Here is a 144,179-nt window from a genome sequence, read left to right as displayed (position 1 = left end):
CTATCATACAACTTATCGCTTCCACACCATAACCAGATGTCCGCTCGGGATAAGTGGTGTGGTACCGCAAAAGACATATTTAATACACACCAATCAGACGGAATGCTTCCCAATGATTTTCCAGTCCCATTTAATTTGAGACAGGTAAAATTTTGGCGTGCTACTGATTTGTCAAAAATTGTTTTTTCTTTATCCTCTTGGGCAAGTGGGAATATCGAATTGTACTTAGAACAATTAAATGTCGGGTTGGTGTTTTTTAGAAGGTCCACAATACATTCATTGTCGACTGGGGCCGAAACAATACGGAGTACGGGTCGAGCACCCATACACACGAGACAATCATCTCGGGTTTCGCTGCTTGCTCTGCCATTAACAGCCAATTGTTAGATACTGCTGTAATACCTGTAGTCATTCTAAACCAATTGTCCACTGATGTTTTGCCATGGATTATGCGGACTTTACTCGATTTAGGGGATACGATTGACGGAGTCACCTTGCCAGGTTTCGCCTGAGTAGTACTGGGTTTTTTACACATCCCCACTGGCCAGCATGGATCGGTATCCGAGGACCACACACACAGGGTTAGGAAGCTAGTGGTGTCTCATTCGTTGGAGATTGCGGTGTCATTGGAGCCTCATCATTCTGATTGGAGATCGCCTAACAGGAGTATGACATACACATGTGGAGCGCTCCTTCAAAAAATAACAAGAGAAAATTTAAAACAATAATCAATAAGCAAACACATCCTGTACCCCACTTCCCTCTCTTGGACTGGGATAAGCCCAGTCCAGACCAGGAACTAGGTGTCCTGTTTAGCTGTATGTGTCCTGTCCCCGGGAGAATCAAAAGCCGCCTTTGGAGGATCTTGTGGGTGATCACGTGCAGCTGCGGCAGCCTCCTGTACCTGTGAGGATATACTAGATACAAGAGAATGCAGTTGTCGACTAATATGCTGCATGTGAGAGATCGGGTAACGGAACCTCTTCATATGGGGTGAGTGAGGAACTGGGACCGGGCACAGCCGGCCCGTAAGTAATTCAAATGGGGCAAAATTTGTGGTTTTGTTGATGGTTTGACGAATAGAGAGTAAAGCCAATGGGAGGGCTTGAACCCAAGACATTTTGGTGCCGTACATTATTTTGCCAATTTCTCTTTCCTGTAATTACACAAATTAACTAATCATACTAAAAAAGGAAAAATACAAAAAGCAAACCAGGCTGCTTTCTCCTGCTTGCTCCTTTAGAGCAATTAAAACTCATTACATATAGAATGCATACTAATCAAGTCCCAATTCATTCAATAATGTGTATCGCGTTGCATAGTAAACTCAGTTGTTTGAAATTCAAAATATCCCAATCTAGTAGTCTTTTTATCAAATGTAACATTCCATTGTCTTTGGAGATTGCCAATCATCTCCTATAAAACTTTCTTAATCAATATTTTTCAATAGTCAGGCATAAAATTAAAATCTAGTTACATTTCTATCCATTTTCTTTCTAATTGTTTACTTCTTCTGTAAGAAGGTTTGGTCTCAATTGTTTACTTTAACTATCTGTAAGAAGGTTTGGTCTCAATTGAAACGCTTTCACTCCTTTTTTTATGGAGACAATAAAACCAATATAAAAAGTTCCTTATGACTTACGGCATTGCTCCTCGAGCAATAATCTTTCCAATCAATATTGGAGGGCTTTCCATTACGTCCGATCATGCCAAAAAGTTTATCTTACCTGTCTCCTCAAACGTTTCAACTGAGAGAACCTGCTTACAGTGCACTAGGTGGATCGGCTATTTTCATGTCTGCTGGTGGGTCAACAACACATGTACGGACATTCTCATTTTGGGTTGCTTGTGCGTCTTCTCCATGTTTCCTGTTGAGAAGCACAGTCTCCTTCTGCTAACCCAAAATTCAATGCGTTTCTTTAAAGTTTTTCTTTTATGCCGATAGCCAGATTAGCCTCATCATCCAGTTCTCGATAGACTAAGTCATCTTCTGTGTCATGAAACATCGTACAATGAAAATCATCCATGGGCGTATGGTAAAGCCGGAGTGAGTCAATGAATGAGTTCCACAGGTGATAAACAGACAATAGTCCCCCAGTGGCCGGAGTTTCAGGCTCAAGATGTGACCAATAGATTGTCTGAATCTTGTTGCAAAGGACACATTAACCACTGTCCACATGTTCGGACAGTGGTTAATGTGGTTGTGAACACGGAATCTTTGCAACATTTGGTGTAGTCACTGTGAGGCCATCCGGCCCACATAAGATGGTAGCTCCAATAGACGTCAACAAGTCTCTTCCCATCAAATTCACACGAGCCTCTCGGGCACCTCTATTCGGAGTGTGGAAGATCCCATGGACCGTAAGAATCATCTCTGCTCTGGTAATATTGTCCAGGTGACTGAGCCGGCTGCTGGGGCCGCCATGGTCTGCCAGTGCCTTGTCCTCCTCCGCGCGTAGGCCGCTGTTGCTGTGGTGGGCCATACTGCTGTGCTTGGGGTTGCCGCGGGAACAGTTGTTGCTGTGCTTGGGGTTGCCGCGGGAACAGTTGTTGCTGTGCTTGGGGTTGGCGCGGGAACAGTTGTTGTTGTTGCTGCTGTTGACTGGGACAATCACGTGCCAAGTGTCCAATACCGCCACACACAAAACAGTTGCCTTGTTGGCCTTGTCCCGAGTACCCTCTTCCCCGGCCACCAGAGAAACCACGGTCGTGACCACCGTATCCACCATGGAACTGACCAACACCGTGGGCCCCACCATAGCCCTGGAACATTTGGACAGATTGCTCTGTCTTTTCCTGTTTAGATTTTTTGGCTTCACTATGTAATTTGGAAAGTTGGAGTTTTAACAGAGTAGAGGTCAAATTTTGTTATTCGGCTTTTTCTTTTACCTTCTCGTCATCATACATAGGTTCCGGAAGACCCTCGACAATAGCTGCTCCAATCATTCATACCTGATGTTGAGTGCAGGAGGCTGATATGGACTGTCTCATGTCAAGCGCACAACTCTGTCCACTCATCAAGGCCAAGAGCCTCATCAGCCATGGACTTCCTCCCCTCGGCAGAGGGGGATTTGTTCAGTGCCACATCTCTAAGAACAAGAGGATCATATATCACGCCTGCTCCCTGAGGGCGGAGGGGAAACATACCTCCTCTCTCTGTATTGGGACACACCTCCACCTACTCACCTCCCTCCTTCGCCTCTCTAGTTCTGCCTTAGCTGTGACATCACGCTCCTTTTTTTCAACGCTACGGACAAACCATTCATACTCCATTCACGCTTTTGACCTGTAAAATGTATATTTCCTTTCAACGTACAAAATTGTTTCTCCAACTCACGTCTAATTTTAGCTTGTCTTTGAAACCCTGTCCTTCTACATCTCCGTACAAACTCATCAATTCATTGCATTCTCCGTTGGCATTCTTATCTTTTTTCAGCATTCCTTTCAACACACACACACATTTTCACATTCACTCTCAAGCTCTCCTTCCATTTTCACCAATTCAGTCATCACAAATCACCGGATAAATTTAGAATTTTAGTATATTCAATTCAAGATTTTTTATTAGAATCAATCCTATGAATCAAACATCTGTGGAACCAGTCGTTTCCCAGCTGAAGACTTAAAAAATAAGGTTGCAGAATTTTTGTACGGTAAAGTGACAGGTCTCCTGCATACAACCTTTTTCGGAATCCCCTTATTCCCTTGTTTTCATACGAACGTTTTCCTTTATCTCAAAACGACCGTTCTGGAATCCCCAATCACCGATTCCAGATATATAATCATGGAAATGTCCCTGAACAAATACTCGTGTTATATGAATCACATTTCTATTGTGACTTCTACTCTAAAAAATAAGGTTGCAGAATTTTTGTACGGTAAAGTAACAGGTCTTCTGCATACAACCTTTCGGAATCTTAAAAATCCCTAGATCACGTTTCTTTTGTGACTTCTACTCTAAAAAATAAGTTTGCAGAATTTTTGACGGTAAAGTAACAGGTCTTCTGCATACAACCTTTCGGAATCTTAAAAAATCCCTAGATCACGTTTCTATTGTGACTTCTCCACAATTTAAAAAATCCAATAGCAGAATTTTGACGGTTAAGTAACAGGCACTCTGCTTACCTCTTTAGTTGATTTCAGGCGCCTGTCAGAGAAGTCTCCATAGAAAGATGCCAGGTGTCTCAAACCCAGACCACTCTTATAAATATCACGTCCCCGACGTGCTTCAAAGTCCCCGAATCCGGCGGGGTGTCCCGGACTACCCCTTTCCTTAATCCCACGTCCCCGACGTGTCACGTTCCAAACGTTTTCCTAATAAATATCACGTCCCTGACGTGCTTCGAAGTCCGCGACTCCGCCATTAACCGTTAACCGACCCCTATATGTCTACGCAACCTCTCTCCCCTCGACTCACGGACAGGGTCACCAAAATTGTTAGACGTAAAGTTTTAGCATCTAACCCTAATTCCTTAACTCAGTCTTATCCCGTCTAACAATTGTGCGTGTTCAACATCGGAAGAAGAGACCAGGCCTGCGCGAGTTACTCCACAGATGATTTATTCCTGATATTGATCCTTACAGAGCTCTGGGTCCCCCTCCCAAATATAAACCAGATGAGCGTCGCCGTGCACAGTGGAGGATGAGAAAGACAAAAGTCCAAACCCGAGTTATAGTAATACAAAAATGAATATTCATTCGCTGATTCTAATGAGATGCGGACTGGTCCACGACGGTCTTGAGGGGTCTCCCCCCTGGAATCTGCTGGCCCGGGAATCCACATTGTCCTATGTCTCCGTCTCCGCTGTTCTTTGAAGTCTGCATCATCTGCCTAGCACCTTGTCTCTGCTGTCCCTTGGAGCCCACCATCTGTCTTCTTATCAGCGTGAAATCAACCTCAAAGAAGAAACTCAGACAGAGAGCTTTTGTTCATTGTAATCAAGTTAAGAACAAGAGTTTTAATCCTACAGTGGTAATATATCAAAATGAAACAGCTACAATAAAATGAATGAGTAAAATATGTCATATTCTTCATTTGTCATATTCTTCACCGTGTAGATTTATTAAACATCGGTTACCAGCAGCAAAATATTATTTCTAGCGGCTTTCACCGGGGACATAGCATACAGGAAGAGATCGCGGCGAAAGAGAAGGTGTTTGTTTACAGTCGCCAACAGGAAGCTAAGTGCCGTGCTAATGTTATTATCCATTGGGATGTAAACAGTCATTACAATGACTGTCGTTAGCTCCCTAGGTAGATAGAAGGGCCAGCACCGAACTGCCAAGAGCTCTAAATCAGGGGAACAGTGAGTGTTAATGATCCCAGTCGTTGCATATGTACAGAAAGGAAACCTAGGACTCCCACCTTCCACTTGCTCCTGGATTGAGGACTTCCTGATCAACCGACCCCAGCACGTGAAGCTGGGTCGCCACCTCTCATCTGCCCAAATGCTCAGCACCGGCTCGCCCCAAGGCTGCGTACTGGTACCCGGACATTTCGTCGACGGACACTTCGTCGACGGACACTTCGTCCCCGGACGTTTCGTCGAACGGACGTTTCGTCGCCGGACAGTTCATCGACTGGACATTTCATCAACCGGACAATTCGTCACCGGACACTTCGTCGCCAGACAGTTCGCCTCACCTTAACCACTATTAAAGGTGTTGGATTTATTATGGGATGTTTCTTTATGTTTTGCAAGCATTTTTAATAAGTAGTTTAATAAATTAATTCATGATTTATGTTGGGACCATGGACACTTTCCCCCCCACAGCTACGCTCGAGGCCCCACAGCTCGAGGACACTTCATTGTTTTTAGGACTTTGCGCTCTTCGGCAAGACACGCAGATGGCGATAATCGCATTATTGTTTAAAAATACGGCTGCTTTGTTTACCTTATAATGCTGCTTGGTTTACCTTAGAATGCTTTGTTTACCCTATAATGGTGCTTTGTTTACCTTATAATGAAAATATTATGCAAATCCTTACACCGTTGTTTTGGCTCGGTTCAACTTTTATGCTTACTTCTGCAATTCTTACACAGTTGTTTTTTAACCTTCTAGGGTGTTATTCTACTGTCTAATGCAATTGTTTTGATTACATAATGATGTTTTCCGTTTGTCGCGACTAAATACAATGAATCAGATACTGCTCAGGCAGAAGCCTTGTGGACGGGACGGCGTCAGGAGGTAACTCCTTGTAAGTTGTAACCAGATATGTGAAAGATGTCTTCCAATTTTAATTAAATATTACTAATAATGATTTAAGGGTATTAATCATTATTCCAACAAAAGGAGACAAAGGAAATTGACATATTCTTTATATTCTTTATTAAAGAAAATAAAACAGCAAAAACTCGCTCGACAACACAAACATTAACATTTGGGCGTGTGCGTACTAAATGGGCATCTTCTCTAAACACATTACGCACGTTAAACGGTTCCTACATTGAGCGCTCCATTTTTAAAATAAAAGGCAATAAATCAAATTATTTTATTAAAAAGAAGAAAAAGGAAATTCGGTTTCTCTGGGGGCACTGAGTGACTCCACTGAATTACTATTAACTGTTTGGTTTTTAATTGCAAATTGATGTGGCTACGATTCTGACTGGATGCTGATATTTGTTATGAAGTATGCCAAAAATACTGCATCTCTGACTTTGATATAGACGCACACGTTTGATTTTAAAACAAGCAATCTATTGTCCTTTCAAAGAGCAAACTCTATTGACTCTATTAATAGGAGTGAATGGGCCTGTTTTTAAGATGGCCGACAAGCGACAACGTTTAGCTCCGTTGCCTCACAACACACATCGGAAATCTAGTCTGTATACACGATACCTATGGGAATACCAAGCAAAAAAAGAAGACGGCGAAGAATATGTGAATTTCCTTTGTCATCTTTTTAATATTTTTTTAATAAAATAATTTTATTAACTGCCTTTTATTTTAAAAATGGAGCGCTCAATGTAGGAACCGTTTAACGTGCGTAGTGTGTTTAATGTTAGTGTTTGTGTTGTCGAGCGAGTTTTTGCTGTTTTATTTTCTTTAATAAATAATTTATGAATATCCTTTGTCTTCTTTAATATTGGTTAAGGTTAGTGGTTAAGGTTAGGCGAACTGTCTGGCGACAAAGTGTCCGGCGAAGAATTGTCCGGTCGACGAAGTGTCCGGTCGACGAAGTGTCCATCTACAAAGTGTCCGTCGACGAAACGTCCGGTCACGTGCGTACTGAGTCGACTACTCTATTCGCTCTACACACACAACTGCAGACCCACACACCCTGAGAACATCATTGTGAAATTTGTGGACGATACAACGGTAGTGTGGATGATCACAGAGGAGAATGAGACGGCCTACAGAGATGAGGTCCTTAGACTCAGCGAAAGGTGCGCTCTCAACAACTCGGCGGTGAATGTCTCCAAAACCAGAAAACTCATCCTGGACTTCCGACGGAGCAAGGCTGCTCCACCGCCCCTGTATATTAACGGTCTATGTATGGAGCAAGTAGAGACTTTCAAATTCCTAGGAGTCCACATCTCTGCTGATTTCACTTTGGCGGCAAACACCACATCACTCATCAAGAAGGCGCAGTAGAGGCTACATTTACTGAAAGTACTCAGGAAAGAGCAATTGAACACCAACCTTCTGGTGACCTTCTACCGGTCTGCCATTGAGAGCATGCTGACCTACGCTGTATCAGTGTGGCACTCAAGCTGCACAGAAGCCGACAGGAAAAGACTGCAGAGGGTGATTGTTAGGTTCATATTTAGTTATCTTTAATATAATATAAAACAATACAAGGGAGACATCAGACATATCTAGCATTAAGTTGCAAGTGAGAATCCATCTTGGTTCGTCCTCGCCACAGATGATTCTAAAAGACCGAATTCATCTCCTGCCAATTTAAGGCATCAAATCAAAACAATTACAAGGTTATCAAAAAACAATCAAAACTGCTGTTAGGTTTTAAACAAACAAGCCTCCATTCGTCAAAACAATTCCATATTAGGCGACCCGAGCGAGTATTCCTGGAGTCTTCATTGCGAACTTGCTTCTGGGTAAAAGGTCAAGGTGTATCTCCCAGTAAACAGTCCTTGGAGCGAGGACAGTGTGAGGTGTTAAGTCAACAAGCGGAGCCAGCTGCAATGGAGAGTGACCCTGGAGTAAGCGTTTGTCTTCGTTGGAAGCACATATTAATTTATACATATAATGAATAATACACACATAAAATAGCATCCAGAATAACCCCAACGTTCCCCCGTTTTTATTATGTTTGCTATTAATTCATTTTATGGCAAATACAAATACACTTGGGGGAAGTCTGTTGTCTCGATCTTTACCGGAATTCACCTTACTTGCATATCTGGCCTGAAAAAGGAAGAACAAAATCATTCGCGTTCAACTCATTTTCATAATTTGCATAGTCCTGGACATCAATGTTATCACCAGTAGGCTGTCTAATGAGCAGATACAATCCTTGTAATTCGGAATTTGTTAGAGCTACTGTATCAACCCTAAGTCGGTCTAGCAAAAAGCGTAAGCAGGGAATAAGACAACACCCACACATTGACAAAGTATTAGCCCAAAACAGCTATTGATATCACCTCCGTGAAGGCCAATTGTTTACATTCGCCGAAGGCCTTATCCCACCAGTCTGCCACAAGGTGGACAGTTCCACGCCAGAGTGCCTTTTTGCTTCCGGTTGGGTTCAGGGTCAGGCCTTCAACGGCTCAGGTGAGGGACCCATTGGGGGACGTGTTGTTGAGTGCAACATTTTCAAACATTGGATACGCCCCCCTGCTCCATCAAAAGCACATCAACCGTCAGAAGCATACCAGCCGCTTTGCGGCCCTCGGACAGTCATGAGACTGGTGGCTGCCAGCTGTTCCTTCATTGTGAATCCAATTTCTTTTTTTTGGACATTGTAATGGATGTTATTCACCCTATTCATATTTTTATTTGGCGTAACCCAAAGAAACATAGATTCCTGCTGCAATTTGGCAAACCAACCAATAAGTCGGATTGCCATCCCTCGATGAGGCTCAAAGTCGTCAAGAGAGAACAGCCGCCACACCAAAATTCCAAGCCGCCAATTGTATCTCCTCCACTCTAAAACAGATACTGGTAAAAACAATGAAACCAAAGCACATAGTCCTGTTTCCTTTTGACAGGAGTTATATAATTTAGTTGCCCCACTTCACCACCATAAGCCAAAACGTGGAATCAGTGAGGCCGTTTGTCTTGGACAATGGGCACACCATGTCTCATCTACCGCACCCAGATTCAGACCATGCCCTGTAAGGTTCAAAGGTAAAGTTAACACAGTGGAAAAATTGACTTGTCATTCACCACTTACGTAGCAGGATAGACACTGTTTAAATATTTTTCGTTTTCTGTACAAGAAGGACTTATTTTTCTTTTGTAAAAACACTTTCCCCAAAGAATGGTGATTGAGGGAGTTGTTATATCCGATCGTATTTTCCCTTGTCTGATCGTTTGTTTTAATCCTTTGTAAAAAGGTTTAGTCTCAATTGAAACGCTTTCACCTTTTGCATTTTGAGACGCTAAAACCAATATAAAAGAGTTCCCTATAGTTTATGGTATTGCTCGCTGAGCAATAATCTTTCCAATCAATATTGGAGTGGTTCCCGCATTTTATTAAGTCAGAAAGCTTATCTTACCCGTCTGCTCAACGTTTCAACTCAGACCACCCTCTTACAGTGCAAAAAGTATCTCCACATAGTGCTAGTGCTTCTTCTTTACACTGCAGGTTGAGAAGCACAGTCTCCTTCTGCTAATCCAAATTCAATGCATTTTTTTAAAAATTTCCCTTTTTATGCAGTCAGCCAGATTAGCCTTATCATCCAGTTCCAATCGTGCAGTGAATAATGGCGTTTTGTAGGGTCTACTAAATAGGATTTCCATATGTTGTTGTCCTGTTGAACTCGTTATCTAGGCAGTGATTTCATAACGATATATGGAACCTTTTGTCCATCCAGCCAATTATTTTGTTAACACATTTTGGGTGCCATTATCATTATAAATCAATGTTTTTTTGGAATTTCAAATTGTGCACTGATATGCCGAGCATAGGTTAAGCATGCTCTGCAACCAACTTAACCCTATAAGTTGTGTAGTGGCACCGTACCCAGCCACTATCCCCCCTGTCGAGACATAGGACTTCCCATGACTCAAGTTAGGTAAGCTGAGGTCCCAATTTGTTTTTTGTTTTTATTTTTCCCTCAGCGTTCCCACATTTCCCATTGCAGAGCAGATTATTTGTTTCTCCACATTAAGTTTCAAATGTGGAGTACTGCTGCTACATTCTCGTCAAAAATTTCATTCGGCAAAATTCTTTTTCTTTCTTTTTGTTTTTACTTTTGTACCAATCTGCCGCGCCATCCCCGAAAGGCTTATTGGTGATTTCAGAAATCAATTCCAAATTTCCAAACTCTTTTCCACCTTGATTTTTTATTGATAGATTATATCTCGGTGGCCAGCCAATCAAAAACACAAAAAGACAGACCATCATCCACGCTCACACTCATAATCAGGGGAATTTAGAGAGTTCAACCAGTCTAGCACTATAATTTTGTTTTGTGGGAGTAAAACTGGAGTACCCAGAGAAAACCCACGAATTCTCGAGGACACCAGGAATACTCCACCCTCTGGAAGGTCTGGTTCCACCCCGCTTTCATTAATAGATCTTAGAACCGTAAGGTTGATGCGCTAATCACTAGTCTTTTAATTTGGGTCGTTTACCCATACATCAGTGGCCCGTAAATTTTCATCACAGGTGTAAACCACCATCCCCAGTGGGGCATCTTGGTAGCCCACCCCATTTGCTGCCCTATCAGCAATAATCATTCCAGAAGGAACTAGGTAATTCATGTATTATATTCGCGTGCCACACATCCACAAATAGAAATTTGTTTTGGAAGTTCAATTGCCGCCGTTCATCGCCCCAGTCAGTCAGCATGAGGACTGCCATATGAGTGGCTGTGAGTAACTCTTTGTTCGCCAATAATGCAATAACGGAAAAGTTGTGAAATTGAAACCCACACACACACCCCCACTCAAGTATTTTAACCGTTTGTAAAAAAAAAATACCTCCATGTTTTGCATTAAGTTATACCCTCTTTAATGCTACCAGTTTAGCTGTTTGTACGCAGAATTGAGGTGGCAATAGTTTCACCTCTAAAGTTTGTTTTAGTAGTCGTCAATGTATCTCGCATTCCGTTCAAATTTTGCCCATTCCATTTTATTCCTAGACAACCCATCTACTTAAAGCATTACCCAAAGGTTGATAATTTATAATTTGGAGATGCTATTTTTTTAACATAGACATAATGTCATCACTTGTTTAATACCATGAAAGGCCCCACCAGATTTTGGGCATCCAGTGCCAAATAGAGCCTATTTCCAAATTTCCCCCGAATTTGTTTTAGATATGGGATTCTCATTTCCCAAATACCCCAGAATTCATGCGCCAACGCATTTTGTCAAAACCCAAAGCAACAAACATAATCTGTTTATTTAGCCAGATTTTGGAACTTGGAGAATTGTTCCTTTCCCCCTTATCTAAGCTTGTTCTTGCCAATCGTTATCACTGTAACATTTAAGTGCATTAACCCCATAATTGCAATTTTGTAAGTTTTAAGCTAAAGTTCTCTTAATTTGTATGCCCTTAAAGCAATAAAAAGCATCGTTGTGGAGTACGGAATGTATTCTTATGCTTTTTGTTAGTCAATAGGTTTATTTAGTGTAGTCATTAGAATAGAATTTTGCATGACCTAGCGGAAATTTCCGTCCGTGACACCTATGAGTTAGGGGCGCGTCATCTACCATGACACACCCATTTCTTTGTTCACAGTTTCCCGCCTAAAGTTTGTACCTATGTCACATGACCTTTGTCAATAAAACTGGTCGACCTGTTAGGGGGATGCAGGGAGTTCAAACTAGTCAGGCTGGAGGATAGATGCGCTCCTGGCGCTGGCTGCTCTGACTCCCTCCTTCAGCTGAAGCTAGATAAAACTCATCATGGCCGACTCTTTGTGCTTCCTCTAATTCGAAGTTATTGAATGTTTATCGATTAGATCCAACATTTTCTGGTGCCTTAGAAACCCGGGAGATTCATTTCTGAATTTTCGGACCGCGGTGGACTGAAGGCCGAGAATTACTGACGTCAGCTACTCTTACTTTGAAAGAGAGGGCATTTCGGTCGATCGCGGCCCGTTTGAAGAACGAACCCCCCATCGAAAAGGAGGAGGCACAAGAAACGGTAAGGGGCTGTTTAAAATTAATATTTAGGACAAGGCTGGTGGGAATCCCGTTTTTCCAATCGTGAGAAAGTCGAAGAAAAACGCCTCATAAATCGGGGATAAATGCATATCATTGGGGAGTATGTATGTCAAAAAAGAAGGTAATACACAAGGTATGCGGCGGACGTACACTTCGGCCATAAGTGACGTTCGTAAGGCAAGCTGGTGACGCGGCTTTAACCTAGGGGGTGAAATAGTCCCTCGGTAAAGGATTTCTGGAGATTGTCAAAAATAAAGCTTCGAAAAATACTGCACCCGATGAGTAAGAAAGCGCTAGCGCTTGATTAAAAAGTATAGTACTAGTATTATATAAACCAGAAGCGTTTGTTAAGAACCGGAAGTAGGCCGTGACGCGCTTTAGGACGCGCTCGGTACGCGCTTGGTATGCGCTTAGTATGTGCTCGTGAATCGAGAGGATTGAAGAGAATAACGGTTAAAAAGACGACGTAGACGGATAAATAGGATAATAAAAGATAAGTATCAAAGAGATAATAAATTAGATGGGACGTCCCTAGAGAATTGCCATAAAATATCGCCTTAAATGTATTAATAGCGTAAATGTGACCATTGTTTAAAAAAAACGTTCAAACAAAGGGACGTGAAGTAAGAAGATGTGAAATTCATGCTGAGAGATTTTCCTGATCATTGAAGAATGAAACAAAAACATGGTTAACATGCTTGTGAAGATTCTGGACAGAAAGGATGAGGAGCTGCTTTAGCTGGTATTTTTCCTCAAGAAACTTTCTATCTTCATAGAGAACAAGAATGATATGTTTTTCACAAGTTCATGTACTAGTCACACATTTCAAAATTGGGGCCCTCCCTATGAACATCATTGAACATGAGCTCAAGAGGTACGACCTTTGGCAAGATGAGCTAAGAGGAAGGCCTATGAGGAATTCTCAGAGAACCAAAATCTGAAGAAGGAACATGAGAATTCCCTTAAAAAGTCTGCCTGCTTTTGAATCTTGCTGAAGACACACAGAACAAAGGAAGAAAATGGCCGAAAAATGTGGAGCCTGGCAAGAAGCCCACTTTTCGGCCAGCCCCCCCTTCACAGATGCGGACACCCCTCACCCGACAAGGACACCCGGTGCATACAAAAAGAGGGGGGTCGCCCATAGCGCTTACTGCTTCTTTCACACGTGGAGCCAGGAGAGAGGAACCACAGCACGCAAATGCCACTGCAGGTATGAACCTAAATCACCTGGGTCCGATTGTCTCCCCAGAGAGAGAGACAGAGAGATGTAGAGAGAGAGACAGGGAGTTGACAGTGTTGTAATATATTAGTGACAAATTATGGGTCCTTTATTAAAAACTGAAATTTATATTAGGAAATGCCTAGTGAAAGGTTATTTTCCCTAAATCTTAATTCTGGTAACAATGAGCTACAGAAAATGGTTCTTATTTTAAACAAAAAACGCCTTCTTGGAGCGGATATGAATTCAATAGGAATTCATAGCGCAAATTAGCTATCATCATAGCTATTTTAGCAACATGAGAGTGATTTGCGATTTAGACTTAAGTATTAAGAATCATCCAAATTATTAATGATATCAAACATGAAGACAATGCAGAAATGGCATTGATCCAAATTATTAAGTAAATTATACCTGGCAAGTTTAGATAAAATAATTGATTTAGGATAGGCATGATTTCCCTAGGACGGAAGAGGCATGGAATGTTTTTCAGTGCACAGAAAAACATTCCTTGTTTTGCCCTGAGCAGGCGGAATATGCTTTAGCGTGAGTCATATTAATGACTATGAAAATATCTCGGATTGCATTAGCATCAAACAATTGATGTCACCCAAATGACGTTAACCTATTTCCTTTGGGAATGATTATCGCTAATAGGACAGCAAAAGGTGGTTAACTGCCAAGAAGCCTCAGGACTGGGGATGGCGCTCTTCACCAGTGATAAAAAAAATTGCAGACCACTGATGTCTGAAAATGAGTGTGAGCGTGAATGGTTGTTTGTCCCTTTTGTGTTTCTAATTGGCCAACCACCAAGATATATAATCAATCAGATATCAAGGTGGAAAATGACTTAGAAATTTGAAATCAATTTTTGATGAAAATTATGGAAAATTGTTTAGTCCAATGAAATTTTTGGTGAAAAAAGCAGCAGTGCTCCAAACGTGAAACTTGAAGAGGAGAAACAAATCTGCTATGCAAAATTTAGGAGCACTGAGAAAAACAAAAAACAAAGACAGTGCTTGATACGAAATTCCAAAGTACTATTGATTTATTGTGATAATGGCATCCAAATTGTGTTAACAGAATAATTGACTGAATTGAAAAAAGGTTCCATATTTCGTTATGAAATCATTGCGCCTACATAATGAGGTCAACCGGACAACAAAATATGGACATCCTATTTAGTAGACCATACCAAACGCCATTATTCACTACACGATTGGAACTAGAGGATGAGGCTAATCTGGCTATCTGCATAAAAGAAAAAACTTTAAAGGAACACATTGAATTTGGGTTAGCAGGAGGAGACTGTGCTCCCCAACAGAAAACAGACTGGACCAACGGTGGTCGCGGGAGCCTGGGTGCTCAACACAAGTGTTCCTGACCAACCAGCAGACATGGAAATAGCGGGATCCATCTTGTGCACTGTAAGAAGGTTCTCCCAGTTGAAACGTTTGAGGAGACAGGTAAGATAAACTTTTTGACGTGATAAGACGTAATGGAAAGCACTCCAATATTGATTGGAAAGATTATTGCTCGAGGAGCAATGCGATAAACCATAAGGAACTTTTTATATTGGTTTTATTGTCTCCATAAAAAAAATGAAAGCATTTCAATTGAGACCAAACCTTCTTACAGATTTTTAAAGTAAACAATTAGAAAGAAAATGGATCAAAATGTAACTAGATTTTAATTTTATGCCTGACTATTGAGAAATATTGATTAAGAAAGTTTTATAGGAGATGATTGGCAAACTCCAAAGACAATTGAATGTTACATTTGATAAAAAGACTACTAGTTTGGGATATTTTGAATTTCAAACAACTGAGGTTAATATGCAACGTGATACACATTGTTAAATGAATTGGGACTTGTTTAGTATGCATTTGATAAGTAATGGGCTTTAATTTCTCTAAAGGACACAATTATATGCTAAAATATTAACCCTGACAAAGAAGGGGTGGTTACATTTTAGTGGGTTCAATTCTTTTCAGAATTATAAATATGTGCATTTTGTTTCTGGATATTAATTGATGTGAATGTAACTGTTGCAGAGAACTGGAAAGCTGTTTTCCTGAGGAGAAAGCAGCCTGGTTTGCTTTTTGTATTTATTCCTATTTTTGGTATGATTAGTTAATTTGTGTAATTGCAGGAAAGGAAAAAACAAATATAGTTCTTGATCTTAACAAGGAAGCAGTGTTCAAAATAGAATATCAGCTAGCATATTTAATTTTGACTGGTAAGGCATTTAGATTTTCACAAACTATAGTGATGGAATAAGAAAGATTGTTGTGATTTTTGTTCATTGGGGTATTAAGCCCAACCTAATAGCTGTCTGCAGATGTTGAGTACGTGTTTGAAGACAGCGACAGAGTGCGGCAGCTGGGGAGGCAGCGTGGACACTTGCTGCACAGTATGCACAGCAACAAGGGCTGAGCCGATCTCAAGAACAGTCTGCAGACGACCTGTACACAGCTAAAGGCCTACAGTGCCTACCAAAAATTGCATTCCAAAATTGAGCCATGGACAATGTCTCAACAGGGGGGATATATGATGAACAGGTCTAAATACCTACTTTAAAATTTTTGTAGGAACTGTTTAATTTGTTACAGATATAATGTGCAAGATGATCTCAGGCCCAAACGAGGCCAATGTCCAAAAGAGTGGGATTGGTAGCGCAAACAAATGGTACGATAAAACCAAGGCTTAAGAAAACCATGGAAGAGATAAAGAAGCCAAGGCCAGAACGCCTCACACTGGTCAGAACGTATATGAAGATAGTGCCAACTAGCTTGAGATTAACACCTTTTGAGATAGTTCTTGGAAGACCATTCCAACTTCCTCTATGGGAAGGTGAACCATGACAAGAGACTAAGGGTGAGGCAGATCTACTTACAGAGTGGATGGTAAAATGTTTGGAGAAACTTGTCCAAAGAACATGTAAGCTGCCGTGATCCTTTTGTCTATCTTGCAGGAGGTGGTGAAGCCAGGTGACTGGATCCTGTTCCGAGTCATAAAAAGGAAGTCCTGGTTCTCTCCACGATGGGAAGACCCATTCGTGGCCCAACTCACCAACCTCAGCAGCAGCAAAGATCGCTGAAAAGTCAAAGTCGATTCACCAACCTCAGGTCAAGGTAGTTCGAGACACAGGTGACTCTGAGTAGACTGTAAGTCGGACGGTGTCAAAACCCTTGTCCGTGAAAAACTCATCTGACGTCTACTCACCTGCCACGAGCACCCCTCACTTAACCTTGAGCTCCCATAGACTTTGCACCTCTACACAGAAGCCACAGTGAAAGCTGTTGCCACCCACATCACAGTGACTGGACTGTCAGTGACAGCCTGGGCGTGTCTGAACGCCCCGCCCACAGAGACTTGATTTCGAAAACAAGATGGTGACATACTCCTATCACAGAGGAGAGTGAAGTGGTATGGAAAGAAGAATCTGGAGAACTACTATGGAGAAGATGTGTGCTATAATTTCATGGTGTTCCAGAAGAAACTGATTGTTGCGAATGAAAGTTGTGTGTAGCCGTATACCCATTTCCACAGGTATCCTGACATCCTGAATTCACTGGGTCTAGACGCCACACTTAAATCTGCAGTGGTGCAGATGAGCTGCATTCCTTTTAAGGGGAGTGAACATAACAGTAAGAGATAAGAGATCAATATCAGTGCAATTCAAACCACATGATGCAATCTGGGGTAGTGATGTTCCTGGTGACCATAAGTTGTGGTCCGCCCCCCAGAAAATCATACAGTTGCTACTTTCCCAACTTGGGGTGGATAAAGTTATGCTTCGTGTAAAGACATTGAACTGTTACATGAGTGTTCATTAACCAAACTGTCAAAGCCCGTAGGGATGTTGCAGGACCGTATGGAGGTGTGTGTGCCATGATGGGAGAACACCTTCATCCCAGACGAAACCAGTCAATGCGGTTTAAATTTGCAACTCCCTCACTTGCGATTTTGTTACTGTTCTGTATTTTTTCTGTTTGTAATCCCCTGTATGAAAGTTATGATTCAAAATACTATCCAGCACACGCTGGTAGCTTACAGTGACATACAGTATCACCGCATGGCAGAGCACGGGGGCCCCACAAGGCACAGTGCTCTCTCCACTCCTCTTCTCCCTCTACACATCGGACTTTAAACATAATACAGACACATGCCACCTCCAGAAGTTCTCTGACGACACCGCTATTGTTGGACGAGTGACGGACGGGAACGACCTGGAGTACAGGGGAGTCATCACAGCCTTTGTTGACTGGTGTAGTCAAAACCACCTCTACATCAACACCAGTAAGACAAAGGAAATGGTCATCGATTTTCGGAGGAATCCTCAACAGACCACTCAGGTGAACATCCAGGGTACAGACATTGAAATCGTGGAGAATTTTAAGTACCTGGGTGTTCACCTCAACAACAAACTAGACTGGTCCACAAACACAGATGCCCTGTACAAAAGGGGCCAGAGCCGCCTCTACCTACTGAGGAGTCTACGGTCCTTTGGAGTGTGCAGGACACTGCTGAGAACTTTCTACGACACTGTGGTGGCATCTACAGTGTTTTATGCAGTGCTTTGTTGGGGATGCGGGAGCACGGAGAGGGACAGGAACAATGTTCCCTCTAATTTTTCGTTGGTCTGAGCAGAAAGTCAACCTCCCTGAGCGCACCGAGTACCAGTGTGAGCGACATCATCGGTACTCGGATGATTCGCCTAAAGACGTTTCGCCGACGGACGTTTGACAGACGGGCAGGTCGCCGAATGAACGTTCGGCGGAACGTCCATTCGGCGACCTGTCCGTCTGTCAAACGTCCGTCGGCGAAACGTCTTTAGGTGAATCATCCGGTCACGACATCATCATTGCTCGCTATGGGCACACCAGTATCACACCTGCCACAAGCAGGTGCATGTCAATGTTCCCTCTAATTTTTCATGTAAAACATGCTGTAAAACACGAAAAACATAAGTGGACAGAGCTACTGCCACTGGCTGCCGCTTAAACGGCGCCATCATGGGGAAAGGGGTAAAAAAAAAAAATAAAAAATAAAAAAAAAAAACTGATTTTTTTTTTTTTTACTGCGCGCCATATGATTGCTGCTGCGCAGAGAAGACGAGAGTAGTGCGCAATTGCGCACGCGCGCAGCTTAGAGGGAACACTGGACAGGAACAGGCTGAATAAGCTGGTCAGGAGGGCCAGCTCTGTTCTGGGCTGTCCTTTGGACTCTGTGGAGGAAGTGGGAGAGCGGAGGATGCTGACCAGGATGATGTCCATCATGGACAGCACCTCCCACCCCCTGCATGAGTCTGTGGAGTCCCTCCGAAGCTCCTTTAGCAATAGACTGCGGCACCCTCATTGCAGGAAGGAGCGCTTCCGCAGATCCTTCCTCCCATCAGCTGTCAGGCTCTTTAACAAAAAAATGCCTGTGTGTTAAGACCTACCGTATGCATGCATCTACATTTATGTGTATGTATGTATGTATATATGTGCTAAGCAACACGCTTATTTAATTATATATTTATTCATGTATTTATTTCTTGACCTACTTATTACCTATCTATTCATGTCTAAAATGCCTTTGCTATTCCTGCATCCTCACCCTCTTGCCACTGGAACAACGAAATTTCCCGAATACGGGATGAATAAAGTTATCCAATCCAATCCAATCCAATATTGGAGATTCTCGCACTCTTTCGAAGTGTGACGGGTCCCACGATGTCGAGTCGTCCGGGTAATTGTACTTGTCTTGACTTAAAAATTGTGTTCGCTCATTAAGAGGGACGCAGAGGAATTTTTCTCGAATGACGCTAAATACCTCGAGTTTTTCGCCTCTGCCTTGACAAGTGATTTTATTATTTTCCATACCCTGTTGAAAGTAACTATTTATGATATTTGTATTCTAGAACCTGGAGGGGAGGGATATAAATTGATGTCTAATGAAAATTCTTTCAAAGTAACTACAGGGGGGAAATGTGGAGTACGGAATGTATTCTTATGCTTTTTGTTAGTCAATAGGTTTATTTAGTGTAGTCATTAGAATAGAATTTTGCATGACCTAGCGGAAATTTCCGTCCGTGACACCTATGAGTTAGGGGCGCGTCATCTACCATGACACACCCATTTCTTTGTTCACAGTTTCCCGCCTAAAGTTTGTACCTATGTCACATGACCTTTGTCAATAAAACTGGTCGACCTGTTGGAGGGATGCAGGGAGTTCAAACAAGTCAGGCTGGAGGATAGACGCGCTCCTGGCGCTGGCTGCTCTGACTCCCTCCTTCAGCTGAAGCTAGATAAAACTCATCATGGCCGACTCTGTGTGCTTCCTCTAATTCGAAGTTATTGAATGTTTATCGATTAGATCCAACAAACGTCATTTGGTTGTATCAATTGATCAATGCTTATCCAATCCGTAATATCCCAATAGTCATCAATATGACCCACGCCAAAGCATATTTCACCCGCTCAGGACAAATAGGGATATATTTTGTGCACTTTAAAAACACTTTATGTTTCTTCAGTCCTAGGGAAACTATGCCTATCATAAACCAATTATTTTATCTAAACCTGCCAGGTACCATTTACCTAATAATTTGACGAATGCCATGAATTTTCTCATTCCATTTCTGCATTGTTAATTTCATGTCTGATATCATTAACAACCAAATAACTCTCAATACCTAAGATATAATTCGCAAATCACCTCATATGATGTTTACTTAAGATAAGAGCTATTTCCTATAGCTCTCTGTTACCACAATAAAAATCTACAATAATTAAATTAGAGAAATCAACCTTTTACCAGGCATTTCCTTATTACAATTTTCAATGTTTAATAAAGGACCCACAAATTTTCACCAATATGCCATAATATTGAAAATTTTCTCATCCCTTTTTTTCTTTAACCAGCCAATCTCCTATATTAAAGTATTTTGAACAATCCAACCATTCAAAAACAGTATTATTATTCTTTTATCCTCCAAAAGCTAATTTTCTTTAATTAAGAGCCCTTTGAAATCCACAAATTGCTCAAAAATGGGTATTTTGCTCTATTCCCAAATCCAAAGCTTTTACCAAATCAATCTTTACCAAAACAGATTTTCTATCACCTTAAAATATATTTCTGTTTAAAACTCGAAAAATGAATGCGAAAGTAATCGCATAACCCTGCATTCCTTGCAGACCATGTTTTGCTCTTATTATGAAATGTTCAAACGGAAGCGCGCCCTTAGCCGCTAACTGTGACCTCCACACTCGCTCCGAAAGCAGCATTCTTATCTTGAAATGCTGCCTCTTTTTTCCTGTGCACAATTATAATGCTTTTTAGAGAAGACTACCATTAATAAGCTAAATTAATTTCTCTTCCGATATCCAACTATATCACAAATTTTTTCCAAGACCCCATAATCAAAATATGGTGCAAGCACAACTATCTCATAGCAAATGCCATTTTTGCCCTCAAGTATGCTTCAACACCCCCAAGGCCAATTATTGTAATGTCTTCACGGAAGGGGTACAAAAAAATTTTAGTCGCTTGTGCGGTCCGCGCGCATATTGAATGCGTAACACCGTCAAATCGGCCGCCCCGCGGCCCACATGTTTCATTCCAATCTAATCAGCGGCCGCAGCAACAGAGCGCTTCCCCCGCAGTCGACGCATGATTTGGCAAGTCTAGAGTATGATAAAAAACGCAGGTGACAATCCCTGTAAAACATTTAATTGGCCGTTTTGTATAAATTTTTTTGTCTTTTAAACGCCATATTCCCGCTAGCGGACGGGATCAAAACCAGGCTAAGCTGCAATAAGCCATTTCATTCCAGTAAATTGACAGTACATTTAGGTACTATTAACAAAGTATGTCTAGCACTTGCAAAACCGCAAAATGTCAGAATTTATTCAATAGCTCTACTACGCAGCATGTCTCTGCTGGAGCAGACCACAATGTCTCTCACCGTTTTAAGTGGAAGGGTTGGTCTCATCTCATTGTCAGACATTTCAATTGGCTTGGTGCTACAGCAGAGGTGTGACACTCATTTCATCCATAAAGCAAGTTTATTGAACTAAATGGCTCCCAAATTTTATTCTGTTCAAATGCAAAAACAAAAGTTATACGAAATTACACATTGCTATTTAACATAAATTTTGAATGTGTCAATTTTTGAATGGGCTGGCCGGTGGCCCGAGTGGTTAGCGTATCACCCTCAAAGTTCTGAAATCGAGGGTGCAATCCAAGGCGCTTGTATGTTTTTTTTCTAGTTGCACCAGTCTACTCCCATATCCCAAAAACATTTATACTAAGGTGGTTGAATACTAAATTGCACCTAGAGATAAGTTCGAGTCGGAATTTTTCCCTGTCCCCTTGTGCTTCCTGCCCGGTGCCGATAGTTGCCTGGGATTGGCTTTTTTTCCTTGTATCTTTCTTTGTTGTGTACAATGGATCACAGGTCATTTGCCCTTTAAATGAGATTATCAAGTCATAATGAAATATGTGTGGATGCTGAACAAAGGAAAAAGGTGCCTCCATGCAGATAGGGTATTTGATGTTTAGTTGATAGCTTTTCTCCCATGAGAGGTAGAACATGGAAATGAGCGTCCATGTACCTTGATATTATACTCTACAGAAAATGCATATTTTTGGTGATTAACCTACATGAAATGGTCGCAGAAAATCATTTCAACGTGAACTCACCTTGAACATCCCCATTTTTATGTAGATGATTCCCATCAGTGATAATCAATGAATCAAAAAACCTTGGAGTTTTGTATGCTACTTTAGAATTTTCAATTTGAACGACATTTGCTTGTCAGTTTGTCTAGAGCAGGTGTCTCAAACCGATTCCGCCGAGGGCCGCAGTGGATCCTGGTTTTTGTTCCAACCGATCCAGTGCCGACATTTTAACCAATCAGGTGTCTTCTAAAATAAGTAGCACCTGGCTGCAATCAACTGATTACACTGATTACACTTGCAAAAGGTATCCTCTTGTTGAGTTGGAATGAAAACCTGCACCCACTGCGGCCCTTTGAGGACCGGTTTGAGACCCCTGGTCTAGAGGATTTGGTGTACAATGCAAATGATTCTAGTAATAAAATAACCCCCTTATCCGCTACAAAGACACCTCGCTACTTCGTGGTTCGGTTATCGCAGCTTTAAAACATCGCAGATTTTTTTCTGGGGAATATTTTATTTATTTATTTTTTGTATTCATTCATTCATTCATCTTCCATACCACCCATCCTCAAAGGGTTGCAGGGGTTGCTGGAGCCTAAACCAGCTGTGTTCAGGCAAAAGGCAGACTACACCCAAGACTGGTCGCCAGTCAGTCGTAGGGCACAAAGAGAGACAAACTGAACCTTTACACCACGAGGCGGCTTATTATTTTTATTTTTTAATTATTTTTTTAAGTTCATAAAAATGTGAAAATCCATGCTGAAACTTGCAAGCGGAAGGAACTCCCCTCTCTTCCGCTTGCTACTAGGACTCAGCACTGAATAAATTTTTATTTTTATTTATTAAATGTTTTTAAAAGTTCATAAAAATGTGAAAATACCCGCTGAAATTCGCGAGCGGGAGGACCCCAGAGCTGTGAGGCCGACGCGCTAACCACCCATGCACTAGTCCACCCGCTTCCAGATTGTGTTTTCATATTTAAGCATTTAACCAATCACATTTCAGCCTTCACATTCAGTTCTGCGGGCCTCGCCGCATAGAATACATGTCGATCAGACGATTGCTTTAACCCTATCAGAATTGGCGACACCAAGGAGGCCTTCTAGAACAGGGGTGTTGAAACTTTTTTGCTCCAAGATCTACTTTTCAAGGAGTTAACCTTCCACGATCTACTTTTTTTTTACTGGCCACTGACAAAGTTCAGCAATTATTTATGTTTATATACCTCGCATTAGACATGTATTGAAACGTATTTAGCTTTCAAGAGAAGCTAAATAAAGTTCCCAAGCTAGCAAGCATGTCACAAGCGGGAAAGAAATTTGTCTGCTACTTTCAGTTCGTTAACTATGGAGCAGTATCCTTGGCTCAGAGGTGAAGAAAAATAGGGAAATCCTAATAAGACTGTTAGACTGTCATTTTGGGGGGTTAACGACAAAGTTAAAAATCTTCTTGAGGAAAGAAGAGACGATAGATTTTGTGTACAAGTAAAAAATATTTTTGGTGAGTAAAATAAAATAGGTTTTCTAAGACGTGGCTATTCCTAAATAATATTGCAATTTCAGATGTTATTATTGATGTTTTTGTGTGTATGTGTTGCAGCTGTAGCTGCAGTAAACATTTTATAGCCATAAAATAGCTATTGAGGGTTTTTATTGATTCATACTATCTTAGTCATAGAGAAAATGAAACTGTGCAGGAGGCAAGCCACCCACGCTAACTGCGAGGAAGTACATAGTCACTGCGCACCCCACCAACGCCCCAGAATCCAGGGCCAGTTGCCAGCAACTACCCTTTGGGAATCAGATAAAGAGATGCACAACAACCCACCAATGGCCACTAGGGGCCACTGGGGGGGTTGGAACCTATCCCAGCTGACTCCGGGCCAAAGGCATGGGACACCCTGAATCGGCGGGCAGGAGATCGCAGGGCACAAGGAGACGGACAACCGTGCACACTCACAATTTAGAGTGTCCAATCAGCCTACTATTCATGTTTTTGGAATGTGGGAGGAAACCAGAGTACCCAGAGGAAACCTACGTCCAAACTCCACACAGATAGACATGACCTGAATTTGAACCCAGGGCCAAGAGCTGTAGGGCCGACACGCTAACCACTCAAATTTAATTGCCTTATATGTTAAAGGTCTTACATGTCAACTTTTGAATTGCTCTTCAATGTAGTGACCAAGTTCAAACCTAACTGGACATAAACTGCCCTGTTCAGGCCTGTGAGAGCCTGATGTTTCCAAAAGTGTTGTGCGTGCAAAGCTATTGGTGAAATCAAATGTGTTAAATGTGACTAAACGTGTGCAGTGACCTGAGTGAATATGCATCAGTGCACTTTAATGCAGAAATTATCCATTCCTCATTTATATTTATTTGCAGCTGGTATATACATCCGTGCACACATCTGTTACACAGCATGTATTGAAACAGTTGAAAAACTTAATGGTCCAACTAGTGGATGTGTGTTTTTTTTTTAAATGATGTAATTTTGCTGCTTTAGCTGGTGCAGGCGTTGTCCGCCAGACATATATATAAACTTTGAGGATCCAATATATCGACACATGTGATCAGGTCTAATATATTGACACGTGTGATCAAATGCAATATATCGACGTGTGATCAAATAGAATATAGCAACACATATGATCAATGCCCCCGCGGAGATAACCCTGTGATGATTATGAGACACGATATGAAACAAAGGCACATTCCCTGAAGGATACTATGACCATATGTCAAAAATTGAGGAGGAATTGGAGAAGGTTTTGAAAACAAACACAAAGCTGGAAGTCAGAGTGGTCTACAACCATGGCATTGGAAGATTTTTCTTCTCAGCCACAGGACATTTCAAAATAAAATTCAAACTCCCATTAAACTACATGTTAGGTTTGCTTGGTGACATTTGGTTTTCCTGTGGTCCTCAGTGGATGAAGGCCCCCCACCCAGCAGATATAAGAGCAGGGTTGGACCAATTCTACATTTATACTGATGTGATGCAGTCCCAAGCAGTCGGCGATAAACACGTGCTGTTACTAAGAAGGATTCATATTAAAGGCGACCACAGGAAAACTGTTTTTAAAATCTTTAGCCCTGTTTATTAACACCCGTTCAACAAAAGACACAAGGTCGAAACCATCTCATCTCATTTTCTGAACCGCTTGAACCTCATGAATGAGGTGGGGGCTGCTGGAGACTATCCCAGCTGACTCCAGGCCAGAGGCAAGGGACACCCTGAATTGGTGGCCAGCCGATCACAGGGCACAAGGAGACAGACAACCATGCACTCTCACATCCATACCTAGGGGCAATTTACAGTGTCCAATCAGCCTACCATGCATGTCTTTGGAATGTGGGAGAAAACCGGAGTACCCGGAGGAAACCCACGCAGGCCCACGGAGAACATGCAAACTCCACACAGATGGACATGACCTGGATTTGAACCCAGGACCCCAGAGCCGTGAAGCCGACGCGCTAACCGCTCGCTCCACCGGGCCGCATGGTCGAAATCAAGAGTGATCAAAACAAACCCATAGATTTGACGAAGTGCAAAGTCAGTGTCACCTTACATTTTAGACCTAGGTAAAGATGGTGTTGTTCAATACACATCCAGAACCCTATTGCATGGTGGACGACTATGAAAGTCAACTTGGCAGGTGGCTACTCGGTTTTCATGGGTCATCGGCTCAATTTGGCCACGATCTGGGGTCCATTTTGCTAAGCTATTCCGTTTTGGAGCATGGCTACTCAGGAGGGGTTTTACTTTGGCAAAGCCTCTCCTGCAAATTGCAGCTAAAACATAGAAACAGATTTAGCGTGTTGAGTACAAGGTTGTAGTTTAATGATCCTGGCGCATAGACCTGCAAGAAGATCTGTAAAAAAAAACTTAGCAAAGGGCAAACCCCCGTAACAAGCGTGGATGCACCACTCAGAAGAGATCAGTCTCTAATAGGAAGCGTCGAGGAAGCAGCGTTGATGTTTTCCATTAAAGCCCAGCCTACACAATGACCCTTCTAAATCACAAATTGCAAGAATGTACTCTGGCTGAATTGGATCTTTTCACACCACCCATGACTCAGCTTTTTATAGTCAGGATGTGGCGATGCTCCCCATCTCAGCCCTCACAGCGGACAGACCTATTGAGTTTTTTTGTGATTGGTCAAAATATTTGGATCTCCCCGAGACATTATTGCAGCTCCAGCTACAAGTGACACCTGCGGACGGCGCCAACCTATTGGCCGGAGAGAGCATGGGATTGATTAACTAATCCCTCAACACAAATTTCTCTCAAGTGGAACGACTCTTGGCGACCGTCGCATCTCACAATCCAGCGCCACCCACTCGTATAGAGCCATAATTGAAACTTTATTAAACTTCTCCGACACTTATTTGAAAAATAAATTCACATCGGCCATGTTCCACAAAGATACGAGCGGATAGATGGACTCGATTGCATTTTACGGCGATAATGTAAATCATGGTCTAGCGAAGAGAGGCCAAAGATTTAGGGGGTCATGATCATTTTATGTCATGCGCTTCGCTTTGATATATTTTTTGTGAAAGATTGTTGCTAAACAACATGGATCGACATATTAAACTCATCAAAGCCAAAGATGACTGCTTGATTTAGCAAGCCAACAATAAACACCTAAAAATTGTGAGTGCCTCTGTTTATGAGAGTTACGGTGTCACCGGCGGTGACCTTTGGTCATGTGGCCGCACTCAATAAAAGGAACGCCCTGTACCCCTTGTCACGTATTAACATGAAGACATATTCTATACCTGTGAGCTAGAAACCTTTTTCTAGAGCCAATACTACGCGACGTAATCATCGGTTTCCTTCAAGACGGCACAGCAGCCCTTTTAACATTTTGATTTTGAGTACGTGACGTTGAATCAAGAGACTCGTCAGATCCCGAACAAGGCCCTTTGAACCCCAGTTCAAAGACGAGAACGCCATATGCGAGTTCTAAAATGTGTACACTTCCACAGGGAGACATTAAATTTGTCGCTCTGCATCGATTGCGATGATTTCTTGAGCAGGTACGCCCTTTAAGTGGTTAATCCATCACCTAACAAGGATGCATTGGCTTTATCCACAGTCACTAATGGTAGTGTCAGGTTGGTAATGAGCTTCCGAGTGCCACTACCTCAGACGAATGAATTCACAACGACAAGTCCCCCCGACCAATCATCACCTCATCGTGATGATGGGGTTTGTGTGTCCCAGTGATCCTTGGAGGTATGTTGTCTGGGGCCTTGTGGCGCTGGTAGGGTCACCCATGGCAAACTGGGTAACCGGGGACCCACTCTGGAGCCAGGCCCAGGGGCACGATGGCAAGTGCCTGGTGGCCGGGCTTACATCCATGGGACCCGGCCGGGCAGAGCCCGAAGAGGCGAGATGGGTTCCCCCTCACATGGGCTTACCACCTATGAAAGAGGCCAAAGAGGTTGGGTGCATTGAAAGCTGGGCGGCAGCCAAAGGAGGGATCCTTTGCGGTCCGAACCCCGGCTCCTGAAACTGGCTCTTGGGACGTGGAATGTCACCTCTCTGGTTGAAAAAGAGTCCGAGCTAGTGCGTGGGGTCTAGAAATTGAGCTAGTGCGTGAGGTCTAGAAATTGAGCTAGTGCGTGAGGTCTAGAAATTGAGCTAGTGCGTGAGGTCTAGAAATTCTAGCTTGATATAGATGGGCTCACCTCTATTCACAGCTTGGGTTCTGGATACTCTTCCACTCTTACGGTGAGAGGCGCCGAGCGGGTGTGGGCATACTTGTTGCCCGTCGGCTTGGTGCCTATATGTTGGGGTTTACCCCGGTGGACGAGAGGGTAGCATCCCTCTGTCTTCGGGTCGGGGGACGGGACCTAACTCAGTGTTTCCCAAACTTTTTTGAGCTGCAGCACACTTTTTCCATTGAAAAAATCTCAAGGGACACACACCAACGGAAAATCTTTTAATTTAAAACTATGTCGCCTATATTAAGTTTAGTCATTGTCATCGAAGTTTTATCTTCAGAAATCACATACAACTACAAAATTATTCCAAAATCAGATTTTTCACACTGACCTAATGTCACCAAAAGTTGATGTCTGCGGACCCTGAACAACTTGCAAAAATAAGTAATGTAATGTTTCTAATCGCACAATTTTATGACTTTTCTCCAAATATTACTTAAATGTCCTAATATTACGCAAAAAAATGTTGTGCTCACACAGTTGATGCCCTAGAAACCAAACAACTTCCGGTTCTTGTTAGAGAAAAATAAACAACAAAATGACTGTTTCACAATTTGAATCTTGTAATAGTATCCTCTATAATTTAACGTTCATCATATTTTGGTTTTAACCTTGTAATAGTCCAATTTTAACCTCGTTATATCCATATTATTTTTTTCTATGAATATTACAATGTCTGACTTCTAACAATTTCCCGCGGCACACCTAACCATTGCTCACAGCACACCAGTGTGCCGAGGCACAGTGGTTGGGAAACACTGACCTAAATGTTGTTTGTGCATATGCACCAAATAGCAGTTCATAGTACACACCCTTTTTGGAGTCCTTGGAGGCGGTGCTGGAGAGTGCTCCTTCGGGGAACTCCCTCGTTCTGCTGGGGGACTTCAACGCTCACGTGGGCAATGACAGCAAGACCTGGAGGGAAGTGATTGGGAAGAACGGCCCCCCTGATCAGAACCCGAGTGGTGTTCTATTGTTGGATTTCTGCGCTCGTCGTGGATTGACAATAATAAACACCATGTTCAAGCATAAGGGTGTCGGTATGTGCACTTGGCACCAGGACACGCTAGGTCACAGTTCGATGGTTGACTTTGTGGTCGTGTCATCGAACCTGCGGCAGCATGTCTTTGACATTCGGGTAAAGAGAGGGCGCTTCTTTTGCTGAGGCGGCAGACCGGAGATGCGGCCACAGGGTAGTCAGTTCCTGTCTTGGTGGCAACCCCAGAACCCGCTGGTGGACACCGGCGGTAAGGGATGCCGTCAAGCTGAAAAAGGGGTCCTACCAGGCCCTTTTGGCCCATGTGTCTCCTGAGGAAACTGACAGGTACCGAGTGACCAAGCGGCACGCGGCTCTGGTCGTCTGCAAGGCAAAAACCCGGGCATGGGTGGAGATAGGTGAGGCCATGGAGAACGACCAGTCTACATGTGCTTTGTGGAGCTGGAGAAGGCGTTTGACTGTGTCCGCTGGGGAGTCTACTCCGGTGGTATGGGGTTCCAGAACCCCTGATACGCGGGGTCCGGTCCCTTTATGACGGGTGTCAGAGTCTGGTCTGCATAGCCGGCAGTAAATCGGACCCATTTCCAGTGGGGGTTGGACACCGCCAGGGCTGCCCTTCGTCACAGATTCTGTTCATAACTTTTATGGACATAATATCTAGGCACAGCCGTGGCGTTGACGGGGTCCGGTTTGGTGGCCTCAGTATTGCATCCCTGCTTTTTGGAGATGATGTGGTTATGTTGGTTTCATCAGGCCGCGATCTCCAACTCTCACTGGAACGATTTGCAAACGAGTGTGAAGCGGTCGGGATGAGAATCAGCGCCTCCAAATCTGAGACCATGGTCCTCAGTCGGAAAAAGGTGGCTTGCCCACTCCGGGTCAGGGATCATGTCTTCCCAGGTAGAGGAGTTTCAGTATGTTTTTTTCACAAATGAGGGAAGAATGGAGTGGGAGATCGGCAGGCGGATTGGTCTGGCTACTCCAGTGATGCGGACTCTGCATCGGTCCGTCGGGGTGAAGAAGGAGCATAGCCAAAAGGCGAGGCTCTCTATTTACCGGTCGATCTACATTCCCACCCTCATCTTTGGTCACGAGCTGTGGGTAGTGACCAAAAGAACGAGATCCCGGATACAAGCAGCTGAAATGAGTTTCCTCTGCAGGATGTCTGGACTCTCTCCTAGAGATTAGGTGAGAAGCTCGGTCATCCAGGGTAACGAGAAACTTGGCATGGAAACATGGCAACAAAGCAGACGATCCGGCAATGACTAACAAACACATGGGATTTAAATAGACAGACAAGGGTTGATCACAAAGTACACGTAACTGGTTACGAGAGTAAAGGAAGCCCAGAGGGACACAAGAGGGGAAAAGCACACAGACAGGACACAGGGAAAAAGGTATAACAAAACCAACCAACGCACCAACTAACCCTAACAGACAGTTGTAGCACGTAGAACTCGGTACACTGATCACCATAGAGATGGATCCGTTGGACAACTCGTCTTTTTGGCGTTCCAGATAGTAAATCCAACAAACATGTTTTTGTTGAAATGATCCCATTTTTATTGGTCCGTACATGTATAATCCAGAGGCACAATCTTCAGCAGATGACGCAATAATAGTAATAATCAAGATTTGTAATGTTCCATCAAAATGTCTCAAGATTAGCATGTTATCAGGTAGTCTCTTTCCCTTAGCTCACGTCAAAGCCATAAATTACTGAGAGTACCAAACACGCAATTCAAATTTTTATTTGTCGCTGACAACCCGTGCTACTGATTTAAAAAAAGGAATTTACAAAACTATTACGTATGACTAAACTTATTTCAAATCAGGTTTGGGTATCAGTTTTGCGGTGAAATTTATGGAATATATGGTACACACCTTCGTGTAAGCACTTGAGGGCAGCGGATTCATCAACTGGTGTGTTTTCTTTGAACCGTAAATCATTCTGCATTGAATAGTGGACAATGGTAATGGGAAATGTCTATTCCCCTGCTTTTCCTGTGTCCACCCTCCTTCTCTGCGCTCTTTCCTCTGTTCTTCCGCACATGTTTTCAAACTTTTGTCTGGATCACAATAGGCAGTTTCATTAGGGCCGCCGAACAAGCTCTCCATTGCTCACTTGTCATTTCTTTAATCGTATACCAAATCAATTTATACCATTCATTTTCCTTGCTCGTTCCCAACCAATTTCTTACTCTGTTTCAAAACTTATTGGCCTAAATTTTCTAAAAATAGGAATGTCAATATGGTCTGATATTCGGCCCATCCCATGGATTAACTGGATCAGAACACCACCCCCTGCATAAGTCTGTGGAGTCTCTCCGAAGCTCTTTCAGCAATAGACTGCTGCACCCTCATTGCAGGAAGGAGCACTTCCGCAGATCCTTCCTCCCATCAGCTGTCAGGCTCTTTAACAAAAAAAATGGCTGTGTTAAGACCTACCGTATGCATGCATGTACATCTATTTGTATGTATGAGTATATATATATATATATTTCAGCAACACACTTATTTATTTATATATTTATTCATGTATTCATTTATTAACTTACTTATTACCTATCTATTTATGTCTAAAATGCCTTTCCTATTTCTGCATCCTCACCCTCTTGCTACTGTGACAACGAAATTTCCCGAATACGGGATGAATAAAGTTATCCATTCCAATCCAATATTGTCGTTGCGAGTTGGAGCCTTGAACCTGTGACGGGACGACCGGCATAACCTCCCTGGTACCCAACAGGAGCCGTCAATGTGACCGGGCTGTTGGCATCCCCAGCATCTTAGAGTAGCCTGAGGAGGACCGCTTTGCTGCTGATTTCTCCTCCTTGCTCCACCTTTTGGTGCTGTCTCCTTGACTGTGGCAGTTGGGTGGCTCATGCTTGCTGGGTATACAAGTTGACGACAGGAGGGGCTAGGACTGCCGGGACCGTTGGAGGTGGAGGTGGTGGTGGTTGTGACACTTAGCTTGGAATCTTCAGCTGAGGCTTGAACTCTCCTCTTGTTCGTGGACAGTTCCCCGAGCTGTAGCTGAGCTACTTTTCTTTGCAGTTCTTTGTCTTGGTCCTTTAGCCGTTGTTCATCTCGTCTGTACTTTTTGATGGCGTGCACCATGTGTTCACAGAACTCTCGATGTGACTTAGACGCAAGTCCCACCACATCTTCTAGCCTACTTCTCACTGGAATTGGCATGGCTTCAACAACAGCTGTTCTGAATAGCCTCGTCTGTTCTGTTTCTTGTTTCCACCTTTTAATCTGCCGGCTGATGTATTCGTCAGGGTTTTCCGTATCAGTGATCGGCTGTCCTTTCAGGGCCTTAGGATCAATCTTGATTGGATATTCCCTCCTTAATGTTACCCACAAGTCTCTGCGGTATGGATTGAACTCAACTCCATCCGCCGCTGGGTTTCGCACCCATTGATGTCCGCCCAGGTACAGGACATTTTCCATTGTTGGTATTCCCGGAACTCTTGCCCACACTGCTTTGATGTCACCTAGTGCTAGGATTTTGCCCTCTGTCTCCTCTTCAAACGCCCTTATCCACTTGCTGGCACCCTCATGAATAGCAGGGAGCCACACCACAAATCCCTCAAGGTCCAAGGTTGGCCATTGAATATACTGTCCCTGGGCTCCTTTTGTTAAAATTGGAAATTGATTAGCAAGATCAGTATATCTATCTGGAGGGTGAATGACAGGTCTGTATCTGAGATCATATTGTTTGTCTTCCGGCCTGTTGCCGCAAATGTAAGACAACCTCCCAATACTTCTTTCTTTTCTGCCACTGTTACCTTATTGAGCCTGTCTTTCCCTTCTCTTACTTTGACCGGCAGATATTTCTGAGTTGTGTCTTCCATTTCACTTCCACAAATTCTTGGATAGTAATATTTTCTTTGTCCTAGCCTCATTCTCAAGTTCTTGGATAATGGTAATTTCTTTCTCTCTGCTTCCATTTTGGTATTCTAGATTGACCCAATAAGAACATCCTTGTTTTGTCATTTCTCTGAAGGCTTGATATCTTTCAGCATGACAATCCAGCACATTAGATGTTTTTGTCTTTGGGACTCATCTGTCGGTGCTGCAGAATTGTGGAAGACTTGGCAACCTTTGCGCCGGTGACAAAGGAGAATGACTTTCTTCACCTAGGACCACATCCCCTGCAATTTTTACACTACCGGTGATGAAAGAATATAGCCCTGATGGCAACACATCTGACCACTGATCATTAAGCTGCCCATGTTTTTTTTAAATCTTAGTTTCATCTCCTCCTGTGGTTTTCATTGTTTCACGATTTTGTTTAGTGTTTTTCCTATATAACGCCCCTTCATTTTTAAAAATGGTAACATTTCCAATTCTTTATCCCTTTTTTCCCATCTTTTGTCACTTTTATCTTTTGGTTTGTAGTCCTTAATTCTAACTTCCATATCCTCACACAGGCTTACATCAAATGTTCCACTTGCAGGCCAGCTGGGCTTTAAATTCTTTGTAAGCTTGGCCCCCTTCCTACAGAAGTCTTCAATTTCATCTTTCTTCATCCTGCATCCATTGTAACTCGCGACATGTATCACTCCCAAGCCTTTGATTCTCCTCGCTGTTATATCGCCATCGACAATTCATTTCAAATCGTCACGTAACTACCACTACGTTGGCCATCCGTTAGCAATCCGTTAAAGCTGTTAAATTGTGTTCGATCCATGGCTTCAGTCCATTTTCCAAGCGTTCACACCAGCATTGTGTTGTCATTCATGGCAAGCATTTCCTCTGTATAGCTCTAATATGGTATTTCTTTGAGTATTGAGAGTGTTTTTAGGGTTAAAAGCGCTGCGAGCACACAGAGGTCAAATGCCTTGCCATCCCCCTGGGATGTTTTGAATGGATATACCGTAATGCTTGGAATGCGCGGGGAGGTTATTTTTAGGGTGAATGTCCGCTGGATTGATCACAGTGGCGGTCGGTGCATTTTCTCGTAGCGCCTTCAATGTATCAATCCAACCCTCAAAAACTATTTTACGGCTATAAAACCTCTACTGCAGCTAGAGCTGCGACACATAAAAAATAATCAATAAATCAATGCACAAAAATGGGGTAAAATCCACTTCCTAGCAGCATTTCATGATTAAATACAAATACTGGAGCTTTTCAGACATTAAAACCAGGTCAGGGGGGGCGATTTTTCCGGGAAAAGACAGCGATGAACGTCAATGGCGTACGGGCAAACATTGCCCGAAAATGGGGTAAAATCCAGCCAAAAACAGCATTTATTGATTAAATACAAATACTGGAGCTTTTTAGACATCAGAACCGGGCCCGGAGTATCATTTCCCCGGTAAAAAGACAGCGATGAACGTTGATACGTCCATACGTGAAATTACAAAAAATGCACTAAAATTAGGTAAAATCCACTTCCTAGCAGCATTTATTGATTGAATACAAATACTGGAGCTTTTGAGACATTACAACCAGGCCAGGGGGTGATTTCCTCGGGAAAAGACAGCGATGGATGTCAATGGCGAAATTCCAAAAATTAAACTGGGGTAAAATCCACATCCTAGCAGCATTTAGTGATTAAATACAAACACTGGAGCTTAAATACAAACACTGGAGCTTTTCAGATATCAGAACCGGGCCCACAATTGAAATATTATTTAGGAATATAGCCATATTATACTCACGAACAATTCTTTTTAACTGTACACAATATCCATCCTCCTTTCTTTCTTCCTTCTTTCCTATCGCCATCGAAGCTAATGATGAAAGTCGAGCCTGTCCTGTCATATTTCCAGCAAAGTCCGTTTTGAAAATTGCTTTAAATCAACACAACAATATACTATTTGCTTGTGCAGCTAAGTCAGCGCACTGAAAGTGGCGTGCACACACCATTTTCCCGGCTGTAACAGGCTTGCTTGCTTCGGAGTTGACTGCCCTTTCTTAATGATGTCCATTTTTTCGGAAAAGTCAGTCTGGAAAATAGATTTGTGAGCAAGTCTGCAACATAATCCATTTTTTTTTGCTTCTGTCTGCCATTGTGGGTGAAGTTTGCGATCTCTGGCTGCCTGAACTATGGCTTTGGCCCGCCTACTAGCCAATCATAGTTGGTGAAAGCAATGACATATCCCAGCCAGCAAAATGCGTATGAAAAAGCATTGTGGGGTTGTCAACTCGAAATCTGATTGGTTAAAAGCAACAGTCTAGTTTAATGCAGCAGAGCCCGCAGAACTGATTGTGAAGGCTTTGAGGCAGATCTGATCTGGCAACAAATAATTGCTGAAATGTGATTGGTTAAATGCTTCAATATGAAAACATGCATCTGGAAGCAGTGCAACCAGGGGGGAAAGCAATGAAAGAAAGCTAACAGACCATTTGGAATAATAAGTATTGATGGAAAAAAATATAATATGATTCAGATATTTCTTAGGCCAGCAGAGAAGGTCTTGAAGGCCCTGATGGCCCGCCACTGGTTGATCGCAATAAGTAGCGTGCCGGCAAGAAATAAAACCAGTCACTCAAGCGGTCAGGGCCATACAAAAATTACATTTAGTGCACAGACAAGGTGCACCGATCGATTGGGTACGTCGACCATTTTAGAGAAATTTTTAGACTTTTAAGTGTGCCCTGTAGGTGGGAAAATACGGTATTCACTCGAAACCACAGATTATATTAGGCGCAACCGGAATTGACAGTGCGTTTCCTCCTGACGGGTATTTGGAGGATGTGACCCTCAATTCTACTGACGTGGTAAATCTGAAATAACGTTCAAACAGACGTTACAATTAATCAACAGTCTATGGCTTCATCTAACCATTTCACACTTTTGCGTTAACCCCCGTTTTTGACCTACGAGCGAGTGAGATTCTTGGCTCCTATTCTCTCAACACAAGTCCTTTCAGCTTTGGAAATTACAATTGGAGTTAAAATTTAGCTCCAGCGTTGACGCCAGCCACTCTCACACACACTGTGTGGCCAATCAAATGGTAAGAAATCTTACCTTTTATCACAGCCGTTTTAAATATGGCATCACGGTGTTTGTCAAGCAGACAGCATTCACGCCTTTCCCAACGGCTCCTAGTGCCGTGACGCCAAATATGGTCGTAAGAATCAGCGCACTCTGCTCTTCTCAACTTCAGGAGGAGGAACCCAAACTTTAATGCAAGCTCACATATTTTTATGGATCCACGAAAACAGGAAACATCTACAATCCATCGTCATACTTTTGGCGCAAACACCACTTACCTTTGGTCATGTACACAGGATGTTTACAAAATTTGCAAGGGCTTACATAAGTGAGTTATACGAGTTAATTTTAGGGCATTAGACATCGCTTATATTATGGATTCGTTTAGGCATTATTCCACTATATATATATATATATATATATATATATATATATATATATATATATATATATATATATATATATATGTATTGAAGGGGGAATGTGCAGACATAAGAAAGTTCCGTTCAAAAAAGTAAGTAGAAGGAACGTGGCGTGCCGAACTCTCCGCAGCTTCCATCATTATCAGCAAAACTACCGATGACCACAGCGTCAGCGGCTCCCAGCTGGCTGCGAGGCTGTGTCATCACCACCAACTGTCTTCCCCAATATAAAGGTTCTGTCTTCCAACACTCGGGACCCTCAATGAGATAGAAGTCATTGTTTGTATCGCATTGATGGTCACACAACGCTGTTTATTAAACTAGATGTTGTTTCTCACATTTGTGCCTGTTTCCTGCTCAACGTCTTCAGAATTTTTTTTAATAACTTCTGTTGAATCTGGTTTTCGAATCAACACAATTTTTGCAGCATTTAATTTCTTTCAAATGTTAGAATTTCAATATGTCGCGCAAGGTTTATCTTGAATTCTTCCATGTGTCTGAGAGCTTGTCGAAAATCTGGATTATGGTTGCCCTTTTCTACCAGGCGGTCAAACAATACCTGCATGTCTTTATTGCTGCAGTGACACCTGAAGCCAACACCACTGCTATGTTTGCCATTTTCATATAGGTGAGTTTTTTTACTTCTCCCAATCACACAACAATGAGCCTTTTGACACCGTCAAAATGGGGCATGCCAAATCGGTCGCTTCTCTCAGCATTTCCTTACACTCAGTGTAGGGAGTTTTTTTCAGATAGTGGGGCGGCAGCGTGAGAGGAGCAGCAGGAGGGGCACTGGGTGCTTGCTTATCCCCCAACTCAAGCAGAGAGGCAACTTGCAATCGCGCTATTCCAACAGAACTTCCCATACTTAGTAATCTGGCCTTTTCTAGCAATTTTTTGACTTTTTTCAACCCCGCTCTAGCCTTCCTGCCTTTCACAGAAAAAAAATAGGTTGCCGCAAATTCTATCTCTAAATCGTCCTTTCGCTTCAAAAACGACGGTGGCCCCGATAAAACACCAACAAGAAATACTTCCATTAAGGGAAGCTCTCTTGCTCCCCAAAACAGTAGCAGTGGTTAAATGCAGAGGACAAGGCGATGATCTGGTGGCAAGAGAAAATGCGGCGGCAGACAGGGCGGCAAAGGAGGTGGCAGCAGTAAGGAATAGATCGACTTGGATACGGTAAAAAGATGGCAACAAGACGCCAGCCCTGAGGAGAGAAATGTGTGGAAAGCAAAAGGGTGTGAACAATAATTTGGCCAAACTATCTCACCCTATGCGAACGCAATAGTTTGCTTCCTGCTTGCTCTTATAGCACTCTTCATCACACACATTAGTTGTAGTCTTTCCCTTCCTCTTGAACCATGATGCTTCCTCTGGTGATGTATGTCATCATTTCTATCGTCATCATTGAAGAAAGAGACAATTGCCCAAAAATCTGTCGGACTCAAAAGGGGGATGCTAAATTTTGCCAACTTTAGCTTTGACTGTATCAGTGATTCTTGTTTATCCTATTATGAGATTGCATTTTGTTGGAATCTTTTGATTCCAAAAGGGGGACTGAAGGGGGAATGTGCAGACATAAGAAAGTTCAGTTCAAGAAAGTACGTAGAAGGAACGTGGTGTGAATAACTCACCGCAGCTTGCATCATTATAAGGAAAACTACCGATAACCACAGCGTCAGCGGCTCCCAGCTGGCTGCGGGGCTGAGTCATCACCACCAACCGTCCTCCCCAATATAAAGGTTCTATCTTCCAACACCCGGGACCCTCAATGAGATAGAAGTATCGCATTGACGGTCACACAACGCTATGTTTATTAAACTGGACGACTTGTTTCTCTCATTTCTGCATCTTTTTCCATTATTTGCCTCTTGGACCATTTGGACGCGAGTGAACCATCAACGGATATATATATATATATATATATATATATATATATATATATATATATATATATATATATAGGGGTGGAGAGGTAGATAGGTAGAGAGAGAGAGAGTTCTGAACAATCAGTTCTGCAGGCTCTGCTGCATTAAACAAGCGTCGATAAGACTTGCTTTAACCAATCAGATTTCGAGTTGGCAACACCACAATGCCTTCTCGCAGGCGTAGGGATACGTCATTGCCTTGCCACAGGCGTAGGGATACGCCATCGCTTTCACCAACTATGATTGGCTAGTGATAGAGTGGACTAGCCAGAGCTACTAATCTGTATCTGGAGCGAGCTGCACAAGCAAATATATTGTTGTGTTGATTTAAAGCCATTTTCAAGACAGACTTTTCAAGAAAAAAAAGCTGGACATCATTAAGAAAGGTTGGACAACTCCAAAGCAAGTAAGCCTGTCACAACCGGGAACGAACATTTTCAGCACTAAATCGAATAAAAACGTATTCCAGAAATACGACAGGCTCGACTTTCGTCATAGCTTTGATGGCGATAGCAAAGAAGGAAGAAAGAAAGGATGGATATTGTGTACCGTTAAAAATGATTTTTGGTGAGTAAAATATGGCTATATTCCTAAATAATGTTTCAATTGTATGAGGTCATTATTGATTATTTTTTGTGTCGCAGCTGTAGCTGAGGTTTTATAGCCATAAAATAGTTTTTGCTGAAGGCGTCACTGGGAAATGCACAGACCGCCACTGCATTCATCGTTGTCTTTTCCCGGGGAAATCACCGCCCTGGCCCGGTTGTAATGTCTGAAAAGCTCCAGTATTTGTATTTAATCAATAAATGCTGCCAGTAAGTGGATTTTACCCCATTTTATTGCAATTTATGCCTTTTCGCGTATGGACGTATATGGACGTATTGACATTTATCGCTGTCTTTTTCCCAGGGATATGATACTACGGGCCCGGTTCTGATGTCTAAAATGCTCCAGTATTTGTATTTTATCAATAAATGCTGTTTTGGGCTGGATTAAACCCCATTTTTGGGCAATGTTTGCCGGTACGCCATTGACGTTCATTGCCCGGGGAAATCACCCCCCTGGCCCGGTTGTAATGTCTGAAAAGCTCCAGTATTTGTATTCAATCATTAAATGCTGCTAGGAAGTGGATTTTACCCCATTTTTGTGCATTGATTTATTGATTATTTTTTACGTGTCGCAGCTGTAGCTGCAGTAGAGGTTTTATAGCCATAACATAGTTTTTGAGGGTTGGATCTATTCGTTGAAGGCGCTACGAGAAAATGCACGGACCGCCACTGATATATATATACAGACGCTCCCCTACTTACGAACATTCAACTTACGAACAACGGTACATACGAACATGTCTGCAAATTGCGTTTAAGTCCAAAAATGTTCGCAAGTCCAATTTTGTATTTCGCCTTTTTCGGAGTAGTACTTCTTTCCGCCGCTAATACCGACGCCTGGCGCTGTGAGAGCTCAGCTCACCCAGCATCTTCCTTCTTCTTCGTTGCAATGCGGAAGTGCGTGAATATATCTCCAGTGTGCAAAGAACCTTTTTCATTTGTATCATTAAATATCTCATGCATCCAATATTGAATATGGTTGGTAAAAAGCTAAAGGCTTCTATTGAGGGAGTTGCAAGGAAGAGGCAAGCCATTTCATTTGAAACGAGTGGCAATAATAACGAAGCTTGATGCGCATGAGAGTGGTGAGCGTTTCACGGGCATTGAATCGTTCGACCGTCAGTACCATTTATAAACAGAAAGATCGAGCAGCAGGACCCAAATATTGAACGTTGCACAAAGTTTGCAAATCAATTGAATGATGCCATACAGTGCTACCGCATCATTTATGATGAAAAAAAGAAGAAAACCGCAATTGTCATTAGGTCGCTTCTTTTGGCCAGTTTCTAATACATAAATCTCTCTCTCTCTCTACAGTACTGTACATATTCTCTCCATTTTATAAAAAAAAAAAATGTCAGTACAAACCAATGCGTGTTACTTATACAAGCCTTAAACATACAAATGCACTTATATAAACCTTCAATATACTTATATCGGCCTTAAACATAAATTATAATACAAAATATAGCACTGAATCAACTTACAAACAAATTCAACTTATGAACAATCGCTCGGAACCAATTGCGTTCGTAAGTAGGGGAGCGTCTGTATATATATATATATATATATATATATATATATATATTTATATATTTATATATTTATATATATATATATATATATATATATATTTATATATTTTTATATATATATATATATATATATATAATTTCAACTTTTTATTCTTTCCCTGTACATGAAATACTGCTTTCATGCCTTTTTTGGCAGACAATGATAAAGCTGTTTCTAGTCTTCCTCATCATTTTAACATCTGTGGAGCTGCTTGTGGTCCTCTACAGGATTTGTAAAGTCAAACAAAAAAGGTTCTAGTATACACATTTGATTTCTCTTCATTTTAAACTTATGTAATTTGGGCATTATAAACTAAAGAGAATTGCCATTCCTTTTGAAAGTGAAATATGTTTGCTAAGTGTGGTTATGTAATGTTGCAACTTTGTGTTTGTTAGCAAAGACATGAGTGATTCTTACCCTCTTCTTTTGACCAATGCAAGTAAGTGCACAGATTAAAACAGAACTGTATTTTATTGCTATTCGGCATGTACACTGCTCACTTGGACTTAGATGACACGATAAATCAGTTGAATGACCAGTATGCATTATCCTAAACACAGTATGCATCATCCTAAACACAATATGCATCATCCTATACTTAGTGTGCACAGTGGTGGGCCGGTAATTTCAATTCAACGCCTTCAGTGCTATGTATGAATCAATCCAACCCTCAAAAACTATTTCATGGCTATAAAACCTTTACTGCAGTTACAACTGCAACACATAAAAAAGCAGGAATAATAACCTCATACAATTGAAATATTATTTAGGAATATAGCCATATTTTACTCACCAAAAATCATTTTTATTTGTACACAAAATCCCTCCTCCTTTCTTTCCTCCTTCTTTTCTATCGCCATCAAAGCTAATGCTGAAAGTTGAGCCTTTCCTGTCATATTTCTGGCATGAGTTTTTTTTTTATTTAGTGCTGAAAATCTTCATTCCTAGTTGTGACAGGCTTGCTTGCTTCGGAGTTGTCCGACCTTTCTTAATGATGTCTCCAGCTTTTCTTGAAAAGTCTGTCTTGAAAATGGCTTTGACAGTAAATCTGCAAACAAATCAATTTCTTCTCCTCCTTCAGCTATTGCGGGTCGACACAACCGCTATGAAATCAACACAACAATATATTTGCTTGTGCAGCTCGCTCCAGATACAGTTTGGTACCTCTGGCTAGTCCACTCTATCACTAGCCAATCATAGTTGGTGAAAGCAATGACCTATCCCTACGCCTATGAGAAGGTCTTGGTGTCGCCTACTCGGAATCTGATTGGTTAAAGCAACAGTTTTAGCAACGCTTGTTTTATGCAGCAGAGCCTGCAGAACTGATTGTGAAGGCCTCAAAGCAGATTTCTGACCCTGGCAACAAATAATGGCTGAAGTGTGATTGGTTAGATGCTTATATATGAAAACACCCATCTGGAAGCAGTGTAACCAGGGGAAAAGCAATGAAAGGAACCTGACAGACAATTTGGAATTATTTAATAAGTATTCATGGACAAAACATAATTAACATCAGTCTGTGATTCAGATTTTTTTAGGCCAGCAGAGAAGGCCTTGCAGGCCTTGACTGTCCACAACTGAGTATGCATCATCCTAAACACTAAAATGTATTTTTAGAAATGCATTCATTTTGTTTTATTCCAAATACTTTGCTTAAATATTCTTGCATCGAATTGTCATGTCACGCTTCTTGTTGTAGTGAAGAACAAGCAGGTGGGACCGGCGAAGAACCAAAAGACAATAGTTGTGTCATAAAAAAAAATCTATTTTGAAAAATGGTTGTTTAACAAATAAAATATTGAGTTTACACACTTAGAGAAGGACAAACGTAGCGAAAGAATCTTAACATACACACACACACACACTCACACACCCATAAATCACATTTGATAAGGATTATAGATTGATTTATTATGTTATTAGCACCTATTTTGTTCAATAGATTTGACAGATCGAAACAAAATTTACAGAAAAGATAGACCTTCTGTTTAACTAACCCTTTTGGTTTTTGATAACATTCCATTTATTAATTATTCATTTATCACTGTTATTATCACCTAATATCTTCAATATCACTCTGGCAATTTGATGTACTGGCACCAAATTTACAGAAACATATAGTAATTACCTTCTGTTTAACGAACACGTTTTGCATTTTCAATAACACATTCCATTTATTAATTATTAATTTATTACTATTATTAGCATCTAATATCTTCAATAGCTCAAGAGAGCAGAAAACTAACATATTTCAGGTCAGGCATACTCATCGATAAAACTTGCAAATGCTCAAAGCTTGAGTTTACACACTTAGAGAAGGTAAATAAATTCAATCTCGTCTATTAGGATTCGACGGCTGTTTCTGGGCACCATAAAAAAATTCAACTCTGTACGATGTACGGTTTGGATCCGACGGCCGTTTCTGTCCACCATAATGTCAACACTCTACGATGCAGGGTTTGGACAAAAGTAGCGTGAGCATGTTAACATAAAACTTCCACCCATAAATCACGCTTTATCTCTTCCTGCTCCCCAAAACACTTTTTTTCACCCTGTCGTGACGGAAAGACTCGGCGAGACACGATGGTGCTGGACGCGCTGACCAAGGACGCCTTTTTCCACGTCATTTCCAAACATCATTTTGGGGAGAATTACCTCCAGCGAGTTTCCAGGTGCACACACACATCCATCCGTACATCACGATTTATAAGGATTAGAGAATAGATAAAGCGTGATTTATGGATGGGTGGATGTTTTATAACTCCTGTCATGACAGAAAAAAGTGTTCCAGAGAGCACCTAGAAACTCGCTGGCGGACCAATCAGCCACACAAGTGCGTTTAGGGCACATCATGTGAAAACAACAATTCATACTTCAACTCTGCTTTCAGCTGTAACAAATAAAAGTTGAGTTTACACACTTAGAGAAGGTGAAAAAATTCAATCACTCGTCTATTAGGATCCGACAGACATTTCTGGCTAAACAAAAAAATGTCAACTCTCTACATTTGCACGGTTTGGACAAACATAGCCAGGGAATCTAAACATACACACACACTCACACACCCATAAATCACGCTTTATAAGGCTTATAGATAATACTTAATATTTTCTCCCATAAAATTCGAAATTAGTGACAACACTTAATTCATTTGACAAATCTAATCTGAAATAAATGATATTGAGCATGAATACATTTTCAATGTATCCGATAGGATTTAAATCAAAAGGTACTGATTGGACAATAGAAAAATAACAAGACCTAAGTAACAGAACAAAATCTTTAGCATTAAGTGAGGCAGGATTGGGAAGTCATGGCATCAACAAACACCCAGAAAAGAGAAAACTTTCATACACGAACAAATCGAAAAGAAAATGAGAAAGACATAAGAGGAAAAAAAACCTAATTGGTTGACACACAAGGACCAGGGTAAGGACAAGTGAAATCAATTGATAATCACAACAATATTGCAGGAGACAGGCCATTGCATAAAGGGGAGCAAGGTGACTTAAAGTTTCTCGTTTCATCAAAAGAAAAAAAAACAGCATGGTCGATCCTCATGAATCATCTCAGTCATGGCAAATTTCTGGTGTACTGCCCTTCTCTAATGTTACTGAAGTTCAAAAGCACGGAGAAGGTCTCCGGCTGTCGAATAAACTTTGCTGTGAGAAAACAAAAAAAAAGTGGACTAAAGTCTATACATGCCACAGTTGTGCCTTCAATGCTTGATTTAATTACTGTGATAAGAAGTAAAATGTTCTCCTGTTATTTACAAGCTTGAGACAACCAGTGATGGACAAACTGAAAAGAACCATTGGGCAATGTGCCTGAAACTGCCTGAAATAAACAAAAAACAATAAACCATTTTTTCTTCCTGATGGATTAATTATTAATACAATTTAATTAACATGGAAGACATCTTTAAACATACACTGGTTACAACTTGCAAGGAGAAATCACTCATAACTCGCCTTCGTTCAAGATGATTCTGAAGAGCGGCATACTCTTTTCTCTATTTAGTCACGCCATACTCAAAACATTTAATGTAATCTGATTCAAAACGATTGCATAAGCTAACCGAATAACACCATTAAGGTCAAAAAACAACTGCTCATATTAGATAGAAACCAAAACACCTGCGTAATAGTTTGCAGTATAGGCATAATAATTTCTTTATAAGGTAAACTGCCGGCGTCCCAGTCAAAGCAATTTATGAGTCCTTCGTAGATCTTCATTGCGTAGTTGCATCTGGGTGTCTGGGTTGCGAGGTGTATCTCCCAGTAAACAGTCCTTGGAGGGTGAGGTGTTACATCAACAAGCTGGAGCCAGCAGGGTGACATCGAGTTTGCCCCAGTCTCAAATTAAAGACACTCTTATACAAAAGTAATTAAAATGCATACATCTATAATATTATCCAGAATAACCCCAACACTTTCTCTCACTCTTTTTTGAGTGTAAATAATCATTATGAATCATTTTGAAGAAATACTGTATCTTCTATGTCGACTTGAGTCCTCAAAATAAACTTCATCATCATCATGATACTACATAATGATTGTGTGAATGATTGGTGAAATTTTAAAATGTGTCTACTAAAGATGTTTTATAATATTCTGAAATCCAAATATTATCTTCTAAATTTGTATGGCTACAGGTTTAAAACAGTTTTTACCAACATTTAACTGAAGAAGTATAGGGTATATTTCACGTTGAAAAAATCTCACAGTCCACCATTTAAAAAAAAAATCTGAACAAAAATTTAAATCCCAGGTTAATTTGGTAGCATCTCCATCAGCTCAAAGAGCAGTTATTCATTCTAATGTCTACTATATTTCAGTACTAAAGATAGATACAAATGTTGCTATTTTCAATAAATTGTTTTTCATCTAAGTAGGTGACTTGGGACTATCCAAAATGGCACAATTGATGATCTCTTAGTAATATGCAATGACACATGAATAATCATCATTGGTTTAAAACTATAAGGTGAAGCAGAAGGAAGCATTAAAAGCATTAAGCATTATGGAATGTTCTATGTGTTGTGAGCATTTTTAATAAATAATAAGGCTATAAATTAATTCATGGGACCATGGACATTTTTTCCTCCCCGTCGTCTCCTCAAGGCCCCACAGCTCGAGGACACATTGTTTTCGGGACGCTTTTCGGCAAAACACAACGGGACTGTTTTGACGGGACTCCAGCAGCAGATGGCGATAATCGCATTATTGTTTGAAAATACGGCTGCTTTGTTTACATTATTATACTGCTTGGTTTACTTTAGAATGCTTTGTTTACCTTATAATGAAAATATTATGCAATTCCTCACACCGTTGTTTGGGTGCCAGTTCAAACTTTTATGCTTCTGCAATTCAGAATGCTTTGTTTACCTTATAATGAAAATATTATGCCTTGTTCAACTTTTATGCTTACTTCTGCAATTCTTACACAGTTGTTTTTCTAACCGGTGTTATTGTACTGATTACATAACATGTTTTTCGAGTGTCGCGATTAAATACAATGATTCAGTTACTGCAATTCAGAACGCCTTGTGGACTAAGACGACGTCACAAGGTGCCTCCTTGCAAGTGTAACCAGTTATGTTGAAAGATGTCTTCCAGTTTTGATTAAATATTACTAATAATGATTTAAAAGGTTTCAATCATTATTCTATCAACTCCTTTTGCATGTTCTCTGTGTACACAACGACAAGAGGGAGAGACTGTTACTCCTTTGGAGTTCTATTTAATGCTAAATTGTTTTGAATTCATAATTTGAAGTTGTTTAGATGTGTTTATGTGCATGTGTTTGTATGCTAATGTTAGCTTCCTACTTACGCTGCACTGTACATTTTAATACATTAATAAATCGTTTTCTTATGTCAGGCCCATCGCCAGACGGGCGGGTGGTTGTGCCTGCCAGCCAATCACAGGTCCAGCGACTGATAGGTCAAATGTGGTAGGTGTGGCTCATCAATTGTCATGGAACTATTTAAGCCACCCAAAGCTTGACCACACCGCTGGATCGTCTTACATAGTTTACTGTTAAATACCTTTTCACGCTACTTCCTTGCTTCGCTTGCCTGATCTTCGACCTCTTGTTTTGCCATAGGACCAACGATCACGATCAACGACACTACCACGATCACGGACACTACCAGAACCATGGACACTACCATGACCACGATTACGACCCCGCACCTTGTAACCTTTCTGTGGCCCTCTCTACAGACCTCTCGTCTTTCGACCTCCACGCTATGTCAAATGACTTGCATTCGCTGCTCCCTTTGTACCTATGCCTGCCCCTGGAACAGGCTCAATAAACAGAAAGCCACGTCAAGCTTGTGTTGGTTTGCCTGTTTCAGGGCCCTCTGCCCTAGAGCGTAACAGCACGATCCAGCCAAGTATGGACCCCAACTGATCCAACCGAGCTCCCACCAACCAGTCACGACCACTCATGCATCAGCACAGTAAGGCGATTCATTTCCTCTTGACGGAGGTAGGTATGTCAAATTTCCTAGTCATTACGTTCGCTGCAGGCACAGTTCACGCTGTTGCCTCATGCACAGAGGACACAAACCTACCCGTCACGCCAGCTCATGCGGTAACCACGGCACCGCCACTCCGCAAACCCTTAGTCCCGCCACCTGCCCCGTATTATGGCGACCTCGGCACATGTCGGGCTTTCCTTGTTAAGTGCAGCCTGGTGTTTGAGCAACAGAGTCTCACGTGCAACATGGACCGAGCCAGGATTGTCTACCTCATCGGCTGTCTTTGCGGCGAGGCTTTGTCATGGGCTAGCGCCGAGTGGAAGAGGCTCAAGTATGTGCTCCTCTTATGCCGACTTTACAGTTCGACCACTCACTGCGTGGCAGAGAGACAGCAGGGCGCCTGATGTCTCTCCGCCAGGGCGTCCAAAGTGTGGCAGAGTATTCCGCCGCTGAGAGCGGGTTCGACGACAGCGCCCTCCAGGAAGTATTTTTGGGGGAGGCTAAGCGAGGCTCCGAAGGACGAGTTGGCTGCCGTGACTAGTCCTGCTTCCACGACGCGCTCGTGAGTTTTGACCATCAGAATTGATGGTCGACTTCAAGAACACCGAAGGCAGCGGCGAGAGGGATCACATGTAGGCCCCACATGCGAGTTCCAGCGACCGTTTCCGGCATGTCCTTCGGCTGCAGTAACTGTAGTACGCGATGTCGTAGGAGCCCATGCAACTGGCGCAAAACTAGGCTCTCAGAGGACGACCGCTCCCATCGTTTTCGCTTGGGTTTATGCCTTTACTGAGAGTGGTCATCTTGTACAAACATGCCCAATTCGTCTGGTAAAAGCAAGGGCTCACCAATAGAGAGGGAAGTGTTGGTGAAACTAGCCACTGGCGAATCCCCCCGTTGTTTTCTGCTGCCAGCTTCTCTTTCCTGGGAGAGACAGCTCTGGTCAACTGCAGAGCAGACGAGAGCTTTATCGACTGCTCCGTGGCTTCCCAATTAGGCATCGGGACTTGGCCATTGGGTAGACCTCTGAGAACCACTGCACTGGACGGGCGGTCCTTATGCAGAGTGGAGTTGCGTACAGAACCAGTTCTCCTCCGTTTATCCGGTTATGGACTGCCCAGAGATTCCCATAATTCTGGGTCTTCCCTAGTCACGCACGGTACTGGACTCTTATCACAACCTAGCACAGGTTTTTAGCAGGGACCATGCAAAGGACCTCCCTCCGCATCATCCCCTTTGATTGTGCCATCATAAATGATGTCCTCCGAGATATGTTGGACCGGTTTGTGTTTATATATCGAGACAACATTTTAGTTTTTTCTCGCACCTTTACGGAACACATACAGCATGTGCACCAGGTGTTGCAACGCCTCCTGGAGAACCGCCTTTCCGTTAAGGCTGAGAAGTGCGGGTTTCATGTCCCGCAGACCACCTTTTCTCGGGTTTATTGTTGCCGACGGAGAGGTGCAGATAGACCCATCGAAAGTGGCAGCTGTCACTCAGTGGCCCAGGTCTGGTGGAAGGAAGGGGCTACAGTGCTTTTTGGGATTCATAAACTTCTATAGGCGTTTTATCAGGGACTATAGTCGTATTGCCGCCCCCCTCACAGCACTCACGCCCACAAAGTCCCCATTCCATCTCAAGTCCCGTTTTACCTCTTCTCCCGTTCTCGCCCACCTAAACTGCAGTTTATTGTGGTGGTTGACGCCTCGGAAGCAGGGGTTGGCGCCATCCCCTCTCAACGCAAACTGGGGGATGGGAAGGTGCACCCCTGCGCCTTTTTTCCGTAGGTTGGCTCCGGCAGAACACAATTATGGCATTCGGGACCGGGAATTGCTCGCAGTGAAACTGAGCTTAGAGGAATGGCAGCACCACCTGGAAGGGGCAAGTCAGCCTTTTGTGGTTTTGACCGACCACAAGAACCTAGAGTACATTAAGTCAGCCCAGAGGCTGAACCCTCGCCAAGCCAGGTGGAACATATTATTTTGTAGATTTAATTTGACTGTCTCTTATGTCCCGGGTTCTAGGAGCGGGAAACCTGATGCACTGTCCCGCGTTTTCCACCCTACGGACTCCGAGGAGGAGTCCATGACCTACCACGTCTTGTATGCTCATATCACAAATTTGTCTCGTATCTCAAGGCAAATATTTGCTCGCAATTTTCCTCATGTAAGGTATTACTGTACTCAATTTCATAATTTTTAATTCAAACAGGAAGGGGAGGGAGAGGGAGTGTGTGTGTGTGTGTGTGAGAGAGAGAGAGAGGCAATCCTTCTGAGTTGTTGATCTGGCAAAGGAGTAATTTCAAGGACTAGATTAAGGAGTATATGTAAAATGCAGAAAAATAAATCAGAAGGACAGGACACATAATTTCCTAGATTATTTAACAAACCAAATACACTGTCAGCAAACTAAAAACAACAATATTACGGTAAATTTGAACATATGTACTGAAACCATATAAAAGTATCAATAATCCCATTTATCCAGTTTTGTTCACAGATTTTTCTCAGTTGTATGTTTTACTTTGTGTATATACTTCATGAAGCGTTCTCATTTCCTTCAGATATGCAAAACTGCTGCCCATTTTGCTCATGAAAAAGGCTGAGCATTGTAAAAAATATATGAGGGCGTAATAATTCTCTTTTATTCAACTATTTTTACTTCATTAGGGCTGAACTAATATAAAGATCATGAAGGTCAACTAGCTGTAAAGTATATTTTTTCTAATATAACTTCTTCACAGCTTTTTATATGAAGATTTAATTTGTGTAAGGATTCATGTACTGTACATGCTAATGAATTCACTTGAGTCTCAATGGTGACAGGTAGTGATACCCCTAGCCTCTGGTGCTCCCATGTGGTCTTACTCCTTCTTCTCCTTGAATTGTTCTTTCTTCTCATCATCATAGTGTTGTTAAATCTCCCACACCTCTCTTTCTCTCGCCTCGTCTAAAAGACCACACTTCCAGTTGCTTTTCTGAGGGTTGAAGAGTGCAAAGGGAGGGTGACTGGTTAATTAATACTTCAGAGAATCAATTGTTTTCTTTGTCTTGTCCCGCCACCCCCAGATTTTTTTTTGTGGTTGTGTTTTCATATTACTCATACCAAATTCAGTTTTGAATTTTATTCGATAATTTAGGAACAACCAGAAGACAGCATTAGACGGTAAAAAAACAGTCCCTAAGTATTTGAAGCTAGAGCGTTCAACTATGCTGAAGTGGACTATGAAAAGTACATTGACCAATATTACTAAAGGGGCTTGATTAGTGCATCTTTTTTTCAGTCTTTTCACTTGTCTAAATTATGCTTTCAGTTCAAACGATAAAAAATTCCAAACACATCGTTAATTCGAAACCAAACCAAATGTTTTTCATTGCGGATAATCTTGTGGATTAAGATTTAAAAATCACACGCTCAGAAGAATGACACATGAATTGTTCATTAAATGGGTGTCAGTTTTCAATAGATATTAAAACATTTTGGAAAATACTTCACACTGTTATATGCGTTAACCCTAGTTTATCCAATTTTTATCCCCCTAGTAAATTCCCAGGAACTTTAGATGTCATTGTTTTGATTCTGTATTTTACAATGGAATTTCAGCCCTCCACCAATTACGAAATCTGTTCCTTTTGCTTTTCCTGGTTGCGATAGGTCTGGAGGCTACGTAAACTAAGGTTGCTTACAAGTCTCACAAACAGTAAGAATGTACGATGTCTTCTACTAATAGAGCATTCATTTATTTATTATTAATTTTCCAGGCCGCTTATCTCCACAAGTGTCGTGGGGGTGCCAAGCCTATCTGATTAAAAAAATATTTAGCCAGTCAACCTATTATTCTGCTTTCTTGTGATTATGATTATTAAACATTTTTATGGCGTGCATTGCATTGATCAGCTTATTAAAAAACTCATTTTTCCCACATAAAGATATTTCAAGGTTTCTCCAAAAAAATTATGATCATCCGAGCCATGTTGCAACATATCTGCAATTCGCAGGGTCAGAGACGATCACCAGGCAAGATTGTGGCCACACCGCATTTTAGAAACGGTAACGTTGAATGAATGAAAATTGGGTGAAGACCTGCGACACCTTCGTCCTAGATCCACACACCTCGCTAAACTCCTTAAGACCAGAGGTGTTTCTTTACTGTGGCAGACATTAGTGATGCATCATTTTCCCTACCCGAGGACTTTCATTCATTTTCTTAACTGCTTATCCTCACCACGGTTGCAGGTGGGTGCTGGAGTGATCCCAGCTAACTATGGGCACCAGGCAGGGGACACCCTGAATCGGTGACCATCCAATCGCAGGGCACAAGGAAACAGACAACTCATACCTAGGGGCAATTTAGAGTGTTCCACCAGCCTACCATGCATGCTTTGGGGATGTGGGAGGAAACCAGAGTATCCAGAGAAAACATGCAAACTCCACACAGTGAGGACCAACCTGGGATCGAACCCTAGAACCCACAACTGTGAGGCTGACGTGCAACTCCACCACAGCTGATTGCAAGCAATGACAATTTACAAAACAAGATGAATCGTTATTAAAATGTAGCTGGTCCACAAATAAATGGAACTAAGATTTTAGATTAAACATTGTGTATGTTCACAAGATCTTTGCTAAAGTTAATGTGTAATTTGTTGGCCTCTTTTTCTGACTGAAAGGCAAATTTGGTAAAATAGCACTTCATGATTCTCCATTGTGAAGGACTTATCTGGCAAACCAAAATGGAAGGGATGTCGTGTGTGTCCATATTTTTATCCTAGTTGCAGGGTCATTTCTGGACGCCAATCTTACATATTGCCCCTTCAAGTAAGCATCAACAGGAAAAAAATCTTTTTTTAAAGCCAGGAATACTGCTTATTGCCACTGGAGTCTCTGCTTCATAAGAGACCAGTCTTCCATTGAGCACCATTCTAAAATCAAAACATCTCCCATTAAAAAACATACTTGTAAATATAAAATCAGGATTACTTTTGTGATATCCCCCAAAATCAAAAATAATTGTAAGCCATTTTCGAATGGGGACCTTTTTAAAAAGTGCTTGAGCTAGTGCATGAGGTCGAGAAATACCGGCTTGATGGAGTCGGGCTCACCTCTACGCACAGCTTGGGTTCTGGTACCACTCCTCTCGAAGGGGGTTGGACACTTCCACTCTAGAGTTGCTCACGGTGAGAGGCGCCGAGCGGGTGTGGGCAGACTTGTTGCCCACCGGCTCGGTGCCTGTATGTTGGGGTTTACCCTGGTGGACGAGAGGGTAGCATCCTTCTGTCTTCGGATGGGGGGGGGGGGGGGGGGGCAGGACCTAACTGTTGTTTGTGCGTATGCACCAAACATCAGTTAAGAGTACCCACCATTTTTGGAGTCCTTGGAGGGGGTGCTGGAGAGTGCTCCTTCGGGGGACTCCCTCGTTCTGCTGTGGTATTTCAATGCTCAGGAGGCCTGGAAAGGAGTGATTGGGAAGAACGCCCCCCTGATCAGAACCTGAATGGTGTTCTATTGTTGGATTTCTGCGCTGGTCGTGGATTGACAATAATTAACACCATGTTCAAGAATAAGGGTGTCCATTTGTGCACTTAGCACCAGGACACCCTAGTCCGCAGTTTGATGATCGACTTTGTGGTCGTGTCATCGGACCTGCCCCTGCATGTCTTGGACACTTGGGTAAAGAGAGGGGCGGAGCTGTCAAGTTGGCTCTGATGGTGGTGGCAGATGCCGGTGGACCCGGGAGACCCAAACATTTTGTGAGGGTCTGCTGGAAATGCTTGGCAGAGTCCCCTGTCAGAAGGAGTTTCAATTCCCACCTCCGACAGAGCTTCTCTCATGTCTGGGAAGAGGCGGGGGACATTCCAGGTCTACATGTGCTTTGTGGACCTGGAGAAGGCGTTCGACTGTGTCCCCTGGAGAATCTTGGGGGGGGGGGGGGCACTCCGGGAGTATGGTGTTTCCGGAACCCCTGATATGCAGGGTTCGGTCCCTTTATGACCGGTGTCAGAGTCTGGTCTGCGTAGCTGGCAGTAAGTCGGACCCGTTTCCAGTGGGCATTGGACTGCACCAGGGCTGCCCTAAGTCACCGATTCTGTTCATGACTTTAATGGACAGAATATCTAGGCGCAGACGTGGCTTTGAAGGGGTCCCGTTTGGTGGCCTCAGTATTCCATCCCTGCTTTTTGGAGATGATGTGGTTCTGTTGGCTACATTAGGCCGTGATCTCCAACTCTCGCTAGAACGATTCACAACTGAGTGTGAAGTTGTCGGGATGAGAATCAGCACCTCCAAATCTGAGACCATGGTCTTCAGTCGAAAAAAGGTGGCATGCCCTCTCCGGGTCAGGGATCAGGTCCTTCCCCAGGTGGAGGAGTTTAAGTATCTTGGGGTCTTGTTCACGAGTGAGGGAAGAATGGAGTGGGAGATCGATGGGCGGATCGGTGCGGGTAGCCCGGGAACCCCTTGGGATCCTCCCTGAAGAGCGGGATGAAGTTGCTGGGGAGAGGGAATGCTGGGCTTCCATGCTGAAGCTGCTGCCCCCACGACCCGATTTCGGATAAAGCGGAAGAAGATGAGATGAGATGAGATGGTGGTCCTTGCGGCGCTGATATGTCCGGAGAAAAAAAGAAGCATTTGATTAAATCCCTCTGTTCAGACGAACAGTGACCAGAAGGATGGAGTACATATCGGAGAAAGTCCAACTTCAGTTTAAAAGTGAAGAGGGAAGTTTTGAATTTTTCTCTTTGGTCTTAGATAAGATTTGTGATGTTTGTGACATGGCAGATTTACTTTTGTTTCTTCAAATAGTAATATAGGCTAGATTTTTAGTCTTTCCATTCATTCATTTTCTGAACCGCATTTACAGGGGATACTAGAGCCGATCCCAGCTGTTGTCAGGCAAAAGGCAGACTACACCCTAGACTGGTCGCCAGTCAGTCATAGGGCACACAGAGAGACAAACGACCATCCGCACTCTCAATCATACCGCCACCAGTTGGAATCGAGCCCGCGCTTGCCTGCACCAACCTCTACATGAACCTCTACACCCTGAGGCGGCTTACTGAATAAATAGTTTTTGTAAAACAACAGCACACTTTCATCATGTAATAATGACACATGCTTACCAGCTCCTGTAAACAATGTCATTTAGACTTTAAACTTAGAAATAAAATTTAAAAAATAACTGGAATAGATTTCAAACTTCGGCTCTCTGCAATGAATTCTGCTTCTGATTTGGCCCGCAAGATAGAATTAATTGCCCACTTCTATAGTGGCTTCAAGGTGTAGATGAAAAAACATTTCCCTGTCATGGTGGTGCCATAAACAGTGAGAAGTGGGGAGCAACTGGACGCCGGATAATACGATGGAAGACATTTCCAATGCTTTTGCCCTGTTCATTTTTTTTACAGTCGACACTAAAGATACTCAGCCATTAATTAGTCTTCTCCTGTATTTAAATTGAAATATACAGTATTTCTTTTAGGTCTTCTGAGTATCTTATCTAATCAGTCTATCAAGAAGTTCAAAATTGCTATTTTTACACCACTTCTATGAAGATCAAATGTGGTCTTTACGTCTAAATTTCCTACATGGTTCATAACGTTTGACATTTGCTTAAAGCATGAACAACTTACAACACACAGCCATAATTAGTCATCTCTTGTGTTTAAATTGAAATATACCGTATTTGTTGATGGTCCTCTGAGTATCTTGTTTTATATAATCTGTCTGTTAATGAATTCAAAATTGCTGTTTTTTATTCTACTTTTATGAAAAACAAATGTGGTCTTTATATCTAAGTTTCCTACACCTTCAATTACGTGTGACATTTGCTTAAAGTATGGACAACTTAATTAACAATCTCTTGGTTAGGTCATCAAAGTACTAATAAGTAAAAGTAACACAGTAACAAAAGCAGCATACAAATAACTGAATTTCCTGAATCCTCAAAATATCCAGGTACATGTTAAAATGTATACTTTCACTAGTCTATAACCCTTTTGACTTTGCTCTCACTAATCATGTCTCTTGTTTGTATTATAACTCAAATAATGTATGTATTGCCACTTATTTTTAATCCCTAATCTTTGTAGCTACTTTCCAACACAGTTCTCCTTTGTTCTGCAAATTCAACCATGTATTTTAGGACTCATAATTCTTCTTTTGGAGCTCTTGTTGTCTCAAGCTTGACATTGAATTGAATTGAATGCCTTTCTTGTCATTACACAATTATAATGAGATTTAAAGCATCACCATGAAGTACACAAATAATAATAATAATAATAATAAAGAATATGATATAGATATATAGAATATATATATATATATATATATATATATATATATATATATATATATATAGAATATATTATAGAAAATAATAAAGAATCAATGAATAAGTAATAAATAAATAAGTAGTTAACATAGATAGTTAACATGAATAAGTGGTGACATAAGTAAGTAGTTAGGTAGAAAAAGTGACTAAAGTGGTTAGCAGCCTATGAAGTTTTAGTACAAGTACAATATAAGGAATTAGTCTAGATTAGGTCCACCTAGGTGCAGAACTCATGTTCAGTATAGTGATGGCTCTTGGAAAGAAATTGTCCTTTGTTTGTTTAGGCTGTTATGGTCCTGTAGCGCCTGCCAGACGGCAGCAGGTTGAAGAGGTGGAAGCGGGGATGTGTATTGTCTTTTATGATGCGCTTTGCACTTCCTAGGCACCGGGATTGGTGGATGGGTGGGGCAACAGAGTATGACAATAAACAACCATTCTCTTGAATTATGTGAAGGAACTCTTCCTCGACGTAGTGTGTCGCTGTCTCCCGGTCTGACGGGGAAGCTCACTCGCAGCACTGGAACGAGGCTGAGGTTCATCTCCATTGTCTTCGTCAAGAGCTTAGCTATCGGAAAAGGTCTTGGCTTTGGTTCTAATCATGTTTGTATCCAGAGGAATCATTTTCTCCCGATAGGGAATTCACCATCTTAAAGATGATTTTATTCCTCATGGTTACCGAATGTTCGGTTCTTTCTTCTTGATGTAATGCACGGTAGATTCATTTTTGATGCATTAGATGACGCAGAGAGGTGAAAATGCCTATTCAAAATCCATACAATGCTGGAAAGGTGTCGGCGTAGTCTTTCTGCACGCGATGCATGCAATTCGAAGAAAAGGAATGATGCTGTTTGTATTATCGGCACATCATTCTTCTTCTAAGGTGACATTTTGCTTCTTCTTCTTCTGGGCTGAGTGCCACCCATTTCAGCATTGAAGAAGAAGTGGTGCCCTGACTTCCGCCATTTTTCATTTCCTGTCTTTGGCTTGGGAGTTTCAGCGTGTGTTGGAGTAATCATTATTATAAATGTGTTTGCAATGAATATAAAGCCTTATAATATACATGCTTACTATATTAATCAATATATTTGCTTATTAGGAATAGCTCATCCTAAATGTGTAACTATATTAAACAATATATATATATATATATATATGTTGATCGCTTTTATGTTAGAGTTGAATTGAATTAATATGTGAAGACAAACGCTTACGCCAAGGTCGCTCTCCAGGACAGCTGGGTCCAGCGAGAGATACAAGTTCGCAAGGACATAAAACAATACACTGAGTTCTTGCTCCGAGGACTGAGTACTGGAAGATACACCTCAACCCTTTCCCCAGATGCAAGTTCGCAATGAAGATCGGTGAAGGACGCTTAAATTGTTGTTGGCTCAGCGGATGGCTATCAATCAACTCGCATATTGTTTTTCCTTTGTGACGCTAGGTTGACGCTAGGTTTGCTTGATTATGGAATTGTTTTGTTTCTTGCTTACGCAATTGGAATCGATAACCTTGTAATTGTTTTGATTTGAAGCCTTAAATGGGCAGGACATAATGCCGCTCTTTAGAATAATCTTGTGGGGCGAACGGCCGGATGTATTCTCTTCTTGCAAGAATTAAATGTGATGTGACTACAGATGCCTTTTTTATTGAAAGCTGAATTGGAAAAACCTAAGGATAAACCTACAATTGGATGAACCTAACATTTGGTCCTTCGAGCCTGTGGTCAAGATACCGAAGCAGAATCCAGGTCGCTCCCGTTCGATATCTGGAAAGACCGTGCACGGCGCTTAAATACCCTTTTCCGGGCTGGATAACTCGAAGGAGCGCCTGGGTTCTCGACGGTTTCGACGACTAACCCTCTGAAAGAGACATCTGGGGTCATATCTGGTAAGTCCACGTGAATGTCTGCGTTTGTTGACGGGTTCCAAATGCGCGAAGGGGCATTGCACGTGAGGTCCATTTTTTAAATGCAAGAATTAAATGTGATGTGACTACAGATGCCTTTTTTATTGAAAGCTGAATTGGAAAAACCTAAGGAAAAACATACAATTGGATGAACCTAACAGCGTGGATTTTAACATTTTTAATAACTTTTTTGATAGTTAACATAAAAAACTACTATGTAATGAAGTCGTGAATGTTGAAGCCGCAAAGGGGTAAAGGATCACAGTATACGTATACTGGAGTCAGATGTCAAATGTCAAATCGGGTGTATTTCTTTCATTAAAGCCTTTGCTGATGTGTCTGAATGCACCTTGCAACGCTCAGTTTTCTTTGTTGTATGTTTATTTTCAAAACCCCCAGAACAGAAAACGAGGATGACGTTGTGGATACGAGGTCAAGACACAATGCTAATTACCCATTTATTTGTTTTGTGATTGTATGTCAAACATTCAAATTTGCTTAGAGCAATTCTGACTACCTGGTGACCACAGCTGCTAAAGATGGGAGGAACATGTCGCTCTCTAATGCCTTACAACAACTTTGAGCATCTCTGTAAACCCCAGCCCACCCAGCCCCCATAGAGCCAATAAAGTCATCTGCTCTGCCTTATGATGTTGTCATGGTTTATTAGTGGCCATGAGCTGGCCCCTAACACCAACACGACTGTCCCAATGCCCCACTCTTATCCCCCCCTTTCCATTTGTCACATTTTAGTGCCGCTGCTGGCCACCACCCCCAACACTCCCTCAATCTGCCTTCCCTCTTTCTCTCGGCTTCCTTCCTCTATGGTCAGTGCAGCGGGAAGAGCTGCTGACGCAAGCTGACAGAGGTAACAAGCTTACCTGAGGATAATCTCCTAAGAAAAATTTCAAGGAGAAATACAGTAAGAGTACGAGAGATAGTTAGCGTAAGATGAAGGCAAAGAGGATGGGTGGAAACTTAGCAAAGTTTTTAGTCCATGACTTGCCTCACCAAGCACTTTCTATCTTTCCACTTCTTGATCATGGACTCTGCTCGGAATAGCCGCAGTGATAAGGCAAAAAAATACACACACACATAAATATATATATATATAAATATATATATGTGTGTGTGTTTATATATATATATAAATATATATATATATATATATATATATATATATATATGTGTGTGTGTGTGTTTTTAAATACATATATATATATATATATATATATATATATATATATGCATTCAATAGAATCTTTCTTTTTCAACAGGATGCACATTTCTATGAAATATATCCCAACCCTATTTTTCTTAGTTGTCTTCACGTACACATTCATGTACTAATGCAAACAACCACCACCATTGCATTAAACAGATTTATAGATTTTTTTAAATAATACAATTAAATCAGGCTGATTTTTGAGGAATTCAAATTTAAATTGTGTGCTCTTAAAGTTATCAAACTGCTTTGGTTTGTTAAAGAAAATGAAGTTCTGTATTTTCACACCTGAATAGTTTGATTTATGGGACACTGACTCAGTAGCGGGTTCGATTTCGGTATTTAGCCCATATTACACAAGGTGCTCCGGCTCGATGGGCACAACATATGATAGTACTGTGATCCTTCTTCACTTCGCGGCTTCAACTTTTGTGGCTTACTATATCTTGGACTTTTTCGGAGGTATATTAAAAAAAGAAGTTCATAAAAATGTCTAAAACTACGCTGAAACTTGTAACCAGAAGACAGATGAAAAATGGTGGTGAAAAATGGCGGAAGTCAGGGCACCGCTTCATCTCTCACCGGTGAAGAACGAATATACAATAGAGGGAGAATGGGCGCGCCAAAATATTATATATACAGTGCATTACGTCTTGCCATTTCCTCTTTTGTTGCGAGTGAATTTTGCATCGCGCACATCACCTGTGGAAATAGATTATTGTTTTTTGAGTTGCCGTTGAAAATGCCTCCTCCTAAATATTGAGGTTCCTTGACATGCTAAAGGTGTAGCACACCATTGAGCCATGAATGTCGTTCTTTTGTACATAATTCAGCTAGTTGGAATCTTGTTAATGTAAATGGGGTCCGCCGTGTGATTAAAAGTGATACACGGGAGGTGAACACTTTTCCCCTCTGGAGATGATTGCGTGTTGTGGCGATCTGTAAGATGGGACTAAATAAATATAAATAAAAAATATGAATAAAATAATAAATAAATTCTCATGAAGTGAAGAGGTCCGAGATGTAGCGGCTGGTCTCTCCGGCCAGGTTGCCGTGCGGCACGTTGCAGCTGCAGCGGTCCGTGAATTTTCTAGCGACGCCTTCAGCTGTCGGAATCAATCCAACCCTCAAAAACTATTTTATGGCTATAAAACCTCTACTGAAGCTACAGCTTGCAGCACATAAAAAATCATCAATAATAACCTCATACAATTGAAATATTATTTAGGAATACAGACGCTCCCCTACTTAGGAACGAGTTATGTTCCGAGCGATTGTTCGTAAGGTGAATTTGTTCGTAAGTTGCTCAGTGCTATATTTTGTATTATAATTTATGTTTAAGGCCTATATAAGTATATTGAAGGTTTATAAAAGTGCATTTCTATGTTTAAGGCTTGTATAAGTAACATGCATTGGTTTGTACTGAAAAAAACATTTAATAAAATGGAGAGAATATGTACAGTACTGTATAGAGAGAGAGAGAGAGAGATTTATGTACTAGAAACTGGCCAAAAGAAGCGATCTAACGACGATTGCACAGTTTTCTTCTTTTTTTCATCATGAATGATGTGCTAGCATTGTATGGCATCATTCAATTGATTTGCAACCTTTGTGCAACGTTCAATATTTGGGTCTTGCCGCTCGAAGTGTGATGGCTTTATCTATGAGCGAAAACCCCTCGGCCAAGAGTTTTTTTTCTCGAATTTCTTCATGAGGACAGGTGTTTCTTCCTCCTCCTCCTCCTCTTCCTCCTCGGCACGTTGCTGAGCCTCCAACTCCATGAGGTCTTAGTTACTCAATTCCTTCCCATGGGACTCAAGCAATTCCTCGAAGTCCTCCTCCTGCAGGTCAAGCTTGAGTTTGTCACTTAGGCCGACAAGAGTGCTGAGAATTTCTTTATTGATGCCCTCCTGATCAAAGCCACGGGAGTCGTTGACGAACTGAGAGCATAGAGGCCTCCACACGGCGTTGAGGTTGACCTCGGTAACCTCACGCCATGATGCATCAATGTTTTTTACGCAGTTAAAGATGTTATAGGACTTTTCAGTAGCTCCGTAAGGTCATCTAGGGGTCAGAATCCATTGCTTTCAAGGCCATCCTGTACGTCCGTCGGGTGTAATATTTCTTGAAATTGGCGATAACGCCCTGGTCCAAGGGTAGGGAACCTATGGCTCGGGAGCCACATGTGGCTCTTTTGATGGTTGCATATGGCTCTGAGCTAAAATATGGAAACCGGTGGTGAGAGAGCCGAGTCCCGAATGCACCAATAGAAACGTCACGTCGGCACTGTGGCATTGACTTTTTTTTCATTAGAGTCTTCTGCATCTATTCTCTCATTGATACTCATTGATATTCATTGATTAGCAACAGCGTAAGAATGTTGTCAAAAGAATTCAAAGACTTTTTGTACTTTAAAAGTGGTAAAATGACTAAAAAAAATGGCACATTTTCATGTATTTTTACTTTTAAATTGTGAGTATGGCTCTCAAGGAATAACATTTGAAAATAGGAATTGTTTATGGCTCTCTCTTTCAAAAAGGTTCCCGACCCCTGCCCTGGTCCATCGGCTGCAGAAGTGAAGTTGTATTTGGCGGCAAGTACACAACTTTGACATCAGGATGAAAATCATCCAAGTGCGGGGGGTGGCCAGGGACATTGTCCAGCACCAGCAGGATCTTGAATGGAATTCCATTTTCCCGGCAATACAACTTCACTGCTGGGATGACATGGTGGAAGAATCAGTCCTCAAATACAGAGAGTGTCACCCATGCCTTATTGTTTGACATCCATTTACGGGGACCAATGAAATGGTGGAAGAATCAGTCCTCAAATACAGCGAGTGTCACCCATGCCTTCTTGTTTGACATCCATTTACGGGGACCAATGAAATGGTGGAAGAATCAGTCCTCAAATACAGCGAGTGTCACCCATGCCTTCTTGTTTGACATCCATTTACGGGGACCAATGAAATGGTGGAAGAATCAGTCCTCAAATACAGCGAGTGTCACCCATGCCTTCTTGTTTGACATCCATTTACGGGGAGAGAGCTTTTCGTCACGTTCTTTAGGGCTCGAGGGTTAGCTACCCGGTAAACTAGCAGCAGCTTCAGCTTGTAGCTCCCTTCAGCATTCGCCCCAAGCATTAAGGTTAGGCGGTCTTTAGCCGCTTTATATCCAGGCATCATCTTCTCCTCATGGCTAATGTAGGTCTTCTCTGGCATTTTCTTCCAAAAAAGACCAGTTTCGTCGACATTGAAGATCTGCTTAACCGAATAGCCACCCTCCTCAATGATCTCCTTCAACACTTGGGGGAATCGCTCGGCAGCCTCTTTGTCCGCGGATGCTGCCTCTCCGGACATGGACACATGGTGGAGATTAGCCGTCTTCTTGAAACGGGAAAAACACCCGTGGCTGGCAGAAAACGTTTCTTCAGCAGCGCTTTCCCCGGCCTTAGCCTTGACATCCTCAAAGATAGATTTGGCCTTCTCCTGAATGAGCATAAGGCTCAGAGGAATATGCCGCTGCTGTTGTTGTTGTTGTTGTTGTTAGGTCACCCAGGCGCCTAAGGATTACCCTAAAACGCGCTAGAGCTGTCACTGGAACGCGGATTAGTTCATCCAGGGGGTAGCCGGAGGTGTGGGGCAGTGCGGATATCTCCGGCTGGATGAAAAACGTAGGGCGCCACGTTCCTGGGTGGCAGCTCTGGGTGGTTTTGTTGGATTCGCAGGCCGCGACGGGCGGCCTCTCGGGAGACACCTCGTGAAGGTTCCAACTGTTGTCTCCCTGCCGCTGCTGTTGATCCTCGAGCCAAATGGTGAGAAGTTTCTCCATGTCTTCTATGATTTTCCCTCTTCTTTTGCTAATGATCGTCGACTGCATCGGCACTGCACCTTTCACATGTTCCATTATACGATCTTTCTGTTTTTAAATGGTACCGACGGTCGAACGATTCAAGTTGTATGCCCGTGCAACGCTCACCATTTTCTCGCCCGCATCAAGCTTCTTTATTATTGCCACTTTCGTTTCAAATGAAATGGCTTGCCTCTTCCTTGCACTACCACCCTCACTAGAAGCCTTTCACTTTTCACCAACCATATTGAATAATGGATGCACGAGATATTTAATGATAAAAATGAAAAAAAGTTCTTTGCGCACTGGAGATACGTTCACACACTTACGCACTGCAATGAACTGGGCAGAGGAAGGTGGATGCTGGGTGAGCTCTCAGCGCCAGGCGTCGGTATTAGTGGCGGAAAGAAGCACTACTCGGAAAAAGGCGCACAATACAAAATCTAAGTTACGAACTTACGGCATCTCTTTCCGAACATTTTTCGACATATGCCATATTCGCAGACTTGTTCGTATGTACCGTTGTTCGCAACTCGAATGTTCGAAAGTAGGGGAGCGTCTGTATAGCCATATTTTACTCACCAAAAATCCTTTTTACCTGTACACAATATCCATCCTCCTTTCTTTCCTCCTTTTCTATCGCCATCGAAGCTAATGGTGAAAGTCGAGCCTATCCTGTCATATTTCTGGCAAACGTTTTTATTCAGTTTAGTGCTGAAAATGTTCGTTCACGGTTGTGACAGGCTTGCTTGCTTTGGAGTTGTCCGACCTTTCTTAATGATCCAGCTTTTTTTCTTGAAAAGTCCGTCTTGAAAATGGCTTTGACAGTAAATGTGCAAAAAAATCAATGTATTCTCCTCCTTCAGCCATTCTGGGTTGACAAAACCGCTATTAAATCAACACAACAATATATTTGCTTCTGCAGCTCGCTCCAGATACAGTTTGGTAGCTCTGGCTAGTCCACTCTATCACTAGCCAATCATAGTTGGTGAAAGCAATGATGTATCCTTACGCCTGCGAGAAGGCAATGACGTATCTCTACGCCTGCTGGAAGGCCTTGGTGTCACCAAATCGAATTCTGATTGGTTAAAGCAACAGTCTTATCGACGCTTGTTTAATTCAGCAGAGCCTGCAGACCTGATTGTGAAGGCCTTGAGGCAGATTTCTGACCCTGGCAACAAATAATTGCTGAAATGTGATTGGGTAAATGCTTCAATATGAAAACATACATCTGGAAGCCGTGCAACCAGGGGGAAAGCAATGAAAGGAAGCTAACAGACAATTTGAAATTATTTAATAAGTATTCATAGACAAAATATAATTAACATCAGTCTGTGATTCAGATATTTCTGAGCCACCAGAGAAGGCCTTGAAGGCCCTGACGGCACACCACTGCATTGCAGCAACCATTCTTCTCCACGATGCGCAACCGCTTTTGCCTGGCCACTGGCGGCACGTGCCATTGATCACAGCCCTAACCTCACATCTTCCAAGGCGCTGAACTGCAAATTCTCGCAGGAGCAAAACTGAGTTTGAGTGTGCTTAATTGCCGTTATGTTTCCTTATGTTAATATGAGTCAAAGTATTGAAACATCTACAAATCTGTCAAATTCCTCATCTTCTTTATCCGACGCAAATAGTTCGGCATCCAACATGCTCGGTTCAATCTAATAATAATAATAATCGGACATAGGCCCTGTCGTCATCATCAACAACAAAAAGCCTACTTGTCATCACACCCAGAAACTGCGTATGACGAAATTGGTGGTGCTTCTCCATAAGCTGCGTTTACTCGGCAAAATACTTAAATAAGTGATAGTTACGGACTTGTAATTTGGCATTCTGCTGTTATGGATACAGGTCACTTACCTCTCACTGTCTTTCACTTACCTTCAGTCAGCTAGTAGGAGGCAGATCACCACCCAAACATCTTTTCATATTACCTCAGAAGGGAATGTGTGTTGTGTTAATGCAAATTTAGAGTTCTGATGGATGTGGGGAAAAAACCGTCCTTAAGCCTATTTGTCCGTACTTTGTGGGACCTATAGTGTCTGCCAGAGGGCAGCAGCTGGAACAGATTGTGACCAGGGTGGTAAGGGTCCCCTATGATGTTCCTGACTCTGCTGAGGTAACGATGGCTGGCAATGTCTTCCAGTGAGGGCAGAGAGCAGCCGACAATCCTCTGGGCAGTGTTAATCACTTTCTGCATGGCCTTTTTGTCTGCCGCCGTGCTTCCAGCGTACCACACTGTGATGCAGTACGCCACTGTCAGAGTCAGTGTTGTTGCTGTGGGGTTCTGTAAAAGTCTTGCCCAACGCTGCCTGCCAGTTTCCCAGGTCCTTCACCTTATATCTGCGGAAACTCAGCGTTGTTTTTCTAACTTATCAAAGGTGATTTTTTTCATTTTCCTCCACTTGCAAACCATGGACTTGTTGAGGTGCCTCACTGCATCTCGATTTCCTTGTTCCTCCGAGTAGCCGCTAATCTAAACTGTACCTCGTAAGTGTGTCTCTTTGCAGGTTCCATTCTCTTTGCCGGTTCCATTCTCGGGGGTCAATTGGATTTTTTTTGCAAAATAAATACCTATAGTACTTTATTTATGTTACTATTTGTATGTGCTCTTTTCTTGCCCCTTTCGCACTCACGGCCTGTCGTCAATCACATTAGGCCTTTCCTCTGTATACAAATAGCGTGCCGGGAAGAAATGCACCCATTCAGTCAAGCGGTCGGAGTAATACAGTGACGTCTATAGAATTTTTAAATTAGTGTATACACAAGGTGCACTGACTAATTGGGCCCCCAGTCCATTTCAGAGTGAATTTTAGACTTTTAAGTGCCCCCTGTAAATGTAGAAGTATGGTATACTAAGACAGCTTTTCGACATCCTATTACATCCGTCTAATATATGTTTAGTATGTAGCTGTCTCTTGACTCTTACCAACGAATCCCGCTTACTCCAACTTCGGCCAGCGTCGCTTAAATCCATCCCTCGAGTGTGTACGTCTCTCCTCTGGTCTGCCTACCCGCAGCCACTAGATGAGCATGTGGAAAACATAGCAGACAATATTTTTTAATACCTTTAAAATAAATAAACATTATTGACATCAAAACAAAGGTAAAATAAGTGCTGGAGGTTTTTTTTCTTTTTCTCAATAGCAGTGCTGCGCCAAGTCATTTCCATGGGTGTGCTCAAAGTGATGTTGTTTTTATAGTTGTCAGTTATTGGGGTTGTTTTTTTTATATTTTTTTAAACATTTTTTGGGCAATAGGATATTATGCCACCAGATATCCCTACAGTTCCATTCCTGTTTGCTGCATGCTAAACTATAGAATTTGATCCAGCCCGAGGTTGATGGAGCAGAAAATAAAGCTGGTCTATATTTTTTCGGACAAGACGGATCAACGCTGAGCCGAGCTGAGCATGTGGAGCGCCTCAAACTGATTAAAATGGCAACATATTTGCTATATGAGATGGACCCACACTAGCCGGAGTCGGACTATGTGAGATTTGTTCTGAATATAATGCAAACGTATGGTTTTATTTTCAATGTCGACTCCGATGCCATCTCAAGTCACCACTGATTTGTTTATAATGCTAAAAAATAACATTTTTTAAAACTATAAACTTGTGAGATATGTAGTGAACATTTCTAGCCAATATCAGCAAACCAGAGGAGAAATGTTGAATTGTTGGAAATGTTGGTAGCGCCTTCAACGTATCAATCCAACTCTCAAAAACTATTTTATGGCTATAAAACCTCTACTGCAGCTACAGCTGCGACACATAAAAAATAATCAATAAATTAATGCACAAAAATGGGGTCAAATCCACTTCCTAGCAGCATTTCATGATTAAATACAAATACTGGAGCTTTTCAGACGTTAAAATTAGGCCAGGGGGTGATTTTCCCGGGAAAAGACAGCGATGAACGTCAATGGCGTACGGGCAAACATTGCCCAAAAATGGGGTAAAATCCAGCCAAAAACAGCATTTATTGATTAAATACAAATACTGGAGCTTTTTAAACATCAGAACCGGGCCCGGAGTATCATTTCCCCGGTAAAAAGACAGCGATGAACGTCGATACGTCCATACGTGAAATGACAAAAAATGCACTAAAATACTAAAATGAGGTAAAATCCACTTCCTAGCATCATTTATTGATTGAATACAAATACTGGAGCTTTTGAGACATTCCACCAGGCCAGGGGGGTGATTTTTCCCGGGAAAAGACAGCGATGGACGTCAATGGTGAAACGCCAAAAATTAAACTGGGGTAAAATCCACTTCCTAGCAGCATTTTGTGATTCAATACAAACACTGGAGCTTAAATACAAACACTGGAGCTTTTCAGATATCAGAACTTGGCCCACAATTGAAATATTATTTAGGAATATAGCCATATTTGTAATTTTACTCACCAAAAATCATTTTTACACAATATCCATCCTCCTTTCTTTCTTCCTTCTTTCCTTTCGCCATCGAAGCTAATGATGAAAGTCGAGCCTGTCCTGTCATATTTCCGGCATAGTCCGTTTTGAAAATGGCATTAAATCAACACAACAATATACTATTTGCTTGTGGAGCTAAGTTAGCGCGCTGAAAGTGCCCCACACACCATTTTCCCGGCTGTAACAGGCTTGCTAGCTTCGGAGTTGACCGCCCTTTCTTAATGATGTCAATTTTTTTCCTGTAAAAGTCCGTCTAGAAAATAGCTTTGTGAGCAAACAGAATCTATTTGTTTTTGCTTCTGTCGGCCATAGTGGGTGGAGTTTGCGATCTCGGCTGCCTCGGTACTGCTTTGGCCCGCCTACTAGCCAATCATAGTTTGTGAAAGCAATTACATGTCCCAGCCAGCAAAATGCTAACGCCTATGAAAAATCATTGTGGGGTTGCAACTCGAAATCTAATTGGTTAAAAGCAACAGTCTAGTTTAATGCAGCAGAGCCCGCAAGAACTGATTGTGCAGGCTTTGAGATAGATCTGATCTGGCAACAAATAATGGCTGAAATGTGATTGGTTAAATGCTTCAATATGAAAACACACATCTGGAAGCAGTGCAACCAGGGGGAAAAGCAATGAAAGCAAGCTAACAGACCATTTGGAATAATAAGTACGTATTGATGGACAAAATATAATATGATTCAGATATTTCTTAGGCCAGCAGAGAAGGCCTTGAAGGCCCTGACGGCCCGCCACTGCATTTTATTAAATGTTTTTTTCAGTACAAACCAATGCGTGTTACTTATACAAGCCTTAAACATACAAATGCACTTATATAAACCTTCAATATACTTATATAGGCCTTAAACATAAATTATAATACAAAATATAGCACTGAATCAACTTACAAACAAATTCAACTTATGAACAATCGCTTGGAACCTAACTCGTTCGTAAGTAGGGGAGCGTCTGTATTTTTAAATGTACCTTATTACTGGTTTAATTTAACATTATTTGATCACCCCTCTTTCACATTGCCTTTTGTTTTTCTCCAAAACCGATCCCTGGTCAAGAGCACAAATATCAGCAGCCTCGCTGAGTGGAGCCGGTCGAGAACAACATCTGTGAGCTCGACTATTCCCGGTCTCATACAAATTTTATATCAATCTAGCTCTGATATGACTTCTCAAGCACATGGGCATGGGCAAGAATGCATATTGAGTAATGGCCCTGCTCTGAAGCAAACTATTTCCATTGATTTATTCACCATTGTTACTTGTCCAAAATCAACTTGGCTTGTTTCCTTGACAGAACAAAACGGCCCGTAAATGGACAGACATTTTCTTTAATAGTATTCCTCTTAAAATCTTTGACAGGTTGACGTTTGCTCGTCATGCTCAATATATTTTCTGCAATATTCAGTTTGGACATACAAAGTGACATAATCAAGGCCCTGGGTGACTATGTGCCATATATTCATGTTTGCCAACGACTGTACTATTTTGGGTAATTGCAATAAGTCATAAATTCACCAAAATCCTCTTTTGGTGACATTAGGTCGGTGTGAAAAATTTGACTTCGTGAATAATTTTTGGGGTTTATTTTAATGGTGATAAAACTTTGATGAGAACAAGTTTATATTGTTAATCAGGTTTGCCATTAAACATCTACCAAAAATGCATAAATAAACAGGAAAGACACCCATCTGGATGTTCGCTTGCAAGAAGTGCCTCGTGTGGCAACAACACATCCAGAGTGGTCAATACAGTATTTGAGAAGAAAGCTGCTCTAAAGGAACTGTTTCATCACATCCTTAAGCATCATGACGAGTACGGCGAGCAGTCTGTGCGGTGTGCTGATGGATTTAAAGCACGTCTGGATGATTTTGAATTTAGTTTTTTGCTTTACACCTTTAATGGCATTCTTGAGCATTCAGACGTGCTTTTTTCAATACTACAGAACAACAAACTGGATGTACAGTTTTGTCTTGCAAGAGTAAAGGAGTTCTGTGACACAGTTGAAGATGAGAGGAGCCAATATGAGGAAATCTACGAGGCCACCGAACGCAGTGCGGGTGGTCCAAGCACACGAAGAGGTCAAGCGCAAGATTCTCGCGCGCACTACAACCAACTCCACGACAGGATTCTAGACAATATTATTTGCCAGACCAGATTTCAAGACCATGAAAGACTGATGTTTCTCTCCCTCCTCGACTTGCAGAAATTTCGAGAATACCAGAAAACTTCCCCACATGCAGCCTTCTCCAGCTTAACGCAGAGCCACAAAACACCCGTCTCCACTGCTTCTGTTGAACGGACATTTTCAGCCCTAAATAAGATCAAATGTATGCCAAAAATACAACAGGACAGACTCGACTTTCAACATTAGCTTTGATGCCGATAGAAAATAACTTCTTGATGGACCTGAAATGCACGGGTAATCTGTACGACAGAGTAATTGAAATCATCTTGAGGAAAGAAAGGATGGATTTTGTGTATAAATAAAAATAATTTTGGGTGAGTAAAATTTGCCTAAATAATATTTCAATTTTGGAGGTTATTATTGATTCTTTTTATCTGTCACAGCTGTAGCTGCAGTAAAGGTTTTATTGAGGGTTGGATTGATTCACACGTAGCACTACTGAAGGCCTAGGTGTGAAATGGGCGACCTGCCACTGCCTTTTAGGAAAAAGTAACGAAAACTGATGGTCAATTTCAAAAGAAAGGATGACAAATTTTACCTATTTAAGCAATGTTTTTTGTTAAAACATTGTAAACCATAGTGAAAATATGACAAAAATAAAAAACTCACAAAATAGTGGCGCTATTGTGTAGTTTATGCAACTAACTTTAAGCAGAAATGACGAAGCGGAAGCACTGCCGTGTGCACTGAAGGTATGGATTTTCGAATCTGCAGAGTGTACTGCTTAAAATTACCACAAGAGAGCAGCAAGTTAACATATTAGTGGTCAGGCATACTCATCGATAATCCTTTCAAATGCTCAAAGATTGATTTTACACACTTAGAGAAGGTAAAGACATTCAATCACCATAAAAAAATTTCAGCTCTACGATGCACAAATGTAGCGTGAGGATGTTAACATAAAACATCCACCCATTCATAAATCACGCTTTATCTATTCTATGATCCTTATAAACCATGATTTATGGATGGATGTGTGTGTGTGTGTCTGTGTGCACCTGGAAACTCGCTGGAGGAAATTCTTCCGAAAATGACGTTTGTAAATGACGTGGAGAGGCGTCATAACTTACAAATAAATTGGGTCAGCGTGGCCAGCACCACCGTGTCTCGCCGAGTCTTCCCTTCACGACAGGGGCGAAAAGTGTTTCGGGGAGCACCTGAAAACTCGCTGGCGGTAATTTTTCCAAAAATGTAAATGACAAGGAAAGCCGTTCTACCTTCCAACGAATCAGCTATGCGGTGCGTTTAGGCACATCATGTAAAAACAACGTTTCATACATCAACTCTGCTTTCAGCTTTAATAAATAAAAGATTGAGTTTACACACTTAGAGAAGGTGAAGAAATTCAATCACTCATCTATTAGGATCTGACAGCCCTTTCTGGTCAACATAAAAAATGTCAACTCCCTACGATGCACGGTTTGGACAAACGTAGCAAGAGAATCATAACATATCCACACACACATCCATCCATAAATCACGCTTTATAAGGACTATAGATAAAATAATAATTCTTCAAATTCAAGATATATAATATCCTCACAGCACTGATTGGCCAATGAATGTCACCTGATTATCTGCAGCCAGTGATTGTGAAACAGGGCATCTTATCGTGAATAGACATGATGAGACGATGTGGGTTGACCTCCACAGCAGAGGCTCCTCTGAACCCCTGAGACTGACTCACCGAACCACTAGGGTTCGATCGAACACACTGAACTAGAACATAGAAATCTTTTTATTGACATTTTTCAGTTTTATGATTTTTTTTCACATTTGATTTTTCACTCATTTATTAATCGCCAGTGATTCGTCTTGTTTGGATTTATGTTAGCCTTCGGTGCTGTCTTTTCAGAAATGATCAACTGCATCACTGTATCTCATGCAAATTATTCCTTCTTTATCCAAAGGAGTAACAGTCTCTCCATCTCATTGTTCAGGGATGGCCTCTCTTTTTTTAAATTCACAGAAAGGGCATTGTAAGGGGTCATTGTTGGGTTTGTTATATATCTGCTTCGCTTTCTTTAATTTTTTTGATTCCTGACCTTAAGTATTTTGAATAGATAACCTTAATTGTTTTGACTCTAATGCAATTAAATGGGCAGGAGAGGATTCGGTTCTTTAAAATGATCTGGGACGAAGGCGAGTCAGGATCGATTCTCTATTGCACGATTTTGGTCCTACGAGCCTGGGGTCAACATACCGGAAGGAGTCCGGGCGCTCTTGGTCGACATCTGGAAAAGACCGTGGCCACGGCGTCTAAAACCCTTTGCGGGCAGGATTTTTGGTGGAGCGCCAGGATTCATGACGGTCGAAGACTAATCCTACTGGGGAGACATCTGAGGACATCTCTGGTGAGTCCACATGAATATCTGCATGTTGCGACGGAGGCTCCAAATGCGTGAAAGGGTCATTGCATGTGAAGGTCCATTTTCAGAAATGAGACTCTGTGACTACTAGTCCCTAACAGGTGAAGAGACAGAGTATGAGTCTATAAAACTTGGGGGAGTTCGGAATGTCCCAAGTACCATTTATTTTTCGGATTTAAAACAAAAATGTTTTTCAAGGTGATTGAAAATCTGTTTGGTAAAGATTGATTTAGTAAAAGCTTTGGAATTGGGAAGAGAGCAAAATAGCCATTTTTGACCAATTTGTGGATTTCAAAGGGCTCTTAATTAAAGAGAACTAACTTTTGGAGGATAAAAGAATATTAATACTGTTTTTGAATGGTTTGTTTGTTCAAAATACTTAAACATAAGAGATTGGCTGGTTAAAGAAAAAGGGATGGAAAATTTACCATTTTATGGCATATTGGTGAAAATTTGGGGGTCCTTCATTAAACATTGAAATTTGTAATTAGGAAATGCCTGGTAGAAGGTTCGTTTCTCTAATTTATTTTATTGTAGGTTTTTTTGTAGGTTATCACAATTGATCAACTACAGAAAATAGCTCTTATCTTAAGTAAACATCGTATGAGGTGATTTGCGAGGGTATTAAGAGTTATTTGGTTGTTAATGATATCAGACATGAAATTAACAATGCAGAAATGGCATGAGAAAATTCATGGCGTTCTTCCAAATAATTAGGTAAATAGTACCTGGCTGGGGTAAATAAAATAATTTATTTAGGATAGGCATAATTTCCCTAGGACTGAAGAGACATTTAGTGTTTTTCAAGTGCACAAAAGACATTCCCTGTTTGTCCTGAGCGGGTGAAATATGCTTTGGCGTGGGTCATGTTGATGACTATTAGGATATTACAGATTGGATAAGCATTGATCAATTGATACAACCAAATGATGTTGCTTTCTATTGCGTTAAAAGCATACAAATTAATAGAACTTTAGCTTAAAACTTACAGCATTGCAATTATGGGGTTAATGCACCTAAATGTTACAGAGATAACATTTGGCAAGAACAAGCTTAGATAAGTGGGAAATGAAACAATTCTCCAAGTTCATAAATCTGGCAAGGAAACAGATTGTTTGTCGCTTTGGGTTTGACAAAATGCGTTGGCGCATGAATTTTGGAATATTTGGGGAATGGGAATCCCATATCTAAAACAAATTCGAGGGAAATTTGGAAATAGGCTCTATTTGGCACTGGATGCCCAAAATCTGGTGTTGCCTTTCATGGGATGAAACAAGTGATGAAATTATGTTTTTGTTCAAAATAGCACCTCCAAATTATAAAATATCAACCTTTGAGTAATGCTTTAAGTAGATGGGTTGTCTAGGAATAAAATGAAATGGGCAAAATTTGAATGGAATGCGAGATATATTGACGACTACTAAAACAAACTTTAGAGGTGTGATGGATTAATTATTAATACAATTTAATTAACATGGAGACATCTTTAAACATACACTGGTTACAACTTGCAAGGAGAATCACTCCCAACTCGCCTTCGTTCAAGAGGATTCTGAAGAGTGGCATTCTCTTCTCTCCATTTAGTCGCTCATAATTCAAAACATCTAGGTAATCTGATTCAAACAATTGCATAAGCTAACCGAATAACCCCATCGAGGTCAAAAAAACAACTGCCACAACAATGTCATTTTAGATCGAAACCAAAAACAACTGCGTAAGAATTTGCAGAATAAGCATAATAATTTCTTTATAAGGTAAACAGAGCAGCCGTATTTTTAAACAATAATGTGATTATTGCCATCTGGCGTCCAAGTCAAAGCAATTTATGAGTCCCTTGTGTATCTTCTGGAACAAGGTGTCCTGTTCAGTCAATAGTCCTGAAAACAATTAACTGGCCTCGAAACCAGCTGTGGGGGAAAGTGTCCTCGTGCTTACTTTGTCACAACATAAAGCACAAATTAATTTATAGCTTCATTACCTATCAAAATGCTTAATGAACATATACTAACATCCTAGAATAAACCCAACAAGGTGAAACTATTGCCACCTCAATTCTACGTACAAACAGCTAAACTGATAGCATTAACAGAGGGTACAACTTAATGCAAAACATGGAGGTATTTTTTACAAACGGTTAATAAACTTGAGTGGGGGTGTGTGTGTGGGTTTCAATTTCACAACTTTTCCGTTATTGCATTATTGGCGAACAAAGAGTTACTCACAGCCACTCGCATGGGAGTCGCTCATCCTGGCTGACTAGGGCGACCAACAGCGGCAATTGAACTTCCAAAACAAATTTCTATTTGTAGATGTGTGGCATGCGAATATAAAACATTAATTACCTAGTTCCTTCTGGAATGATTATTGCTGATAGGGCAGCAAAAGGGGGTGAACTAGCAAGAAGCCCCACTGGGGATGGTGGTTTACACCTATGATGAAAATTTATGGGCCACTGATGTATGGGTAAATGACCTAAATTGAAAGACTAGTGATTAACGCATCAACCTTGCGGTTCGAGGATCTACTAATGAAAGCAGGGTGGATCCAGACCTTCCAGAGTGTGGAGTATTCCTGGTGTCCTTGAGAATTCGTTGGTTTTCTCCTGGTACTCCAGTTTACTCCAACAAACCAAAACTATGGATGCTAGTAAATTCCCCTGATTATGAGTGTGAGCGTGGATAATGGTCTGTCTTTTTGTGTTTTTGATTAGCTGGCCACCAAGATATAATCTATCAATAAAATATCAAGGTGGAAAAGGATTTGGAAATTTGAAATTGATTTCTGAAATCGCCAATAAGCCTTTCGGGGATGGCTGGCCACCAAGATATAATCTATAATAGGTACGGTGCCACTACACAACTAATAGGGTTAAGTTGGTTGCAGAGCATGCTTAACCTGTGCTCGGCATATCAGTGCACGATTTGAAATTCCAAAGAACCATTGATTTATAGTAATAATGGCTCACAAATTGTGTTAACAAAAGAGTTGGCTGGATGGACAAAATGTTCCATATCTCGTAATGAAATCACTGCCTACATAACGAGGTCAACAGGACAACACTACAGTGGTACCTCGTCACACGACCGCTCGTCATACAAAATTCTCGTCTTACGACGGAAATTTCGATCGAATAATTCGCCCGTCATGCAATCAAAATTTCGTGATGCGACCAAGCTTTTTTGCATATCTTTCGTGTATAACAATATCTACGAGCACTGAACGATTAATTCAGACGAGTTTTTGCTCCTACGCATCGACCAGGAAACGCACAACGCGCATGCGCGGGAAAAAAGAGGGCTTTCTGGGTAATGAAGTATACTCGTGCACACAACGCCGATAGGCAATGGCACTCTTTCTCAGAATGAAACTTCATTACCCACAATCAATACGTGGGTAAGCTGAGCTGTTGCATTTCGCGTTACTTTTATTATCTAATACGAGGAGTATTATATTACTTCTCGTTCGCTGCTCCTAAGAACATCAGCGGCACTGGCTTGCAATTCCCTCTTTGTAATATTTCTGGTCGCAACTCTCTCTCATAGGCGCCGTTCAAAGCGGTTGCAACCAGAGCCATTTCAACGAGGGAGTTGCGAGCCGGTCTTTATGAGCAGCGGAGCGATCGCTAAAATGTACTACAAGACTATTTCTCGTTGGCAAGTGGTCGTGGGTTATCCTATTGTGACGACATTTGTGTGAATCATTTAAAAAAAAAAAACGAACCATAACTCCCCCCCACGCTCCCAAACGTCTCTGTCTCCCGTCGGCGAAATCTGCCCAATTTTAGTTAGATTAAACACATTTTATTACTATTAAACCACTAGTTATGTGTTACTTTGTTGATAGATGGCAAATTAGAAGAAATAAAACATTTTTTCCAATCCAATATCCTGTTTTTGGTGTTTTTTCAGAGAGTTGGAACAAATTAATGTGTTTCCCATTCATTTCAATGGGAAACGTCCGTCGAGTTACGAGAATCTCGTCATACGATCTCAGTCCCGGAACGGATTAAGATCGTATGTCGAGGTACCACTGTATATGGAAATCCTTTTTAGTAGACCCTACAAAACGCCATTATTCACTGCACAATTGGAACTGGATGATAAGGTTAATCTGGCTGACTGCATAAAAAGAAAAATCTTTAAGGAAACACATTCAAATTGGGTTAGCAGAAGGAGACTGCATCTCAACAGGAAACAGACTGGACCAACGGGGAAAGTGTTTTTACAAAAGAAAAAAGTGTCCTGCTTGTAAAGAAAAGGAAAAATATTGAAACGGTGTCCATCCTGTTACAAAAGCGGTGAATGACAAGCCAATTTTTCCACTGTTTAACTTTACCTGTTTGAACCTTACAGGGCAAGGTCTGAATCTGGGTGATGAGACATGGTGTGCCCATTACCCAGGGCAAACGGTCTCACTGATTCCACTTTTCGGCTTATGGTGGTGAAGTGGGGCAAATAAATTATATAACTCCTGTCAAAAAAGAAACAGGACTATGTGCTTTGGTTTCACTGTTCTTACCAGTGTCTGTTTTAGAGTGGAGGAGATACAATTGGCGGCTCGGAATTTCGGTGCGGCGGTTGGCCTCTCTCGACGACGTTGAGCCTCATCGAGGGATGGCGATCCGACTTATGGGTTGGTTTGCCAAATTGCAGCAGGAGACTATTTTTCTTTGGGTTATGCCAAATAAAAATATGAATAGGGTGAACAACATCCAATACAATGTCCCAAAAAGAAATTGGATTCGCAATGTACGAACAGCTGGCAGCCACCAGTCTCATGACTTCCCAGGGCCGCAAAGCGGTTGATATGCTTCTGATCGTTGATGTGCTCTTAATGGAGCAGGGGACGTATGCAATGTTTGAAAATGTTGCACTCAACAACACATCCCCCAATCGGTCCCTCACCTGAGGCGTTGAAGGCCTGACCCTGAACCGTAAACGAAGAGGCACTCTGGAGTGGAACTGTCCACCTTCTGGCAGACTGGTGGGATAAGCCCTTTGGCAAATGTAAACAATTGGCCTTCACCGAAGTGATATCAATAGCTGTTTTTGGCTAATACTTTGACAATGTGTGGGTATTGTCTTATCCCCTGCTCCGCTCTTTGCTAGACTGACTTATGGGGTTGACACAGTTGCCCTAACAAATTCTGAATTACAAGGATTGTATCTGCTTATTAGACAGCCTACTGGTGATAAAATTGATGTCCAGGATTTAGCAAATTATGAAAATGAGTTGAACGAGAATGATTTTGTTCTTCCTTTTTCAGGCCAGATATGCAAGTAAGGTGAATTCTGGTAAAGATCGAGACAACAGACTTCCCCCAAGTGTATTTGTATTTGTCATAGATAAAAAATGATTATGGGATCATGTGCAAATGTATATACAGGGGGGAAGGTTCGGGTTATTATATTTGCTTGTAATGAAGTATGCTTTGCTTTATTAAGGTTTATTATTATATATTAGAATGCAATTGTATAAACGGGGGAATGTTGGGTTTATTATATATCTGCTTCACTTTCTTTAGGTTTATACATTATCATATATTGGAAATGCTTTGTTTAACTTAGCTTATTGACACTAAAAATGGTCACTTTAGTACATCTGCTTGCAACCCTGATAAACAAAGGGAAAGGTATCTATCAAATTGTTTTGAAAGCTCGACTTCTCACCCAGTCGCAAGTTCACAATGAAGATCCGGGAAGGACTCTTAATTGTTTTGACCTGGATTCCGGGCCAGGTGGCGGTACCGTTCGCCCTTCGAAAAGACTCGCAATTGTTTTGATTCCTGTGTTTTGAATGGATGCTTGCTTGTTTTAATTCTTATGCAATTGTTTTGATTCCTGACCTTAAATATTTTGAATAGATAACCTTAATTGTTTTGACTCTAATGCAATTAAATGGGCAGGAGAGTATTCGGTTCTTTAGAATGTTCTGGGATGAAGGGAAGTCAGGATCGATTCTCTCTTGCAAGATAAAGCAGAATATGCCTCAGATGTCTTCCTTATCTTAAAGCGTAACTATTGATGAACTTAACAGTCCTCCTCCTCCTCTTTGAACGGGCGGTCGGATGTTGTTGTGAGACAGTCATTGTGAGGCCAGCAGAGTGTAGGGAGATTGTCAATTAGAACGCAATCATACCGCGACATTTTCAAAATAAAATAACAGATAGAGGAAATGTATTTAGGTTTTGGGGAATTTTGTAACTCCATCTTCCTCCACACATCCCAAAAACATGCATGGTAGGCAGGTTGACTCTATGTTGGATTGTGAGCGTGAAATGTTCTCAATCTCCTTGTGCCCTATGATTGGCTGGCCACCAATTCAGGGTTTCCCCTGACTGGTGCCTGTAGTTAGCTGGGATAGGCTCCAGCACCCCCTCCCTTATGAGGATAAGTGGTTCAGAAAATGAATGAATGAATTCAAACATCTACAAATCCGTCAAAGTCTTCATCTTCTGTATCCGACATAAAGAGTTCGGCCAAATGGACGAGTGTGCCGTCCAATATACTGGGTTCCACTCACTGTAAGAGTCTGAGATGTTGCTGTGAGGTTCCGTAGAAGTTATGCTAGCTTTGGACTACAGTGCTAGTCGACACTTTAGGCCATTCTATATTAGGGATGTGTACCGTCATCCAAAAGAGGCCAAGAACATTTGGAGCTGATTCACATGGCATAACGGGGAAAGTGCGGACCTCACAATAGTTTCCGGATAGTTTAAGACTTAGCGGTGTACTTACCTAATCTCTGCCATGGGTCGCCCATTTAGGAGCAGAAAGCAAGGTCAGTGGACATTTAATCACGGCGACCATGCACGAGTCCATAAAACAGTCATCTGCCCGCAAGTCAATCAGAGCAGAAACTAAAATTATTCTCCCCAAATGACATACCCCTGGTACTTGCAGCCTAAGAAACTCTGGGGAGTAAAGCATGGCGGCGCGAGGGCAGCGCATCACAGGTTGCCACCCAGTGACCCGGGAAGCCGCAATATTGGGACATGCCAACTCGTCTCCTCCTCCTTTGTTCTGCCAGTGGGAGACGTGCCCGGCTACTTTCATGGGCTCCTTTTTCGTTGAGTCAGGAAAACGCACCAGTGCCGAGACCAACAGAGATACAGCAGTGCCGTTCATCCCCGCAACCATTGTGCAGCTCTCGGTAGGGGGTCTCCGACGGCTCCAAAGTTCTCCGGCATGCTCTCGCTCTCGAGCGCTGCTTACCTCCATGGCCCAAGTGGACGCCCTACCGTCGAGGAGACTCATAACATATGCAACGCGAGCGCAATCACGAGCAAAGGTGAATGGCTGTTGGTGAAACACCAAGGAACAGTGGTGCAAGAAATGTCTACAAGTACCAAGTTCACTGCCGTAATGACGGGGGAGCGGCAAGGTCGGCTCCTGAAAGAATGCTTGTGTACTCAGAGGAGCTGTAGACGGCTGTTTGGGTCCCACAGGGGGTTAAGTTAGCCCTGCTGCTTGGGTAGGGGACGTCATTATATCAACCTTTGTTGATAATGCACCAATCACGTCTATTAATTCACCCAATGATTCCTCATGCCGGCTGATCATGTGACAATGACCAGCGATCACATTACGAATGTTTTCCGTAGTTGTGGGGTGTATTTGGTCGCAGTATTCTGTTATGATCAGCAACCCGATGAAAGATAGATCCACACAACTGAGGAACATACAAAACTAGTATTTTATTGAACAAAAGGAGCATGCACGGATTCCGGTATCAAAGGAAAACAAAGGCACGACCGGGTTGGCGAATAGAACTAAGGAACAAAGTATGACAAATCAGCAGAACCGAGTCGTGGAATAAACTAAGGTTTTCAGAGTACAAAACAGAAATACAAACGTCTAAATTCTCAGCGAAGTCTCAGCGAAGTGTTGGTCAAGCAAGGCGGTAAGGATGGTTAAGGCACACAATACTCCGATAATCCGCAAGTTGTGGCAGGTATTCTTAAATACTGGATGCATCCATCTGCTGCAAGCGTGTTGACCCTGCCCTGCCTCATTGGCTTAACCAGCTACTGACAAGAAACATGTCACTGTGGGCAGCAGGACATGCCAAACATAAAGTAGGATTTGCAGAAAGTGTGCAATAATTACTTAAACAAAAGGAACCAGGTTAATAAATTTGGGTACTCTGGTTATTTTATTTCTTTGAATACCTTTGGAACTAATTATTTGAACACAATTTGTATGGTAAGCCCATTGACCCTTAACCTACATACACTGGTGAAGCCAATCATGAGAAAGGGTATTTAAGGTGGCCAGTTGCAAGCCTGAAAACAACTGTCAAATGATCTGAAAACAAACATTTTTCAACATCATGATTTAGGCAAAGGATGCAAAAAGCTAGCTCAGAGATTTCAGCTGTCAGTTTCCACTATGAGCAACATTGTGAGGAAATAGAAGACCACAAGCACAGTTGTAGTTAAAGCCCAGAGTGGCAGTCCAAGAAAAATCTTAGAGAAGCAGAGGTGAAGGATGGTGAGAACAGTCAAACTCAACCCACAGACCAGCTCAAAAGACCTACAACATGATCTGCAGAAGGGGTCACTGTGCATCATTCAACTATTCAGCACATTTTGATCAAGGAGATGCTGTATGGGAGAGTAATGCAGCAGAAGCCTTTTCTGCACACATGCCACAAACAGAGTCGCTTAAGGTATGCTAAAGCACCTATTTTTAAAGATTTGTCCAATTTTTCCGAAACTCAGAGCCGATTCCTGAAAACGACAAACTCAAACATTTCCACACACCTGATTCTGCAGTGGACAAGCCAGCTTCATTTTGGAATAAGGTGCTGCGGACTCATGAAACCAAAATTGAGTTATTTGGACATAAGGGGCGGTATGCATGGCAGAAGGAGAACATTCCAAGACTAACACTTGCTACACACAATAAAATTGGGGAGCTGCCTCATGGTGTAGAGGTTCACTTGTGTCTATTGTTGTGTATCAGCATTTAAAAAAAACAAAAAGTAATAAAAAGAAAGGATCTGGCAGACGGCATATGACTCAATGGAAAAAAAAAATGGAAATGACTACACTCGTATTTATCATGTGATGTGTGGGAATGTTACCTGATGGTGTAGCAGTTAACTCGCCTGACTTCGGTGCAGGCAGGCGTGGGCTCATTTCCCGTTGGTGACAGTATGATTGGGGGTGCGGATGGTCGTTGGTCTCTCTGTGTGCCCTGCGGGTGACTGGCGACCAGTCTAGGGTGTAGTCTGCCTTCCGCCCGAAGACAGCTGGGTTAGACTCCAGCAACCCCCACAACTCTTTCGAGGTGGGCGGTATGGAAGAGGAATGAATGAATGGATAAAATTGGGTGGTGGTTCCATTATGCTGTGGGGCTGTGTGGCAAGTAAAGGTACTGGCAATGTTGTTGTAGTTGAAGGTTGCATGGATTCTAGTCAGTATCACCATATACATGCAGACAATCAGTGACAAAGTTGAAGTTGCGCCGAGACAACGACCCTAAACACGGCTTAAATTCTACTAAAGCATTCATATAGAGCAGGGGTCGGGAACCTTTTTGACAGAGAGAGCCATAAACAATTCATATTTTCTAATGTTATTTCTTGAGAGCCATTCTCAGAATTGAAAAGTAAAAATACATGAAAAGTGGGTTTTTTGGTCATTTCACCACTTTTAAAGTACAAAAAGTCTCTGAATTATTTTGACAACATTGTTATGCTGTTGCTAATAAATCAGTATCAATGAGAATATGCATGCAGAAGAGTAATAAAACACAAAATTATGATTAAAGTGGTGGTAGAGGTAGTGTCAACGCCACAGTGACGCTCATATTAGTGCATTCGGGACTTAGCTCTCTCACCAGTGATTTCCATATTTTACCTCACAGGTTAGTGGAGAGCCATACGCACCCATGGAAAGAGCCACATATGGCTCCTGAGCCATAGGTTCCCTACCCCTTATATAGAGTAAGTACAACATTCTGGAGGGGACATCTCAGTCCCCAGACTTGAATATTATTGAAAATCTGTGTGATTTAAAGTGGGCTGCCCATGCTCAGAAATCATCAAACCTGACTGAATTGGAGATTTTTGGTAAAGTGGAATGGTCAAACATACCTTCAACCGGAATCCAGACCCTCATTGGAAGCTACAGGCTTCGATTAGGGGCTGTTATTTCTGCAAAAAAAGAATCTACTAAATATTAATGTAAGTTTACTGTTGGGGTGGCCACATTTATGCACCTGCTCACTTTTGTTTAAGTAATTATTGCACACTTCATATAAATCCTATAAACTTCATTTCCCTTCTCAAACATTACTGTTTTTGTTTGCTTTTTCAGCGGTCCCCAACCTTTTTCTCACTGCTCTTTCTATTTTTTTGCGGACCGGTTATTGGCGACAACTTAAGACAAAATTGTGTGGGGGTGGGGTCGGTGCACGAACGACACCAAAGTCCCAAGCATAATGGCAATTATGTATTATTATTATTACAACAACTTTCCTCATTTCAAGTAGGGGGCGAGATTGAAAACGTCAATATTTATCTGATGGACCAGCACTAGGTAGCTCGCGGACCGGTACTGGTCCACTGACCGGTGGTTGGGGACCACTGTGCTATATGATATATTTAAATGAAATTGCAAAATGATTTACAAAGAACAATCTTGAAAATGATCAGGGGTGCCCAGACTTTTTCATACTATGTATACAAGTACCGTGTTGGCAAGAAATGAACCCAGTCAGTTAAGCCATCAGGGTCATACAGTGACATTTACTGAATTTTGAATTTAGTGCAGACACAAGGCGCATCGAATGGTTGGGCGCCTCGTCCATTTTAGAGAAAATTTTAGCCTTTCAAGTGTGCCCTGTAACTGTGAAAATATGTCAAACCCTGACCAGGATAAGGAGTGATGTGAATGAATGAATTAATAATTGTATGATGTAAAAAAATATCTACTTTTTAAGCTAACAGCACTATAGAAATATGGGTACATAAAAATCTCTTGGTTCTTGTTGATCATTATTTTTGGAAAAGTTTAGAATCGTTGATTGAGGTAGATATTCTGTAAAGGCAGCAATGTATATAAGATTTATATTAGTGTTTCTGTTTTCTATTCAATGTCTTCTGGGCTCATGCCCTTCATCTGTATTCAGTCACATGTCTGCAAAACTTGCTCTAAATGCTCAGTCAGCGCTTTATCAGAAATGCTTGTTCTTTTGGACTCCTCCATGTCTTGTTTTGTTTTTGTCCCTCCTCCCTCAGAAAAATGGGAACCTGTATTCTGACACCCATTGAAAAAAAGAGGGGGATAAAAAAACATCAAGCAATCAAAGCAGAGCACGCTTACTCTCTCCAACCTGCGGTCATGGCATGGAAAATGTGCTTGTTATCTACATCAGACTGTGTTTTGTACTCCCTAGCCCTCTCATATAAAGGGAATCAATTATGGATCAAATGACGGCTTCCTTTTAATTCCTTGCAGTGGTTTTATTAATGCATACTGTCCTCCAGTGATCCAAAGAATGAAAACATGTCAGACAGATCACACTTTCACAAGTTATGGTACCCACTGTTTCACTCCAAAATTACCAATGGGGAAAATGAATCAATGCAAGTATCCAGCTAGTCTCTTAATCTCGGTAATATGTTCATCCAAACTTTACTTTTAAACATTAACACAACATTTTAACACAACTTAAATTAAATAACTCAGACTCCACTACTGGACTTAGTGGCTTTCTACGCCAAAATGTTGACAAAATGTTAAAAAAGACATTAGATATATTCCAGTTGTACTTTGACTACAATCACTTCTGGTTTCACTTGGACCTGACCCTTTGACTTGCTTTTTCCACAAATGAAATTATGAATTAGGAAATGTTTCATCTCTGTGTGCGTGTTTATCACCAATAACATTTGCCGAATTAAAGCATAGCAGTCGCAACAACATCAATAGCCTCAATTTATCGAGCAGCTGTACAGGTTGTTTATGCAAGGCTGGAGCATGAGACACCAGGCAGGATAATGGGGGAGTGTCGCGGCTGCATCTCTGCCAAAATAAACCAGTTTTAAATAGATTTCTTCATATATAGGCTGGTCCGATTAAGAAAGAGATCGATACTGATATATCTCATCTCATTTTCTGAACCGCTTTATCCTTTCTAGGGTCGTGGGGGGTGCTGGAGCCTCTCTCAGCTGACTTCAGGCCAGAGGCAGGGGACACCCTGAATTGGTGACCAGCCTATCGCAGAGCACAACGAGACAAACAACCATTAACACAGCCAATTTGGAGTGTCCAATCAGCCTACCATGCATCTCTTTGGAAAGTTGGAGGAAACTGGAATACCCAGACCAGGGGGAGGACATTCAAACTCCACACAGGTAGACCGACCTGGATTTTAACCCAGGTCTCCCACTGTGAGGCCGACACACTCACCACTAATCTGCCATATATGTGTGTATGTATGTATGTATGTATGTATGTATGTATATATATATATATATATATATATATATATATATATATATATATATATCAAACCCTATATTTATACATACAGTGGGGAAAATAAGTATTTAATCAAGCATGAATTGTGCAAGTTCTCCTACTTGAAAAGATTAGAGAGGCCCGTAATTGTCAACATGGGTAATTCTCAACCATGAGAGACAGAATGTGAAACAAAAAAACAGAAAATCACATTGTTTGATTTTTAAAGAAAAAAAGCATTTGGTCACCTACAAACAAGCAAGATTTCTGGCTGTCATAGAGGTGTAACTTCTTCTAACAAGGTCTAACGAGGTCTCCACTCGTTACCTGTATTAATAGCATCTATTTTAACCCATTATCGGTATAAAAGACACTTGTCCACAACCTCAGTCTCTCACACTCCAAACTCCACTATGGCCAAGGCCAAAGAGCTGTCGAACGAGACCAGAGACAAAATTGTAGACCTGCACCGACTAGGAAGACTGCATCTGCAATAGTTAAAACGCTTGGTGTAAAGAAATCAACTGTGGGAGCAATTATTAGAAAATGGAAGACAAACAATACCACTGATAATTTCCCTCGATCTGGGGCTCCATGCAAGATCTCACCCCCGATAACAAGAACAGTGAGCAAAAATCCCAGAACCACACGGGGGCACCTGGTGAATGACCTACAGAGAGCTGGGACTACAGTAACAAAGGCTACTATCAGTAACACAATGCGCCACCAGGGACTCAAATCCTGCATCCTGTTATGGTTAGATGAAACCAAAAAAGAACTTTTTTTTAGAAACACAGGTTCTCGTGTTTGGAGGAGAAAGAGTACTGAATTGCATCGTAAGAACACCATTCCCACTGTGAAGCATGGGGGTGGAAACATCATGCTTTGGGGCTTTTTTTCTGCAAAGGGATCAGGACGACTGATCTGACATGTATCGAGAGATTTTGAGTGAAAATCTCCTTCCATCAGCAAGGACATTGAAGTTGAGACATGGCTGGGTCTTTCAGCATGACAATGATCTCAAACACACAGCCAGGGCAACAAAGTAGTGGCTTCCTTCGTAAAAAGCATTTCAAGGTCCTGGAGTGGCCTAGCCAGTCTCCAGATCTCAATCCCATAGAAAATCTGTGGAGGGAGTTGAAAGTCTGTGTTGCCCAACAACAGCCCCAAAACATTACTGCTCCAGAGGAGATCTGCATGGAGGAATGGGCCAAAATATCAGCCTCAGTGTGCGAAAAGCTTGTGAAGAGTTACAGAAAACGTTTGGTCTCCGTTATTGCCAACAAAGGGTCCATAGCAAATTATTGAGATGAACTTTTGGTATTGACCAAATTCTTATTTTCCACCATAATTTGCAAATACATTCTTTAAAAATCAAACAATGTGATTTTCTGTTTTTTTCCCCACATTCTGTCTCTCATGGTTGAGGTTTACCCATGTTGACAATTGCAGGCCTCTCTAATCTTTTCAAGTAGGATCACTTGCACAATTGGTTGACTACTTATTTGCCCCACTGTATATACTCATAGGGATTGCCAGGTTTGCTGGAGCCTGTCCCAGCTCACTTTGGGCGGAAGGCAGTGTGTTTCTTTGTAGCCTGGTTATTGTATATGACCTCTTAATATTAGTGTGAAATAATAACAGTTTTCTTAGTGTATGCACATGTTAAATCAAGTGTATTTCTTGCCAGGTGTTATTTGAGGCAAGTGTCGTCTGAAACTGTGCGTGTGGGGAAGACGAGCGAATGACAGTATTGGTCAGAATATACTAGAGTGGCTGGCCAGCTCATTTCACAGCTGTATCGAGATTAGCTGGAATAGTGCGGTGGGGTAAGCTGTCTCTTTTATCTCATTCAAACATGTTGCTAATTCAGCGGAAAGCGGCTGCCGCAGGAGCCTGTGCCACTAAGCGCTGTATCATTCTCCCTGCCGTGAATAAACTGCTAGTCCTAATCCCCAATCAACTGGCATGACATGGATTATGACCTGCGACAAGCAGAGCGACTAGAGAGGAGAGAGGAGATAAACGTAAGAGACAGAGGTGTTGAGAAGGAGCAAGGGTAAGTGAGATGAACACAAATAGACCCACAAAAAAATGTAAGATAGAAAGATTAAAAGGTAGCAAAAAGCAATATAATCAGTTTGAGTAGGAAAAAGAAGAAACGTGAGATGAAATAATAGATCCGGTACATTCCCTCATATGTTATTTTTATCCTGTCCGTTCAATCACCGCTGTACAAAAGTGCTTTACATGACATAAAAGAATAGTATGATCTCCAAAAGAATTTCCAAATCACAAACCCTCCATTCCTAAATCGTCTTTCGATAACAAGGTGTATGTAGATCAAGCACTAACATTCATCTGAACAATTGTTCAAGTTTTAAAATGTACATGCTAGATTTTATGTCCTATTCGCAGCATGGAAGAAACTGGAGAATACAAATAAAAAAGATTGTTTGTGCGAACCCACTGATGGTGTAGTGGTTCATTCGCCTGACTTCGGTGCGAGTAGTTATGATTGTGAATGCAAATAGTTGTCTGTCTCTCTCTGACTTACGACCAGTCCAGGATGCAGTCTGCCTTTTGCTCGAAGTCAGCTGGGATGGGCCCCGGTGATCCCTGCAATGTGCGGTACGGAAGAGAATCAATGAATTTGTGTGTGCTTGCGTAAAATGTGGGGTTTTGTCCTGTCAATGTAGATGTTTTTACAGCAAAAAAACATATAGCATAATGGGCTGTCCCAAAAAGGTCACATTTTACTCCTAAAATGGGAACAGTTTGAGTACTCATCATTTACATCCACACCAATTAACTTTGGCAATAACATTTCAAAGTAGGTAGATCCCATTTTTTCACGCCAATAGGGTGCACTAACTCAAAGGGTGCTATCTCAGTTGCAGGTGTAATTTCTGTATTCAACCCATACTCAAGGCGCGCCATCTTAAAGGGCACAACACATGGTAGTGCTAGAATGAAACATACGCTACCATGCATCCTAGAAGTAACGTTCATCCTCATCTTCTACATCTCCAACATTTAATATACATATGCCAAATGCTCCCCACCACAAAGTTTTTTTTTGTCGTTCTTATGTTTTAATTGTACTGTTTCTTTTGTAGGCCACCCGATGGTGCAGTGCTTCTCTTGTCTGACTTTTTTGCGAGCAGTCTGGATTTGATACCCACTCGGATGCCGTGTGATTGTGAGCGTGAGTGGTTATCGGTTTCATTGTGCTCTGCGATTGACTACCAACCAATTCAGGGTCTCCCCTGCCTGCTGCCCATATAGTTGGCTGGGATAGGTTTCAGCACCACACATGAATCTTGTGAGGATAAGCAGTATGGAAGATAAACAAATGTTTCCTTTGTTTGCCCCCTTCTTTTACATTATTTTAGAGCATCTTAGAACAGATTAAGACCATTTAAATTATTTGTTATGGAAAAAAATGATTTTGTTTTATAGTGCATTCATAGCAATGAAACAACATAGGTCAAAACCAGCGTAACACGTAATGCTCCATTTGCAGAAGTGATAAACTTCCACAATCATCAACGATCTCCTAAAAATTCAACAATAATTTTGCGGAGTAAACGCAGCTTATGGAGAAGCACCACCAATTTCGTCACACGCAGTTTCTGGGTGTGATGACAAGTAGGCTTTTTTGTGTTGTTGATAGTGACGACAGGGCCTATGTCCGATTAATATTATTATTATTATTATAACATAATGTCTGAGGTGGGATGTTTGTAAGTGTATAAGGACAAACGTGAAAAGTTTTTTTTTCTTCTCACCATCTCAAGCTTTAGCGATGCTACCGTCCTATAACAAGGACATTCAATGCGTTCTTATACAAATGGGGTACACCACGCCCCACCCCCCTATTCTGATAAGAAAGGGGTGCAGGAATCCACACCTCTCCCCATCTCTGCCGTGCTCAGCGGTGGCTTGTCCTTGGGACAGGAAGTTGCCTATTCTTGATTTTCCACCCAATGCACGCAAGGCCATTTAATTATCTTCTCGGGCCTCAGTGAAGAGCTACCTCTGAAATTGTTTTTTTTTATCTTAACACCTGCATTTAGATAAAGTAAAACATGTAATGTTTCCCGTTAATCTAATATTTTGTGGAAATCAAAAAAGATTGATAGCATACCTTGAAAAAAGAACACACACGTGCACACACACCCAATGTTAACATTGTGATTCCCCTGAGAACCTCTTTGCCCCCACAAATTTCATGATTCAGGCTTTTTCATTTGTTGCAGGCACTTTTGAGTGTTTGAGTGTGCATCTTTTGGGCGTCAAGGCATATAATAGTGCAGGTGGTGGGGTACTTCAAATATCACTTAAAAAATGTTCTAACAAAATTTTGACCGAGGATTCTGACTATCTTATAAACTGCAAACCCCATCCTTAGTTTCACCACTCTTACTTCCTAACATTCCTTGACAAAAGCAAGAAGGTCACAGCTCATCTAGAACATCAATTTAACTCTTCCTATGTGTAACGTATACTACACAATCTATAATATACAGATCATGTTAATGGCGGCCCGGCAGCTGAGTGGTTAGCGCGTTGGCCTCACAGTTCTGGGGTCCTGGGTTCAAATCTATGTCGGTCCACCTGTGTGGAGTTTGCATGTTCTCCCTGCATGGGTTTTCTTCGGGTACTCTGGTTTCCCCGCACATTCTAAAAACATGCATGGTAGGCTGGTTGGACATTCTAAATTGCCCCTAGGTATGAGTGTGAGCGTGAATGGTTTGTCTCCTCATGCCCTGTGATTGGCTGGCCACCAATTCAGGGTGTCCCCTGGCCCGTGGCTCGCTAGGGTAAAGCGGTTCATAAAATCAATTAATGAAAAAAAATAATGTTAATATGTAAGCGGAAGAGTGTTTAGCGCATCGGCCTCACAGTCTGGGGTTGAGGGTTCGATCTCAGGTGTGTCCTCACTGTGTGGAGTTTGCATGTTCTCCCCGGGCTTATGTGAGTTTTCTCCAGATACTCCGTTCGGGGTAGGCTGGTGGAACACTAAATTACCCCTCGGTATGAGTGTGAGCATGAATGAGTGTCCGTCTCTATGTGCCGTGCGATTGGGTGGTCACCAATTCAGGATGTCCCCTGTCTGGTGATGTAGTTAGCTGCGATGGGCTCCAGCACCACCTTGTGAGGATAAGTGGTTCCGAAAATTCATAAATGAATGAATGTTAATATGTATTAACTGCTATATGTCTATATAATATTTTGGTGTTTCAGAGCTCGACATCAAAAACTGGTACTCTTTTCGGGCAGCTAATTAAGTTTCGCCAGCTGCCCGGTAACGTTTTGATTATGTGATGTAAAATAAACGAGGAAATCACAATTGCCCCGTCTGTTTTGATTCCTGCCATGGGCTCGGCCTTTTTGTGACACATTTTTGTCTTCTGCACAGATGGCATGTAAACTATTTCCCCTGCTTGTATGAAATATTTGTCTACGTTTTCTTAAGTGCACCATTATTTGGTAACGAATATAAACTGCATAAAACGCGAAACGTTCCCGTCACTGCTCGCTCGGGCCATGGCCATCTTAGCGAGGTCGGGGCGTGGCCATCTTAGTGAGGTCGTGGCGCTGCCGTCTATATTTTATTTAGCGAGTAGCCTTGATTTTGAAATAAAAGAAAGTTCCACCTTCATTTTGTTTTCGTTTTATTTCTTGTTCGAAAGTGACAACTATTGGAGTAATATGAAGCATCGAAAGAATTGAGATATTTTGACATTAGAAGCAATATGGTTGCCACAACATCTTAAAGTTCTGTTAAGAAATGTTTAATTTCTGTAATTAGAAAGCACCTGGTTCTCATCATGTCCTGTGATCCTCGTTTCCCCACGTCCTCCCTGTCAGGTTTGATTTTGTTGTTTGATTTCAAAGTCTTTATTATTTTTTGAGAATGTTGCCTTGTTTATTGAAATGTCTCTTAGTGCACTCTACTCTCTGTTTTTGCCTGCTTCCTTGCATTTGGATTCTACCATTCTTCATGATCTGCAAAACCTGACAGAACGATCCGAACAGCTATGGACCCAGTGGGAAGCCTGCTTGTCAGCCACCTGCTGACTATTTTCCTCTTCCCTCTGCTCAGGCGGTCCTACCTGTGCTCCTCCGTTGGCCTCTGATAATCCACCCTGTTATCTTGATTTTGACTCTGAATTGTGAAAATGGTCCGGAGCTGATAAATCTGTTCGACTCGGACAGTGACTTCCTCGCCCGGTTTGATTTACGACACATTCCTCCCTCGAAGAGTTTTTCCCCAGATACTTTCTCCACTGACCCCTACTTTGGTTCCCGTTTGGCCATCTGAAGTGGACCTCCATGTGATGGCTGGCGGGGGAGCTCAGGTAGGACATTTAACCTGCGCCCGCTGATAATCGGGAAATTGCCTTTTGGGGGGGGGAGACATGGAGGCATGACTATTCTTGTGTCGTGGAAGAGGACAACGGTCATGCTACGCTGTACCTCGGAGGCGGTGATGAGCACCGTGGAGAGGATGGAGGAATAGGGTAGTTTTCAAAGCTCGAGCTCCCGAGTCAACACTCTATTCACCAGCTCCACTCCCTGGCTCCCGTGCCTGTTCAAGCAACCTGCTCTCCATAGCCAGCTTCCGACCCCTTTATCAAGCACCTTTGGCGGCGGCCTATTATCAACCGCCCGTGCCGGCACCCTGTTATCAAGCGCCCGTGCCAGTGCCCCGTTATTAATCGCCCGTGCCAGCGTCCCGTTATCAATCGCCCATCCCGGCGCCCTGTTCTCAAGCGCCCGTGCCTTCGCTAAATGGCGGCATGCGGGACGACGAGGGCCTCGACGCCTGTGACCCATCATGCTTACAGGACAAGGCGGCCTGCGACCCAGCATGCTTTCAAGGCGAGATGGTCGGCGACCCATCATGGTTCCAGGGCAAGGCAGCGGATGACCCATCATGCCTTCAAGGAGAGATGGCTGGCGACCCGTCATGCTTCCAGGGCAAGGTGGCCGGCGACCCATCATGCTTCCGGGGACCGCGATCGGCGGAGAACAGTCATGCTTCCAGGGGGCTGCAGCCGGCGAAGAACAGTCATGCTTCCAGGGGGTGGCGGCTGGCGACCCGTCATGCTTCCACGGGGTGGCGGTCGACGACCCCTCATGCTTCCAGGGCAAGGTGGCTGTCGACAAGTCATGCTTTCAGGGTCAGGCAGCCTGTGATCAATCATTCTTCCAGGAAACTTTTCAGGCCAGATCGGAAAACCGCTGGACTGGGGAGTCTATCGCTTTCTCGTGGGTTGGACCGGACGACCGCTGGACCGGCCAGTCGGCCGCTTCCTCGTGTGCTGGACCAGATGACCAGCGGTCCGGCCAGCTCGCCGCTTTATCGTGGGCCGGATCAGACGACAGGCCACCGTGTTGCCTTCTCTTGGACCGGATCAGACAACCCCTGGACTAACTGCCCCCCTGCACCCTCCTTGGCCGTACCGGACGACTGCCGGACCCGCCAGTCCACCGCTTCCTCGTGGGCTGGATCAGAAAACCACCAAACCAGACGACCGCCAGACCGGCCAGCCCGCCACTTTCTCGTGGTCTGGATCAGAAGACCGCCGGACCGGTCAGCACATTGCTTTCTCGTCGGCCAGATTGGACAACCGCTGGATCAGTCAGCCCCCCGCCTTCTCGTGGGACGGACTGGATGACTGCCGCCTTCTGATGGGCCGAACCGGAAGTCCGTCGGACTGGCCGAACCAGCCCTGACGCCAGCCAGACTACACTTTGGGTCCCCACCATGCCCTCCCCATCTGGTCTTTGGGGTTTCTTGTTTTGTATTGTTTCTGTGGAATGTCTGGAATCTGTCTCTTAGATGGGGCATTATGTTGGGGATTGGTTTTGTTTTGTTTTATTTCCTGTTTGACCTGTCCATGAGATTGCTCATTGAGTTAATCTGCCATCTCCCTGACCCTGGTGCATCTCCTGCTTGCTACCTTTTGTGTGACCCAGGTGTTTTTGATTGTCTCCACAGGTGATCGGTGCAATGGGGAATTCACTCGCAACAAAACCGGAGAAGGCAAGATGCCGTCCTTCTCGGCCTTTATATATCATTCTTCCACAGTTAAACACTGTATCCTTCTCCACTTCGTGGCTTCACTACATTGCGGATTTTTTTTTAAAGTTTAAAAAAAGAAGTTCATAAAAATGTCAAAATCCACTCTGAAGCTCGCAAGCGGAAGGCACTTCCCGGTCTTCCGTTTGTCACTAAGAAAATGGCGGAAGACAGAGGTCTGTCCCTCAATTCAGCACAGAGAAAAAAAATGGCGGGAAGAGGGCCATGGCCGTCATTTTTATCTGAAATAAGAGCTTTCTGAGCACCCGTGAGACTCAGCGAGGGTGGATTTTTGTCAGAAATGCGAGCTCCGGGCGACGTTACGGCGGATGCCATCGCCCTAGTCCGAAGATAGAGCATTTTGGGCGGCGAGGATGGCTGGACAGCGTGGTGGAGCACCATGGAAGTTGAGATTCCATTTGAGGCTAAGCAGCGGGCTGGCGTCGTTGTACTTATCCAAAAGTAGAGCTCCTTGGATGGCTAATTGACAGCTGGACGGCGCAGAGGAGTGAATTAGAAGTTTAATTTCCCCGCAAACAGAGACAACAATAACAATGAAGAACATGGTTTTAGTACTTTGAGAATTTGGCAAGAAACTTTCAATATGGCTCACAGTTTGAAGCAAAATGCCCCAGAGATTGATGTCAACACAGTCATAGCCTTGGAGAATGGCAATCGTCTTGACAGTTTCATGTCCCTGACAAAAGCATATTTGTACCAAAAAAGAAACAGTGGTCACAACTATACAGCAACATCTTCCATGTGTATTGAAAGCCTCTGGCAAAAGCTCCTTCTGAAAACCTCTCCTTCGGCGTCTCCTGAAGATTCCATCGATGATCCAATGCCCCTCCAATCTGATGAAAAAGACTTGAACTAGATCATTTGTTCATTCATTTTCTGAACCGCTTCAGCCTTACTAGGGTCGTGGGGGATGCTGGAGTCTATCCCAGCTGACTTCGGGTCAGAGGTGGGGGACACCCTGAATCGGTGGCCTGCCAATCACAGGGCACGAGGAGACGGACAACCGTTCACTATCACACTCATACCTATGGCCAATTTAGTGTCCAATAAGCCTACCATGAATGTCTTTGAAATGTGGGAGGAAAACCGAGTACCCAAAGAAAACCCATGCAGGTGGACCAACCTGGATTTAAACCCAGGAAGCCAGAGCTGTGAGGCCGACGTGCTAACCACTCAGGCCGCCGGGCCGCCATTAACATAATCTGTATATTATAGATTGTGTCGTATACGTTACACATGGAAAGAGATAAATTGATGTTCCAGATGACATGTGACTTTCTTCCTTGGACTAAAGCTCACAATACCTTTTTTTTATTTTAATTAAGCAGAGAAGAACTAACTTTTTTTATATCAAGCAGAAATGACCTTTTTTCACTGTGTTCAGTATTTTCCATATTTACATTTTTTTAAATATATACATTAAATTTTGATATTAATACATTAGTCTTTTTATATGCTTATTGCTTTAATATTTAATAAATACACTTCATGATAATTGTACTTGTGTACTCCCATATTAGTTTCCATGCCTATACAGAAGTACAGGCACGAAAACTAATATGGGAGTAATAATAGGGGTAATTCTACTTCCGCTTTTTTATTATCGCGGCCATGTATCGTCTACAACAGGGGTCGGGAACCTTTTTGAAAGAGAGAGCCATAAACAATTCCTATTTTCAAATGTTATTCCTTGAGAGCCATACTCACAATTTAAAAGTAAAAATACATGAAAATGTGCCATTTTTTTTAGTCATTTTACCACTTTTAAAGTACAAAAAGTCTTTGAATTCTTTTGACAACATTGTTACGCTGTTGCTAATCAATGAATATCAATGAGTATCAATGAGAGAATAGATGCAGAAGACTCTAATGAAAAAAAAGTCAATGCCACAGTGCCGACGTGACGTTCCTATTGGTGCATTCGGGACTCGGCTCTCTCACCACCGGTTTCCATATTTTAGCTCAGAGCCATATGCAACCATCAAAAGAGCCACATGTGGCTCCCGAGCCATAGGTTCCCTACCCTTGGTCTACAATATCCGCAATATTCGAGGGATTACTGTGCCAACCAATTCAGCGCTGAAGAAGAAGCGGGGCCCTGACTTCTGCCATTTTTTTATTTCCTGTCTTTCGTTTGCTTGTTTCAGGGTGAATTTTGAACATTTTTTTATACTTTGTGTAAGAAAAAATACGATGTACTAAAGCCACAAAGTGGTGAAGGATCACAGTACTAATATTCATATCATCTGTAAGTAACGGTGCTAAATGAATAAAGCATCAATACATTTTTAGTAGTCATTAGGTCTACCCTGATCTTCCAAATATCTCCCAAGGAACAGAATCATTGGGGCATCCGTTTGCTACACTCCTGAGAAATGATTGAAAACTTCTTGAGATAGACGTAAAGTAGTGCAACTTGGGGATCAATTTGGACCTCTGCAACAGTGTCATATGATGATGACCTTGGATTCGGGAGCACTTTTGTTTTGACTTTTTCCACAAAGGTGACAATATATGGCCAAATTTAAAAGGTTTTATTCATTGCAGTAGGGTTTTACCGCTAACAATGTCAACAAAATGTAGGGAAAATTTATCACAACGTCACATCTCTGAAATTTTTGGTGCACAATGAAACAAGTAGTGCAGGGCTCTGAGGAGTTCGTCCACATCCTGAACTCATTCTTGCACATTGTGGGTTTTTCTCCAGGTACTCCAGTTTCCTCCCACATCACAAAAACATGAATGCTAGGTTTGCTGAATATTCTTCTGGTAATAACAGCTATTAGTCATTTATTCATTCATTTTGAGACACTGCCTCATCAACAAGAAGAATGGAATGTGATTTAAAAGATAATCATAACATTGCACTGACATGATTCAACTTATCCTAGGCTCTGCAATGATGTCTTCATTTGAATAAATTGTGCCTCATAACAGTATCAAATATTTTTGTTGCACATTTTGAATAGCTATGGATTTGACTGTCTTGATAACTTTAGAATACAGACGCTCCCCTACTTACGAACATACGACTTACGAACAACGGTACATACGAACATGTCTGCAAATTGCGTTTATGTCGAAAAATGTTCGTAAGTTCGATTTTGTATTTTTTTTCCGAGTAATGCTTCTTTCCGCCGCTAATACGCCTGGCGCTGTGAGGGCTCAGCTCACCCAGCATCTACCTTCTTCGTTGCAATGCGGAAGTGCGTGAACGTATCTCCAGTGCGCAAAGAACCTTTTTCATTTGTATCATTAAATATCTCGTGCATCCATTATTGAATATGGTTGCTAAAAAGCGAAAGGCTTCTATTGAGGGAGTTGCAAGGAAGAGGCAAGCCATTTCATTTGAAACGAGTGGCAATAATAACGAAGCTTGATGCGCGTGAGAGTGGTGAGCGTTTCACGGGCATAACAACTTGAATCTTTCGACCGTCAGTACCATTTATAAACAGAAAGATCGAGCAGCAGGACCCAAATATTGAACGTTGCACAAAGTTTGCAAATCAATTGAATGATGCCATACAGTGCTACCGCATCATTTATGATGAAAAAAAAAGAATAAAACTGTGCAATCGTCGTTAGATCGCTTCTTTCGGCCAGTTTCTAATACATACATCTCTCTCTCTCTCTCTCTCTATACAGTACTGTACATATTCTCTCCATTTTATAAAAAAAAAAAATCAGTAGAAACCAATGTGTGTTACTTGTACAAGCCTTAAACATACAAATGCACTTATATAAACCTTCAATATACTTATATAGGCCTTAAACATAAATTATGATACAAAATATAGCACTGAATCAACTTACAAACAAATTCAACTTATGAACAATCGCTGGGAACCTAACTCATTCGTAAGTAGGGGAGCGTCTGTACTATTTGACAAGATTCTCTCAGATCATTTAATTGTAAAAATCCTTGATAGGGGAACTCTAAGTAAAATATATCCTAGGTAACTTTTCCTTTACTTCAGTAGATTTTTTGTTTTACTCTTTCAATCCCTGTCAATAAGTGGTAGCAGGAGAGTAAATCCTTCGCAAAATGGCCCAATTTAAATAACATATGACATGATGGTTCAAACAAGGCCCCAGAGTCTTTTTTTAAACCTGTGTTCCAAACCATATCCTTTGTTTACTCTTACGCTAATTAAGATCTAATTGCTCCAACACCATGTTTAACCCAAGCGATCACCAGGGAAATATTGTTAACAGCTTGTTCTGTCCCAAGAGAATCATTGCGTAGAGAGATGTCGCAGCTACTTAATTTCAACAAAGAATATCAGGACAAACTTTTCCATTTGCACAGACAACAAAAAGCAAGCAGATTACATATAACCATGCAAGAAAGTGATATAATCTATAATCCATTTATTTTTTGCTCACTGTCGTCATTTATGTAAAATATATGGCAGAATTGTCATTACTTGAAAAAGGGTCATTTTTCTTAAAGTGAAGCAGCAAGTTTCAATCAGGTATTAACCGCCAACCACCCAAAAAAAACTGATGCGATAGAGTATTTGTTTACCTCAGAGGCAGTAGTTGAGCTAGCAGCTAATCATCCACCATCTACAAATCCTGGTCCCGAGGAAGGGCAAAGAGCATCATAAAAGACAATACAGTAATACCTGAGCTTGTATGTCAATTTAATCGCATCTCAAATAATTTTTTCCCGTAGAAATTAACTGAATGCAAAATAATCCGTTCCCACCCTCTGAAAAAACAGCAAAAACAGGACATTACAATGGAAAAACATCTTTTTATTTGTTCTAATTCACCACCTACTCACAAAGTAACAAATACATAACCGACAATTTGGAATTATTTAATAAGTATTCATGGACAAAATATAATTAACATCAGTCTGTGATTCAGATATTTCTTAGGCCAGCAGAGAAGGCCTTGAAGGCCCTGACGGCACACCACTGATATGTGTGTGTGTGTGTGTGTGTTAAGTGCGGCCCGGTGGAGCGAGTGGTTAGCTCGTCGGCCTCACAGCTCTGGGGTCCTGGGTTCAAATCCTGCGTGGGTTTCCTCCGGGTACTCCGGTTTCCTCCCACATTCCAAAGACATGCATGGTAGGCTGATTGGACACTCTAAATCAAGGGTGTCAGACCCGGATTGGTTCGCGGGCCGCTTTAACGTCAACTTGATTTCACGTGGGCCGGACCATTTTAGATATAATATCTTGATTTTTTTTTAATAAATGGATTAAAAGAACTTGATTAAAAGCCCTGAAAATTCAGTTTTGTATAGATCTAAAACAATGTTTATTTTAGCTTTTTTATATATTTTTAGATTTTACAAAATGATTTTTGAACTAAAAACACAGAAATTGATTAAAAAATTACAATTATTGATTTAAAAGGGGGAAAATCAGGAAATTTAATATACATATATACTCTTCATTTTAATTTGATCCTAAAACACAAAGTCTGCACTCATGATTTATTTTCCCGGGCCACACAAAATGATGCGGCGGGCCAGATTTGGCCCCCGGGCCGCCACTTTGACACATGTGCTCTAAATTGTCCCTAGGAATGGCTGTGAGTGAGCATGGTTGGCTGTCTCCTTGTCCCCTGCGATCGGCTGGCCATCAATTCAGGGTATCCCCGCCTCTGGCCCGAAGTCAGCTAGAATAGGCTCCAGCAGCCCCGCGACCCTAATGAGGATAAAGCAGTTCAGAAAATGAGATGAGATGAGATATATGTTAAGCCTTTTTTTTTTTTAATCACAACTCCCGTAGTTATATATATATATATATATATATATATATATATATATATATATGTGTATATATATCAGTGGCGGGCCGTCAGGGCCTTCAAGGCCTTCTCTGCTGGCCTAAGAAATATCTGAATCATATTATATTTTGTCCATCAATACGTACTTATTATTCCAAATGATCTGTTAGCTTCCTTTCATTGCTTTTCCCCCTGGTTGCACTGCTTCCAGATGTGTGTTTTCATATTGAAGCATTTAACCAATCACATTTCAGCCATTATTTGTTGCCAGATCAGATCTGCCTCAAAGCCTGCACAATCAGTTCTTGCGGGCTCTGCTGCATTAAACTAGACTGTTGCTTTTAACCAATCAGATTTCGAGTTGGCAACCCCACAATGATTTTTCATAGGCGTTAGCATTTTGCTAGCTGGGACATGTCATTGCTTTCACAAACTATGGTTGGCTAGTAGGCGGGCCAAAGCAGTACCGAGGCAACCGAGATCGCAAACTCCACCCACTATGGCCGACAGAAGCAAAAACAAATAGATTCTGTTTGCTCACAAAGCTATTTTCTAGACCGACTTTTTCAGGAAAAAAATGGACATCATTAAGAAAGGGCGGTCAACTCCGAAGCTAGCAAGCCTGTTACAGCCGGGAAAATGGTGTGTGGGGGACTTTCAGCTCGCTAACTTTGCTCCACAAGCAAATAGTATATTGTTGTGTTTGTAATATATTGATAATGATAGTTGCCTCGGGTTATGGAAGTGTGTTTAACCACGCCACCTGGAGCCGTGGGGTAGCACAGCGTAACCCGGACGTAGTAGTGTTGTGTGTCCGGTTTGTGTGTGTGTGTTGTTGGACAGTGGCAATAAAGAGCTACACGTGTTTTACCCTGGCTCCGCCGTCTATTGCTGTTATGGATATATTAACAGTTATATAAACTGCAAAGTTATTACAGTGGCGACGAGGATGGGATCCCTTTCCAGGCGGTAGGGATTAAAAGTTTCGGACGAAGAGATTAAGGCGTTACAAGGAGGTAACGTGACTTTGCAGACTAGCATTAGCAAGAGTGCTAAGCTAACGGCGGCGCTGCATCATGGCCAGATTCCTGGGAAATCTCGGCGAATACGAGGCACTTAAAGAAGATTTTGAATCTTATTTGGAACGTTTTGAGCAATGGATGATCATCAACGAAGTGGAGGAAGGTAAAAAACCCAACGTGTTCCTGTCTATAATAGGTGCAGAGGCCTACGGACTGTTGAAAGGCCTTTGCATACCAGAGAAGCCTAGTAGCCTCTAATATGAGGTGCTAATGGAAGATTAGCATCTCATTACAACCCGAAACCGCTGGTGATCGCGGAGCGATTCAAGTTTCAAAAGAGGAATCAGAGAGAGAACGAGTCTGTGTCGGATTATATTGTGGCGTTGAAGCAGCTATCCAGCCACTGCGAATTTGGTCTCCATTTGGACGAAGCAATGAGAGACAGATTTGTTTGTGGATTGAGAGTGGAAGCTATTCAGAGAAGATTACTCACGGAGCAAGATCTAACATTAAAAAAAACATGTGAACTGTCGTTGTCCATGGAGATGGCATCAAAGAGTACGTTGGAGTTCGCTAGCAAAATGGAAGAACCTGCCACATTAAATAAGATTGACCAGGAAAAGACAAGCAAAAGTGCGTGGAAATACCAACCAGCCACCAGCGATTGGAAAAATAAAACCACAAGTGGAAAATTCAGACCACAGAGAAGAGAAAATCACCAACCCTGTTACAGATGTGGACTAAGCAACCACGCCGCTCATGAATGCAGGTATAAAGGAGAGACATGTTACAAGTGTTCAAAAGTAGGACACATAGCAAGGATGTGTAAAACTAAAAATTGGCAAGGACACACACAGTATGTAAAAGGAAATCAAAATGAGACAACAGGAAGTGCGGATGATGAACTGTGGGAGTCATATCGCTTGAATGCCGTGTATCCCACAAATGCTGTCTGGAATTGGAAGAAGGAAATGACAGTACAGGTCATAGTAGAAGGAACTCCTCTAGAGATGCAACTGGATACAGTGTTGCAGAGACACAAAGCAGTGTTTGCTGAGGAGTTGGGTACTATTCGAAATTTTAAGGCCAACATTACAGTAAAGCCAAATACCAAACCGATCTTCAGGAAGGCCAGACCAGTGCCATATGCATTAAAGAATGCAGTTGAGACTGAGTTAAATCGCCTAGAGAAAGCTGGCATTATCTCAAAGAAAGAACATAGTCAGTGGGCCGCGCCCATAGTAGTGGTACCCAAAGCAGACAAGTCAATTCGTATCTGTGGAGACTATAAGGTCACAGTAAATCAAAGTGTGGAAGAGGAGACCTATCCACTACCAAACGTTGAAGACCTTTTTGCCACCCTAGCTGGAGGCATTCTTTTCAGCAAGTTAGACTTATCACAGGCTTACCAACAGCTGGAGTTAGGAAAAGACTCAGAAAAGTATTTGACAATAAATACTCACAAAGGACTGTATGTGTATCATAGACTTTCATACGGAGTGTCCAGTGCTCCTATGTTTCAGAATGTGATGGACCAGATCCTCCAAGGCTTGGAGCACGTGACCTGTTTTTTAGACGACATTTTGGTCACAGGAAAAACAAGAGCTGAACACCTGAGGAATCTGGAGGAGGTACTGAGCCGCCTGGAGAGCTACGGGGTAAGAGTGAAAAGAGCAAAATGTGATTTCATGCAGGAGAAAGTAGAATACCTGGGGCATCTGATAGATAAGGAGGGACTGCACCCCACTGCGACAAAAGTGGCAGCCATCGTTAATACACCCCAGCCTACAAACGTCACAGAGCTACGGTCTTTTCTAGGACTATTAAACTATTATGGTCGGTTCATGAAAGACCTGTCGACGGTGCTGCAGCCGCTACATCAACTACTGAAGAAGGAAGTTGATTGGCAATGGACTACTAAATGTGCAGCAGCATTCAAAGATGCAAAAGAACAGTTAGTAAAAAGCTCAGTAGTAGTGCACTATGACACCAAGAAACCCCTGAGATTAGCTTCCGATGCATCCCCTTATGGAATCGGGGCTGTCATATCTCACATAATGGAAAATGGAGATGAGAAACCGATCGCATTTGCATCGCGTACATTGACAGAGGCAGAAAGCAAATATAGTCAGATAGAGAAAGAGGCTTTGGCCATAATTTTTGGCGTGACTAAATTTCATAAATATTTATATGGCCGAAAGTTCAGTTTAATAACTGACCACAAGCCCCTTCTTGCTATTTTGGGACCCAAGTCTGAAATTCCCACTTTAGCTGCTCTGCGAATGCAGCGCTGGGCGCTGAGACTGATGGCTTATGACTACAGTATAGAGTACAGAACGTCAGCGGAAAATGCCAACGCAGATGCGTTATCTAGACTGCCGGGGAAGGAAAAGGATAACACAGCGGAGGAAAACAGCATCTTCTATTTCTCAGTAGTAGATGAGCTTCCCGTGCAAGCTACAGAGATTGCACAGAGCACTCTCAAGGACCCAGTCCTATGCAAAGTACTGGAGCTGACTCGGTCTGGATGGCCAAGTCAAAACAAGGACGAGAGACTGAAACCATACTTTTTCAGGAAAAATGAACTGTCGGTGGAACAAGGTTGCATATTGTGGGGAATTCGAGTTATCATTCCACCAGCACACCGAGAGCGACTACTGCATGATCTTCACCTAGGACACCCGGGAGGGTGCAGGATGAAGGCCTTGGCCAGGAGCTATTTGTGGTGGCCGCAGTTGGACAGTGACATAGAACATACAGTACAACAATGTGACGCCTGTCAGAGTGTGAGGAAACTACCTGCAACCGCACGTCTACACGTCTGGAAATGGCCGACTAGAGTTTGGCAGAGAATACATATTGACTTTGCAGAGAAAGACCAACACCACTTTTTAGTACTAGTGGACAGTCATTCAAAATGGCTGGAGGTCATCGCCATGGCAACAACCACAGCAGCCAAAATGATTGAGGTGTTGCAGAACATTTTTTCTTCCTACGGGCTTCCTGAGGAGATTGTTTCTGACAACGGACCTCAATTCACTTCGCAGGAGTACAAGACATTCCTGCTGAGCAACGGAATAAAACAAACTTTAGTACCAGCTTACCATCCCGCTTCCAATGGAGGGGCAGAGCGAGCAGTTCAGACAGTGAAAGCATCACTGCTGAAACAAGTACTCGAGGAGAAGAAACAAAAGGTCACAATAACTATGCAGCACAGGCTAGCTAACTTCCTGATAGCATACAGGAGTACACCGCACACTGTTACAGGATGTGCACCAGCGGAACTGTTTTTAAAACGTCAAATCAGGACCAGGTTCAGCTTACTGAAACCAGACCTCGCTCGAGTGGTGGAAGCAAAACAAGAGAAGCAGAAACACTATCATGATAGAACCACCTCCAAGCTGAGACATCTGTCTGAGGGTGACTCAGTTCTGATCCGGAATTTCCGTGGAGGGAAGGAGAGGTGGACAAAAGGAACAGTGGAAAAGAGACTCGGACCAGTCACCTACCTGGTGTGGAATGGTGTGAGCCGACGCTCGATCCACATTGATCATCTGCTGTACAACCAACCGTCCAGACCAGAGACATTGGAGCTTCCGGATGAGCAGCTGGACATCACAAACAAGTACCCTGTGGTGGTTCACGCAGATGTGGGGGGAAACGCACACCTGGAGCAGTAGGTGGTAGCCCGTACTCACCTGAAGAGACACGTGTAACATCTTCGCCAGGCTCAGTGGCCTGTGACAAGACAGTTACACCTGACAACCGAGCAGTCAGTTCCCCAGAGGTGTGTGGGCGCAGGTACCCAGTGAGAGATAGAGCACCTCCGAAGCGACGGAATTTGTGATCGGTCAGTTGTGAGGAACGTCGTTCCTAAAATAAAAGAGTTCCTGTTCATACAAAAATGTGAAAAGAGTTCCTGAGATTGAAATGTCAAAGACTGGAATATTGAGTCTAATGGTTGTGTTAGCAGTAATAATTTAGTTACAAGTTGAGAAGTAAAATTATAAAAAGTTAATGAGGCAAAGATAATTGTTGGAGTTGAGTGCTAAGTATAAATAGGAACTTCATAGTTAAAGGGGGAGGAGTGTAATATATTGATAATGATAGTTGCCTCGGGTTATGGAAGTGTGTTTAACCACGCCACCTGGAGCCGTGGGGTAGCACAGCGTAACCCGGACGTAGTAGTGTTGTGTGTCCGGTTTGTGTGTGTGTGTGTTGTTGGACAGTGGCAATAAAGAGCTACACGTGTTTTACCCTGGCTCCGCCGTCTATTGCTGTTATGGATATATTAACAGTTATATAAACTGCAAAGTTATTACAGTGTTGATTTAATGCTATTTTCGAAACGGACTATGCCGGAAATATGACAGGACAGGCTCGACTTTCATCATTAGCCTTGATGGCGATAGGAAAGAAGGAAGAAAGAAAGGAGGATGGATATTGTGTAAAAAGGATTTTGGGTGAGTAAAATATGGCTATATTCCTAAATAATATTTCAATTGTGGGCCAAGTTCTGATATCTGAAAAGCTCCAGTGTTTGTATTTAATCACAAAATGCTGCTAGGAAGTGGATTTTACCCCAGTTTAATTTTTGGCGTTTCACCATTGACGTCCATCGCTGTCTTTTCCCGGGAAAAATCACCCCCCTGGCCTGGTTGTAATGTCTCAAAAGCTCCAGTATTTGTATTCAATCAATAAATGATGCTAGGAAGTGGATTTGACCTCATTTTAGTGCATTTTTTGTCATTTCACGTATGGACGTATCGACGTTCATCGCTGTCTTTTTACAAGGGAAATGATACTCCGGGCCCGGTTCTGATGTCTAAAAAGCTCCAGTATTTGTATTTACCGTAATTACTCGAATATAACGCGCACTCGAAAATAACACGCAGGTAATTTTGGGCCAAAAAAATCTTGAAAAACGCAGTACTCGAATATAGTGCGCACCTAAAATTTCCCGCTGACGAAAATCAGAAATCTTACCTTTTTTTCTTCGTTTCACGATTGTTTTGTTCAAAACCGGATAGAGAAATCTTCAGGTACGAGCGTGTCGAGTGTTGTGCAGTTGGTTGAGTTATGCGTTTGAATTTTAGGGCAATAGATGATACACAGAGTGGACAAACATATCATGTAGACATGTTATGTTGCAATACCTTTTAGACTTCCTTGAACATTGACTACATTTCAATTGACAATACCATGTTTTAATTCAAATATCTATTGTCATTCTCAAACAAGAAAAGGAACATACAAATTGAATAAATAAATGATTTGAAGATATGCACAATGGAAAAGACTATCACATGTAACAAGGGAATGTACTGCCCCCCGCTGGACATATTTCTAAATACAAGTACGTACTACACTACAATGTAGTATTCTACTTTCCAGCTTATTAATGCAGGATTGTGATGTTTGTGAGGCTTGACGATCTTTAATATGCGTGTATTTTGAATTCAAAGTTGGAAATTGCACAATGTCCGTGCGTCAAAGTGAGTTTGACAATGCTTTTTTCGATCGAAAATTTGTAATTTATTTTAGTTATTGATTATAACACGCACCCCCAACTATTGGAATTAATTATATAGCAAAAATATGCGTGTTATATTCGAGTAATTACGGTAATCAATAAATGCTGTTTTTGGCTGGATTTGACCCCATTTTCGGGCAATGTTTGCCCGTACGCCATTGAGGTTCATCGCTGTCTTTTCCCGGGAAAATCACCCCCTGGCCTGGTTTTAATGTCTGAAAAGCTCCAGTATTTGTATTTAATCATGAAATGCTGCTAGGAAGTGGATTTGACCCCATTTTTGTGCATTAATTTATTGATTATTTTTTGATGTGTCGCAGCTGTAGCTCCAGTAGAGGTTTTATAGCCATAAAATAGTTTTTGAGGGTTGGATTGATACGTTGAAGGCGCTATCAGAAAATGCACCGCCCGCCACTGATATATATATATATATATATATATATATATATATATATATATATATATATAAATATATATATATATATATATATATATATATATATTTATATATATATATATATATATATATATATATATATATAAATATATATATATATTTATATATATATATATATTCACCTAACATTTGCCAACCTATCATGTTCCTTCATCAAGATGGAAGACAAGGTTTAAATCAGTAAAATGTAAGAAGAATCTGACCAATATAGCAGTTGTGTATATCGTGCATATCCTTCACTTTGAGAGACCAGATTGGTGTGAAATTGAATAATCTTTTCTTTGCCCTTTGTTCAATTCTCCTCCTCCATGCTTTCACCTCCAAATTGATCCTCATGCTTTCCAGAATCTTTTAAACGTAAATTACTATCTTATTCCCTTCAATTGGCTCTTCTTGATCCGGGGGTGTTTCTCGATTGTTTTGAAAAAATTATTTGTCAAATGTTGCTGTCCTTATTTAAGACACAACATTATTTTGCAAGTTAAGACATAAACAGCTGAGGGAGCAATGGTGAAACAAAGGGATAGAAAAAGATGGAGCAGAAGTCACTGGTCAGCAACACTGTGGGCATCATAAATCAGATTTCCCACAATCCCCTGCTGAGGGACCCTTCACTTGGCCTTGTGCAGACACGCTCGGTAGGCCACGGTGCATCGATTGGCGTCGCCATGCTGATGCTGACTGTGCCTGGTTCTCATGGCGAGTGGGGTGAGGTGAATGTTAGTGCACGTGCGAAGTGGGAGGCTCACGAAGAAATCTGCCTCAGCATCAAACAAAAACAGCAAAATATACCCCCAAAATACTTACGCATGTGTGTTTGTGAAAGAGAATGTGCAGATTCTGAGATAATTTCCTACCCACTCAGCATTTGCATTTTTTTTTTACTTTTTCCACTCTTCTTCCTCGCTCATCACTATCTTCCCTTCATACACTCCTGGACAAACTATCTCTTGTGGTGAGATGCCAAGTTCCAAAAGCTGGTCAGGGGTTGGGAAGTTGTCGGCCACACGGTTGCAAAGTTGCAAATTCAATTTAAGGGAATGTTACTTTATCAACACCAAATCCTTAGCAAATATATGTAATTTTTGTCTTCTCTCAGTGAACATTGAGGGTATTTTTGTATCAGAATAGTACAACAGGTTTAGGTGCCTGGGTATAGTCTCATTTTAGATCACATTTTAAAAGATGTAAACAGCAAAGCCCCCACTACTTCATGGGACTTGCTTTACATTTTTAATGGCCACACTCTCCTTTGTTGTATAAAATGCCCCTATGAATTTTACTGTTCAGTTATGTTCAATTCTCATTCTATTTTTTTTTTAAACTCAAGTTCACAGCGATATGCTGTAAAGATACGGTACTTTCAATCCTTTAAGTTTCCAGACACTTTAATTCTATAATATATTCAAAAGCTAGTAGCATTATTAAATTGCCTTACCGTGAATCTAACGCATCATGGCACGTAATAATTCCCTTATATACGTAGATTGTGTTTGATGTGAGATTACTTTACCACCCACCACCTTTAATAAAATAGAGGGAGTGAGGATGACTTTCGTGTATTTCTTGTTTTGTTATAGTGTTTAAAAAAAACTGTATCCTCTAACTCTTTATACTATAAACACAGCAGACCAGTATGTGCCACTCCCCAGCCCCAATCTTTTCATCCTTTCCTTGCTCTCACTTACCCTTGCTGATTCTGTCACTCTCTTTATGAATTTCATTAACACAGAAATCCCATTAGCTGTTGCTCAAGCCTTACCTCTCAGGGTTAACAACTTTGCTTAGGCATGTAAATTCCAAGCTTAGTCAGGCTGATTTTTCACTGTATCTCCTCTTTCCTCGCCACATTAAACTCTATCTTTGGATACAGTTAGGCATAGTAAAATATGCCAGTGCATTTTGTGCATGGAGGAAAATATGTGTAAATTTATATAAGTCAGTCTGCATATCATGTACTTAACCTAAACATTTAAACTCTCTAACATGTGATTGAGGGTGAATTGTTATCTGAAGTAGACAGAAAGAAGCATACCGATAGTGTTGATTAATTATCCCCATCCTAACTCATATTTTTGTTTCAACCTAATTTGATGGTTAAAAAAAACTGTTGTCAATTTACACTGGCCCGTCTGCCAATTACTGTACAAAACAATAATAAACTACACAAACTATTGCAAATTGTCATAAATATTTCAAAACATTTGAAGATCAATTGTACAGTAATAACTTGGGAAATGAGCTTAATGCGTTCCGGGATCGAGCTTGTATGTCAATTTACTCATATCTCAAAAGAATCTTTCCCATACAAATGAACTAAATACAAATTAATTTGTTGCCACCCTCTGAAAAAACACCCAAAACAGGATAATACAATGGAAAAACATTTTTATTTGTTCTAATTCACCACCTACTCACAAAGTAATAAATACCTGTCTAGACGTTATGATCTTCAATAGTAAAATGTGACATTCAGTACAGATAGACGGTAGCGGAGTGCACGGACGATAGAGATAAAGGCAATGCGCTCGTAACATAACATAAACTTGAAATTTTACTTAAATGAACTTAGATTACTTTACACACATAAAAATAGATTTTACCATATTTACTCGCATATAAAACGCATGCGCTTATAAGCCGCACCATTAAAATTGCCTTAAAATTGTTGAATTTTACAATTCCTCGTGTATAACCCGGGGGACACCCTGAATCGGTAACCAGCCGATCGCAGAGCACAAAGAGACGGACAACTATGCCTCCGCCACTGGCCCGGAGACAGCTGGGATTGGCTCCAGCACCCCCGTGACCCTAATGAGAATAAAGCGGTTCAGAAAATTATATATATATATATATATATATATATATATATATATATATATATATATATATATATATGTGTGTGTGTGTGTGTGTGTGTATATGTATATATTCCACCGTGGCTTTGGAGCCAGAACTTCCTGGTTTCTCCCTGCCTTAGAACCTAGTGTTGATTTTTTAAAAATGATCGAACCAGCCACGACTCGCTTTGAAGGGTTTTGCTGGTGTATTTTTCAGTGCAACCTGTACGGCCCGGTGCTCGTAGATATATTTACACGAGGGTAATGCGGGGAGAAAGATACTGCGGTGCTGTTCTCATAAGCAGCCTCTCGCAGACTCGGCGACCAGAACGGCCACATCGGGAACCATCTTGTATGCTCGTATCTCAAATTTGTCTCGTATCTCAAGGCAAAAATTTGCTCGGACTGTTCCTCATATCTCAATTTTTTGTATGTTGGGACCCTCGTATGTCAAGGTATTACTGTACTTCAAACACTAAAGAGAAGGTTAAAACTTGCTTTTCTTGCTTAGCTGATGATGGTATCCTATTGTATTGTCTGATTGATTGTTTTCTTATTTTAAAATGTCATACAGGTAATGTTGGTTATGTAAATCACTTTGTTACAGCTTAGGCTGTTGACTTAACCAAGAAGAGAAGACATGTTTAACTAGGAAATAATAGCAAATGATTACAGATAATAGTTGAGCCAGTATGTCATTTTTTTGTCCTTTTTACATGCTGAACTAAGTACAGATAACATATAAGGTTTTGACCAAAGAACAAGGAACATCAATATTATCAGCCGGTCTAATATCAAATCTGTTAGACTTCCAAGTTCGATTATAAAAAGCAACTTTGATGATAAGGTCAATGCTCTGATCCACTTTCTGCCTCAGGCATCAGTAAAGTTCATTTTCAGGCAGTTGGCCACATCTCCAATCTGACCTTCTTCACTGTACACAATCAAGTGTTCTATTTTTGAACTGTCTGCTCAATGGTTTCCTGATTGATTGTGACCCTGATCAATGACTTGACTCCCATCCCAATACTTGGATGTCCATCCTCTCCTTCCTGTGCTATTCTGCAGTGTTTCATTCTTTGTCTGATAACAAACTAAATGTACCAATGAAGCTAAGCTTCCACTTCAGTGTCTACATACCCTCACCACATCCTGACCAAGTCAATGTCCTGTCTGTCTCTCTTCACGCTCTCACTGGAGCGCACACATCTAAATTGTGGTGAAGATGCAAATAAACCTCACAAAACCCTGTCTCGTTACACATATTACATTCCTTCATCCTAAGCAAAGATTATTTTGAAAAGTCAAATGAGAACACTATTCATTTTAGCACAGACAACTTAATCATGACCTCGTAAATGGCAAAATGATCAATCAATTCATTAAAACATCATATAAACAATATGCTGGTCTGCACATGTATTCTCAATTTTGTGTTGAAATTCAAATATTACAGTCTTTAGGTGTCAGGTTTCCTCTCAATGTGCATTTTACCTTAGGAACGATTAGATGTTGGCTCCAGTAAATATTTTATAAGACTGGCAATTATAATACCTCTGCAGTTATTTTTCAATTCACAGTATTTACAAAATAAACAAAAGGTATACATATAATTCACCATTCCACCCCCTAAATAAGGTAAAGAAAACCCAGGAAATAGTGATTATGAACTCAATCATTATCAGTATAGAAATGTACAGCGAGACATCTCCATATGCTGAGAGAGTGCAGCTGACAAGTGTCGCATGGAGCAAAAGTGGCAGGAATTTGTGTGAAAGCTTTTCGGACATCCTTGGGATGAGGGAACGCTGTCAAATCCACCCTGATGGCATTGCAGCGCTCTCCTCTGGGATCAGCTCTGGATAAGAGGTGTTTACAGAGGCCCAGATCTGTGGGATTCAGGCCAGCAACCAGCATGTGGAGTGTGGCTATCTGTCTGAGTTAGAAGGACTGAAACTCCTCAAACAGATCCCACAGGATCAAGAAAAGTACTGTTTGTGGTTTAGGCAAGAAGGCTCTCTGAGACAAAGATTTTAAAGAAGGAAATGCTCACCTTGAAGCCATACAACCAGACTTTGGTCTCTGACTTGTGTCTTTTAATGGTGGCATGAATAAAAAGTAAGAAAAGCCTGCCTTTGAGTTTTGTGTTGAAAAATGAACGTGCAGATATTATTGATGATGATCCAAGCCCAACAACTCAGGTGAAATACTAAAGGTAAAATACTAAAAACAATAAAAAGACTTGATAGTAGCAAAATTGGACAGATTACAAAGCTCACCACAAGGAAAGATCTGATTCACATTATTTTGCAGAAACAGTTATAACTCCATTTAATGGCGTAGAGCACCTTCATACCAATCCATTTTGGCCAAAGCATAAGCATATTGTATTTCTTTAAAAATGAAATTTAAAAAAAACCCAGATCGTTTTAGAAATGAATTTATTTTGGGGGTTGAATTTTTAATGAATTATTTTTTAAAACTCTGTTTTTCTAAATAATTTCTTTTCCGAGGTTTTTTCTTGAATTATATATTTTTTAAATCTCCCTTTGTCTCATTAATTTATTTTGAAAGCGGGGGGAAAAACAGGCAAGCAGCAGGGCGGTCCTGTGGCACATGTGATTAGCACGCCGGCCTCACAGCTCTGGGGTCCTGGGTTCAAATCCAGGTCATGTCCTCCAGTATGGAGTTTGAATGTTCTACCCGGCCGGGCCTGCGTGGGTTTGCTCCGGGTACTCCGGTTTCCTCCCACATTCCAAAGACATGCATGGTAGGCTTATTGGACACTCTAAATTGCACCTAGGTATGGGTGTGAGTGTGCAAAGTTGTCCGTCCCCTTGTGCCCTGCGATCGGCTGGCCATCAATTCAGGCTGTCCCCCGCCTCTGACCCGGAGTCAGCTGGGATAGGCTCCAGCACCGCCCGCGACCCTAATGAGGATAAAGCGGTTCAGAAAATGAGATGAGATGGGATGAGATGAGAAGCAGGCAGCAGTCATCAAGATAGTTGGAAATCTTATGCGAACCACGTTCTGAAAATTTTAGACTTGAGGACACTTGGACGCATACTTGAGCCCAGATTCGAAGTTGCACGCCTTGTGGGCTCGGTATTTTCAAAGTCCCCTGGTCTTCGGTTTAGTCACAACATAACCAGCCTGAATTCATTTAAAATACATCATCTTTTATCTATGGACAAAGCTAAATCTGTTAACTATTTTTGGACAAACATTGCAAAATCTAGCAGATATGAATAGGCTTTTCACATGCATATGCTCAAGTGGAGAAGACAAACCAGGAGTACCCTAACCAGAAACCGTGGGTGGATGTCCATCCAGGTCCTTTCATTCCTCCAGGGCCATGATCCAGTTAGACTACTTCAACCTCCAATACATCCCACACCAACCTCTGAAACCAACCCACCGCAAACATTCTGGATGACTATCGCGCAGTAGCATTCATACCAATTGTTGGATCTAATCGATAAACATTCAATAACTTCGAATTAGAGGAAGCACACAGAGTCGGCCATGGTGAGTTTTATCTAGCTTCAGCTGAAGGAGGGAGTCAGAGCAGCCAGCGCCAGGAGCGCATCTATCCTCCAGCCTGACTAGTTTGAACTCCCTGAATCCCCCCAACAGGTCGACCAGTTTTATTGACAAAGGTCATGTGACATAGGTACAAACTTTAGGCGGGAAACTGTGAACAAAGAAATGGGTGTGTCATGGTAGATGACGCGCCCCTAACTCATAGGTGTCACGGACGGAAATTTCCGCTAGGTTATGCAAAATTCTATTCTAGTGACTAAACTAAATAAACCAATTGATTAACAAAAAGCATAAGAATACATTCCATACTCCACACCAATCATAACAAATTGTTTTGAAAAACTGGTACTGAAACACATCAAAGCATGTCTTCCCCTCATCCATGACCTGGATCAGTTTGCATAGCGGCCGGAAAGATACACTGAAAATGCAATAACCACTGTGAGTCACCTTGATAAAAGACGGAGCTATGTCAGAATGCTCTTCATCGTCTACAGCCCAGCCTTTAAGACAATAATGTCGGTCATTCTTATCCCCAAATTGGCCAAGCTGGGGCTCCCACCTTCAACCTGCTCCTGGATTAAGGACTTTGTGGTCAACCGACACCAGCCTGTGAAGATGGATCGCCATCTCTCATCTGCCTGCATGCATCAGCGCCGGCTCACCCCAAGGCTGTGCTGACTCCACTACTTTACTCGCTCTACAAGCACGACTGCAGACCCACGCACTCTGAGAACATAATTGTGAAATTTGCGGATGGCAAACAGTGGTGAGGATGATCACAGAGGGGAACGGTATGAACTACAGAAATGAGGTCCTTAGACTCAGTGAGTGGCACGCTCTCAACAACTTGGCGTTGAACAGGAACTCATCCTGGACTTCCGATGGAACAAGGCTGAGTGTGTTTTAAGAGAGAGCAAGCGGGGGGTTCGCCGGTCCCACCTGCTTGTTTAGAACAAAAAGACAGTTGTTGCGCTATAAAAAAATAGATCTTTTGAAAAGTGGGTTAGATGAGAAAGGGAAATTTCAGTTACACACATAGCACAGTAAACGTGTATACAATTATGTACAGGTATACAGAAGCAAGAGTAGTATACTTTTTAGGAAAAAGTAAGGAAAACTGACGGTTAATTTCCAAAGAAAGGATGACGAATTGTACCTATTTAAGCAATGCTTGGGTGTTACTTTTGTTCAAACATTTTAAACCAAACTGCAAATATTACGAAAATAAAAACTCACAAAATAGCGGTGCTGTTGCGTAGTTCATGCAACTAACTTCAAGCGGAAACGACTAAGCGGAAGCACTGCAGTGTGCACTGAAGAAGGTATGGATATTTTGAATCTGCAGAGTATAATGCTTAAAACTACCACAAGAGAGCATTAAGTTAACGTATTTCTGGTCAGGCATACTCATCCTTGCAAATGCTCGAAGGTTGAGTTTACACACTTAGAGAAGGCAAAGAAATTCAATCACCTATCAATTTATGTCTAAAATTCCTTTCCTGTATCTGCATTCTCACCCTCTTGCTACTGTGACAATGAAATTTCCCAAATACGGGATGAATAAATTTATCCAATCCAATCACGCGTCTATTCGGATCCGACAGCTGTTTCTGGCCACCATAAGGTCAACTCTCTACGCTGCACGGTTTGGACAAATGTAGCGCGAGAATGTTAACATAAAAAATCCACCCATCCATAAACCTCGCTCTGTCTATTCTTTGCTCCCCGAAACCCTTTTTTTCTGTCGTGACGGAAAGACTCGGCGAGACACGATGGTTAACATCATGTAAAAAAAAACGATTCATATGTCAACTCTGCTTTCAGCTTTAACAAATAAAAGCAGGGGGCTTTGTCGGTCCCACCTGCTTGTTTAGAACCAAAAGACAATTGTTGGTCTATTAAAAAAATCTTTTTTGAAAAATGGGTTAGATGAGAAAGGAACATTTAGGTTACACGCATGTGGGCCCCACAGCTGATATTGCCCCTGCTAAGTCCACACTCTCAGTAATAGGCATGTGAGCATGGTCGGGGCTATGTAATCATGATATAGATCCAGAATCATGAGCTCCCGCCGAGGCGTGACCGGACGTTTCGTCGACGATCACTTGGTCGACGGACACTTTGTCCCCGGACGTTTGGTCGAACGGACGTATGGTCGCTGGACAGTTCGTCGAACAGACATTTCGTCGAACAGACATTTCGTCGAACAGACATTTCGTCGAACAGACATTTCGTCGAACAGACATTTCGTCGAACAGACATTTCGTCGAACAGACATTTTGTCGACGGACAATTCATCGCCGGATTCCTCGCCGGACATTTCGTCGAACAGACAATTGTCGCCAGATTCGCTCGCTCTCAAAATTATAATCATGAGAGAGAGAGTTTACTGTTGAGAGCGATCAGCCAGGTATTGCATTGACAATTTCAGAGCATTAATATCTAAATATCTAATATCAAAATTATCAATAAGTTGCGTATTATTGGCGTGTGTGTACATTTTATTCGTCGCCGGATTCGCTCGCTCACTCCTGGATTCGCTCGCTCACTCCCGGATTCGCGCGCTCACTCCCGGATTCGCTCGCTCTCAAAATTATAATCATGAGAGAGTTTGTCATTGATTGCATTGACAATGTCAGAGCATTAATATCTAAATATCTAATATCAAAATTATCAATAAATTGCGTATTATTGGCATGTGTACATGTTATTCATCGCCGGATTCGCTCGCTCCCGGATTTGCTCGCTCGCTCCCGGATTCGCTTGCTCTCAAAATTATAATCATGAGAGAGAGAGAGTTTGTAATTGCATTGACAATGTCAGAGCATTAATATCTAAATATCTAATATCAAAATTATCAATAAGTTGCGTATTACTGGCGTTGTGTGTACATGTTTTTAAAACTACGGCCCGCGGGCCATATACGGCCCGTTAGGCTTTTTAATCCGGCCCGCCGACGTCCAAATTATAGTAAAAATCAATGACCTCATTCATTTCCCTTTGCCCTGCAATACCCTCGTTTCCCCGATAGTTGACGCACTAGTCTAGACCTTTGTTGGAGTGTAACTTGGAGAACAACAACACAGTTTCCACTGAAATGTGAGTTTCTCTACCGTGTTAAAAATAGCAACTTGCACATGTACGCACAGCAGGATTACAGTAGTTTAATAACATGCCGCTCATCGCTCTCAATTTAAAGACTGCTTTGTTTTGTTGAATACTAATATGTTCTTAATGTTGAAAGTAAATTTGAAAATAAATTTTCACCTTCAATTGTGTCTTTTTTCTTACATTTCAATCCCCAGGTTTGATAAATTACATTGCGTGTCCAAATGCTTCTGGCCCGGCCCTTCTGTCAAATTTTAGTATCCATTCCGTCCCGCGAGTCAAAAAGTTTGCCCACCCCTGGTATAGACAAACTTGCCTCTTTTATACTATTACTGTCCCAAATTAAACACATTATCAATAAGCTGCCATTGACGGCGGTAGACGTCCGATTCATGTTGACTGAGGTGCAGATGCTATTTCTGTTATTAGAGCTCCATCTAGTGGATATATAATGCAAAGGTCAACATGAATCAGACGTCTACCTTCGTCAATGGCAGCCGATGGGTTAAATGTTTGCTGAGTAGGCACTCTGCACCTCACAGTCAACATGAATCGGACGTCTACTGCCGTCAATGGCAGCCGGATGTCCGGGTACCAATCTTGCTATAGGATAATGATCTTTTTTATAGCAAAAAGAAAAATCCAAGGGTGACCAGGAGAGAAAAACATTGTACTATTTTGAAGTGGTGTTCATTGAGCCTTATTTAACTCAGATTAATCTCTGGAAGAAACTCAAGTTTGCTCATATCAAATTGCTAAACACTGAATAAATTGAATAACTTGGTTAAAAGTCACAATGAATGACTTCCTGTACTGTTTTTTATTTTTGTTTTCTTCTATAAAAATAAGAGAGACAATTCTGTTTCCCACAGTTGTACCTGTAATAGAATTACAGACTACTTTAGAGGGATAACCTGCATATGATGGCTGCCAATAAAGTGTATGAGTGCTCTATAATCAGACAGAGGGGCAGGGCCAGGAGCATTTGGACACGCAATGTAATTTATCAAACCTGGGGATTGAAATGTAAGAAAAAAGACACAATTGAAGGTGAAAATTTATTTTCAATTTTACTTTCAACAAGAACATATTATTCAACGAAAGAAAGCAGTCTTTAAATTGAGAGTGATGAGCGGCATGTTAATTAAGCTACTGTACTCCTGCTGTGCGTATATGTGCAAGTTGCTATTTTTAACACAGTAGAGAAACTCACATTTCAGTGGGAACTGTGACGTTGTTCTCCAAGTTACACTCCAACAAAGGTCTAGACTAGTGCGTCATCTATCTAACCATCTATTTTTGGTAAAACATTGTAAACCAAAGTGAAAATATGACGAAAATAAATACTCACACAATAATTCATGCAACTAACTTCAAGCAGAAATGATAAAGCGGAAGCATTCCAGTGAGCACTGAAGAAAGTATGGATTTTGGAATCGTCACATAGTGTAATGCTTAAAACCACCACCAGAGAGCAGCAAGCTAACAAATTTCTGTTCAGGCATACTCTTCGATAATAGTTGCAAATGCTCAAAGCTTGAGTTTACACACTTAGAAAGAAATTAAATTAAAATAGGTAAAGAAATTCAATCACTCGTCTATTAGGATTCGGCAGCCCTTTCTGGCCATCATAATGTCAACTTTCTACAATTGCAGGGTTTGGACAAAAGTAGCATGAGAATGTTAACAATGCTTTATCTATTCCTGCTCCCCGAAACACTTTTTTCCAATCGTGACGGAAAGACTCGGCGAGACACGATGGTGCTGGATGCGCTGTCCCAAGATTTCTTTCCACGCACGTCATTTACAAACGTCATTTTGGGAAGAATTTCCGCCAGCGAGTTTCCAGGTGCACACACACAAACACACATCCATCCGTACATCACGTTTTATAAGGATTAGAGAATAGATAAAGCGTCATTTATGGATGGGTGGAATTTTTATAAATCCCGTCACGACAGAAAAACAGTGTTCCGGGTAGCACCTAGAAACTTGCTGGCGGACAAATCAGCCACGCCGTGCGTTTAGGGCACATCATATAAAAACAAATTCATACATCAACTCTGCTTTTAGCTGTAACAAATAAAAGTTGAGTTTACACACTTAGAGAAGGATGAAGAAATTCAATTACTCGTCTATTAGGATCCGATAGCCGTTTCTGGCCACGGTAAAAAAATTCAACTCTCTACGTTGCACTGTTTGGACAAACGTAGCGAGATAATCTTAACATACACACACACACATCCATAAATTACACTTTATAAGGATTATAGATAAAAATAAGAGAAACATGAAACGAGGCAAAGAGGCACCATACATACAAAATATAATAAGAATTAAAGAGCCACATTTATTTTGGCCGGGAGATGCATCCAGCTCGAGAGCTACGTGTTCGCCACCCCTGGTGTAGAAAAATAGTTTATTTTGATTTTGCAGGCATCAGGTGATATTTACAAATGAAACCCTCATGTGTTCTGTGTGTGCCCGTAAGATCAACTTTGTGAGTTCTATTCATATTTGTTAAATTGGTAAGGATTACCATATTTTCACACCTATAGGGCACACTTAAAAGTCTAAATTTTCTCCAAAGTGGTTGATGCGCCCAATTGTTCGGTGCGTCTTTTCTGTGCACTAAATTCAATTTTTGTATGGCCCTGACCGCTTGAGTGACTGGTTTTATTTCTCGCCGGCACGCTACTTATTGCGATCAACCCAGCGGACGTTCACCCTAAAAATAGCCTCCCTGCGCATTCCAAGCATTACGGTAAATCCATTCAAAACATCCCAGAGGAGAACACTCTCAATACTCAAAGAAACAGCATATTAGAGCTATACAAAGGAAATGATTGACGTAGATGACGACACAATGCGGGTGTGAACGCTTGGAAAATGGTCTGAAGCCATGGATCGAATACAATTTAACAGCTTTGTTAACGGATTGCTAACGGATGGCCAACATTGTAGTTTGGGCTGACAGCGTCGCACGAGTTACGTGATGTTTTGGCTAGCCTAGTATCATGCTAGCGCCTTATTGGACGCTTCGTCCAATGTATTAATAATAATAATAATCAGACATAGGCTTTGTCATCATCATTGACTTGACAAAAGCCTAATTGTCATCATACCCAGCTGCGTATGACAAAATTGGTAGTGCTTCTCCACAAGGTGCGCTTTCCCAGCAAAAGGCCCAAATAAGTGATAATTTCAGACTCGTTGGCATTCTGCCGTGATGAATACATCGCATTACCCCTGCGGCTGCAGAAAAAGTTTGCCTCGCAGATGCCAACAGAGAGAAAAAAACGGATGACTTACCTCCCACAAAAAACTGAAAATATACCCACAAATGAGACTGCGCCCTATCACACGGTGCATTTTATAGGTGTGAAAATACAGTAGGTCATTTGATACTGATACCCACTGACCCTAACATGTGTGGATGTATTTTACAAAAAAATGCTTGTATTTGTCATTATCAGATAAAAGAAGTTTAAGAAGCAGGAAGTTTATCTGTGGAAAAAAAAAACACTTTCTCTCTGTTTCCACATCAAATACACGATATAAATTCAGATACCATTCTGTGAAATGTCAATAGGTACAATAAACCGCACATTAAATTTAACATAATATTGTCAATCTTAAGCAAAAGGCTAATATCTCACACAACAAAAACTTTTGTTATTCGAAACAGTAAAACCCAAGTCACCACCATCCAAACAGTGTAATGACAATGTTCTTGAGTAGGCCAGTGAGACAGGAGGGTCATGAAAAAAATGAAGTCAATAAAATCATATTGCAATACACGCATTGCACATGACTGCACCTCTCTCATGCTTTAGTTTCATTTATCTAACAACGGAATTATTCTAAAGTTAATTTCAATGGCAAAACACATTTTAAAAGTCAAGAGAGAAAGATACACATTTTTAGCTCAACTGTATTATCATAGACATACTATTGGATAAATGTTTCACAGTTAAATAATCATAATGAGATTCATCTGTACAGATTGGATACATAATATTTGAAAAGGCTCCCACTTTTCCAAAGTTAAATAATTTTAGTAAAATTAACCTTTCAACTATGAGTCAAGAAATATGATGTGAGGAACGTTTGCATGAAGTGAGGGGTAAAAGCTCAAGGGACAAGTGGAAGGGAAATTTTAATATTTCAAAAGACCTGTCAAAGGCATGGCACTCTTTCCTCATCTCCATTCACCTCACAGCACATATTTGGGTCCTTTTTTTCAAAAATGTTGTGTTGCCCAGGAATTTCATACTTGGTTTACCATTCAAGATATGATGGGTCATTAATTCATTCATTTTCTGAACCGCTTATCCTCACAAGAGTAACAGGGGGTGCTGGAGCCTATCCCAACCAAAGTGTTGATCCTAAAGTGTAAAGTTGAATATAGCCTGTTGTGTAAATTTCATGGGTCTATTTCTCAAAAATATTTTAATCTTTATCCTTAATGTCTCACTATTAGAGATTTTACATACTAAGTAGACAATAGAATCTTGTCAGTGTTAAAATCATATACTATCAAGACTCCTACCAATCCATAACTACTGAGTGTACAAAAATAAATGTACAAAATGTCTAATGTTGTGCATCAGCAGTTTTAAAAACCAATGACGTAATAAAAAGACAGGATCCGGCAGACGGCGTATGACTCAATGGAAAAAGAATATGTAGACGAGTATACTTGTATTTATCATATGATGTGTGAGAATGCTACATGATGGTGCCGCGGTTCACTCGCGTGACTTTGGTGCAGGCAGATGCAGGTTCGATTCCCACTGGTGGTGGTATGATTGTGAGTGTGGATGGTCGTTTGTCTCCCTGTGTGCTCTACGGCTGACTGGAGACCATTGTAGGGTGGAGTCTGCCTTTCGGCAGCCTACAGATGGGATAGGCTCCAGTAACCCCGTAACCCTTACAAGGGGGCACGGTAGAGTGAGTAAGAGAGGAAGTAAGTGTAAAAAATAGTGATAGTTTACATACAAGTTAAAACCAGAGGATGAAACACCATAATATGGCCCTGTGACGAAGAGAAGAGACACAGCCGAGCCTGATTAACATCACATCTATTTGTCAGGTACAGTGCTAGGCGTGTGTGTAGATGTGTGCCATCCAATCACAGATTCAGCACCAGAAGAATGGAGCTGCAACAGGTGCCACAATCATCGTCACTGACCTGCCTAACACAGCTGGAGCTCGACCACGTCGCTGGATCGTCTCCGTTCACCGTCAACCATCTAGCACTGGTATATTTTATTGCATTTTACCCCCCCAAAAAACAAACAATTCTAGTGGCCACACATCATTTGTCACATGGTCAAAGAAGTCTTCAGTAAAATGTTCAGATCAAAAAAACAAAATACAGTATAGTCTAATTGCCAGCTGGTCCAGTTCCTTCTCTGTGCTCAATTACCATATTTTCTCACATATAAGCCGCACCCTTAAAATAGCCTTACATTTTTTAATTTTAGAACTTCTCATGTATAAGCCGCCCACAGATTCACAATTTTACCTCGTTATTCATGGTTTTAATAGGGAGAACAAATGTGTTACTTTAAAGGGAAAATCTTGAGAAAAATCATTGCACATGGTATATCTAAGATACTGTATGAATCAACAGCACATTATTAGGATCAATATCATAAGGACGTTAATATGCCTGTTTGTAAATGCAATATATCCAATTTTTCACAGTCATCCTGGGTTTAAATCCAGGTAATGTCCATCTGTAATGAGTTTGCATGTTCCCCTGCGTGGGTTTCCTCCAGGTACTCCTGTTCTCTCCCACATTCCAAAAACATGCATGGTAGGCTGATTGCACACTCCAAATTGCCTTTAGGTATGGGTGTGAGTGTGTATGGATGTTCGTCGCCTTGTGCCCTGCGATCGGCTGACCACCGATTTACGGTGTTCCCTGCTTCTGGCCCGGAGTCAGCTGGGATAGGCTCCAGCACCCCGCGTGACCCTAATGAGGATAAGGCGGTTCAAAAAATGAGAGAGAAATAGTAAGTCTATCTTGATGAGAACCTGGTTTTCTTACCAGAAATTTAACATGTTGTGACGGCCAAATTACTTACAATGTCGAAATAACTCGATTTTTTCCGATGGTTCATATTACTGTAATGTGTCATTTTCGTATAAAAAAGAAAAAGAAAAAAATCAAAGCGGAATTTTGCTTTATTTCATAATCACAAATGTACAATCATTTCCTTTCAAAAAGGAAGTAACGTGAGCAGTACAACCAGGAAGTGTGTTCGTAGCGGTCTAGTGTGCACCAAGTCTCTGTGTGCAATAATAGCATGAGATACACATTACGCAGGTATCAAAGCTGATATTTTAATGATCGACCGCAAGACCTTCGATCAGTCTTAACAACATCCAAGATGGTGGCGCGAACGGGTGCCAGGACCGCACTACAGACTCCGGAAAGAGCAGTCTTTGTGTATACATACACAACGACTGGTACTGCAACAGTATGATCATTAACACTGACTGTTCTCCTGATTTAGAACTCTTGGCAGTTCTGTGAAGGCCTTTTTATCTACCAAGGGAGCTAACGGTTTACATCCCACCGGATGCTAACGTTAGCACAGCACTTAGCCTCCTGCTAGCGACTGTAAACAAACAGCAGCTTGACCACCCCGATTTGGTCCTTAATGTCGCCGGTGACTTCAATAAAGCATGTTTAAAGACTGTTCTGCCTAATTTTATCCAGTACGTGAAGTGTCACACCAGAGGAGATAAAACTCTAGATCATGTTTATTCTAACATTAAACATTCTTATAGAGCCACACCCCTCCCTCACCTTGCTGGATCCGACCATCTCTGCCTGTCCCTCACACCCTCATACACCCCACACCGGGGGCTAAAAAGGCCACAAATAAAGAGAATAAAATCATGGCCTGAGGACACCCTTTCTCAGCTGCAAGACTTTTTTTCCTGCACCATTTGAGAACTTTTTGAACACCACAACCTCCAGGACTACACGGACACTGTACTTTCCTATATCAAAAACTGTATGGACACTGTCACTGTTAATAAACGTATTCGGGTTTTTCCTAACCAAAAACCCTGGATGACCTGTGATACACAGGCACTCATTAAATACCATAACCGCCTTCAGGTCAGGGGACAAGTTACAATACAGTGCTGCCAGAGCAGACCTGAAGAGAGGCATTAACAAGGCCAAGGGAGCATATACAAGAAAAATTGAGGAGCACATCACAGAAAATAACCCAAAGAAGGTGTGGTAGGGAATACGACACATTACCAATTACAATGACAATAATGTGACTGTTAAAACAGATGCCTTACTAGCAGAGGAACTGAAACATTTCTTTGCCCGTTTTGAGACTGACAAATCGGATTCAGTCACAACACATCCACGACCTTGCAGCAGTGCACTGAAGCTTCAGGAACAATTGTTCCCTGCAACAATCCATCATCCCCTCCTGCCTGAAATCTGCTACCATTATCCCTGTCCCTAAAAAGCCAACCATTGACGGCCTGAGTGATTACAGGCCTGTTGCACTTACGCCTGTAATCATGAAGTGCTTTGAAAAGTTGGTCGCCCGCCACATCAGGGACATAATCCCTCCCTCAGTTGACCCTCACCAGTTTGCTTATAGAGCAAACAGGTCCACTGAGGACGCCATTGCTGTAGCTCTACAGTCAGTACTGAGCCACCTGGAGCACCAGGGGAACTATGTGAGGATGCTTTTCATTGACTATAGCGCAGCCTATAATACCAGATATTCTGGTTGACAAACTCTCCCACCTTGGACTATCCTCTTCCATCTGCTGCTGGATTAAGAATTTCTTAACCAACCGTCCACAAACTGTTAGACTTGGTCCCCACCTCTCTTCCTCCATTACACTGAGCACTGGCTCCCCTCAAGGTTGTCTACTGAGGCCTCTTCTATATCTCCCTGTACACATACGACTGTACACCGGCCCACCACTCTAACTCCATTATCAAATTTGCCGATGGCACCACTATGGTCGGACTCATTTCAGAGGGAGATGAGTCTGCCTACAGAGATGAGGTCAACAAACTGTCTTCGTGGTGTTTGGTGAACAATCTCACACTAAACACTGTGAAAACTAAAGAAATAATCATGGACTTTCGCAAATGCATTACGGATCTGGCCCCATTCCTCATAAATGGAGTATGCGTAGAAAGGGTCCAGTCCAGGGGTCACCAAACTACAGCCCGAGGGCCGGATACGGCCCGTCAACACATTTGGCCCGGCCCTCTGAACAATACCAGAGATGCTATCGGATTGATTTCCTATTTGGAAAAAAAAAAATTCCAGAATTTTTTTTTTCAAAAAAAAAAAATCCGAGGCCCCGCCCTGTCAAAGAGAGAACGGAATAATGGCGAAAAAGTTAGGTAAGAGAAAAATTGATTCAGAATGCAGGGTATTTAACCTGGAGTGGACAAACGATTATTTTTGTTCAATGCAAAGAAAAGGCTGTTTGTCTCATCTGTCAAGAGACGGTGGCGGTATTCAAAGAATACAATCTTCGCCGACACTATGAATCCCGTCACAAAGACAAGTACGATAGCTTACAAGGCCAAATACGAGCAGACAAACTCAAAGCGAAAAAGTGAACTACTATCTCAGCAGAATACATTTGTACGCCAAGCTCAGCTGAACCAGGCATCCGTTCGGGCCAGCTTTCAAGTTGCTAAACCGATAGCAAGCAGCGGTAAGCCTTTCACTGACGGAGAGTTTGTTAAGAAATGTATGGATGCTGTCGCGGAGGAGGTGTGTCCCGAGAAGAAAGATGCATTTAATGCCGTAAGTCTGTCGGCGAGTACAATCACCAGACGCGTTGAAGAAATCGGGAGTAATGTATATGCCCAGCTGCAGCAGAAGACGAAAGAATTTGACTTTTTTTCATTAGCACTGGATGAAAGCACGGACGTGCAAGACAGCGCAACTGCTCATTTTTATTCGTGGAGTTAGTGCAAACTTTGAGATATGCGAGGATCTGACAGCCCTCCAAAGTCTCAAAGGGACTACAACGGGAGAGGATATTTTTGACAAAGTGTGCCAAACCATGGAGAAGTTGGACCTGGACTGGTCAAAGCTAGCTAGCATCACGACTGGCGGGGCTCCTAGCATGGTGGGCGAAACTCGCTGTCTAATGGGACGCATGAACCGGGAGTTGGAAAAAAGGGGTCTCACCGCCCCGCTACGAGTCCACTGCCTAATTCACCAGCAAGCACTGTGCTGCAAAGTGTTGATGTGAGAGAGATTCTGCTCTGACAACTGAGCTGAACTTTTATCTGTTAAGATTGTGCATGGCACAACAGAAAGTTAATGTTCCATGGCTTTTTTTCGATGAAGAACCCAGAGAGAGTTATTTAGTTATTATTTATTTCATAAATAGTGTTATTTATTTCCTGTTTTTTCTGTGAAGAACTCAGAGAAGGTTATTTAGTTATTATTTATTTCATTAATAGTGTTATTATTTGTTTCCTGACTTTTTTTCTGTAAAGAACCTGGAAAGGGTTATTTGGTTATGTGTGGCTTTCTGGAAAACAATAAAAAAAATTAAGCTCCCCTACGATCGTCACACTTTTTCTGTTACAAACTGACACCGGCCTCCCATCAGAGAAGGGAAAGGTTATGTGGCCCTCACAGGAAAAAGTTTGGGGACCCCTGGTCCAGTCCCTCAAATTCCTGGGGGTTCCCGTCACGGACAAGCTCTCCTGGTCTACCAACATCACGGCAGTGTTGAAGAAGGCCCAGAAGCGACTCCATTTCCTGAGGGTACTCAGGAGGAACAACTTGGACACTAAGCTTCTGGGAACCTTCTATAGAAGATCATCGGCTGCTCTCTGCCCTCACTGGATGACATTGCCAGCCCTCGCTATCTCAGCAGAACATTTTTAGGGACCCCTACCACCCAGGTCACAACCTGTTCCAGCTGCTGCACTCTGGCATACGCTACAGGTCTCACAAAACTGGGACAAATAGACTTAGGGACAGTTTTTTCCCAGAGCCATCAGGGTTCTGAACTTGCACTAGCACGACACACAATCCCTTCTGTGTCATGGCTTAGGGGTTTGCAATAACAATGCAATATCTTAGATTGTGCAATATTTTAGAATTACCTTAACCAGACGTGACTTTTTAAATTTCTTATATATGTTTTTACTGGGGGAAAACACACTTTGTGGAGTAGCACCACCAATTTCGTTATACGCAGCTGTGTATAATGACATTAAAGGCATTTGATTGATTGATTGGAATATGCTGACATGATAAACGCTACGGACACATTTCTCAAGGCTACTTGCGTCTGGCAAGCCAGAGCATTTTTAACTACGGTACGATGGAGACCCCCTGAGTGAGTTTTTTCACATTTTATGCAAAATACGTTTTTTTCTTGAATTTCATTCATCTCGTCTTTCATTTCATTTTCCGAACCGCTTTAACCTCACTAGGGTCGCGTTGGGTGCTTACGCCTATCCCAGCTGATTTTGGGCCAAAGGCGGGGAACAACCTGAACTGGTGGCCAGCCAATCGCAGGGCACAAGGAGACAAACAACCATTCAAGCTCACACTCATACCTAGGGGCAATTTAGAGTGTCCAATCGGCCTACCGTGCATGTCTTTGGAACGTGGGAGGAAACCGGAGTACCCGGAGAAAACCCACGCAGACCCAGGGAGAACATGCAAACTCCACACAGAAAGGTCCGAACCTGGATTTGAACCCAGGTCCCTCCACTATGAAGCCGACACGCTAGACACTCGCCCGAATTTCATTCGTATTGGGACCACTGTGATCATTGTCATAATGAAAGTCCCAGCCACGTCTCATCTTCAATGTCCTTGCTGATGGAAAGAGATTTTCACTCAGAAGAGCCCACTGAGTGACACAGTCCTCTGTCTTCCGCTATTTTCTTAGTGCAAGACAGGGAGTTTCTTGCACTTGAGAGTTTCAGCGTGGATTTTCACATTTGAATAAACTTTTTTTTCACACAAAAAAAATCTATAGTGAAGTCGTGAAGTGAAGAAGGATCACAGTACCTAGAAACTACAAGATCAAATAAAAAGTAAAAACAGATAGCCAGCCAGGAGTACTGATTCAATGCCCCCAAGCCAGGAGAGGGGCCGTCACCGGCATTAGCTGTTAACTGGTGAGGTAGAAAATAAAGGAAGCGGGTGCCCATCAGTCCATGAGCACACACGACCACAATGTCAAAATCAGGTAAGAACCCGAGCTACAATTCGGTATCCTATCCTACCTATCCACTCGAAGTATTCGGCCAACCGATTCTGAGACGTTGGATGGTGGACCAAAGTTCCTTGAAGCCACCCGGAAGTCGCTCTCCATGTACACACCGAACTCCTCCCATACCCGGGTTTTTGCCTCAGAGACGACCAAAGCCACATGCCACTTGGCCACTCGGTACCCATCATCTGCCTCCGTAGTCCTGTCAGCCAAAGGGCCCGATAGGGCTCCTGCAGCCTGACAGCATCCCTTACCGCCGTTGTCGACCAGCGGCTTCTGGGATTGCCACCACGCCAGGCACCGAGCGCCTTGCGGCCGCAGCTCCGGTCAGCCGCCTCAGCAATAGAAGCACGGAATATGATCCACTCGGACTCAATGTGAGAAGCTCTGTTGGAGATGAGAATTGAAACTCCTTCTGACAGGGGCCTTCACCAGGCGTTCCCAGCTGACCCTCACAAAACGTTTGCGTCTCCCGGTGCCGCACGGGCATCTGCCCCCACCATTGGACCAAACTCACCACCAGGTGGTGATCGATTGACAGCTCCGCCCCTCTTTTTACCCAATAATCCAAGACACGCGGTCGCAGGTCCAATAGCACGACCACAAAGTCGATCATTAAACTGCAGCCTAGGGTGTCCTTATGCCAAGGGCACATATAGACACCCTTATGCTTTAACATGGTCTTGATTATTTTAAATCCACGCTGAGCGCAGAAATCCAACAATAGAACACCACTCGGGTTCCAATCAGGTGGACCGTTCTTCCCAATCACTCCCCTCCAGGTCTAACTGTCATTGCCCACCTGACCATTGAAGTCCCCCAGCAGAACGAGGGAATCCCATGAAGGAGCAATCTCCAGAACCTCTTCCAAAGACTCCAAAAAGGGTAGGTAGTCTGAACTGCTGTTTGGTGCATACGCACAAACAACAATCATGTCTTGTTCCCCCAGCTGAAGGCAGAGGGATGCTACCCTCTTGTCTACCGGGGTGAACCCCAAAATACAGGCACTGAGCCAGGGGGCAATACGTATGCCGACACTTGCTCGGCGGCTCTCACCGTAAGCGACTCCAGAGTGGAGGATTGTCCAACCCCCCTCGAGAGGAGTGGCACCAGAACCCAAGATGTGCGTGGCGGTGAAAATTTCTCAACCTCACGCACTAACTCAGGCTCTTTCTCATCCAGAGAGGTTACATTCCACATCCCAAAAGCTAGTTTCCGCAACCGGGGATTGGACCACCAAGTATCCTTCCTTTGATTGCCGCCCAACTGTCGTCGCACCCGACCTCTTTAACCCCTCTCATAGGTGGTGACCCCATGGGAAGCAGAACCCACGTAGTCTCTTCGGGCTGTGTCCAGCCAGAACCCATGGGTGTGGGCCATGCGTTCGCCATCGTGCCTCTCCTCCAGGCCTGGCTCCAGAGTGGTGCCCCGGTGACCCACGTCCAGGCAAGAGAATACACCATTCGACAGTGTTGCTCGTCATACGAGGTCTTCTGAAACTCATACCTCAGGGTAATTTAGAGTGTTCAACCACCCTACCCTACATGTTTTTGGGGATGTGGAGGGAACCGGAGTACATGGAGAAAACACAGTCAAGTCCGCGAGAACATGCAAACTACACACAGTGAGGACTGACCTGGGATCGAACCCTGAAGCCCAGAACTCTGAGGCCGAAGTGCTAAGCACTCATCCGCCGGCCCGCCCTTTTAAATCCATTCTATTGAAATTCAGTAAATTTTCCAATGAGGCGACTTTAAACAAGATAATGCTTCCATTTCACCAATGTGGTAGATCAAGCCGCTGAGATGACAGAAGACATTGTATCAGTAGGTTTACCTTAGGCTGGCTGCCCTGTGCACATTTTAACTTCAGTATGCAAATAATCAAAACTGTTGCCATGTAGCCTTTTCCAGAGTAGATTGCAAACAGTCTGGAATCATTCATTCATTCATTATCCTCACTAGGTTTGCGGGGGGTGCTGGAGCCTATCTCAGCTGAAACTGGGGACACCCTGAACCGATGGCCAATCGAACGCAGGGTACAAGGAGAAGGACAGGCATTCACACTCACACACATACCTAGGGGCAATTTAGAATGTCCAATCGGCCTACCATGCATGTTTTTTGGAATGTGGAAGGAAACCACAGTAACCAGAGAAAGCCCACGCAGGCCAGGGAGAACATGCAAACTCCACACAGGTGGACGGACCTGTATTTGATCCAGGACCCAGAGCTTGAGGCCCCACTGCAACAATCAAGAACGAAAACCACTTTATACACTGTTTGTCTCATCACTATTTGGTTCTCCTTATCCCAACATACAAGCACAAAATCAATTCATCCTCTAATTGGTGAGAACAGTGAAGAACTAGACTAATGTGGAAAAAGATGAAATTTTAGCTGTTTCAACTCACAACCTAGAGCGTTGATAGGTTCACCAATAGGCATTCCCAAATGCACGCACAAATAAATAGACAGGACAATCTTCTGGGTTTTCTTGCGAGATAATCAAACCTTTCAGGTCTCTGCCCAGGTTCGTTCTGGCGTCACACGCATCTTTTCCTTGTTTATTAGCTTCGAGGAACCTAGTTACAATGGACGTCTCAGCTCTCAAGGGAGGGGTGGCAAACAGGAGTGAGACGTCAATAGTCAAGGACCCTAGTTACAATAGACGTCTTAGCTCTCAAAACAAATGAAGGTCATGTAGAGCCGAACGTTCTTCTCCACATTCCAGCAGTCCAAGAGGATTCGACCTTTCTGTTGTTTGGTCTAACTAAGGAGCAAAGCATTTACTTTGTTGCAAGCAGAACTACTATAATAACTTTTCTAATGTTAATAAGCTAAGTAAAGCAAAGCGTTCTTCATTGCGAGCAAATATATAATAATGTAAGACTAATAACCCCAACAAGCGTCTTTTAGAATAGACAGACATAATGCTGTCTTACATCTTTAGCGAAGACCTATGTGTCACCACAACAAGAAGCTGTGGTTCTCTCTCCTTTCAGGTGGGGGTCCTCACCAACCCTGGACCTTTTGACTCTATGGTGGTCTTGCTGTGATCCTGGCTGTGGCAGGTGCATAAAGGAGGTGTGGTTGCACGTCGTATTTTTTCTTGAAATTCATTCATAGCCATCAAAATATTTTTTTTTAGTTTTATCTGTTCATCTTTTCTATATTTTAAAATAAATGACTGTATCGGATGCATTTTCTTGCATTGTGGCGTTTCGTCTTTGTCACCTTGCATTTATGTGCAAGTCAAGTCTACTTTACTTGGGGGGTTTTGTATGATCAAAGAAGAAATAATTTCAGCATTTTCAAAGATGTATCAACCATTTTACCAAAATGTCCCTAAGCTAAAAAAAAATGCGACTTGAAGTTAAGTCTTCCATGCAGCTCAAATTTTCAAATTAATTCCTTTAAATAACAATACTTCACTTTTCCTTTGTAACTAAACTAAGGAACAATATATAAATTTAACTATTTCCCTTAATACATTTTAATTTAATGTTTAAACGTAATTAAATATACTTTATTTGAACCTTGTAAAAATTACGATCATTAATGCCCAACCCTATGTGTAAAAACAATGCTGGCTTGATTATTTAAGCATACCAATATATATTTTTAAAGGGTGGCTGCAAATTTAACAACAAATGAAAAAACGTTGTTTTGCTTTGGGAAAAAACGGTGATTCAAATAACCTGAGAGGGAAAACATTATTGTATTAAAACACCTTTAATTGTTAAAATATTTTTACAAACAAATGTAAAACAAATGTTTCATTAAGTTTAAGTCAGCCCTCATTACCACACATGGTGCTCTGTCAGAATTTATTAGAATTACTCCATGTGAAGCATTAAGGTGGCACCCTGTATTACTATCCCCTGAACTCAGTTTAGCTATACGACATCTGACAGCTGAGACCTATTTGGTCTGAGATGACCTATGACCGATTGCCATTATTACCCTGCCTTTTACATCCATCAAATTGGCGGTGGGAACTTTAGGTCCTCAACAACTTCCCCATGAAAAGACGACAAGTGATTGGCAGGTCGTCAGCAAAGTACAGACGACTTATTATCAACATTGTTCTCTCTTTCTATTTTGTGTTTGAACCACTTATTCCGTTCACAATAATGGGAAAGGTATTTAAAGTTCGACAATCACTTCAGGAGTAATTAGAATTTAATAGTTAGGACTGAGCCACAACCCATAGTCCTTTTGTTTTGTTTGAAAAATAAACCAAAAAAGCACAAAACGGTCACACTGCTCACCTGTTGACATTAGCTTGGCCTCTGCCATTGACGTCATCATCCTCATCTTACAACAAATGAAGACTTTATGTAACACAAATTGTGTCCCAGAGTGTCTACTTAGCGATCCAATTCGTTCCACGAACTAACACTTGATGCATTGTTTTTAAGTGCTACAATTGACTCAAGGGATAGTTTACTAAATTGGACTTCACTGAGTCTCAACACGTAGTCCTTTTTTAATATACCTAGGGGCAATTTAGAATGCCCAAACAGCATTTCTTTGGAATGTGGAAGGAAACCGGAGTACCCGGAGGAAACCCACGCAGGCCCGGGGAGAACATGCAAACTCCACACAGATGGACACGACCTGGATTTGAACCCAGGACGCCAGAGCTGTGAGGCCGACACGCTAACCACTCGTGCCACCGGGCCGCCTCGTTTTAGGTCTTTTTTCAATAAAGCAAATCAATCAAAAGCCTTTATTGTCATCATACACAGCTGCGTATAACAAAATTGGTGGTGCTACTCCACAGAGTGCGTTTTCCCAGTTTAAAAAATATATATAAATAAGTTGACTAAATTGTAATAATATATAAAAATATAAAGAGTCAAATCCTGGAAATTCTAAAATATTGCACAATCTAAGATATTGCACATTGTTATGTACAGAAGGGATTGTGTGTCGTGCTAACGCAAGTTAGTCCCGATGACTGTGGGGGAAAAAAACTGTCCTTAAGTCTATTTGTCCGTGCTCTGTGAGACCTGTAGCGTCTGCCAGAGGGCAGCAGCTGGAACAGCTTGTGACCAGGGTGGTATGGGTCCCTGACAATGTTCCCGGCTCTGCTGAGGTAGCGAGGGCTGGCAATGTCATTCAGTGAGGGCAGAGACCAGCCGATGATCTTCTGGGCGGTGTTGATCACTCTCTGCATGGCCTTTCTGTCTGCTGCCGGGCTTCCAGCGTACCACACTATAATGTAGTATGCCAGGATGCTCTCCACAGTGGCTCTATAGAAGGTTACCAGAATCTTAGTGTCCAAGTTGTTCTTCCTGAGTACCCTCAAGAAATGGAGTCATTTCTGGGCCTTCTTGTCTACTGCCGTGGTGTTGGTAGACCAGGAGAGCTTGTCCATGATTTGGACCCCCAGGAATTTGAAGGACTGGACCCTATCTACGCATACTCCATTTATGAGGTGTGGGGCCAGATCTGTGCTGTGTTCGCGAAAGTCCAGGATTATTTCTTTAGTTTTCGTGGTGTTTATTGTGAGATTGTTCACCAAACACCATGAAGACAGTTTGTTGACCTCATATCTGTAGGCAGACTCATCCCCCCCTGAGATGAGTCCGACCACAGTGGTGTCATCGGCAAATTTGATGCTGGAGTTAGACTGGTGGGTCGGTGTACAGTCGTATGTGTACAGGGAGTAAAAGGGAGGCCCTGCGGATGAGTATTTCGCGCGTCGACCTCACAGTTCTGGGGTCGAGGGTTCAATCCCAGGTGGCTTCTCACTGTGTGGAGTTTGCAAATTCTCCCTTGGTGTTGGTTTTCTCCGGGTCCTGTGTTTTCCTCCCCCATCCCAAAAATATGCAGGAAAGGCTGGTTGAGCACTCTAAACTGCCCATAGGTATGAGTGTCAGCGTGAATGGTTGTCCGTTTCCTTATGCCCTGTGATTGACTGCTCACCTATTCAAGGTGTCCCCTGCCTGATGCCTAAAGTTAGCTGGGATATGCAGTAGCACCGCCCACGACCTTTGTGGGTATAACCGCTTCAGAAAATGAATGATTAAATGAATGCATGAATGGTAAAAATTGAAAATATGTTTTGTGTTTGGAACAATGGTTACTACATGTTCTGGGGGAGATTGCTTTCAACGCAGATAATGTAAGCCTTCATGTTTTCTCCGTCCAATAAAGCGGTGAGCTGGGAGGAGTAAGCACATACAAGTGGAGCAGTCAGTCGGTAAGTATTTTCTTGATCTCCCTTTCTGTCTATCTTGTTCTCTCTTGCTCCCTGTTTCTCTCTCTCTTTCTTTCTCTCTTCATACATATGACAGTAGCTACTGTACATTACATGCAGCCAATATCCATTTTTTTCCAGGCATGATCCCGGTTAGGCAAGTCCATGTAAGATAATTCAGAAACTCCAAAAATATGTTCATAATCTGTTTTTTATATAACCATTAGCCCCTTAAAATAACTGTTTTCAAGTAAGATTATCACGCAATATAACTTCCTACCAGGATAGGCTCTGTGAAAAGGCTGTTCTGCACATGCTTCAGATTTAAGGCTCCTCAACAATTTAAGATAGCCCGTGGATTCTCTATCTATTATCCTCAATGATTGGGCCCCTGCCTTTTCTGACCCAATCTGGATAATTAATCTGTGTTTTCATTGGCTCACAGTTTGGACGTCAGATGGGTGGAACAGACACAGGTGCTGGCAATCTCCATACTAATTAAACGTTATAATGGATCACTTATACTTTATTTAGTTTTATTATTTATTGATGATTTATTTGTCTGTATGTGCCCTGCAATTGGCAGGGCACCATTTCCCCTGCCTGGTGGCAGTAGTTAGCTGGGATAGGCTCCAGCACCCCCCGCAACCCTTGTGGGGATAAGCGGTTCAGAAAATTAATGAATTAATGCTTTTACTTGTTAAACATATATAATGTATGTATGTATAATGTATATTATATATATATATATATATATATATATATATATATATATATATATATATATATATATATATATATCAGTGGCGGTCGGTGCATTTTCTCGTAGCGCCTTCAACGTATCAATCCAATCCTCAAAAACGATTTTATGGCTATAAAACCTCTACTGCAGCTAGAGCTGCGACACATAAAAAATAATCAATAAATCAATGCACACAAATGGGGTAAAATCCACTTCCTAGCAGCAGTTCATGATTAAATACAAATACTGGAGCTTTTAACACATTAAAACACGGCCAGGGGGGCGATTTTCCCGGGAAAAGACAGCGATGAACGTCAATGGCGTACGGGCAAACATTGCCCGAAAATGGGGTAAAATCCAGCCAAAAACAGCATTTATTGATTAAATACAAATACTGGAGCTTTTTAGACATCAGAACCAAGCCCGGAGTATCATTTCCCCGGTAAAAAGACTGCGATGAACGTCGATATGTCCATTTGTGAAATGTCAAAAAATGCACTAAAATGAGGTAAAATCCACTTCCTAGCAGCATTTATTGATTGAATACAAATACTGGAGCTTTTGAGACATTACAACCAGGCCAGGGGGTTATTTCCTCGGGAAAAGACAGCGATGGACGTCAATGGCGAAACGGCAAAAATTAAACTGGGGTAAAATCCACATCCTAGCAGCATTTAGTGATTAAATACAAACACTGGAGCTTTTCAGATATCAGAACCGGGCCCACAATTGAAATATTATTTAGGAATATAGCCATACTAAACTCACCAAAAATTATTTTTAACTGAACACAATATCCATCCTGCTTTCTTTATTCCTTCCTTTCTATCGCCATCGAAGCTAATGATGAAAGTCGAGCCTGTCCTGTCATATTTCCGGCATTGTGGGTGGAGTTTGCGATCTCTGGCTGATCTCACTATGACTTTGGCCCGCCTACTAGCCAATCATAGTTGGTGAAAGCAATGACTTATCCCAGCCAGCAAAATGCTAACGCCTATGAAAAATCATTGTGGGGTTGCCAACTCGAAATCTGATTGGTTAAAAGCAACAGTCTTGTTTAATGCAGCAGACCCCGCAGAACTGATTGTGAAGGCTTTGAGGCAGATCTGATCTGGCAACAAATAATGGCTGAAATGTGATTGGTTATATGCTTCAATATGAAAACACACATCTGGAAGCAGTGCAACCAGGGGGAAAAGCAATGAAAGGAAGCTAACAGACCATTTGGAATAATAAGTATTGATGGACAAAATATAATATGATTCAGATATTTCTTAGGCCAGCAGAGAAGGCCTTGAAGGCCCTGATGGCCCACCACTGATATATATATATATATATATATATATATATATATATATATATATGTATATATACATACATACATATATATATAATATATATATATATATTATTAATATCTAAATATCGCGATTAACCAGGTAATCTCTCGCTCTCAAAATTATAATCATGATATGACATATATATTATATATGTATGCAAGAAAAAGTTAATAAAGCTAAGATGCAGAGGAGCAGCAACTCTACTCGGACCCCCTCCCAAATGAGCGAGCTTCTCATATTTTCCCTAAGGGTGAGCCTAGACACCCTGAAGAGGAAACTCATTTCTTCCTCTGCAACCAGAATCTTTTGTTTTTTCTGTGGGTACAACAGATGACTAAAACGGGGTACAGTTTAGTAATCTGTGGGTACAGATGACTAAAACGAGGTACAGTTTAGTAATCTGTTGGTACATAATACTAACTTGTATTAATTAATAACCTGTGTGGTAGGGATAAGATATAAAGTTTTGTTTTTCCTACCCTGGCACCTTGGGAGCTTGGTATAAGTGGAGTAAAGGTTAATAATACATTTACAGTTGTGGTCAAAAGTTTACATACACATGTGAAGAACATAATGTCATGGCTCTCTTGAGTTTCCAGTTATTTCTACAACTCTGGTTTTTCTCTGAACGAGTGATTGGAACAGATACTTCTTTGTCACAAAAACATTCATGAAGTTTGGTTCTTTTATGACTTTATTATGGGTGAACAGAAAAAAGTGATCAAATCTGCTGGGTCAAAAATATACATACAGCAGCGCTAATATTTGGTAACATGTCCCTTGGCCATTTTCACTTCAATTAGGCGCTTTTGGTAGCCATCCACAAGCTTCTGGCAAGCTTCTGGTTGAATCTTTGACCACTCCTCTTGACAGAATAGGTGCAGTTCAGTTAAATTTGATGGCTTTCTGACATGGACTTGTTTCTTCAGCATTGTCCACAAGTTCTCAATGGGGTTTAAGTCAGGACTTTGGGAAGGCCATTCGAAAACCTTAATTCTAGCCTGATCTAGCCATTCCATTACCACTTTTGCTGTGTGTTTGGAGTCCTCCAGGTATGAGTGTGAGCGTGAATGGTTGTTTGTCTCCTTTTGCCCTGCGATTGGCTAACCACCAAGTCAGGGTGTCCTCCGCCTCTGACCCGAAGTCAGCTGGGATAGGCTCCTGCACTCCCCACGACCCTAGTAAGGATAAAGCAGGTCAGAAAATTAGATGAGATGAGATTTACATAATGTATAAATGTAACAGATGTCCAATTATCATCAGCAGTGATCTAATTTTAGCTTCACTCTTTTTTTACATTAAATTTTATATACTGGTTCAGACCAAATGAGGGGAATTGTTTGTTTTGCTTGTGTGTTTCACATTTCCATAAATTATTGTATTTCCATATCTAAAACCCTGAGTCAGGCACATTTGTGACCTAACTCTAAAGGACTATTTTTGAGGACTTTTTTCCCGCCTAAACTATTGTTATATATTTCAACAATCACATATTGGTATCTGAATGCACTGGTTTAATCCACCATGGAGGAAACAGGAATTTATCGTGATGGTACAAGAAAAAAAAATTGGGCTTGCTGGATGGACGATAATTCAGGATCACAACCATAACACAAATTATTGTACCTTTCTTTGGAAATATGCTTGAGTGAAGATGAGTTGAGACAAGTTTGGCGTAAAATCCTATCGATTTGAACGGATATCCAGAGCTGCCAACCTACAGTTATGATCAAAGGTTTACATACACTTGTGAAGAACATAATGTCATGGCTCTCTTGAGTTTCCAGTTATTTCTACAACTCCGATTTTTCTCTGAAAGAGTGATTGGAACAGATACTTCTTTGTCACAAAAAACATTCATGAAGTTTGGTTGTTTTATGACTTTATTATGGGTGAACAGAAAAAAGTGATCAAATCTGCTGGGTCAAAAATATACATACAGCAGCGCTAATATTTGGTAACATGTCCCTTGGCCATTTTCACTTCAATTAGGCGCTTTTGGTAGCCATCCACAAGCTTCTGGCAAGCTTTTGGTTGAATCTTTGACCACTCCTCTTGACAGAATAGGTGCAGTTCAGTTAAATTTGATGCCTTTCTGACATGGACTTGTTTCTTCAGCATTGTCCACAAGTTCTCAATGGGCTTTAAGTCAGGAGGAAGGCCATTTGAAAACCTTAATTCTAGCCTGATTTAGCCTTTCCATTACCACTTTTGATGTCATTGTCCTGTTGGAACACCCAACTGCGCCCAAGCCCCAATCTTCGGGCTGATGACTTTAGGTTATCTTGAAGAATTTGAAGGTAATCCTCCTTCTTCATAATCCCATTTACTCTCTGTAAAGCACCAGTTCCATTGACAGCAAAACCAGCCCCACAGCATAATACTACTACCACCGTGCTTGACAGTAGGCATGGTGTACTTGGGGTTAAAGGCCTTACCTTTTCTCCTCCAAACATATTGCTGGGCAAACAGCTCGATTTTCGTTCCGTCTGACCACAACTTTCCTCCAGAAGGTCTTATCTTTGTCCATGATCAGCAGCAAACTTCAGTCGAGCCTTAAGGTGCCGCTTTTGGAGTAAGGGCTTCCTTCTTTCACGGCAGCCTCTCAGTCCATGGAGATGCAAAACACGCTCGACTGTGTTCCAGCAGCTTCTAATTCTTGGAAGATCTGCTTTATGGTGATTCTCGGTTTAATCTTCACCCTCCTGACCAATTTTCTCTCAGCAGCAGGTGATAGCTTGCGTTTTCTTCCTGATCGTGGCAGTGACAAAACAGTGCCATGCACTTTATACTTACAAACAATTGTTTGCACTGTTGCTCTTGGGACCTGCAGCTGCTTTAAAATGGCTCCAAGTGACTTTCCTGACTTGTTCAAGTCAATGATTCACTTTTTCAGATCCATGCTGAGCTCCTTTGACTTTCCCATTGTAGTGTTTGTGGGCGTTTGCATCCAATGAGCCCTATTTAAATGGCCGAGAAGTCACCAGCTGTAGTCACTCAAAATCACTCACAAGAAGTTAAGAGGCCATGCTATGAAGCTCATTTCACTGACACAACTTTCTAAGTCACCAAAATTGCTAATTTGTGTTGCTGTATGTATATTTTTGACCCAGCAGATTTGATCACTTTTTCTGTTCACCCATAATAAAGTCATAAAAGAACCAAACTTCATGAATGTTTTAGTGACAAAGAAGTATCTGTTCCAATCACTCTATCAGAGAAAAATCAGAGTTGTAGAAATAACTGGAAACTCAAGAGAGCCATGACATTATGTTCTTCACAAGTGTATGTAAACTTTTGACTACAACTGTATGTGCTGGTCTCTGGGACTTAATTTCCTTGTCATGAAATCTGTAAAGCAATGACCGCTTGTTAAACTTTTTGCTAAAGCTTGAACATATCAAGGTAAGGATAAGTTGCCAAGCGCTCAGACAAACCGGGACTGCCCGCATCGATGTCAGGCGAAAGAACCACCATTGTTGAGTCATAATGTGAATATTAAACTACGTAAATTTGCAGCCTGGAAATATTCTTTGTACGTACTCCTACAAAAAGGAGGTGTCGGCAGAATCAAGCAGGTGGTCATGGGTAGTTAGCTATATGTACAGGTTAACAGGTAGCAACATGGTTTATTTCACAACAGTTGAGTCCAAACATAATAAGTGGCGAAGTCAACATTTATAATGTAGAAAGAAAAAATAGACAAATCATGGTCTTTTCAAAATGTTTAATCATTTATGCCAAAAAAGGCAACGCTTTTCATAAGTTCTAGTCTTTATAATTGTAATTTTTAAATGTTTTTTACAATGAGATATTATTTCCCCGGTAGCCTACTTGATTTAGATTTTTGTTGACATATTGATATGTAGTGCTGTTCCTTGCTTAAATTTGGGCAAACATTGTAGGCAAAAAAAAAATTACCTTTGGTTTCGGGTAAACAGGCGGATGTAATATAGTCACAGTTTAATGAAATAAGCATTTTTACTATTTGTTTTATTGGAATATTTGATTTAATGGAAAAAATGGAAAATAAATTTGATAAAAATAGCTTAAAATTTATTATTACAAAACAATAAAATGCCTGGCAACCAATTCATATTGTCCCCCGCCTACTGCCCATAGTTGTCTGGGATAGGCTCCAGCACCCACCACGATCCTTGTGAGGATAAGCGTCTCAGAAAATTAATGAATTATGAATGAAGGAATGAATGAGTGCTTCTCGTCCCACTATGTCTAATATAGATTGGAAGATAAATGATTCATTCTCCCTTGTAGAGAGGGAATCACTGTTCCTTCTGATGCTTCAGTAATTTTTTTCAAAGGTGAGCTGCTATGGTCTATTCCTTTCTTTTTTCTATTTTCAGTTCATATTAAGCCTTCCCAACCTGGCCACAGCTTGCCCAAATCCATTCCTGAGGAAAGAGACTATTTAAATGAATAACAGGGTCAAGGTGGGTCAGCTGAAAGGCATGATGGGACTTATCATAGAAAACACATGGGAACAGTTGGGGATTTGAGTGGGAGCGTATTGGACAGAGGACTGGATCAGACAGTGACATTGTTAACCACGGGGAGCTTCCATCCACTTGGATTTCTGCAAATCACACAGTAAAGTATTGAAGTGGAAATGACGAATGGTTGGGGTAATTCCTTCTCTTGGACTCAGGTCAGATATCAGGGAACATAAAAAACGCTCACACGGATATACTGATCAACATAAAGTACAACACAAACACCTCGGAATTGATAGAATTTGAAGGCTAAGACAATGCCTTTTAGCAAAAATTATATTGTTAAATAAAGTGGAAAAAACATAATTTCATATTTGTTATATCTAATGGCAGCCTTAAGAGGGACATGCATGTACAAACTGTTAAACTTTATACCATTAGACCAATAAGGGCCGTTTTGTGTGAGGTTGAATGTAAAAATTACGGGATCGCGAATATACACACATTTAAAACAAGGCAACGATGGCGTAAATCAGGGGTCGGCAACGCAAAAGGTTGAAAGAGAGGTCACGTCCACCTGTGTGGAGTTTGCATGTTTTCCCCGGGCCTGTGTGGGTCTCCTCCGGGTACTCCGGTTTCCTCGCACATTCCAAAAAAACATGCATGGTAGGCTGATTGGACACTCTAAAATTCCCCTGGGTATGGTTGTGCATCTGTATGGTTGTCCATCTCCTTTTGCCCTGCGATCGGCTGGCCACCGATTCAGGGTGTCCCCCACCTCTGGCCCGGAGTCAGCTAGTCTAGGCTCCAGCACCCCCGCGACCCTAATGAGGATAAAGTGGTTCTGAAAATGAGATGAGATGTCTATCGACCTGACTATTTGTTATTTGACAACTTATAGAAACAAAGCAAACATCCCATCAATCTGTATTGGCAATAAATCCAAATCATTCGGTTCAAGAAATTTTGAATCTCCTGTTATTTTTCTCTTTTCCCCTTGGGATCACTGGTTTGTTTCCAACAGGCACCTGCTTTGCATCCCACCCTGTTAATAGAAACGTGTGTCGCAGGGTATGACACAAATATTCGTTGACAGAAATGTTGAAATTTAATATTTATTCTACACATTCTTACATCAATGGAAAATGTCAACACGTTTTTTGTCATGTTTGTCCTCCTACAGAAACCATATTAAAAAATATATATTTTTATCTCCCCCATTTTCTAACATTTTATAAAAAGCTCCAGTGAACCACTAGGGCAGCGCTAAAGAGCTGCATGCAGCTCCAAAACCTGTGGTTGCAGACCCTCGGCATAGACAATTGTGTTGCTATGGAGAGGTAATTTGGCAGCTGTTTTAGATGTTTACTTAAATAAAGTGATACCTCTAATTACGATTGATTCAGCATACAAGGTTACGAAACAATTTGATATATACCGAATATTCTCGCTTATAAGCCGCATTTGTAACAAAAAAAAGATGACTGAATCAAGGGTACGGATTATGTTTGCACAAATTAGACTTGACATGCACGAAACTGCAAGGTGACAAAAATGAAACGCCATAATTTATTTCAAAATAGAGAAAAGATAAACAGATAAACGGCTAAACAAAATTGATGTTAACATCTATTAAATGAGTGCCCTACGACTGACTGCCGACCAGTCTAGGGTGTAATGTCCAGCCAGCGATTGTAGTTCCTTCGTCAAGCCTACCGGAATGACGGCAAGCTTGGATTTCATCTGCCGGAATTGACGGATGTCCACCTTTTCACTATATAAATATTATAGCGCGTGTGCAAGAGATGTGGTTAGGGCTAGGAAAGACATGCAGGCCCGGGGAGAACATGCAAACTCCACACAGATGAACACGACCTGGATTTGAACCCAGGACCCCAGAGCTGTGAGGCCGACACGCTCACCACTTGCGCACCGGGCCGCCCCTCCTTGCATTTCATTTGTTTTGTTTTTTAAATGGTAGTTAGTTCTTTGAATTTGCTATGCATGGTCATTAAGAAAACAATCAAACAACAAGTTCCTGCAGAAAACATTCGAGCATTTACTATGTCTGAGGACCTAATGCAGAATTAGAGTTGTCTCTGTCAGCATTACTTGGCTACTGGGTGGTTGGACTTTGTCAAGCTGTTTTTTTTCTCCCTTCGTTGGACTCACCGTTAATTACTTATCTCACGGTCCAACGCAGGCCGCAACGTTAACCTCTCTTACACTAATAAGGGTTAGACCACAGAGGAGATTTAGAGCACACCCATTAAACATGCCCACGCCCATACACACAATAAAATACTATATACTCAGAGCTAAAAGTGAGTGCAGTTTTCTATAATTCTGCTGTGTATTATACGTTTGTGTGTACCGTAATTACTCGAATATAACGCGCACTCGAAAATAACACGCAGGTATAACTTTGGGCCAAAAAAATCTGGAAAAACGCAGTACTCGAATATAGTGCGCACCTAAAATTTCCCGCTGACGAAAATCAGAAATCTTACCTTTTTTTCTTCGTTTCACGATTGTTTTGTTCAAACAAATTTATTCATTAGAATCCTTCAAATGAAAAGTTCCTCTCTCTCTTTGTCTGTCCTCTCATACATCTCTTCGTTGAGAATCCTATCAACGTCCACGCTTCCTTCATCCACTTCCTCTTCCTCCCACAACACATCATCCGATTGGATTTACGAGATGACGTAAAATCCGTGCGTCAAAGTGAGTTTGACAATGCTTTTTTCGATCGAAAATTTGTAATTTATTTTAGTTATTGATTATAACACTGAACTGAGAGAGGGTGAACTGAGACGGGTACGAGGCTAGAGGGGGGCAGTGGTGGTCTCGGCTTCACGAGATGACGTAAAATCCGTGCGTCGGCTCTACGAGATGATGTAAAATCCGTGCGTCAAAGTGAGTTTGACAATGCTTTTTTCGATCGAAAATTTGTAATTTATTTTATTCAATTCAATTTCAATTCAATTTATTTGGCAAGAAAAAGCACCAGGCTAAGGGCCATGTAACAAGACACAAAAAAAAAAAAAAAAAAAAAATTAAAAAAAAAAAAAAAAAAAAAAAATTAGTTTTTGATTATAACACGCACCCCCAACTATTGGAATTAATTATTTTGCAAAAACCTGCGTGTTATATTCGAGTAATTACGGTATGTGTGTGAATGCGTGCTTGGGCGTGTGTCTGTTTGTACACGTGAGTAACTATTTCCCAAATTAAGGCTCATGCCATTTTTTTTACTTCCGAGACCCAGCTAAAACATATAGAATAGTAGGTCTTTCTTTTGTCCAGGACAGAGCTGGCCCCTTCTGACCAGCCTCTTCAATCTTTTCCGGTCTCTCTCCGTGCTCCCTCTTCCCCAGCTGACCACTGCATAAAAATGTGCAAAGTCTCGTAAAATGTCTGCAGCAGTGTCCTGCAAACTCGGATGGACTTCGGTCTTCTCATCAGATGGAGACGTCTTTGGCCCTGTGTGTACAGGCTAAAGAGGAAGGGGGAGAGCACTGTCCCCTGTGCTGCAGATCACTATGTTAGATAAACAGTCCTGCAGCACTAACTACTGTAGTCTCTTGGTGAGGTAGTCCTACGCCCCTTACTCCTGAGACCTCCACCTTTGCCTGATTACAGGTAAGACAGGTGGCAGGGCGAGCTGAAAGCTATGATCATCTTACACCTTCATAAGTTAAGACGACACATCATTTCATCGCCTGATCAACTTGGCTTCATACCTGTCAATTGTTTCACATGTTTTTTGCCTCTCTGTGTTTTGTTGCGCTTATGACTGTCACGTTTTGTTGGGGTTTGGGGTAGATGTGTGTGCATGTTCTCCTTGTGTGTACTGTATGGGTGATTTTGTACATTCCACCTCGTGTCCCTCCTGGTTTTCCGTCCCTCCCAAAACAGCCTGTTTCTTGTTTATAATTAGCCGTGTGACGTTTATTTAAAGCAGGGGTCCCCAAACTTTTTCCTGTGAGGGCCATGTTAGGTTTATCCAATGTTAGGTTTATCCTTAGGTATTTCCAAATTCAGCTTTCAATAAAAAAGGCATCTGTAGTCACATCACCATTTAATTCTTGCAAGAAGAGAATACATCCACCCGCTCGTCCGGTCAAGATTATTCTGTCGAGCGGCATTATGTCCTGCCCATTTAAGGCCTCAAATCAAAACAATTACAAGGTTATCGATTCGATCCAATTGCGTAAGCAAGAAACAAAACAATTCCATAATCAAGCAAACCTAGCGTCACAAATTAAAACAATATGCGAGTAATCCCGGAGGTTGACTGATAGCCATCCGCTGAACCAACAACAATTTAAGCGTCCTTCACAGATCTTCATTGCGAACTTGCATCTGGGGAAAGGGTTGAGGCGTATCTTCCAGTAATCAGTCCTCGGAGCAAGGACTGTGTATTGTTAAGTCATTGCGAACTTGTATCTCAAGCTGGAGCCAGCTGTCCTGGAGAGCGACCTTGGAGTAAGCATTTGTCTTCGTTGAAAGCACATATTAATTCTAACTCTAACATAAAAGCGATCAACACATATATATATTTATATATATTGCTTAATATAGTTACACATTTAGGATGAGCATTACTATTCCTAATAAGCAAATATATTGATTAATATAGCAAGCATGCATATTATAAGGCTTTATATTCATTGCAAACACATTTATAATAATGATTACTCCAACAGGCCACATAACCTTTCCCTTCTCTGATGGGGGGCCGGTGTCAGTTTGTAACAGAAAAAGTGTGACGATCGTAGGGAAGCTTAAAAAATGTATTGTTTTCCAGAAAGCCACACATAACCAAATAACCCTTTCCAGGTTCTTTACAGAAAAAAAGTCAGGAAACAAATAATAACACTATTAATGAAATAAATAATAACTAAATAACCTTCTCTGAGTTGTTCACAGAAAAAACAGGAAATAAATAACACTATTTATGAAATAAATAATAACTAAATAACTCTCTCTGGGTTCTTCATAGAAAAAAAGCCATGGAACATTAACTTTCTGTTGTGCCATGCACAATCTTAACAGATAAAAGTTCAGCTCAGTTGTCAGAGCAGAATCTCTCTCACGTCAACACTTTGCAGCACAGTGCGCTGGTGAATTAGGCAGTGGACTCGTAGCGGGGCGGTGAGAGCCCTTTTTTCCAACTCCCGGTTCATGCGTCCCATTAGACAGCGAGTTTCGCCCACCATGCTAGGAGCCCCGCCAGTCGTGATGCTAGCTAGCTTTGACCAGTCCAGGTCCAACTTCTCCATGGTTTGGCACACTTTGTCAAAAATATCCTCTCCCGTTGTAGTCCCTTTGAGACTTTGGAGGGCTGTCAGATCCTCGCATATCTCAAAGTTTGCGCTAACTCCACGAATAAAAATGAGCAGTTGCGCTGTCTTGCACGTCCGTGCTTTCATCCAGTGCTAATGAAAAAAAGTCAAATTCTTTCGTCTTCTGCTGCAGCTGGGCATATACATTACTCCCGATTTCTTCAACGCGTCTGGTGATTGTACTCGCCGACAGACTTACGGCATTAAATGCATCTTTCTTCTCGGGACACACCTCCTCCGCGACAGCATCCATACATTTCTTAACAAACTCTCCGTCAGTGAAAGGCTTACCGCTGCTTGCTATCGGTTTAGCAACTTGAAAGCTGGCCCGAACGGATGCCTGGTTCAGCTGAGCTTGGCGTACAAATGTATTCTGCTGAGATAGTAGTTCACTTTTTCGCTTTGAGTTTGTCTGCTCGTATTTGGCCTTGTAAGCTATCGTACTTGTCTTTGTGACGGGATTCATAGTGTCGGCGAAGATTGTATTCTTTGAATACCGCCACCGTCTCTTGACAGATGAGACAAACAGCCTTTTCTTTGCATTGAACAAAAAATAATCGTTTGTCCACTCCAGGTTAAATACCCTGCATTCTGAATCAATTTTTCTCTTACCTAACTTTTCCGCCATTATTCCGTTCTCTTTCAAGATGGCGCTGTCAGGCGGCAGCCCGTGGCAGTAGCTCCGTCCACTCTTACTCGTTTTCTGTTTGACAGGCTTTCTATATTTTTTTTATTACATTTTAATATTTCCTAAT

At 41.8% G+C, this 144,179-nt stretch overlaps 1 protein-coding gene and 1 long non-coding RNA gene across 2 annotated transcripts; one reads left to right on the top strand and one right to left on the bottom strand.

Annotated features, from left to right (window-relative positions):
• Nucleotides 1-30,497: 30,497 nt before the first annotated feature.
• LOC144069337 (uncharacterized) lies at nucleotides 30,498-36,262 on the bottom strand. The gene is made up of 3 exons (XR_013298450.1): nucleotides 36,158-36,262; nucleotides 35,913-36,045; nucleotides 30,498-31,338 (listed from the first exon to the last, which is right to left on the bottom strand). It is a non-coding gene; the product is annotated as an uncharacterized LOC144069337 (long non-coding RNA).
• Nucleotides 36,263-40,576: 4,314 nt separating this feature from the next.
• LOC144069335 (uncharacterized) lies at nucleotides 40,577-86,164 on the top strand. The gene is made up of 6 exons (XM_077594636.1): nucleotides 40,577-40,666; nucleotides 40,811-40,854; nucleotides 46,298-46,370; nucleotides 46,524-46,910; nucleotides 83,378-83,593; nucleotides 85,390-86,164. Exons 2-4 carry the CDS (start codon nucleotides 40,818-40,820, stop codon nucleotides 46,732-46,734), a joined length of 321 nt encoding a protein of 106 aa, XP_077450762.1. The 5' UTR covers nucleotides 40,577-40,666; nucleotides 40,811-40,817; the 3' UTR covers nucleotides 46,735-46,910; nucleotides 83,378-83,593; nucleotides 85,390-86,164.
• Nucleotides 86,165-144,179: the final 58,015 nt, after the last annotated feature.

The sequence above is a fragment of the Stigmatopora argus genome, chromosome 24 (assembly GCF_051989625.1).
Source record: "Stigmatopora argus isolate UIUO_Sarg chromosome 24, RoL_Sarg_1.0, whole genome shotgun sequence".
In the NCBI taxonomy this organism is placed as follows: domain Eukaryota; kingdom Metazoa; phylum Chordata; class Actinopteri; order Syngnathiformes; family Syngnathidae; genus Stigmatopora; species Stigmatopora argus.
Note: the sequence above shows the minus strand (reverse complement) of the source record. Positions and strands in the feature narration are given on the sequence as shown.

Coding starts and splice junctions, on each gene's coding strand:
- LOC144069335 (XM_077594636.1), top strand. CDS start 40,818: ATGAGTGATTCTTACCCTCTTCTTTTGACCAATGCAA. Junction 40,855..46,297: donor TCTTCTTTTGACCAATGCAA/GTAAGTGCACAG, acceptor TTCTTATGTCAG/GCCCATCGCCAGACGGGCGG. Junction 46,371..46,523: donor CGACTGATAGGTCAAATGTG/GTAGGTGTGGCT, acceptor GTTTTGCCATAG/GACCAACGATCACGATCAAC.